The 121,896-nt window shown below is 40.6% G+C and overlaps 1 protein-coding gene across 1 annotated transcript; it reads left to right on the top strand.

Moving 5' to 3' along the window:
• Positions 1–58,871: 58,871 nt before the first annotated feature.
• On the top strand, positions 58,872–120,621 carry FAIM2 (Fas apoptotic inhibitory molecule 2). Its single transcript, XM_007502908.3, has 12 exons — positions 58,872–59,261; positions 74,753–74,948; positions 76,313–76,416; positions 76,785–76,849; positions 77,697–77,750; positions 89,782–89,832; positions 92,156–92,195; positions 93,093–93,130; positions 93,753–93,840; positions 94,069–94,164; positions 98,812–98,865; positions 116,412–120,621. The coding sequence occupies exons 1-12, from the start codon at positions 59,247–59,249 to the stop codon at positions 116,559–116,561; spliced, it is 951 nt and encodes a 316-aa protein (XP_007502970.1). The 5' UTR covers positions 58,872–59,246; the 3' UTR covers positions 116,562–120,621.
• The last annotated feature ends 1,275 nt before the right edge of the window (positions 120,622–121,896 follow it).

Here is a 121,896-nt window from a genome sequence, read left to right on the forward strand (position 1 = left end):
TACTCACCATTGGCTTGTTAAATGGGTTTATTACATGTTCGCTATTAATGAAGAAGGTCTTTTCTATAACTGGCTTTTCATGGGAAGGAGTAAAATTGGTGTAGGTAAGCTGAGACTGCAATCCCCCTTTAAGAGACAAGGGCCAGAAAACGAGATGCTTTTGAATATAACTGTCATGTATTTAGACTAACAACAGTATTTAGGAGGTTCAGATAGGAAGGGAGGGAGGAAGAAAAATGAAATAGGCAGATGGGAAGGAAGAGAGGAGAGAAGAAAGAAAAACTTTATTAAGATCCTAATATATAGGACAATTAGGGGGCTCAGTGGATAAACAGCCAGGTTTAGAAATGGGAGGTCCTGGGTTCAAATTTTACCTCCGACACTTCAAAGCCATGTAACTCTGGATAAGTCACTTAACCCCTGTTGCCTAGCCTTTTCTGCTCTTTTGCATCAGAACTAATACTTAGTTTCCATTCTAAGATGGAAAATAAGATTTTTTAAAAGAATCTACTAGACATCAGGCACTATCCTTAACATTTTATGTATTTTTTTATTTGTTCCTCACAACAAATCTCTGATGTAGAGGCTGTTATAATCCCTATTTTACAGTTGAAGAAATTGAGGCAGATTAAGTGACTTAACCAGAGTCATACAACTAATGTTTGAAATCTAGATTTGAACTCAGGTCTTCTGGACTCTGGGTCCAGTGTTTTATCTACTTAACCATCTAGCTGCCTTGTTGTTGTTGACTTGTTTTAGTCATGTCATGACGCCATTTGGGGTTTTCTCAGCAAAGATCCTGGAATGATGTAATTTCCTTCTCCAGCTCATTTTATAGATGAGGAACTGAGGCAAGTAAGTTAAATGACTTACCCAGGGTCACATAATCAGTATCTGAGGCCAGATTTGAATTATAATGGATAAATTTAGCATTGTGACCTAAACTATACTAGTTATTTGTCGCCATGGGATATCCCAAATAAAATACCCAAGACAGCTGGAAATGTATGGTGATTTAATTAATATAGTGGAAAGAAATTAAGAAGAAGGGAGAAGGAAAGGTTGTAGGATTTCTCCTGGCTGGCTTGTGCGGGGGGGGGGGGGGGGGGGGGGGGGGAGGACATTAGAGGGTTTAGGAAGATAAGGTTTTGGAAAGTAAAGGAGGAAGGAATCAGCCTGAACTCCAAGAGGGCTCAACCAAGATGCCTGAACCTGAATTAGCTCAAGGGCAAACTCACCACCAAAACCCAGACAATTATCTGCCACAATGCCAAGATGTCGCAACACTTAGCATGCTGCCAGCCAGAGCCACATCTCCAGTGAAAGAGACCAACGAGAGGAAGCCCCGTGAAAAAACCCTAGACGATTCTACCTCCCTTTCCTGCATCTCCTCTGCACCAATCACAGCCTAAGCTTGACTTAGGACAGCCCAGGGTTCTGTCAGCTGTTTCTGATTTGCCAATTTCTCTATCAAAGGCCATCCTCCTAAACACTCAATTTTCAAGCATGGATACAGATTTTGTTAGACAAAGTAGGGTGGAATAATGCAAACTTCCTAAGACATCCCTGATTTTGTTAGACTAAGCATCTTCACTGTTACAAATCAGGAGATAGCTAGACCCAATCTTCACAGACTTCAGGTCCTTTTGACTCCAGGGCCAATACTATCCACTGTGCCACCTAGCAGCCATTAATTGGAGAATGGCTAACCAAATTATAGTTTATGAAGACAATGAAATATCTCTGTTTTAAGAAATTATAAATATGAATGAACATATAGAAGCATGAGAAGATTTCTATGAATTGATATAAAGTGAAGTCAACAGAACCATGTGGACAATACTCTACAACAATGTAAATAGAAACATTGAAACCAAAGCTTGTGTAATTATGATGATTAATCTTGGCCACAAAGAGGTTGTGTCTTGTGGTCTGGGCAACACTGAGTGGATGATGGTGCGAGGTCTGAGTATTGAACAGGCTGCATGTAAAAGAGTAATCACCTTCATCACGGGTGTGCTCCAGCCAACTTGAACAAGCTGTTAAAATTTCAGTATAAACATTTACACCTTGGAAATCAGCAAAGCTATAGATAATGGTTTGATTTATTTGAGTTTTTTCCTATTATATAGGCTTACGTGATAGAGAAAATGTTAATAAGACAGAATAAACTTAAAAAGATGTCAGTCATCTTTTTTTCTCAGAGAATCAATTGGTTGTTTTTGTTTTGTTTTTCTAACTCTTAGTCTCTTCTTAGAATCAATACTGAATATTGGTTCTTGGGCAGAAAAATGGGAAGGGCTAGGCAATGGGGGTTAAATTACTTGCCCAATTTCACAGCTCAGAAATGTCTGAGTCCAGATTTGAATCCAGGACCATCCCATTTCTTGATCCAGCTCTCAATCCATTGAGCCACCTAGCTGCCCCTCAGAGAGCCAATTCAACATTTACCCACATACCCTTGATCTTCATTCATGATAATGATCATTGACTTCACCAGGAGTTTATTCAACTTACAGTGGCCCCAATGTTCCTGATGCTGCCTCTAGTCATCATCATCACCTTGCTTCAGAAGACCCATTCCATCTCCTACCACTGATATTATCACTGCTACTTATTCCCCTCCCCTCCCAGATTGTTAAAAGTCATTAAGGAGTCTTTTTGAAGGAGAATGACAAAGCCTGGGGTTTCTGGTGGGTTGTCCACTACTGGTCGTTAATAATCCTAAAGCTATTAGTGTGGAAGATTCTCTGGAAAACCTACAAGACCTTGTTACTGATGAGAGTAACGTGGTGGGAACAACAGCCATTAGATATCTGGTTAGGGCCATATTTGTAGGTAGAAATGAACTTTGGACTAAACATAGATTCCTAGTCATGTAAGGCATAAAATTCCAAGTGTACAGATAGTCAAAGACAAAAAAGTCAAATGATGAATTTCCTATTGCCTCATCAACATACCCTTATGATGGAATGTACCAGTGTGGCAAATATGGAGTCAAGGAGAATCGTGTCCAACTGAAATCAATACTATATCTTTGCTAAATAGCCCTTTTATGCCATTGTTGAATAAACTTCCCTTTGTTAAATATTAGATGGTCTATGAGTATCTCATTTCATTCCATTCCCAGGCTTGAACCACCAGATTTGCCAGAGTCAAGCCCAGCCCAGAACAATAATCAACCTTTGTTTTCTTCTTTTATGGGAATGAAGCCCAGATTTCAGAAATTCCTATGAGACCTTTATGTGTTCCTCCTACAGATGAACAGGGAGCAAAGAAGAGAGCTAGGGATCCCAAAAGAAACAGCAGGAGGGACAACCCAAGGAGATGACCAAGAAGGGCCAAAATGATCGCTCAGATAGCCGAGAGGCAAAAGGTATAAAGGTACACGATTATTATTTTGAAATCAAGTGTCCTCACCATTTATTGTGTCAGACAAAGAACTCAAACTTGAGATTAGGAAGGGAGAGGAGTCAAAATCCCAAAGGTGAAGACCAAGAAAACCTTGTGCTAGTAACACCTTTTTCAGCCCTGGGGACCATCATTAGAGGGAGCTTGATAATTAGAGCGTTTGTTATTGTTGATGTTTTTCTGTTCCTGGAATCTCAATAATTACTGTTCCTGGGAAGCTCCTGCCTGAACCAAAGTCCCATTTTAAAAATGTAACATGAGAATCGTAGAAGGACTGGAAGGGTTGGAAGGAACCACAGCAGCCATTTAGTCCCAGTTTGTTTGTTTCTTAATTACTCTCTACAACACATAGTACAAGTTTCCACTTGAAGACTTCACTGAGAACCCATCACTTCCCAAGGCAGGCCATTCCACTTGTGGATAATCCTAACTGTTACAAGTTTTTGCAGACATTAAGCCTAAATTCACTTTTTCAAGGATCTAATTCCCCACAATGACAGCACTTCAGACACTTGACCACAGCTATCTCGCTTGAATTTTCCCTTTTCCAGTTCCTTGAGCTGATCCTCCTATGGCCCGGACTCATGGCCTTGCACCATTCTGGTTACCCTCTTCTGGACGGCAGCACCACATTTTAGCAATGTAGTTAAACTGGGGTGCCCCAACATGAATACAAAACTCCAGATGGGACCTGGAAGCTATGCCACAATTTGTGCAACCCAAGATTTCATGACTTCTTTTGGACAATATATCACATTGCTTTGTTTTGAAACATTTACCTGCTGTCTTAGAAGGAATACTAAGTATTGGTTCCAATGCAGAAGAGCAGTAAGGACTAGACAATCGAGGTCAAATGTCTTCTAGGGCCACACAGCTAGGAAGGGTCTAGCATTATAGATTTCCCTGTTTTATAGAACTTGTGCTTTCTTCGTGATACTATTTTTTTTATTTTTTTATTTTATTTTTTTATTATTTTTTTATCATTAGAATTTTTTTAAATTTGGTCAATTTCAAACATTATTAGTTGGTTACAAAAATCATTTTCTATTCCTTCCTCCACTCCCTCCACCCCTCCTATAGCCGGCGCGCAGTTCCACTGGGTATCGCATGTGTTCTTGATCAGAATCCATTTCCATGCTGTTGGCATTTGCACTAAGATGTTCATTCAGAGTCTACATCCCCAATCATATCCCCTTCAACCCAAGTCATTAAGCAGTTGTTTTTCTTTAGTGTTTTTACTCCCACAGTTTTTCCTCTGAATGTGGATAGTGTTTTTTCTCCTATAACCCTCTGGGTTTTCAGGATCAATGCGTTACCACCAATGGAGGAGTCCATTACATTCGACTGTACCACAGTGTATCAGTCTCTGTGTACAATGTTCTGGTTCTGCTCCTTTCGCTCTGCATCACTTCCTGGAGGTTGTTCCAGTTCACATGGAATCCCTCCAGTTCATTATTTGTACAGACATCATGCTTGTTTCCATTGCTGAATCTGTTCTTCCTTCATCTGCTATTTCTGAAGCTAATCTGTCTGTTTCACCAGGGAGTTCAGGTGCACAAGCACCACAAAGTTCAGGAGCTGTTGTGATACTATTTTTTAAACCCTCACCTTCTGTCTCAGAATCAATACTGTGTATCAGTTCCAAGGCAGAAGAGCAGTAAGGGGTAGGCAATGGGGGTTAAGGGGCTTGCTCGGGTTCATACAGCTAGGAAGTGTCTGAAGTCAAATTTGAACCCAGAACCTCCCATCTCTAGGCTTGGCTCTCTATCCACTAAGCTACCCAGCTGCCGCCTTTAGTGCTGCTATTTCAACATGCCTCCCAATAGTTTGTAGTTTCTGAATGGAATTGTTCTCTACTCCTCCATTGTTCTCGTTTTACTGAAGCTGTTCTCCTTTGTAAAATATTTTAAAATATATATATATAAAATAGACACATACATATATTAGCAGCCACCAGATTCTCGTTCATGTTAAAGGTTAAACTTACAACAATGAAAGGAAAGTGAGCAATAAGAGTGAAGGCAAGGAGATAATTTGTTTCTATAGGAAGCAGCCAGAACCATCAAGGTAAGAACAAGCTTGTCTAAGGTATTCCAAAAGGAATTAATGGTATCCTTTCTAGAAAAGATATTTAACATATAAAATTTATATCAGCTATAGGCTAGCTGGGCAACTAGGTGACACAGTGGATTGGACACCAGGTCTGCAGTTAGGAAGATGAGTCTTTCTGAGTTCAAATCTGGCCTCAGATACTTTCTAGCTGTGTGACCCTGGGCAAGTCACTTAACGCTGTTTGCTTCAGTTTTTTCATCTGTAAAATGAGTTGGAGAAAGACATGGCAAATCATTCCAATATCTTTTCCCAGAAACTCCAAATGGGGTCTGAAAGTCAAACATGACTGAAATGACTGAACAGCAGAGGATAACTATTTCTTCCACAGCAGAAGGCATGTTTAAGATTCAAAAGATTCATAAATTGGCATGAACAAGTCCTTAACACAAAAACAATAACCTGTCACTATCTTTACCATCTCCATGAAATAGAGGGGGCACTTCACAGGACTCCTTGAACAAACATTGCACCGGTATTGTCCAAGCAATTCACAAGGTCTAGATCTGACCAACCAGCTATGGCCATTGAGCCCATTCAGCCCAATATGGTCCTGCTGAGAAGCGATGTGGTTATAGATGGCACCTAATGCCAGACAAATGGAACTGACTTCGAGACCCAAGCATTCTTGAACTAGCTGAGGTTGCTGCCAAGGCTGGAAGCATCTATCTCTCAGGATCCAGAGTGGTTCACTACAGATCTGTGTTCAGGGAAACAAACACAAAAAAGAGGAGGCAGCCAATGACTTGAGGACCAGTGTCAGTCTTGTGTAAGCAAGTATATGTCTTGGCCAACATGAGCTTGAGCTTGTGGGTCACCACAGATGGGTAGGAAAGAGAGAAATACCTTTTCCTCTTACTGGAAGCCAAAGGAAAGACTGGCAAAGTCCTAAAAAAAAAAGGGTAGAACCTTTTCACAGATCTTATAACCTCCTGAGGAGGGAGCTTTCACAAGAATCTAACCCAATGATGCCAATCCTTTTTGGCACGATGCTCGAGCCATAGGGGCCAAGAGAAGAACAAGGAACCTGGAGCATATGAGTGCCTTTCCTAGGAGTCAGAGCTCATGTCCCACAGAAAGGGACCAGAGTGTGTGCCCAGTCATATGAAAAGGGTCTCAGTTCAGCAGGGTCCTTTCCCCACACTCTCTAATCACTCCCATTATAAATTATTGTCGTTATCTTATAAATTAGTCTTCCCATTTCACTATCAGCTCACCTAAGTCTTCCCAGGTTTTCGCTTTCATCATTCCTTATCACATAATAATATTCCATACCTTCAAATAATACATTTTTTTCACCCACTTTCCAATTGATAGGCACCCACTTTGATTCTAGTTCTTTGCTACAAAAAGTGCTGCTGTAAATATTTGTGTACGTTTGGATCCTTTCCCTCCCTCTTTGACTTCTTTGGAACATATGCCTAGAAGTGATAGTGTAGGATCAAAGAATATGTTTCGTTTGGTGACATTGAGAGTACAGTTCCAAACCATTTTCTAGAATGATCGGAACAGTTCTCAATTCTACCAAGAATGCCTCAATGTGCCTGTTCTCCCATAGCCCCTCTAACAATTGTCATTTGCATCTTTGACATCCTTTTAAATCTTCCTGATTTGAGGTATAGCATCACAGTTGCTTTAATTGTATTGTTAAAAATTATTATAGTGATGTGGAAATTCATTCAGGATTATTGATAAATTGCATTTATGTACTTGAAACTTGCATATTCATATCATAATGACTATCTGTTACAGAATGGTACTTACTCTTGTATTTGAGTCATTCCATTTTTTATCTTTTAAAACCTTAATTATTGATATGTGCTTCAAAGATGACTGCTTTTTCTAGCCTAACGATGTTGATTTCACTTGGACATTTTTTTCATTTTTATATAATCAAATTTATCCTTTTCATTTTCTAATGATCACCTCTATTTGGCGATTAGTTAAGGATTCTAACCAAGGAATAATGTTCTAAGTTGACTAAATAAAACTTTCAAAATAAAAAAAGAATTCTATTCTTAACCATAATTGTGAAAAGGTATCTTTCCTCCTTCCTTCTCTAGCAAGGTCTATTTGGAATTTATTATGGTATATGTTATTAAATGTTAGTCTAAACCTAATTTCTGCCAGACTGCTTTCCAGTTTACCCAGGAATTTTTGTTGAATACTTTCTTCCAATAACTGGCTTCTTTGAATTTATGTTCTCCTATATAGTCAATTGTTTCTCGATCTTGTTTGCTTAAATTATTCCACTGATCAACTCTTCTATTTTTTTTGTGTTAGTGCTTATTGTTTTATAGTATTGAGATCTGATAATTCTAAACTCCCTTTGTTGTTACTTCCCCCCTTTATTTTCCTTAGATTCTTGAACATTTATTTATTCATCTTAATTTTGCTATTATTTTGTCTAGTTCTTTGAAGTTACCCCAAATGTCAGTGCCTTATAATATGAACTCTACAAGTGTGATGTGGATGTGTGTAACTAGATCTGTGTAGTATCCAGCAGAAATGAGAACCAAATAAAACCTTTTTGATTGTGATAAGAAGAAAAATATCTAACCTTTAACAGGGTAGTCACTGAGTAAAGGCTTAATGAATGGGGCCCTTTGTATTTTCAAAACACTTTTCATATGTGCTATCTCTTGGATCCTCACAATAGCTGTGTAAGGTAGTAGGCAGAGGTATTCCCATCATCTTCACTTATAATAGGCAGTGCAGAAAAGGTGTCTCAATTTTATTTTCAATTGTATATATTTGAACCTAAGCTCTGAGAACCTGAGTTCAAATTTTGCAGTTGTAATTTAGTATTTGTTTCTCCTATATATTGTTTGATATCTTCTCACCCTTTCCACACCTAGGGGAGAAAACCTAGAAACCGGCTTCTACTTCCTCTCCTCTTACTGACTTCTCAACTCCTGAGGTCGATAACTTCATTACTTCATTAAAATGATGCTGATCTCTTAATTGTCAACTGCAGTGGCCTTTTTTCCATTTTCATCTTTCTTTATATCTTTGATGTATTTAACCCCTTTGGCTATTCTTCCCTTGGATTCTTCCTCTTCAGAGTTTTCATGCTGCAGCCTTCTCTCTCTTTTCTACCTTTTGGATATTTTCTTTTCATTCTCCTTTTCTAGTTCCTCATTTGCATCCTGTCCCCTAACTGGGAATGTAACCCTTGGCTCTGTCAAGGGACCTTTTTCCTCTCTACAAAATATTTCTCTTGGTGACATCATTAGCTCCCCAGGGTTCAGTTATCACTTCTTGGAGCTGTGAAAAATGCTCATTGCTGTCACAAAGCTAGTCTGGTAGGATTAGCTTCAACAAGAAGCTCACCCTCTGGGTGCAAAGGATAGCATATGAGATATTTTATTGAAAGCTGAAAAGGCCCATTTGGTTTTTATTTCAGCTTTTGGTAAGTGCCTCCATTGGGAAATAACGTCTTTTGGAGATTACCTTCCAAAGAGTGTGCAGGTCATGGTGCACCACTTTCTCAGAAAAGATGAAACCATTCCTTATCCTGCTGTGAAATGGTCCCATACTGTTTAAAATGGCACCAATTGCTTGAGGATGAAACGGAATCTAGGTAGTACTTAAGAATGGACCATTAAACTAACTGACCTGGCCACATTTCAGTGCAGGTAAAAATACCAGTTACTGTGTGAGGAGTGGCAAAGGGCAATGAAAAAAGAGTATTTCTCTCTGCTGAAGACCTGTTTCATTTCACTTAAGAATTCAACATGCTGTCACTTGATTTCTGCTATCTCCTCTGGGGACAGGCTTTGAATTTGATTCTTTGGAAAAGATGCCGGTTCAGCCTGATGCTGCTGGAGAGACTGCTATTTTTACTCAAAGTTATCAGACAGTTGACTCAGGAAGTGTAGAATCAAGAAGATCTTTGGTATTTGGAATTTTAAAAAATTATTATTTTACATTTTATTTTTTAAAATGTTCCATGGTTCCATGATTCATGTTGTCTCCCTCCCTTCTTCCCTCCCCTCTCCCAGAGCTAGTAAGAAATTCCACTTGGTTATATATGTATTATCACTCAACACCTATTTCCAATTATTCATTTTTGTAATAGAATAATCTCTTAAAACCAAAACTCCAAATCATATGCCAATATAAAGAAGTGATAAGTCCCATGTTTTCTTTTGGATTTCTGCTCCCACAGTTCTTTCTCTGGATGTGGATAGCATTCTTTCTCATAAGTCCCTCAGAATTGTCTTGGATCATTGCATTATTATTAGCAGCAAAGTCTATTACATTTGATAGTCCCACAATGTTTCAATTACTGGGTATAATGTTCTCCTGATTCTGCTTACTTCACTCCACATCAGTTCATGAAGGTCTTTCCAGTTCTTATAGAAACCCATCAATTCATCATTCCTTATAGCACAATAGTATTCCATCACCATCATCTACCATAGCTTATTCAGCCATTCCCCAACTGAGGGATGCCCCTTCATTTTCCAATCTTCTGCCACCACAAAAAGTGCAGTTATAAATATTTTTGTGCAGATTCTGGATCATTTCTGAAAAGAAAAACTCTTACTTTCCATCTTGGAATTAATATTGTATATTGTTTCCAACAGAAGAGCTGTAAGGGCTAGGCAATGGGGGTGAAGTGATTTACCCAGGGTCACAAAGCTAGGAAATGTCTGAAGTCAGATTTGAACTTAAGACTTTGCATCTCCAGGCCTGGATCCCAACCCACTGAGCCACCCAGCTGCCCCCCGTATTCTGAATATTAAGGCAATAGTCACAAAGCCATCCATAATAAGGAATATCTGGAGAATCTCACCAATCTCTCCTCTCTCAATCTTTAATTTGGTATCTGAAGGAAATCCTCTGTGATGCTGTTGAATATCATAGATAAGGAAATGAAGGTTTAAAGAAGTTACATCATTTGCCCAGTAAGGAGCAAAGTCAAAATCTGAACCCAAGGTTCTGATGCCAAATCTAAATGTTCCTTTTACTACCACCCTATGCTCTCTCCCAGTCAAGAAATAGATTTCTCTTTGGATTGATGCCAGAGGCAGTGACATTATAGTTTCTGAAGCAACAAGGCACCCCAGGAAGGGACAAACAACAGCAATAAATTTTAGCTAAAATGACAGTGATTAGGAGCAGAATAGACTAGCTTTCATCCAACAACTCTAGTAAAAATGAAAAAAAGCACCAGACTGAGTATTGATTTCCATATTATTAATATTTGCACTAGGGTGATCGTTTAGAGTCTACATCCCCAATCCTATCCCCATCAACCCATGCATGTGATCAAGCAGTTGTTTTTCTTCTGTGTTTCCGCTCCCACAGTTCTTTCTCTGGATGTGAATATCGTTCTTTCTCATGAGTCCCTCAGAATTGTCCTGGATCACTGCATTGCTGCTAGTATAGAAGTCCATTACCTTCGATTGTACCAGTTTATCAGTCTCTGTGTACAATGTTCTCCTGGTTCTGCTCCTCTCACTCTGCATCAGCTGTTCCAGTCTCCATGGAATTCCTCCACTTTATTATTCCTTTGGGCACAATAGTATTCCATCACCAACATATACCACAATTTGTTCAGCCATTCCCCAATTGAAGGGCATCCCCTCATTTTCCAATTTTTGGCCACCACAAAGAGGGTAGCTATGAATATTCTTGTACAAGTCTTTTTCCTTATTATCACTTTCTGCCTCAGTATCTTAAACAATTTGGGCATACACCATTATCAGGGTAGGAATTCCTGGTGAAGAAACTCATTCTGCCAGCAGAGACTATCAGTCTAAAACCCACAGTCCTTATTTATTTAGTTGTTTGTTTATTTATTTTAAACATTCTTTTCTTTTAAAATGTTGTGTCCCCAATTCTCTCCGCCCCCATTCCTTCTTCTACCTACTGAGAAGGCAAGCAATATGAAAGCAATTATATATGTGAAATCACAACAAACATTTCCATATTACAGCCAAATTGCCGAAAATAAGGTGAAAAAATTATTCTTCAGTTTACTCTCAAAGTTCAGCAGGAGGTGCATAACATTTTTCCATCAGGAGTCCTTTGGAATTATCCTGGATCACGAGTAGATAAGTCACAGGTGATAACATTGCTGTTACTGGCACAATGATCTCCTGGCTTTTCTCAATTTACTTTGCATCAATTGATCTACATCTTGCCATTGCAATCTTTAGTCTCTCGTAAAATATATATTTTATGTTTTCCAATTACATGTGAAAACATTTTTAACATTTGTTGTTTTATTTTTATTTTGAGCACCAAATTTCTCTCCCTCCCTCTCTGCCCTCTCCCTTCATTGAGAGGGCAAGCAATTTGATATAGGTTATATATGTGCGGTCATGCAAAACATTTCCATATTAGTCATGTTGTGAAAGAAAACACAGGCAAAAAAGTCACAAAAGGTTTTTAAAAATATGCATCAATCTGCGTTCAGACTCCATCAGTTCTTCTTCTGGAGATTGCGTTTTTCATCATAAGTTCTTCATCGTTTTCTTGGAACTTTGTCTTGATGAGAATAGCCAAGTCATTCAGAATTGATCATCGTACAATATTTCTCTTACTGTCGACGCTGTTTTCTTGATTCTGCTCCCTTCACTTTGCAGCAATTCATTCAGGTCTTGCCATTGAACGCATCGTTTTTTTAAATTTTATTTAAAAATTTTATTGTTATGAAAAACAAACTTTCATATTGGTCATTGTTGTAAAAGCACACTCATACCTAATCCAAACCCCCAAATAAAGCCATAAATACACTGATGATAGAGATGACTCCAATAGTTCTTTCTCTGGAGGTGGGTAACATTCCCCATCATAAGTCTTTCAGGATTGTTCCAGGTCATTGTGTTGCTGAGAGGAGCCACGTTTTCACAGATAATCATCTAATATTGCTATTACTGTGGACATTGTTCTCCCAGGTCTGCTTATTTTGCTCTGCATCCGTTCACACAAATCTTTCCGGCTTTTTCTGAAGCCATCTTGCTTATCAGTCCTCACAGCACAATAGTATTCCATCACCAACATGTACCACAATTTGTTCTGACATTCCCCAATGGATGGACATCCCCTTAATTTCCAATTCTTTGCCACCACAAAAAGCGCAGCTATGAATATTTTTGTACGAGCAGGTCCTTCCCCCCCTTTTTTTTTTTTAATTATCTCTTTAGGATACAGACCCAGCAGTACTATTACCAGGGTACACAGAGTTTTATAGCCTTTTGGGCATCGCTCCAAATTGCCTTCCAGAATGGTTAGACCAATTCACAACTCCACCAGCAATGCATTGATGTCCCACTTTGCCACATCCCCTCCAGCATTCATTACTTTCCTTTGCTGTCATATTGACCCACTTGCTGGGTGTGAGGTGGTACCTCAGGACAAAATATAGTCTTAAAGTTGCTGAGGCACTAAGGGATTTTGCCACACAACCTTTGATTGACAGCTGTGGTAGGTCACAGCCTTCCTTAGTTTCTTCATCCTTAAAGGCAGGTGATAACTAATAACTACTAAGAAGTAATTTTTAGGATTGAGAGCCAAGTAAGAACTGAAAGGAGGTGGGGATTGGAGGCAGGGTGGGTAGTGGGGTAGAGAAGAGGAGACAGGAATGTAGCCTCATCCAGACTAGCTCTGGCTTCTGGGAAGAGAAAGGGAGAAAGATGATTCAGGTCTCCCGTGTCTGCCAAATAGTTCTTATCACCTATATCCTGGGGATTGTGGGTGGGATGGGAGGGAGGGAAGGAAGTTGGTGACAGGAAGAGAAGGGGAGGTGGGGGGCAGAGTGTTGAAAGGCAACACTAGGGAGGAGCTATTGTGCAAACAGCCTATGCCTCCCTGGGTTGCTAGGGTCAAGTTTCTTGGTGTGTAGCTCTTTGTTGAGTTCTGAGGGCTCTGTGGGCAGGGTTAGGGGGAAGAAGGCGATTAGGGAAAGGAGGAGGACTTGTGAGGTAACCTGAACTTTTTGTGGATTGGGGGAGGGTAGGCTCGACAGGATGCCCAACCTGATCTGGGGATGTTGTCCCATCCTGCCCGGTGCAAAGGCAAGGATTAGAAGGGGGCAGGTATGATGCCTAGAATGTTCCTAGCCAATGAAAGTGAGACCCCTTGGCCCCAACCATCTGTGGCCCCAACCTTTTCTCCCTCTTCATTTTGAGTGGAGTGCTGGGAATGGACTAAAGGAATGGATCTGATTCTGGTTCCTGAGAAAGCTCGGCTCCAGGCAGAATCCAAGAAGATGGTGCCTGATGCCCTAAGACTCCTCCCTCCACTTTGTAGTTTCATGGGCTGATCAGAAATCTGAGTTGGGTGACAGAAACATGAGTCTTCCCAGGTCTTCCCGATGGCAGGCTGTGTGACTTTGGGTGAGTCATTCAGCACCTTGGACTTCAGATCCCCAAACTGGGCAGCGAATGCCAACCCTAAAAATGAAAATAAATGGGTTGGCTACTCACCAGGATAGAAAAAGAGAGCGTCTTGTGAAGGCTTAAAAGACACCAGAGAACAGAGCTGGCTGGTCAACCCCATTCATAAGAACTCTCTGCCCATGAATGTGCTGGACCCTGAAACCAAGGACACAGATATTTTTATCCATCCACCTTTTCCACCTTGGCAGCTCAGTGGCATAGTGGATAGCGTCAGAGTCAGACTTGGTGTTGGAAATACCTGAGTTTGAATCCTATCTCAGACCTGTGTGAACTTGGGTACATTACTTAGCCTTTCTCAGCCTCAGTTTCTTCATCTGTAAAATACTATCATAGCACCTATAGGAGAGGGGTGTTGTAAGGATCAAATGAGATTGCACACATATAAAGTGCTTTGTAAACCTTAAACCTACATATTTTCGTTGTTCTCTCATTTTTCAGTCATGCCTGACTTTTTGTGACTCCATTTGGGGTTTTCTTGGCAAAAACACTGGTGTGGGGGGTAGCTATGTGGTGCAGTAGATAGAGAGCTAGACCTAGAGATGGAAGGACTTGGGAAAATCTGGCCTCCTCAGACACTACCTAGCTGCGTGACCCTGGGCAAGTCACTTAATCCCCATTGCCTAGCCCTTTAGCTTTTCTTCCTTGGCATTGAAATTTAGCATGGATTGTAAGACAGAACACAAGGTTTTAAAAAAAAATACTGGAGTGGTTTTTGTCATTTCCCTCTCCAGTTCATTTTACAGAGGAAACTAAGGCAAACAGGATTAAGTGACTTGCCCACAATTATCCAGCTAGTCAGTGTTTGAGGCCATATTTGAATTAAGGTGGAGGAGTTTTTCTGACTTCACTTCAGGTACTCTATCTACTGCACCACCTCATTGCCCCTAATATTTAAATAGAATTCAGCAATGTGTGAGGCACTGTGCTAAGTTTTTTACAATTATTGCCTTATTTTCCTTCCAACAATCCTGGGAGTTAAGAAGTACTCCCATTTTACAGATGAGGAAACTAAGGCAAACAGATATCCATCTTTGCCTACTTCTGCTGGGAAGGGTAAAGAACTAAACCTAATCTGAACAAAGCAAAACAGAGTTCCCCTCTATTCAAGGAATATTTATTAAGCCCTGTGAGCAGTGCCTTGCTTCATGCTTTGAGGACATATCACATTTAGATAAAACAACTTGACTGCTAGGAGCTTACAATTTTGTAGGAATATGGCATGGAGATAATACCCAGCATTGCTTGATAGGTATATTAGAGAGTTATAAAACAAAGTACTGTGGGAAATTGAAAGAAAAGTCACCGAGAGGATCAGAGGAAGTGGGGTTTGAGTTAGACTTTAAAAATGCATAGGAATTCAGAAGACAAAGGAGTTTTCAATTTTGTTTCATGAGCAATAGAGAGCCCTTGAAGAGTTTCAGAAGGAAGGAGCTAGTGATTCCTTCTTATTCTTCTTTTTTTTTTAAGAATGCAAACTTCTGGACTTGCTGGACTACTCTAGTTTTCACTGCTGGAGAGCCTGAGGCTGCTAGAGCTCTTGAGTTCTAGAGTTTTGAACTGAGGTAGTACTATAGGATAAAGTCCAGCACCAATATGGTCAGCCTATAGGAGTGAAGGGCCACTAGGCTGATGGAGAGAGAAACTGACCAAATTGAAAGTTAAAGTTTTCATACCAGGAGTTCCTTCCCACTGCACTTCCAGCCTGGGTGACATAGGGAGATCCAGTTACAAAAATAAAAGACTTCACACTAAGGGACTTCCAAATAAGATGGCCTTGTGAGAAATTGTAGAAGAGCCCAACTTTCCTACACACAGCCTAGAAAATATCTAACAAAGATCTACATGTTGGCTTTGGCCAAAAAGATATCTCTCATTCTGCCTCTGACAGGACATGGGTAGTATGCATATTTCATCATCCATACTCTGAAGCCATGACTGGTCATTGTATTGATGTCTTTCAAAGTCTTTCAAATGTTTTGTACTTTATAGTATTGTAGCTATTGTATAACTTATTCTCCTGATTCTGGACACTTTACTTTGCATTAATTCTTCTAGGTTTCTCTGAATTTGTCCTTTTGCCATTTCTTATGGGTAATAATATTCCATTCCATTCATTCATAATCTATCATTTGTTCAACCATTCCTCAATCGAGAGTGTCCCCTTCTTTCCAATTTTTTGCTGTAACAAATATAAATTTTTTATAAATAAATAAATTTTTAAAATTATCTTACAATTACCCTCAGCAACTTCAGGGTCAACCTGAAATCACCAGCTGTTTCAGGTCACTGTTGGCTCCAGATGAGACAATGCCCGCCCTTTGGAGCAGACCCCTTCTCCAAGGACAGAGCTTCCAATAGAGGCAAAGGACTGACTGCTTTCTTTCTTTTTTTTTTTTAATAAAACCCTTACCTTCCTTGGCTGTGTATAGGCTTCAAGGTAGAAGAGTGGTAAGGGCTAGGCAATGGGGGTCAAGTGACTTGCCCAGGGTCACACAGCTGGGAAGTGTCTGAGGCCAGATTTAACCCAGGACCTCCCATCTCTAGGCCTGGCTCTCAATCCACTGAGCTACCCAGCTGCCCCCGACTGACTGCTTTCTAAAATGTCCACAGAAGCTACTGATTTCTAAAGCCAGGGGTGGAAAGTGGGGACAGAACTCTTAGGAAAATGATGTGGATTTTTTGAATTACAATTGCTTTAGACTAAATCATTTGATTGCAAAATAACCCAGAAGTAGTTACATCATGAGTGCCTACAGGAGGAAAGTGGTGAATGATTTAAACCAAGATTCCTTGAATATTATCCATTAAGGGGGTGGGGGGAGAACTGTGCCAGGCTTTACTGCCTCCTTAGTCCTCCAAAAAGTGCTTGGTCCATTTCTTGGACCCTGCCACCCGATTCAGTACTAGAACACTAGAAACAGTTGAGTCAGCATTTGGACTCTGCTAAAGCAATGCTCAGCCTTGTTCAGGGTTCCTGGCCTGGTACACAGAATGCCCGGCTTGCTCATTCACCTGGCTTTCTAGGGCAAGCCTGGGTTTTTGTTTTTCATGCCTGCTCACATGGGCTCTCTTACCTTCGGTTCTGAAAACCCAAAACCTCTTTCTAAACTTGCTGCTTCTTTTTTTGCGCTCCGCCTGGTGTGAACAGTGCAAGCCCAGGGTCCGGTTGGACCTTCAGCCCCCCTCCTGCTAGCAGGAAGCCAACTGTGTTTGCAGCCCAAGTCTGTACGTGGGAGAGAGGTCTGAAAAGAAGGTGAACGTTTGGCACTTTGGATACTTTTAGCAACAAATAATTTATTTAACAAATTGTCTTTTTTATGTTTGTTTTGTATTGTGAATGGGCATTGATGCTGGCGTTCTTTTTGTTTTTCAACTTACAGCCTGGAAACTGAAATAAACTATTTTATTGGGAAAAGTGTATAAATATTTTTGTAGCTCTGTGTCTGTCCTCCTTGTCTGTGATCTCCTAGAGCTGTGGGTCTAGTTGTGATATCGCTAGTTCATAAAGATTGTCTACTTGCACCTTAGATAGAGTTTCAAACTGCTTTCCATCTTCTTCCTTGGAAACGCTACTTAGTATCATCAATTCTTTTTTTAATTTAAACCCTTACCTTCCGTCTTGGAGTCAATACTGTGTATTGGCTCCAAGGCAGAAGAGTGGTAAGGGCTAGGCAATGGGGGTCAAGTGACTTGCCCAGGGTCACACAGCTAGGAAGTGGCTGAGGCCAGATTTGAACCCAGGACCTCCTGTCTCTAGGGCTGACTCTTAATCCACTGAGCTACCCAGCTGCCCCCAGTATCATCAATTCTAAGAAAGAAAGGGCTGAATTGGAAGCACCCCTGACTTCATATACAGAGGAAGGATGATGATGCTCAATACCCCAGGCACATCACCGTCTACACTCTGTGGTCCCTGTATGCCTCTGATGGTAGGTACCACTTAGTACGGAGATGGTTCCAGGGATGACTGACCTACAATGTTCCCATCCAGGAAGCCCGTGCCCTGCCCTCGCTATCCCCCATCTGTGCCCTGACTGACTACCTGAGAAAAGCTAAGGCATGTCTCACCTACGAGGGGAATTATACATGGCCCCAAGGAGAAGCTTTCACCTTGCTCCAGACCAGTTTCTCAAAGTGTGTGGAGGGTCTTTGGAAGGCTCCCCTGCAAAGATCCGCTTCAGGGACCCACGAAGTCAAGGTTCTTTTCTTTTCTTTTTTTTTAAACCCTTACCTTCCATCTTGAAGAGTGGTAAGGGTTAGGCAATGGGGGTCAAGTGACTTGTCCAGGGTCACACAGCTGGGAAGTGTCTGAGGTCAAATTTGAACCTAGGACCTCCCGTCTCTAGGACTAGCTCTCACTCCACTGAGCTACCCAGATGCCCCCTCAAGGTTATTTTCAAAAATGTTATTTGCCTCTTAATAGTCCTTCCTTTTCTGAATATATATTCGTTTGAGGACAGATTTTCTTCAACCAAATAGACTCCAACCAAAACAAACATCCAACTGAATATAGAAACAGATGAGAGTGTATATATATATGTTTATATATATATATATATGCACATATATGTCTTCTACTAAGCTAGACATTAAAGAGATTTGTAAGTTTATAAAATAAGGCCATTTTCTCACTTTTTGTTTTGAAAAATATAGTTATTAATCATAAAAAATGCTACACATTTTTACCCACATACTGACACAGCTATTCTAATATTTCCTTTACATATGACATATACCAATCCTTTTATTATTTTTTAAAAATTCTTTGCTTCTATCTTAAAATCAATACTGTGTATTGGTTCCAAGGCAGAAGAGCAGTAAGGGGGGTTTAGGGTTAGGGTTAGGGTTAAAGTGACTTGTCCAGGGTCACATTTGAAGTCAAGACCTCCCATCTCTAATTCTGGTTCTCAATCCACTGAGCCACCAAGTAGCCCCTTTCAACCCTTTTTTTAAAAAAGCATAGAATTTGCTAAGTGCCATCGAAGCCCAATCTCCCAGGCAATGAAGGAGCACCCTACAAGACTGTGGAAGATTACATTTAGGATTCCTATAGTTCCTCATGTGGATGTAGACAGTGTCGAGTCATTTGATACCAAATCCAGAAGTTTGAGAACTCCAAGATATTTTCAGCAATGAATGTCAGTAAACTATCATCACTTTTGTTATGGTGAACAGTATGGAGACTGACTTTGAAATTCCACCCTTCACACATATTAGCTATGGAACCTTGAAATTGCCCACAGTTAGCCTCGATTTCCCAATCTGCAAAATGGCAGATCATTTCTATCTCATAAGATGGTTGTGTGGCTGAAATGTGAAATTTAAAGTGCTATATCAATTGTGATGATTATTTTCATTAGTATTCATTAAAAACCCTTTATTAAGTACTTGTTATGTTTTATATTTATGTTTTAACTATGCCTGGTACTGAGGATAGAAAGTAAAAAAATCAAAATAATTCCTGATCCAAAGAAATGCATATGGGGGGGGGGGACACTGTGCAATCAGATACGCCAATACAAAATATATACAACACAGAAACCCAGTTGTATGAGGGATGGGAAGAAAACTGAGAAGATCCCCAAAGGCCTTATGAAGGAGGGAATTGTAGTTGTGGTTATGACTGTCGTTGGTTGTTCTCGGTGGTCTGTAATTCAGAAAGAAATGATCCTGGTATGAGACATTCTTCTGCAGTTATGCCTTTGTGTGTCATGTGCTATAGACCATTGCACATAGAGACAAATGATTGATTTTTTTTCTAAATGAGTAAAAGATCCCTATAGTTGGAACTTTTTTCCACAAATGATTCCTTTAGCCTTCCGGACATTTCTGGCACTGACGAGTCAAAGAATGTATAACATGTGTGTTGGTGCACGCTTTAAAAATTAAATTCCACTTTGGAAAGTAGTGTATATCATAACCATCTACAGAGTAAATACATTCTTTGTTTTTTGGTGTTTTCATGGTGACTTTGAAGTCAGGATTGCCAGCCAGGCCAGCATGGAAGCCCGGAAAAACCGGGGTGCCCAGGACTCCAGCCCAGTAGGAATTTTCGACTTGGAGATCGGATTGTGCTCTTTGAGAAGCAAGTTAAGTTATGAATCTGATACACAGATAACAAGATGGCACAGGAAAGCAGATTATGCCTCCCAGATGTTGTGGTGTGTCAAGGGAATAAGTCTGTCTATCTGTGTTTATACCTTTGGAAGTAAATATCGTGCAGTGTACATATTAATACATAATAGATTTCTTATTGTTAATTTTTAATGAATCAATGAATATTTTAAAGTTAAATCAGCTTTAACTTACATTGCAGTTAATTAAACTTTAATTTACAATAGAGTAAGTATCAGTAGACAGTTCACATAAACAAAAGCACTTTGGGTGGGATCCTCCATAATTTTTAAGGGTATAAAGGGGTTCTGAGACCAAAAAAGTTTCCAAGTTGTTGCACTAGGCTTTTTTCTTTTTTTCTTTGTTTTTAAGCCCTACTTTCTGTCCCAGTTAACAACTCTAGGACAAAAAGGCAATGGCTAGACAAATGGGGTTAAGTGACCTGCTCAGGATCATACATGTAAGAAGTATCTAAATTTGAACCCAAGTCCTCCCAACTTCAGACCTTGTTCTCTAACCAATGGATGACCTAGCAGCCCCTACATTAGATTCTGGGAAAAGGATGGTAACTGCTTGCCCTTAGCTTTCCTTTGGAAAAGAGCCATAAGCTCTCTGTCAGCTTTTCACCATTGGCAAAGAGGTTCACGTCCCCAGAAATTCTCTTTCAACCATCTTTATTAGGCATTTAATCCTGTGACATGCATGAAAACACCTTCAGCTCAGTCAGGAAGGATGATGTTGACACCCATAAGGATATATCTGACACCCATAAGGCCAACAGTGTATTGTATCACGGCGCCACCATGTACCCAGATATTCTTGACCAAATATAAGATTTTACAGCCCCATCCCCTGGCACAATGAAAACCAAGATCATGGCCCCTCCTGATCAAAGTATTTGGTCTAGATGGGATGGAGGGAGGGTATATCTCAGCCTCCCCGTCTACTTTCCAGCAGATATGGGTCAGCAAGGATGACAAATCTGGGCTCTCCATTGTCCACCACAAATGCCTCCAAATGGACTGGGTTTTTTGTTTTTGTTTTTCTTCTCAAAGGGTGTGACATGTTAAGTGTTCCAAAAAAGATGAGATTGGCTTGACTTTATTTGTTTTTGTTTGCTTGGCATTTGACTCAAGATTTAAAACTGGAATGATGAAGGCGATGAGCAGTCAAAGTATGTTGGAGGTAAACATCCTCAAAGTTCTCTAGTGCATCTTCAAGACTCTGATTTTGTATTTGTTTTCTTAAATTAAAAAAAAAAGTCACTGCAGTCATTTGAATGCACAGCTACAGGAAGTTACTTGATTCTCTGAAGGGTGCTCTGGGCTACCAAAGGAGATGCATTACTGAAATCTAGACAAGGAATGGAGGGGATAGTGGGTAGGATTGCTTACATGTTAATTATGTAATCTTAAGACAAATAATTTTTGCATCTTCTGCCTTTATTCTTTTTCCTTTAAAAAATGTTCAGAGCCAAAATGCCTCCCACCCTTCCCTCTCTGTCTCCCAACTTAAAGATGAATAAAGATTTTTTTAAACAATTTCCCAAGAACTTGATGAGATGGGTGGAGAAGGAGCTTTCCTTGTTCACGAACTTACATGTTAAAGAAAAAATGCTCCAAATCACAAATAATAAGAGAAATACAAATTTAAAAAACAACCCGAGGTTCCATATTTTACCCATTAAAATTGTCTAAGTTGACAAAAAGCAGATTGACAACTGAGGTTGTGAGAGGACAAGCATACTGATGCATTGTTGGTGGAGCTATGAATTAAGTAGCCCAGCCATTCTGGAAAGAAGTTTGAAACCATATTCCAAAATCATTATTAGGTATACATCCCAAAGAGGCTTTTTTTAAAGGAGGGGGGAAGATATGTATGTAGAAAAATGTTTTAAAAATATTTTGTTGTTGCAAAGAACAGTGGATCCCATCAATTGAGAAATGACTGAACATATATGAGATGTGAATATAATAAAAATATTATTGTGTCATAAGAAATCATGAAGAGGACAGATTCAGAAATCTCTGGGAAAATTTGTATAAACTGATGCAGAGTGAAGAAAGCAAAACTAGGGGAACAAACTATCCAATGAATACAACATTATACAAGAAAATAACTATGAAAGACTTAAGAACTAAAAAAAGAGTGGCCAAAAACAAGAAAGAAAAAAGTCATTGAAGCTTTTTTTTAAGACAGAAGAAAACACCAGAAAGAATTCTAGATAAGCAGGACAGCTCTTACACACTAAATTTATTATATATCATTATGTATTAGTACATTGACATCCAAATATTTACTATATGTCTGATAATTAATATTGTAATAATATTCATATTTATTCTATTTTTTAAAGAAAAGCAAGTTGTATTAATAGAGCCTCGTAGTTTCATATACAATCCTCTTTTCCAGCTCTGCTCTGAATATGAGATGCTCATTTAATTTGATGTTTGTTAAATTCAATCTAAAAAGAAACACATTTTTAAAAATGCACAGAAGGGAATGAAGGGAAGTTAAGAAGGGATACAAGACAAGTTGAGATATAGATTTTTGGAAAGATCATGTTAAATTTAATATTACATATATTTGAAGTTATTCATAATAGAGTCACAAAGTTATACATATGCATAAATCTAAGTCCATATTCAATATATGAGTATTCTGGTAAAATTTTAACAACTAACTTTCTAGGAAAAAATTGTACGCACAACACATTTTTACATTTAGTTAGTATTATTCAATTTTTCTCCATCACTTTCTTTTTTTTTTAAACCCTTACCTTCCATCTTGGAGTCAATGCTGTGTATTGGCTCCAAGGCAGAAGAGTGGTAAGGGCTAGGCAATGGGGGTCAAGTGACTTGCCCAGGGTCACATAGCTGGGAAGTGTCTGAGGCCAGATTTGAACCCAGGACCTCCCATCTCTATCTCCATCACTTTCTTAAGTCTAGACAACACCAAAAACACCAATTATTTTGCTTATTGAAACAAAGATGAAGATAACATGAGACTAGCAAAGGAAAAACATTCAGAAAGCAGGCAAGCAAGACAATGCTTGATTCAAGACAAAGACTGTCTATAGACATCTGAGTGGCGTAGCCTACCCAAGACCTTCCTGAGCCTCCGGGAGTCAGGAAGTCCTGAATTCAAACGTGACCTCAGACACTTCCTAGTTGTATGACCATGGGCAAGTCATTTAACCCCTGTTGGTCTCAGTTCCTCAACTTTAAAATGGGGATAAGAATAGCACCTACCTCCCAGAGTTGCTCTGATGATCAAATGAGGTAATATTTCTCAAGTCTGGCATATAGTAAGTGCTTAAAAACTGTTTCCTTCTTTCTTAAAAGAGGAGACTGAAGGAGAGATTAGCTGGCACGGAGGTCCTGCATGCCACTTGCTCATTCGCCATTAGGCTGCTAGCAGTGCCAGAGCAAGTCCTTTTCTTATGCTTCCCAAAGGTGGCAATTGCAGTGTCCCTTGGAGACACAGCGTGCGAGATTTCAGATCAGATATCTGCCTGTGCCCCACACAGCCAGCACCCCTATATTAGCTACCTACAAAGAAATACATACGTGCACACATACACATACGCACACATTAATTTATAGGTGTGTACATGTTCACACATGTTTAATTGTGTGTGTACATATATGTGCATATGCACATGCATGCTATTTAAAAAAAATAATGAGCTAGGATTGTTAAAGTCCAAAGCCCAGAATTCTCTTCGTTGACTCTGCTCTGGTCCCTCGGAGCCTCTCTGAACTTCTTCCAGGCTGAGAAGGGATACTCTTATTGGCTGAATACAAACCGAGGGGACACAGGGAGTGCCGAGAGATGCTCAAAGGCCAGCACCAATCTCGAGATTCCTCAACAATTAAGCAGCAAACATTACTCAGACACTCTGGCCAGGTGAGAAGGTCCAAAGACACAAATGAAGCAATCCCTGCCCTCGAAGAGCTTTCATTCTCTGAGGGCCGGGGGCCGGGGGCCAGGGTTGGGGAGACAACAGTACAGATTTGTGTCCGTTCCCCAAAGTGTGTATGTGCGTGTATATGTCTATAGACACAGAGATACACCCCTACATATACACGGATATACAACTCTATGTACACCTAAAAAAAAGGGAAATAGAAAGTAATCACAAAGGCAATCAGGAAGAATAATGGGGAGGGGGGCACCTCTCCATTGGGGGATTGGGAAAAGTCTCTGGTAGTGGAGGCATTTGAACTGAGCTTGGAAGTAAGCTAGGCTTTCTGGAGGTAGAAGTAAGAAGAGGAGTCCATTATACAGGTATTGGGGTCAGGCTGGACAAAGGCACAGAGAAGCAAGGTTTATTGAAATGATGGGTAGAGGGGGCAGCTTGGTGGTTCAGTGGATTGAGCCAGATCTAGAGATGGGAGGTTCTAGGTTCAAATCTGGCCCCAGACAATTCCTAGCTATGTGACCCTGGGCAAGTCACTTAACCCCCATTGCCTAGACCTTACTGCTATTCTACCTAAGGATTAAAAAAAAAAAAAAGATGGCCTCAGCCACTTCCCAGCTGTGTGACCCTGGGCAAGTCACTTGACCCCCATTGCCTAGCCCTTACCACTCTTCTGCCTTGGAGCCAATACACAGTATTGACTCCAAGACGGAAGGTAAGGGTTAAAAAAAAGAAAGAAAGAAATGATGGGCAGTCATGGAGTTAATCCTTAGATGTGGTCTCAGGAAAGGAAGTGATAAACAAAATACCTGGGAAATATCAAAGAAAAATTGATCCTTTTACAAAAGTCCCAAAGTTCAATGGAATAAATAGGGTGGGAGTTGGAATTAAGGACCCTAAATACCAGGTTTAATGTTTGTATTTTGTGCTAGAGGCAATAGACCACCCCAGAAGGTTATTTTATTTTATTTTATTTTAAGAGTAGTTGTATGGCCAGAACTGAGCATTTAGGAAGAATTTTTTGGTGGCTGTAGAGAGGTTGGATCGAAGGGAGGAGAGAATAGAGTCAGGGAAACTAAGAGGCTATTTCATTATCCCAAGAATGCCATTGAAGCTCCTGAGCCCCCACTGGTGTGTTTCCCACTTAAACAAAACCAGTCTCCATAACACCATCTCAAAAATAAATTATTTACTTAATGATAAGAAAAAAGCAAAATTAATCATAACATCATAGTCATTGAGTATAAGGAAAATTCAGGAAATATCTATTTCCACCCAAGGGTCTGGATCAGACTTTCCTACCAAGGCATTTGGTGTCCATGAGGGAGTGAGCATTTACTTTTAGAACTTAGCAGAGAAACACATGCTTGGGGAAACCCATGTGCTCAGGTCAACTCACAAATCTGGACTGACTGCAGACTTTGATGTTCTTGGTTTCATCAGAAACAGCCTGTGCCACCCACATAAAGCCCCTTCTCTGCTGGTTGTTCCCCTTCCCTCTACTACTGGACAATTTCTCCTCTTCTGCTCTTAAACTAAGGAAACAGTGACAAGTCCTTTTAACTCATAGTCAGACTTAACAGGGTGTGGAGAAAGTCTTACCCTACTGTAGTAATAAGCAGTTCTCTTAAGTAAGAGAACCATAAAGTCCCTTAACTTGGCTCTCCAAGATAATATAGACAAGCTCAGCCACCTCTTCACTCAACAGAGTTCTGCTTTGTCCAATCAGCCCTCAGCCAGTGAAGCCTCTTCTGTCTTTTCTCTGCTGTTTCTTCCTCTCAAACTAGAGATTCAGGCATCTCTGAGAGTTTTCCCCTTCTGAAAATTATAAGCTCATAGAGCAGCAGAATTCAGCTATCTCCCAATGACTTTCTTAGCAGCTTTTTAACTTTTCCTTTAGTCAATCAGCAAAGTAATGCATCTCTTCTAATCAGCAGGCTCCCAGCAAAGCAGTTGACACTATCCTCTTGACTTATTCTCTTGCTGGCTTCTTCTTCCCACTAAGCTACTTCACCACACTCCCAAAGCCTTAAATTAGAGCTTTCTGGTATCTTGTGAGATAAAACTCATGAAAGAGGGAGGGGAAGGAAATAAACATTTATATAGCACCTACTATGTGCCAGGTACTGTGCTGAGTGCTTTACAAATATCACCTCTGATCATAAAACCCACCTTTTAGTTAGAAATACAACAGTCCAAACTATGGGAGTGGAAACACCGAGGAAAAGCAACTGCCTGAATACAGCGGTTGAGGCGACATGACAGAGGAGAGACTCTAAATGAACACTCTAATGCAAATATTATCAACAAAGCAATGGGTTCAAATCAAGAAAACATCTAATGCCCAGTGGACTTACGCGTCGGCTATGGGGGGTGGGGGGGGGGGAGGAAAAGAAAATGATCTATGTCTTTAACGAATAATGCTTGGAAATGATCAAATAAAATATTATTTTAAAAACAAGAAATACAACAGTCCTTATTTACTCTTCCTCTAATCTCTAAACAATTATTTGTTTTTTTAAAGAAAATGTTTAGTTATAAACTCCTAAAATTCTAAAACCAGGCACTTGCCATGGTTACTTTAGACATTTCTCTGCCTTCAAATAGATCTCATTATTATTATTATCATTAGAGATCATTTCTAGCTGGTCCTCCTCACAATCTAGTATATCTCAACATTTTATTTAAGTGATTCTATCGCTTACCAAGTTGGCTTAATCCTTTCTCTTTACACAAAAGTTTTTTCGGTCCCTTGCAGCAACCTAAGGAGAATTATCTTACACAAGATAACCTGCAGGTTCAGAGGCTTTGATTCCCCTGGAGCATAGCCAACATGCACCCTAGAGCTGAGGAGGCCTCCCTCAACCTCTTTTTTCTCCAAGGGCCTCTCATAACTCTGCTGCCCTGGAATGACTTGGTGTAGCTGGAGTTGGAGACAACCTTGGAAGGAAAAGCTTGGCTTTTGTGAACTTTGAGAGATTGTTCTGGTTTTTAAGGTAAGGAGAGGGCACATGACAAGAACAGGAATAGCAACTGGGTCAATGAAGAATTGACGCCACCATGACTTGTCTTTATTCCTATCTCAAATGTACTTGTGAGCTAAGCCAGAGAAGATTTGGGGAATATCTAAATCATAATTTATAACCAAAGGCTTTGCGTTCACCCCAGGTTTAAGAACCTAAAAGACTTGATCTTAGTCTAGAGCAGCACTGGTGAATGGCTTCCAGTTTACATGCCCAAAGTGCCTGTGTGCATTACCCCAGACAGCAGAGGGAGGAAGTGCTCCCTTTGGGTACCTGGATAGAGGGGCAGGACATGCAAAAAATGTTCTCAGGCACTGGGAAGAGGGGGAATGGAACAGCACTGCCCCCCCCCCCCCGGCACGACTGCCAATACTTCACCAGTTCTGGCTTAGGGGCACTCTGCCTGCTTTTTGTTAGCTGGGTAGGGTTGCGGTGACTGGAGAACAGTCAGACTTCATTTACCAGAAGGAGATTCTGCTCCTGGACCCTAGGACAGTGGTCTCCAAAGGAGGGGATGGAAAATATTAGAATTATTTTTAATATCTTTTCAAAACACCTTTTTCAGTTGACAGTCATTAAAGCCAAGCATCAAAATGGATCAGACCTTTGAATTATATCACGGTGTTAAAAGAATTGTTTAAAAAATAATAAAGCATATCCAGTCCCATGGCTCTCTTGAAAATGCTAATATTAATGATAACTTAGTAAGACTAAATACTTAAAATATTGTAAAGCTTTAATTATTATATTCATTGTGAAACCTATATAAAATTGTTAAAGGGTATATAGGTTTCATAGTGAATATAATAATTAGAGCTTAAATGTAAATAAAATTGGTATAATAGTACACATATAAAACAAAATATATAGGTTATATGTGTACATAAATAATATATGTATATAGTAAAGGTTTATAATATATTTGAGTAGCTAGGTGACACAGTGAATAGAGTGCTGGGCTGAAGTTAGAAAAAACTCATCTTTGTGGATTGAAATCTGGCCTCAGATGCTTCCTAGCTGTGTGACCCTGGGCAAGTCACTTAACCCCCTTTGCTCAGCCTTTACTGCTCTTCTGCCTTGGAACCAATACACAGTATTGATTCTAAGATGGAAGGTAAGGGTTAAAAAAAATACAAATACACACACAAATTAAAAAGTGAGAGAGAGAAGGAGGGAAGGATGAAGGGAGGGAGAGAAAGAACAATTGAGATAATCAGCAATGGCCCTGAAGAGATGATCCCAGGAGCTGGTAACAGAACCACGTCCAGCAGAAACTTCTTGCCTAGCCGCTGCCTGTTACCATGGGACCACAAGCATCAGTATGTAGCCAGGCTGAACATGTAGGGGTTCTAGAGTTGTCAAGGCACAAATTGTTCCTCCATGAGTGTAGCTCAGTCATGTGTGTTCCCAATGAACATGCCCTTCACACATGATCACGGCACACAGTCTCTCCCATGACGGCATGTGGATTTGCAGAGCGGGTGCCCTCCTTTTGTGCTGGAAGGTGGGAGAGTGGGGGAAATGCTGGCTTTGAGACTTTCCTTACCACACTACATGGTGAAATGCCTTTGCATTTTATGCAGCTGTTCCTGTCCTGACCAGAGAAAAAGGTCAACACGTCCCAAGGACCCATGTTGAACCGTCAGAGCCATGGAATTCTTTGAATCTGAAAGTAGCTATTCCGGACGTGGCAAAGAAAGAGGAATATCCAGGGGCTACATTGAGTCGATAGAAAAAATTTGATGTATTTGTTCCCCTCTACCTGGTAAGTTAGTTATTCAGCTAAAGGGTTTCACATTCATATTGGATCAGAAGACAAAAGTCTCCCGTTCCGTAAGCAAGCTTCCTAGCCTGCTAAAATGGCAAAGGTTGTTTAGGGTGGGGGGAGATTCTAGGAAGAAAGGCATTATGTTCAGAGATGTGCCAAGAAGCCCCAACAAGCCTGGTTCTGACAGGACCCTAAACTGTGCTATAGATCTGTGGAGCATCAGTTAATTTAATTAATTGCACTAGTTAATTCTCTAAAGTGAAATGTTCAAGAACCGTTGCATTTGCAGTTAGGCTGTTTTATATGCATTTCTTTTAAAAATCCACTTTTTGTTTTTACAGCACCTCTATTTCCTCCGGCATCCCTCCATCGACCCACTCCTAGAGAGTCATCCCATATGATAAAGGATGTCATGAAAGAGGAAGAAAAAATGCAGCACAGCCATCCATCATGCGCTAACAAGGATTCTGAGAAGGGACAAAAGGGATCTGCAGAAAAGCAAGAGACTTGGGACTTGGCAGAATGCCGATCAACTGAGATGGAGACCGAGGTCCAGTGGGATCTTGAAGGGAGCAGTTAGGGAGCCCAGCTGCCTGCACTTCACTGCCTTCTCTGGCTGTTGGAAGAGAAGGTGGAAGAAAACCTCTCTTTGGTCATTGATTAATGAAGACTTTTGAGCTTAGCTCAGAAGAAACCCATCAGCCTTTGCTGTCAACATCTCCCCTTAGGGAAAGATAACGCTATTTCCTGAACTTGAATACATCTTAGAATCATCAATCAACGGGGATAACGTATAAAATTAGGGAGACCTATTTTCCTCTCACCCCTCCCACCTTATCTCCCCTATTTAAAAGAATAAAAGACCTCTTAGTTGAAAATTTTATTGTGAGAGTTATTAGAGGAAACCTTCAAACTTACCATTTCTGAGAAGACCATTCAAGACAGTTGAAGGGGAACAAGAAGTAGGGTAGGGGGAAGAGTGCAAGATTTTTTTTTAAATGAACCCTTACCTTCCATCTTGAAGTCAATCCAAGGCAGAAGAGTGGTAAAGGCTAGGCAATGGGGGTTAGGTGACTTGCCCAGGGTCACACAGCTAGGAAGTGTCTGAGGCTAGATTTGAACCTAGGACCTCCCATCTCTAGGCCTGGCTCTCAATCCACAAAGCTACCCAGCTGCCCCTGAGGAGTGCAAGATTCAGGCTTTCCCCTAGTTAGCTTCCTAGTGTTATGGCTTTAGCATTTCCTATTACCATAATTCCCCTAATAGTCGTATCTACTACACATGTCAAAAACATTATATATAATATTCCACAACTGTGTACCCCTTCGTCTTTTATAAAGGGGGGGAAGTGACTGAGGTGAAATTTGAACCCGGAACCTCCCATCTCCAGGCTTACCTCTCTATCTACAGAGCCAACTTGCTGCCTCCAGAAGTACCTCTTCTTTGGGGTTTCACAACATTTAGTTTCAATTATTTTGCTGTTAATTTTCCTGTCCATTTCCATTTTCATAGTCACATGCATATTATTTTTTGGTTCTGCCCACTTTACTTTATACGACTTCACATCCAAGTCTTCCCAGAATTCTCTGTATTCATTTTATTTTTTTCTAACGTTTTCAATGTTGTAATACTTCATTATATCTAAGGACCACAAGTTATTTGCCATTCCCTGATGAGGGGAATCTCCTTTGTTTCCAGGTTTTGCTATCCCATGTTGTTATAAATATGCTGATGATTTCACAGAGGCCACACAAATCTGATTGTTGAGATTGTAAGTATTTCCCAGTTAAGATTTGAGATTTCAAAGTTAAGATCTCCTCCCTTGGACTTTTCTACCGATATCTTTGTGAAAAGTTTATTGGGTTTGCTAACTGGGTCATTTCATGTATGGTAACGGTTATAAGCTAACCATTTACGGTAAATGAGATTCTGTATGACTTCCATGGAGGAAAAAAGAATTTTTTTATAATGCTTATGGGAGAATTTTTTTGAAGAAGAAACAATTTCCTTAAAAACTAAAGTGTTTTATTTAACTACTTGGTTTATTGGAGTGGGAGGGAAGAGAAGAGATATTAATGGCTCCTCTTATTAAGTATATAGGATAAAACTGGATGTTGTATCGGGACCTGTCTTTTAATCAAGAAATAGTTTTGTTGTATTACACATGTAGTACAATTTGTCCTTGACGGCCTTTGTGTAATGAACAAGCTTATCTTTGAGGATGCTTGCAGAGCAGAGCAAAGGTTGGGTATGATGTTCATATATACGTGAATATATTTATCTGTGAACATTATAGAATATACACACATACAAATTATACACACATAATGTATAACGGTGCTGTGAATGTTCCAATTACCATTTGAGTGGAACAGCGGGAGGGAGCATTTTTCTTCGCCATTGAAAAATCCACCGCCGCCCAGAAGCATCTTGAAATATGTGACCCGCATTTAGGCATAACTGACATTGAACTTAACAAGATCAGATCAACTTGTGGGCTAGAGCGGGTCATCCAGTGATCAATGTGGAAGCACAGGTCCTGCTGCAAAGATAGCAAGTTAGAAGTGGGTGTGGTGGGTTTGGACATTCAGGTCCCTGGAAGGCACATTCAGTGCAGAGGTATATGGGGTGGGGGGAGGGAGATCAAGTGGGGAGGCGGGTGGGAGAGTGGGAGGGAGAGGGGAAAATGTGTTGTGGGAAGCTAACAATGCACACAACTCCTATAATTTTCTTATTGTCATTATTTGTGTGGAGAAAGAATGACTTTTGCTTTTCAAAATATTGTGTAGTTACTATAAAAAGATGGGCATGCAAATACTGAATACTGGTGATTTTATTTGCTATTGCTAAAGAGATTCTGAAGAAATGTTTAAAGAATGAAGCATTGTCATTTTAAGATTTATTTTTAATGCTGTAGTGTAAAATGTAAAGTTTGATTCCCTCTGTACCGTGAGCTTTTTGATTGAACATACTGTAGAGCGCAATATAGACTTTTTTACAATGAAAGGAAAATGTGGACATAGTTTTGAGCTCAGCTCCACACCTTTCAACAAGTATCAAGAATTCGTCCATGTTTATTTGTATTCTTTGCATCAAATTCTGCTTCCACCTAGAAATGTGATTAAGTACTTAAAAAAAAAAACTTGATTGATAGTGATTTGACTGTGCTTGACAAGAAAGACTGCTGGCAATCATCAATAGGAAATTTTTCAAGTATGAAATTTCCCAATGGTGAAATTTCCAACATTTATAAGTCTAAGAAATTTTAAGGTTTACAATCCCCCCTGATGATCATTGGGAGACTAGTCTCCCCATTGATCATTTAACATAATCATTTTGTAGTTCTAAATTCACTTCTAACTAAAGATATACACAATATTCAATTTTCTAAGAGAAATTAGAATAGTGAGAGAGGAAATAGAAAAGAAAAGAAAGCAAAACCAATGTTTTGCTAGGCGCATTGACAGAAAGCCAAATTAGGGGCAGTCCCTTTTGGCATAAATGTGTACACAATGTATCTGCTGCCTTAGTGCAGTGCATATATTAAATAAAGGTATGCTATGACCAAAAATAAATAAATAAATAAATGAAGCAATAAATAAATAAATGAACAAATAAATAGATAGATAGATAGATGAATGAATGAATGAATGAATGAATGAATGAATGAATGAATAAATAAATATGCTGATGTTTTGCTACTATAAATATTTTGTGTGTTATTGTGTTATTGACTTTCTTGGAGTATGTGCCTAGCAGTGGACTCTCTTGGTTCAAAGGGTATATAGGACACCAGTCACTTTCTTGGAATAATTCCAAGCTCTAGTTGACTCTTCTTTCCCCAATCTTCCAACCTTGATTATTACCATCTTTTGTCATCTTGTCAATTTGTAGTTTGTTAGGTGAAACCTGAGGGTTTTAACATTTTGATCTACATTCATCTTATTAATGTTGATCTGGAATATTCTTTAACATGATTATTAATAGTTTCCATTCTGTTTTTGAGAATTATTTGTTTTCTGATCACTTTTTGACTATTTGAGAATGGCCTTCAGTTTTATACATTTCTGTTTATTGTGTGTATACACACACACTCATGCACGCACACACGCATGCGCACACACACACACACACATCTTGGATTTAAGACCCCAGTCAATTGTTTTCCTAGTTAACTCCTTGTCTTCTTAGTCTTGGATGTATTGATTTTGCTCATGCAAAAGTTTTGCAATTTCATGTATTCAGAATTATTTTATCTTTTCTAAATTTCTCTGTCACTCATTCGATTAAGGATTCATCTACTATGACAGATTGGTGATTCAGTAGATAGAGACTCAGGCCTGGAGCCAGGAGATCTTGGGTTCCAGTCTGGCCTCTGACATTTTTCTAGCTATGTGACCCTGAGTAAGTCACGTAACTCCATTTGCCTAGCCACTGCCTGTCTGTTTTAGGATTATTAGGGTTGTTACTAAGACAGAGAGTAAGCATTAAAAAAATAACTAATCATTTACTACACATCTGTGAAAGATACATGTTGTGCTTCTCCTCTAATTTTTTTGTAGTATGGTCTTTAATATTCAAGTTACCAATCTTTTTATTTTTAAAAATATTTTTTTCTATGTTTACATGACTCATTTTCTTTCTTTTTTCTCTTCCACCCACCCCCGTCAAAGCTGACAAGCAATTTCACTAGGTTATACAAAGGTTGGTACTTGATATCTATTTCTATATTGAATAATATTTTTGCAGTAGAGTAATCTTCTAAAACCCAAACCCCAAATCAGATACTCATATAACCAAGTGCTAACTGGTAAGTCATATATTTTCTTTTGCGTTTCTACTCCCACAGTTCTTTCTCTGGATGTGGATAGCATTTCTTTCTCATAAGTCCTTGGGGAATGTTTTAGATTATTGTATTGCTGCTAGTAGAGAAGTACATTATATTTTACCAATCCTTTTTGAACTTACTGTAGAATACTGTATAAGATATTGATCTGAATCTAATTTTCCAGTTTTCCCAGAAGTCTGGGTTCATCAAACACCAGATTATAAAGTTTTATTATTTCTGATTCTTCCTTGTTTGGCTTGTCTCATTGATGTACTTTTCTGTTTTGGTGATTGTTGTTCACAACAGAGATCTTTCATTCCTATCTTTTTTCCCCATTATTTCCCTTAATGTTAAAGATCTTCTGTTCTCCCAAGTGAATTTTATTATTATTTTGTCTAGCTCTGAAAAATATCCTTTGGTACTTTGATCAGAATAGCATTAAAGCTGTAAATTAATTTGGATAGTATTGTCATTTTTATTACATTAGAATGAACCATGATGATCAGTGAATTGAATGTTTCACCAGCAATTTAAATTGTTCTTCAGTTCTCTAAAGAGCATTTTATGAAATTGCACAAGTATCAAATGTACTTTGGTAGATTTCCAAATATTTTTATGCATTTTTGTAGTCATATTGAATGGGACTTCCTTTTTTATTATTGCCTCCTGGTATTGTTATTATGTAGAAATGCTATTGATTTTTGTGCATTTATTTTGTGCCTGCTTTCTGAATTGTATCAATGTTTTTCTTTTCCATTTCCCCAAGATTTTCTAAGTAAACTCTTATGTCATCTGCAAATAGGAATCTCCTCTGACTATATTTATTTTAAATGTTTATCTTTGTAATCGATGATATTTTGGAGGGTATATTAGGTGGTATACTAGATAACTAATGGATCAGGTAGTTATCTTCTTTTTGCCTACCTTCCTTTTATATCTCCCTCCTCCCTTTTCTAATCTCCCTTCCTCCCCTCTTCTTCCCTTCAGTTTCCTCTTCCCCCGTCTTCTTCAGTCTCCTTCTAAGTCACTCAGGGTGAGCTATGATGCTTTAGAGGAAATACTCTTTTCTTTATCTCAAGTAAGGGTTTATTAGGGAAAACAGGAAAGAAGGAGGATAAGGTAAGAGGGGTGGGGTTTCCCTATTATCTACAGTGAGTCTTAGGTTGGAGGATATTGAGAGAAATGGCAATTCAGACACTAGCATGAAACAGAGCTAGTCAGAGAGAGATATAAGGACAATTGTGCTTCTTTTCTGCCTTCAAAATCAGCCAGGTCACCTCCAGTTTGATTATCCCAAAGTCCCAGAGATAAACCCAGTTTCTTACTTCAGATCAGCCAGAAGCCCAAAGACCTTCAGCCAAGTCCAGAAAAAACAGTCACCATTAACTTGGCTCCAAACTGCTTTTTCCAGTCACATTCTAAAAGGAATCTTCATTTGACTGACAGCTGACCCATCTCCAGCTTCTGTCCTTTGCATGCATGCCTCTTCCACATCTTGTTATAGTATTATTGCTAATATTTATAGAAGTATATTAAATAAAAATGGGGAAAGGAGGCAACCTTCTTTACCCCATTTCTTATAATACTTCCTTTTGGTTTTAGAAAGATAATTTTATTTTATATATACATATATACATATATAATCACGTCATGCTTATACTTTGTAGTATGCTTTGTAGGATTTTTATCTGTATTTTTCCAAAGAATTTTTATGTATCAATTGAGATAATCATACAGATAGGATGTTTGGGTTTCAATATGATTATCCATTTATTTTCTTAATTTTGAGCCATACTTTTATGCCTGGTATAAATCCAACTTGTTTATAATAAATGATTTTTTGGATAAATTACTATCATCTTTTTCTGGGATTTTATTTAAATTCTTTGAAATCAATATTCACTATTATTATTGGTCTAGAGTTCTCTTTGTTTGCTTTATTCTTTCCTGGTTTAGGTATTAGCGCTGTTTAAGATGTCTTATAAATTTTAGTGGAGTTTTTCTAAAAATTTTTGAGACATTTTATATTTATCTCATAAAAGGAACATGGTAGAGTGCTTTCGCAGTTTTTCAGAATAGTTTGTGTTGCAGAGATATTAATTGTTCTTTAAAATTCTGTAAATCTATCTGGATTATAGTCTCCCCCCCCCTTCATCCCTTTTATGCTCAATTCTATTTCCTTTTCTGAGATGTGTTTCTTTAATATTTGGTGTTTTGTTAGCTTGGATAGCTTATATTTTTTAATCTCCTTTTCTGGTTTTGTTTTTCCATGTTTTTTTCCAATTTTGTTGGCAGAACAAGTTCTAATAATTCTTTTTATCTTTCTTGTCTTTGCTCTTCATTTTTTAACATTGATAATGTGATTTTATGGCCTCTTCATTTGAACCTGATCAGAATTATCCGGGTTTTTTTGATGATTCAAAAAAACAATTTTTAGTTTTATTTATCAGTCCTATACTCTTTTTGGTTTCTAATTTGTCTATTCTCTAATTTTCAAATTTTTCTCTTTTTTACTGTTTTGGGGTTACTGTTGGCTTTCTAATTTTTAAGTGCATATTCAGTATATTAACAATCTCTAATTCTATATTGTTGCTATTTTTTTAGGAGTATGATTTTTTCCCTCTGAAGACTACTTCATCTGCATTTCCCAAATTTTAATATTTTCTCATGATTATTGTTTATTTCTATATTTTATTTGGTGATTTATTCATTTTTTAGGCTTTTATTAAGTCTCCAGCTAAGTCTGGATCTTTTGTTTATACTCCCTGAGTTGATTATTATTTTCATTGTTATGGTCTATAAAGGATGAATTTAGCATTTATGCTTTTTTTTCCACACTTATTTAAAATTTCTCCCTGCTCTGTCACAGAGCCTATTTTTGTAAAAAGTACTATGTGGTGTTAAGAAATATGTATTTTTTTTTTTAGTGATCCCATTCAGAAGGTACCAGAAATCTTTTAACCCTAACTTCTCCAAAAGTTTGTTCAAGTCTATATTTTACTATAGTTTATATTTCTGTTTGGTAAAGGAACATTAATACCTCTTCCTATCATTGTTTTCCTCTGTGTCTTCTTACAATATATTTAATTTTCCATTTATGTTTTTAGATGCTATTCCATTGGAATATGTAAATTTAATATTCCTCTTCCCTCATTATATGTCCATGGTCCCTCTAAATATTATTTAATTTCACTGTTTATATCGGGAATTTTAATTTTTGTTTTGTCTGCTAGCATAATTGCAACTCCTGATTTTGTCGCATTCACTAATGTATAGATTTTGTTCCAGGCTTTCATTTTATAATATGTTTATCTTTCCTTTTTAGATATGCTTCAAGTAAGCAACAGATTGTGAGATTTTACTCTCTTATCCCTTCTGTCACTCCCTCATTTTGTTGGATTGTTAATTCATACACACTTAATGTCATGAGTTAGGTTGATGTTTTCTTCCACTTGTAGTCTTAATACTTTTTTTCCGGGGATTTTTTTACTGCTCTTCTTCACTTTGTCTCTGTACTTGGTTTTGTGTAAGCCACTTTGATGACACCCAAAGGATCTTTTCTCTTTCTTTCATCATTTCTCTCTTTCAATCCTTGATCTAATTCAGAGGTTTTACTGAAATTATCCATTTCTACGTCCTTGTTTATCTCTTCTTTAATCTTTTTCCTGTTCCTCACAAAGTTCAAGTTTCTGAACCAATTTTTTGCTTCCTCTTCTAACCAATTTCTGTCAGAAGTTAGACGCCCCAGTAAGATTTTAGCAGAAACGAAGGAACTAAAAGACAGATGCTGAAAATAAAGGAATATAAATAGCAGAGAGATTTACTGGCACAGACAGATGAAATTCATAAATTATGTATAATGTGTGTTTTCTAAGTCACTGCAATTTAGTTTGTTATGTGTGACATTGCAATGGAATTATATTTCTTTCCCGGGAAGGTATTGTTGATATGGATGCTAGTGGCCAATATTTAGCATATACTTCAAATCTGGTTTCAGCCACTTCCCAGCTGTGTGACCCTGGGCAAGTCACTTGACCCCCATTGCCTAGCCCTTACCACTCTTCTGCCTTGGAGCCAATACATAGTATTGACTCCAAGACGGAAGGTAAAGGTTTAAAAATAAACATATATTTAGCATATACTTCTGATACAATCTTTCTTGATGTGTAATTGCTATCTGTGCATTTGACTTATGTTTGTTGTTTTCAAGAACAGCACCTATTAAGTGTGTCATATGCGTACATACAGTGGAGGTCATGAATAAAGTAACTACATTTTTTGTGCTGACCTTGGGAGCTATTTGAAACGCTAATAACTGGCACACCCACAGATATCCTAGTATCCCTCCAAATTTGCACGTACAGCAAATTTCTCATTAAGAAGAAAATAGGAGGGGGTCCATGAGTGAAATTTCTGCAGAAGCAGAAAGTGTCTGAAGAGACTAAAAGACCTCTAGAGATATTGAAATAGAATTGAGAAAACGTACAGAAGCAAAAATAGCTATTCCTCAGCTTCACCATTCTGCAAGATTACATTGACCCTAGTGGTCACATATCTTCAGCACCCTCTGCTCTCTGACTGGAGGGCGGAGAGAAGGACTCCTTCCCAAAGGTCACTTAAGAAGGGCACTCAAGCCAGCCATCACTTTAGTTCCCACCAGATTGTACTCCTTTGGACTTTCTCCGTCCAATCTCCAGTTAGGTACCTTTCTTCCCTTCTTCTTTTTAGCTTTTATCTTGTGTTGTTTTCCTCTGTTACACTGTAAGTTCCTTAATGGTAGAAATTGTCTTTCTTTTTTCATATGTGTATTTTTGGTGCTTAACATAGGGCCCAGCACATAGTAGGCACTTAGTAAATGCTTTGCTGTTGTTGTTTTTTAACCCATACCTTCCATCTTGGAATCAATACTGTGAATTGGTTCCAAGGCAGAAGAGTGGTAAGGGCTAGGCAATGGGGGTCAAGTGACTTGCCCAGGGTCACACAGCTAGGAAGTGTCTGAGGCCAGATTTGAACCTAGGACCGCCTGTCTCTAGACCTGGATCTCAATCCACTGAGCTACCCAGCTGCCCCCTAGTAAATGTTGATTGGTTGTTTAACAAATGTTTGTTGGAATTTGACTTACTTGAACAGGTAGGAGACTTTAATACTTGAAATGAATATGAAAAGGCAAGCAAAACAAGAAACTTTCTTCTAGGGCAAAGACTGCATTCATCACTTTGCCCAAAACATTTCATCTTTATAACATTCCCAAAGGAGTATGGGAGGTGAAATGGAACTGAATTGAAATTAATCACTCCAAGATAAGGTGGAGTAGCTTTTGAAGAGGGGACTTTGGAACCAAGAAGAATGTGTCCAATAGGTGAGTCAAGGCTTCTCACATATCTTGCCTGGAGAAAATAAACAACTGCAGAACTGAGGTTTTGAGGTAGTCAAATGGAAGACGTTTCTGGCTAACCTAAGCTGAGAGTCCTTGCCCTCGCTGAGAGAACTCTGCAATGCCCCAGCTGAAAAAGTCACAATAACACTCCAGCTGAAGAGAAATGAATGGCCACCCCTTAGTCAAGCCAGTAGTGAAAGGTGCAAACCACACATTCTTCTGTCTTCCAACCCACTGTGTCCACTGGGGTGCAATTCTGTACCCTGCAGTGCATTCATTAACCTGTGAGGGGTTTATAAGCAAGGATGAGCTGGAGCTAGCTCAGAAATTCACATGTTACCAAAAAAAAAAAAAGCTTGTTTATTGCTTTGTTGATTGTCTACACCTGAGAAGGTATTCATACTGCATGCTGAACTTCAAGTGTGTGTGTGGATATACATTCCCTCCCAGCAGGCCAGTCCCTAGACATTTGCCGGCATGCCCCAGGTCATGGGATTTCCTCCAAGAGGCTGCTATTCAGCTCCTCCACCTTCTTTGATTACATTTCTTTAAATTTTGCTTTTCTCTGTATCTATTTGTGGACTTTAACAAATCTCTTGCTTATCCCCTGTTGGGTTTGTCTGGTTTATGGTCACTTTCTTTCTATAAAAAACTTCTCTCTGAAGATGGGCTAATTTCTTTCACTACCTAGATTTTCTTTGGTATTATTATCACATATCGTTCTTGTGTTTCTTTTGTGTTGGGGGTTTCTAAGTCAAATATTCTGCTCATGTTGGGTTGTTGGTATTTTTTTTTAAACCCTTACCTTCCGTCTTGGAGTCAATACTGTGTATTGGCTCCAAGGCAGAAGAGTGGTAAGGGCTAGGCAATGGGGGTCAAGTGACTTGCCCAGGGTCACACAGCTAGGAAGTGGCTGAGGCCAGATTTGAACCTAGGACCTCCCATCTCTAGGGCTGACTCTTAATCCACTGAGCTACCCAGCTGCCCCTGTTGGTATTTTTTAAATGCTTCAAAGACCTCTCTTTTATTCACTGTCCATCTTTTTTATTGATGATTAGATTCAGGTTTATGGGGTAAACCATTTTAGATTGCACTTTGAGCACCTCTTTTCAGAACATATTATTACGTTACCTTCTGAGGTCTTTAGTAGGTCTCATGCTATTCACATTTCCTTTCCTTTATATTGGAAAGTCGTTCTCCCAACCACTTGCCAATTCTGGCCTCTATCTTTTAAATAAATTTCAAATAAATTGTCTCAACTTAATGACTATGTCTTGGAGTTTGAAATATAGGGTTGTTTTGCTCTCTTTTATTTTTCCTGAAGTTGATCCTGCCAATTCTTATAGTCAATGCCTCGTTTTCTATATTCATGGTTTTTTAGTATTATTATTTAGCATTATAGCATTTAGATTTATCTATTTGGAAAATTATTTTGAGAAACCTATGATCCTTAACTTGTCTCCATATATCCTGTCTTCAAAATCAATGAATTTTGCTTGTATAACAGAAATAAGGAACTAGGTAATCTTGGAGAAAAGGCATCGAGATTGCTCAGTGGATAGAGCACCGAGCCTGGTGTCAGGAAGATCTGAGTCCAAATCTGGTCTCAGAAACTTACTAGATATGTGACCTTGGGCAAGTCACTTAACCTCTGTTTGCTCTAATTCCCTGAAAAGGAAAAGGTGAACCACTCTAGTATCTTTTCAAAGAAAATCCCATTGATAATATTGGTGTGCTTTGATCCACAGAGTCACAGAGTTGGACACAACTGAACAAGATTATCCTGGAGAAGAGATTTAGGGGGGAAATAGAACTGTCTTTGAGTATTTGAAGGCAATCATGTGCAAGAGGGATTAGTCATGTTTCCTTTGGCCCGAGAGTGCAGAACTTGGAGAATGGGTGGAAGTTAGAAGAGGGCTGGATTTCACAATTAGAGCTATTTAAAAATGCTATCCTGGGAAGTAATGATTCCTTCCCCACTGAGGTCCTCAGACAAAACCTAGGTGATTTCTTGTGAGTTTAGCAGGCTTATGCGAGACGAGACACCACAAACATGACATGAATGCTTTGTGCCAAGTAGGGGGCACAGTGGTTAAACTGTTGTTCTTGGGGCCTAGAAGCCTAAGTTTAAACCCTTTCTCTATGCTTTCTAGCTGTGTGACTGAAGGGAAGCATCTTTGTGGTGTCCCATCCCCATTTTAGGAAGAAACTAAGCGACCCACAGTTCAAGTAACCCTAAGTTTCTCTCTCTGTAAATTGGGTACAAACACAATACCTCCCTCACAAAGTTCTAAGGATCAGAGGAGCTGTTTCCCAGGATGCTCAGTCGATAGACTTAGAACTAAGCACCAAGGATAGATCCTTCTCAACTCCATTCCAAGTCGCCCTCTGAACTGGGAGTTGAGAAAGGTAAATTAGGAATGAGTAAGTATGTAGTCAAGGAAGATGTTGTTTTGGAATGGCTTTTGGTCTTTTGTTTGGTTGCTTTTAGTGTTTGTGTAGAGTGGTTCTGACATTGCTCTGCCCCCAACAAATTGCCCCCAAAACAAGAGGAGAATTTCCAAAACGGTCAAAACTGGGCCATCTTTGACTGTTGACATCCTACTTGTCCTTCAACATCAACATCAAGTGCTACCTTGTCTACTCTGAGCTCCATGGAAACAACCTCTACATCTAATCTCACGGCACTTGGTACTCCTCTCTGCACTATGCTAGCATCATAATCTTACATTCCATTTATCTCTGGGTATATTTTGCCACCTTTACTAGAGTGTAAATTTTGGGGGTCTTCCTAATCTTTATACCTCCCCCAATACCTAACAAACTGCATTGAACAACGGTGTTCACTTAGTGTACATTGAATGAATGTATGGTAGCAAAAGAAATGTGGGCTCATATCACCATCATAGAGTTTTCTAGCTGGAAGGGACCTTAGGTATACTATATGCCAAGCCACTCATTTTACAGGTAAGAAAACTGAGGAAATGATTTGCCAGAGGTCACATAGCTAATCAGCGGTTAGTTGAGGAAGGACAAATTGCAAGGACCAGACTGGAAACTGGTAGCTCCTTGAAAACTTCATCTTTTTCTGGATTCCTGGCAAATAGTAGGTATTTAATAAATGCTTGTTGAGAGATAAATTGACAAAGAGAGAGAAAGACAGAAAAAATGGAGAGAGAGAGAGAGAGAGAGAGAGAAGAATGAAAAGAAGCATTTGGAAACCTGAGTAGGGAATATTAGAGAAAAGAAGAGGAAAATGGAGGGAAGTGGTCGTGGAGAAAGCAAGTCAATAGAAACAAAATGGGGGTGGGGGGAGGAAGGAACAGGAAGAAGCAGGGGCATTAAAATGCTGACTCAGATACTCAACAGAGAGGAATGCACACAGAGAACTTGAGAAATCAACAGATGCCACTGATTGCACATAATTTCATTTTATTTTCACAATAATCTTGTGAAATATAGTGCAGGCCTTATTATTCCCATTTTACAGATGAAGAAACTAAGATATAGAAAGCTTATTAAATGACCTTGAGGTCATATACCTAATTAGCCACAGGGGTGAACCAAGCATTCAACCACACTTCTGACATAGAAATAAAGACCAAGATAGGAACAGAAATCTAAGTTTTACGTCCATTTGAGCTTGAAATCTAAAATCAGTGGTCCTGAGAGAACCTGCTCCAATTTTAGATAGTTCTAATGATTAGGAAATTTTTCCCAACAGAAATAAAATTTCAAATTGTCAGAAATAAAATTTTCAAGATCTATAAAAAAAAAAAAAGAAATCTAGGTTTTAGAAATGGTGATAGAAAATTAAGGACAGAAGCTCAGTGGATTGAGACCCAGGTCTAGAGATGGGAGGACCTGGGTTCAAATCTGACCTCAGACAGCTATATGACCCTGGGCAAGTCACTTAATCCCCATTGCCTAGCCCTTACTGTTGTTTTTCTTTTTTTTCTGCCTTGGAATCCATATAGAGTATAGATTCTAAGGCAGAAGGTAAGAGCTTTTTTAAAAAGAAAGAAAGAAAAAAGACAATTAAGGACAGGGGGTATTTAGGTGGCACAGTGGATAAAGTACTAAGCCTCAAGTTAGGAAATCCTGGGTTCACATCTGGCCTCAAACACTTCCTGGCTATGTGACCCTGGGCAAATCACTTAACCTCAATGGCCACAGCCCTTGCTCCTCTGCCTTAGAGTTATTACTAAAATAGAAGTAAGTGTTTAAAAAAAAAAGAAAGAACAATATTACGGATGGAAATGGAGATAAGTCGAAAAGGAGACAAATTGAAAAGCACTAGGAATAAATGATCATCCTAAAAACCATGAGCTTAGCATTCCTCAACCTACACAATTCCACTCAACCATCTACCTGAATGGCCACACCTCATATGTCATCATCACTTGAAACTGCTACACCTCCAAGATCTTGTACCCTTCCGTCACCACAAGTTCCGATTCCTTTATTTCTCCCACACCCTCACTCCAACCCAATATGCCCTTTATCCTCACAGTGACCTCAGCTCCCAGATTCTTCCCTTTGCACCATATCACCATTCATATCCTAGCTTCACATGTCTTTCTCCCTAGTCCAAGATTACCTCCATCATTTTTCTCCTTCCTTTCCTTTTCTCCTCTATTCTTGAATCATAGAGGGCTGCTAAAGAAAGCAATAATTTACATTTATTTGACAAAGTCATGCTTCCTTTCATTTAACAAATATTTATGTAGAACCTGTTGGGTAGAGAGCTCTGTGCTAGATGTTGGGGGAGATAATAAGATTTAGATACGATAGGACCACTACGCTCATGAAGCTTATAGTTTTTATCTGGACCTGCATTGCTATAAGGCAATCCTCTTATTTATTCTTCTACCAAACTTTCAGCAACATTTCTTTCAAAAAATGTTCCACTTTCTTTAAGAACTTAACTCCATGCCCCATCCCTCATTCTCAGCAATTAACTTGCCTACTACTTTACTGGCGATCTGGAGATCCAAGCTATCTCAAATATACTCCTCCAAATTCCCTTCTCCATACTTGAAAGCTTCCCTATTGATAGGTTTGGCTTCTCCTTTCCTCTTATGTAAGTGAAAAATGTGTTGCTCTTCCTCTCCAAGATGACTCTTCTCCTCAACCCCATCCTGATTTGCCTCCTCGGGATTCTTTTTCAATTCATCATCTTCTCTCTTGTATTGTCCATCTCTTCCTCTTCACAGTCCTTTTTCCTTTCACCAACAACACAGTCATTGGATCATGGTGTCAGATTTAAAATTAGATGGGACTTTAGAAGTCATCTAGTCCACCCCTTCATTTTATTTTTTTTTATGACATGGGAAAACAATTTTTCACATTTCCTTTGTTTAAATTTTGAGCTCCAAATTCTCTCCCTCCCTCTTCTCCCCTTTAATTGAGAAGGCAAGCAATTTGATATAGATTATATATGTGCAGTCATCAAAACACATTTCCATAGTAGTCATGTTGTAAAAGAAAACATAGACCAAAAAACGTGAAAAAATAGTATGCTTTAATCTGCATTCAGATTCAATCAGTTCTTCTCTGGAGGTGGATAGCACTTTTCATCATAAGCCCTTCAGAATTGTCTTGGATCATTATCTTACTGAGAGTAGCTAAATCCTTCACAATTGATCATCATATAATATTGCTGTTACTGTATTCGATATTCTCCTGGTTCTGCTTATTTCACGCTGCATCAGTTTATGTAAGTTTTTCCAGGTTTTTCTGAAAGCATCCCACTCAACATTTCTTATAGCACAATAGTATTCCATCACAAGCATCTATGACCAACATGTAATCTGGGAAGGGGGGGGATTAAACAAATAGATAAGTAATCTTATACAGCATCGTGTTCAGCCATTCCCTCAGTTGTGGGTATCCCCCTCAATTTCCAGTTCTTTGCTACCACAAAGAAAGAGCTGTTACAAATATTCTTGTTTTTAAATATATTTTATATATATACATATATATTTGTACATATAGGTCCCACTATTTTTTCTTTTTAATCTCTTTGGAATACAGCATTAGTAGTGGTATAACTGGGTAAAGAAGGTATGCATATAATTATAGTCTTTTGGGCATAGTTCCAAATTACTTTCCAAAATCTAACCTTTCATTTTAAAAGATGAGGAACCCAAGTTTCAGAGAGGTTGTATTTCTTGCTCAAAGTCACACAGGTATTAAAGGGTAGAACCAGGATTCAAACATAAGTGCTTGATTCTAAATCCAGCATCATTTCCAATAAACCAGGTTAACATGGGCAGGTCTCTGCTATCTTCCACCCTCCCATCTTTCTTGCCCCCCCTACTAAAAAACAAAAACAATGATTTCCCTATAGCTAGTAATCATGCTATCCCTTTTCTCTTCTTCCCTGCTAATTGTCTAGAAAATATACTTGCTCCCTCCTCCTCATCAGTCATTCATTCTCAAAACCTTTGCCACCGAGCTTCTATTCACAACTCTCTTTGGAAATTTTTTCTGAAAGATCATCTCTTAATAACACACTATCTTGGGCTTCATTCTTCAGTTCTATTTTAAAATTCTATTTAACAAATTATTATTATTTTTATTTTCAGTTTCATATTTTCTCCCTCCCACGACTCCCTTTTCAATCCTCTGTGAAGGCAAGAAATGCAATGCCCATTATACATATGGAGTCATGCAAAACATATTTTTGCATTAACCATGTTCCCCACCAAAGGAAAGGAAAGGAAAGGAAAGGAAAGGAAAGGAAAGAAAAGAAAAGAAAAGAAAAGAAAAGAAAAGAAAAGAAAAGAAAAGAAAAGAAAAGAAAAGAAAAGAAAAGAAAAGGAAAGAAAAGAAAAGAAAAGAAAAGAAAAGAAAAGAAAAGAAAAGAAAAACTTTGCACTCTAATTCTTTATCTGAAAGTGGATAGATAGCATTTTATATATCATGAGTCTTTTGGAACTGTGGTGGATTATTGCATTGGCTTGTGTTACAAAGTCATTCTCAGTTGATTATCCTCACAATAATGCTGTTACTATGTAGATTATTCTTCTGGTTCTGCTCACTTCACTTTGCTTCAATTCATATAGGTCTTCCCAGGTTTTTTGGATACTATCCCCTGCATCAACTCTTACAGGACAATAGTACCTCACAATCATGCACCATAAGTTGTCCAGTCATTCCCTAACTGATGGCCTCCCCTCGGCTTCCAATTCTTTGCAACCACAAAAAGAGTTGCTATAAATATTATTTTACATATACTTCATAGAATGCCCAAAGGGCTATAAAATGGTGTATATCCTTTGACTCAAAAATAAAATAGTATTAATAATAATATAGGTGGTAGCTTTATACACCAAGGAGATCAAAGAAAAAAGGAAGAAGCCCCATATAACTCAATACAATTCCCCCCAAAAACATTTTGAAGCATTTAGAAGGGACAAGAAGAGAATAGAAGGCTGGCCTTGGAGTGAGAAAGATATGGGTAGGGCAGCTAGATAGTACTGTAGATAGAGTGTCAGGCCTATAGTCAGGAAAACATGGGTTCAAATCTAGCCTCAGACACCTCCTAGCTGTGTGACCCTATGCAAGTCACTTAACCCTGACTGTTTAACCCTTGCCTCTCTTCTGTCTTAGAGCTGATACTAAGGATTTTTAAATAAATTTTAAAAATTTAAAGAAGAAAGACGTGACTATGAATCCTGTATACTGGCTGTCTGACATTGCTGGTTGGTCTGTCTATCACAAATCCCTCTCTTCATACTCCACTCAGCTATCAAAATGGTCTTTCTGAAGTGCACATCCCTTACTATTCAATGAACTCTAATGACTTCCGATCACCTTCAGCATCAAACATAAAATCCTCTGTTTGGAGTTTAAGACCTTAATAATCTGCCCCCTCTACCTTTCCAGTTTTCTTATACCATAAAGCTTTACCCTCCCCATCCCACCCCTACATGCTTGTTGACCCAGTAACACTGGCCCCTTTGCTAAACCTCAAATAAGAAACTCTACCTCCTGACTCACTTGCTGTCCTCCATGCCTGGAATGCTCTCCACCCTCCTTTCTGCTTCCTGGCTTCCTTAAAGACCTAAAGTCTCACCTTCTGCTGGAAGCCTTTCCTAAAACCTTTTAATTCTAGTGCCTTCCCTCTATTGGTTATCTCCTGTTTGTTCTTTAAATAGCTTGTTTATTTACATGGTTTCTCCCACATTAGACTAGGAACTCTTTGAGAACAGTTACTGTTTTTTTGCCATTCTTCAATGCTTAGTCCTGGCACATAGTAAGTGCTTAATAAATGTTTCTTGACTAACTGACTGACCTCCTAACTTTTTAGGGTCCTTGGTATCCCTCTAAGACTTGCTTTGGTAGAAAGATATCCATACTGAGAATTCCTGGTACTAATGAAGTCATAGATCCGGAAAACCAAAAAATAAAATGTGCAAGGCACTGTTCATAGACAATGGATCTACAAAAACAAAATGAAAAACAGTATTTCCCTTCTAGGAGTTTATATTCTAATGAAGAGATACACTATGTACCATCCTCTGCAACATACTGACTATGACCTGAATGTACTAACCTGTAAAAGCAGTTTCCTCATCAGGAATTCCCTGTGCCAATGAAATCACAGGTTCAGAGTGTTCTCATTCTGATGCATGATAATTTAAACAATAGCAACAAAAAAATGACACCAAGCTAAATTTTCAGGGAAGTCGTAGGACAGGCACACCAATGCATTGTTGGTGGAACAGAGCATTGGTCTGGTTATTATGGAAAGCAACTTAGCTCTGAAATTCACAAAATTTTGTGGACCATTTGACAGAGCAATATCACCAATCAGTCTATATACTAAAAAGAGATTTTAAAAAAGGAGAAAAGAATCCATATGTGCAAAAACACATTTATGTCTTTTTGTAGTGGCAAAGAACTGGAAACCAAAGCAGTGCCCAGGAATTGGGGAGTGACAACAAATTATGATATATGGACGCCATAGAACACTTTTGTGTCATAAGAAATGATGGAGATGGTTCCAGAGAAACCTAGGAAGATTTACATGAACTGATTCAGAGTGAAAGTGAGAAAAACTGGCAAGACAGTTTATTTAATAAAAATATTATAGATAAAAACAACTTTGAAAGACTAAAAACTCTGATTAATGCAATTATCTACCTCAATTCCAAGGGACCAATGATGAAACACATTATATTCTTCCTGAAAGGGGATGGCTCAAGATACAGAATGAGACATACCTTTTTGGACAGATCCTATGCAGGAACTTGTTTCACTTGACTATGCATATTTGTTACAAAGGTTTTCTTTTTTAAAATATCAAAGAGTAGGTAGGAAGGAGAGAAAATAAATGGTTGTTAATAGAAAAATAGGTAGGCTGTAATATGATTATTAAAAAAAATTATAAATGTCAGGTGAACATTTATATTATCCAAGAGACAATAGAGGATCATTGAAGATTTTTGAGCAGGGGAGTGACATGGTTAGGAAGATTATTTTGGTTACCATGCGGAGGATGAATTAGAGAGGCTTGATTCCAAAGAATCAATGAGAAGGCTAGTGCATTATCCCAGACAGCAGGTGATGAGAGACTGAACAAGAATATAAGCCATATAAATAGAGAAAAAAGACTTGAAATCAGAAAATTTGGGTCTAGTTGAATATGGGGGGGTGGGGCTAGGGGAGATTCTAAATGGCAAATCTAGGTGACTAGAAGAATGAAAACAGGGAAGTTTGGAGAAAGAGGGGGGTTCAGGAAGGGGAAGATATGAGTTCTGTTTTGGACCTGCTGAGTTGGAGATGTTTGGCCAGGGTGTGCTAGAGTCAGTTCAAATGGGAAAGGGAATTGTTCAATTTTCATTGTTAACATTTTCACTTCATAAATCAGCAAGCTACAAATCAAATTTTGGTTTATTATTTTGTTGATTGTCTAGACCCAAGGAAATGTTAGTCATGTAAAGGAAACTTAAAAGTGTGTCTTACATGCATTTTCAGAAGAGAGATGACAGATAAACACTTACCAGCATACCTCATTTTGTGGGACCTACAGCTCAAAATGTCTAATATACAGTTGGTGATATGGGCCTGAAGTCCAGGAGACAATCAGGCTGGCTATCTGAAATACATCTCTACACAGTTGATTTCTAGAAGGACATCTCCAGCTCTAGGTTCTAGAACTGTAGCTCCATATCACTATCTTTGTTGTGGGAAAAATACACACAAGTTTGTAGCATGGACCCACCCCAATAATGGGAGGCCCAAACTCCTTTCAATCCAGAAGTAAGACAAGAAGTTTATTTGAGAAAGAAGAGGTTTTTAGATAATATAATAGTGTAGGTTGGTGAAATGGCATAGTGACAGGGGTGGGGGGGGGGTGCCCCATAGCCCTGGGCTGGAGTAAGAGCTGATGGAATAGCCCACTGTGTATATCAGGGTTTGCATATTTATTGAGGACCCTGAGCTGCTAGAGACCCTAGTTCTCAGGTTCTGTGTTTTCCCCCATTGTCCCACAACATCTTGAACTGATTGCTCCATAGGCACCTCAAATTCAGCATATCCAAAAAAGAACTCATTCTTTTTCCACTCTCCCAAACTCTTCCCTCTTCGACACTTCCCCGTTTCTACTGAGGGCACCACTCCCCTCAGTCACTCAGGCTCACAAGCTTGATATCATTCTGGGACTCTCATTCTTGACTCCAAATATCCGATCCCATGCCATATCTGATTTTAACCTTTACAACAACTCTCATGTACATCCTCTCTTCTCTATTCACATAGCTACTATCCCTCTCTCATTCCCCTTTTGTCTGGACCACTGAAATCACCTTCTAATTGGACTGTCTCAAGTCTTTCCCTACTCCAGTCCATCAGCTGCCAGTGATTTTTTAAAAGTCTAGATCTAAGGACACCCAGGTAGTACAGTGGATGAATTTATGCCTGGAGTTGGGAAGATCTGGGTTCAAATCTATCCTCAGACACTTCCTAGCTGTGTGACCCTGGGCAAGTCACTTAACCCCCATTGCATAGCTCTTACTGCTCTTATCCCTTACAATCAATACACAATATTAATTCTAAGATGGAAGATAAGGGTTTTTTTAAAAAGGGTTTTAAAAAGTGTAGCTCTACTCCATTTTCTACCCCGCCTTAATAAATGGCTTTGGTGGCCTCCAGAATCAAATATAAAATCATCTCTTTTGGTAATCAAAGTTCTTCATAACTACACCTTATTCCCCTCTATAGTTCAACTATGTTGACCCTCTTCCTTCTATCTCTCTATCTCTCTAACATGCTCTCACACTAACTGTTTCTATGCCCAGATTGTCCTTCTTCACTTCTGTGCCTTCGTTTCCTTGGTTTCCTTCAAATCCCACTTCCCATAGGAGGCCTTTTCAAGTCTCCACCCGCAGCAGCTAGTGTCCTCCCCATTGAGGTGACTTCCTATCAACTGTCTATATCTCATTTGCATATGTTTTGTCCCCCATCAGAAATGAGGGGACGTGAGGGATGGGATTGGTTTTGCCTTTCTTCATACAAGGTGAGAACTTAATAAATATTTGCTGATTTAACTTGACAGGAACTCATGGGAGATAATGAGATCACTGAGAGAAGGGACAGAGATGAGGGTCCTCTAGAGAAAACATTAGTGTATACCCACAGTGAGAGAGCAGGGTCTGACGATGAGTAAAGGATAGGGCAAAGGATAATTCTGGCATCCAGGAGAAGAGCTGAGAGCAGTGTATATCATGCCTAACCCTGGCTCTCTGGGCTATCTGCCCTACTCCAGGTTCTGAAAGAATGTACTGTAACCCAGAGTTCCCCAATTTAGTAATGACTTACTATAATTGGCTTTGGAATCGTCTGGGAAAATGAGATTGGAAGATTCTTCAACTTTCACACCAGGGAGCAGATCAGTATTTCTTCCCAGACAATCGCTCTCTTACCCCCTTCCTCCTGGACTCTGGTAGATTTGGGAGCAGAGTAGTGACTTTGACAGGACCCTCAATACTGAGCCCACCTACTTCCCACTTAGGGAAGAAAGAGATAAAAAGAGAGACAGAAGCCTACTTGGTCTAGGGTTTGACAGGTTCTGTTGCTTTAGGGAGATAGGTTGCTTCTACAAAGGCTGAAGTGCAAAACAAGGTGGAGGAGTAGACTGATCCCATTCGGAATTCCTCCATGGAATTCCCATCAATTGGGGAATGACAGAACAAATTATAGTATGTGCTGGTGATGGAATACTATTGTGCTATAAGAAATGATGAGCGGGGGGGGCAGCTGGGTAGCTCAGTGGATTGAGAGCCAGCCCTAGAGACGGGAGGTACTAGGTTCAAATCTGGCCTCAGACACTTCCCAGCTGTGTGACCCTGGGCAAGTCACTTGACCCATATTGCCTAGCCCTTACCACTCTTCTGCCTTGGAGCCAATACACAGTATTGACTCCAAGATGGAAGGTAAGGGTTTTAAAAATAAAAAGAAATAAATAAAAAGAAATAATAAGCAGGATGATTTCAGAAAAAGCTGGAAAGATGCACATGAACTGATCCAGAGTGAAATAAGTAGAACCAGAACATTGTCCACAGTAACAGCGATATTGCATGATGGTCAACTGTGAAAGGTTTAGCTGTTCTGAGCAATTCAGTGATCCAGGGCAATTCTGAAGGGCTTATGTCAAAGAATGCTATCTACCTCCAGACAGAGTTGGAGTCTGAATGCAGATCAAAGCATACTGTTTTTTACTTTATTTCATTTGTGTTTTTATTTTGGGCTTTTGGGCTTATATTAATATTCTCTCACATCAATGACCAGTATGGAAATATGTTTTGCATAATCATCCATACATAACCTAGATCAATGAGTGGGGGATGATAAGAAGGAAAGAGACAATTTGGATTTTATAATTTCAGATATGTATTTTTTCAAAATATAATTTTAGAAACATAAATTGTATATTTTGGAAAACATATGTTAATTGTTATTACATGTAATTGGGAAAAGAAATATATATATATATACATATATATGGTTTTTTTGGCAATGGCGGTTAAGTGACTTGTCCAGGGTCACACGGCCAGATTTGAACCTAGGCCCTCCCATCTCTAGGCCTGGCTCTCAATCCACTGAGCTATCCAGCTGCCCCCAATAAAATATATTTTTAAAAAAGAACTCAACCTCCATGCAAGATAAATGTATTAAAATCATACTTCTAGGTAATCACAAGTTCCCATAAACAAGGCATCTTTGAAATAGTGATTTTATATATGTTCTCCAAGTTGTCATCAAAACATGTTCTTTTTTCCTGTAATTTATTTATTGATTTATTTCTTCTACCAATTACATGTAATAATAAATTTCCATGTAAGTTTTCAAAAGTTATATGATCCAGATCATCCCCTTCTTCCCTTCCCTCCAACTTCCTGGAGCTAGCAATCAATTCATTCTGGGTTATACATATATTATCACACCAAACATATTTCCATATTGTTCATTTTTATAAGTGAGTAATCTTATAAAACCAAAACTCCAAAACAAAACCCCAAATAAACAAGTGAAAAATTATATACTTTCATCTGAATTCCAACTCCAACTTCTTTCCCTGGAGATGGATAGCATTCAGCATTGTCCTGGGTCATTGCATCGCCAAGAGTAGCTAAGTCTATCCCAGATAGTCATTCCATAAATTGCTGTTACTGTATACACTGTTCTCCTGGTTCTGCTTATTTCACTCTGCATCCGTCCATTAAGGTTGTTCCAGCTCTTTCTGAAATCATCCCATTCATCATTCCTTATAGTACAATAGTATTCCATCACCATCGTATATGGTTTGTTCAGCCATTCCCCAATTGGACATCTCTAATTTCCAATTCTTTGCCACCACAGAAAGAACTACTATAAATATTTTTCTACAAGTAGGTCAATGTAAATTCTTAAAGCAAACCCAAGCTTTAGACCCAGCATCCCATGGAATATCCATACTCCATGGAATTAGGCCTATCCTTCATTTCTCTTAATGGTTCAATATCTATTCTTTGTGACACACAGCATCCACCATTCATTCTACATACAAGATGCCACCCCTTTACCTCAGTGCCAGGGGAAAGTATCTAGGAAGGAGAGGTGGTCAACAGTATCAAATGAAGCAGAGAAATGCAGAGGGATGAGGACCAAGAAAAGGCCATTAGACTTAGCAATTAAGTTGTCTGACTTAATGCAATACCTCCCATTTGTCTCTCCACCTTTAGTCTCTCCCTATTCCAATCCTTCTTATACATAGTTGCCAGATTAATCTTTCTAAAGGACAGTTCTGACCCTGTCACTCTCTGTTAAAAAACTTCAGTAATAACCTATTATCTTACTTGTGAGGCATTCAAGGCCCTATACAACCTAGCTCTAACCAATCTTGCCAATCTTATCATACCATTTCCCTTAAGGTACTCTAAATCAGGGGCTATTAGGTGGCACAGTGGATAGAACCACTAGGATCAGGAAGACCTGAATTCAAATTCAGTCTCAGATACTTACTAAGAGCATAATATGAGCAAATCATGTAACCCTGTTTACCTCGCTTTCCTCATCAGTAAAATGAGTTGGAGAAGGAAATGTCAAACCACTCCTGGTATATTTGCCAAAAAAAAACAAAAACAAAAACCTCCAAATGGAATCATGGAGAGACAGATATGACTGAACAAAAACTTTAAGACCAATTCAACTGAATGGTAGTTTATTCCCTAAATTAATCCCTCCATTTTTTACTTCTATACTTCTTGCTCATACTAGACCCTGAAATATCCTTCCCTCCCATCTCCATCTTCTCTGAATGATACCTTCTTCTTGATTGTCACCCTGTTTCTTCCTAGGACAGCAGTTCTCAACCTGTGGGTCTCGACCCCAGTGGGGATCGAATGACCAAAACACAGGGGTCGCTTAAAGCCATGGGAAAATACGTATTTCTGATGACTTTAGCCCCTGAGAAATCACGCTACTTTACAGCAAGATCTCGGAAAGAACAGGGACCCTGCTGCCCGCACATTGTACTAATATTAGTTACCTATCAGAAGCCCTCCTATGAGGGGCGATGGATTTACCCTGTTGCCTGGAGACCAGTCTCAAACAGAGACCCAGAGAGAGCACCCGGGCAGTGGCTCCAGAGGGGTTAAGAACGAGTCCTGGAGCGGATAACTCCTGGAGCCAATAACCAAGCTGAGTAACCCCAGCAAAGTGAAGCCTCAGCTGGAGCTGGAGGGAGACAACAGGAAGAAGAAGGCAGCGTCTGCGGACCCCCTCCCCAGGCAGGACTTACCTCCCGCCCCAGCACTCAGGCTGCCTTCTGCTGGATTAATATTTCTCAACATATAATTAAATATTATTTTTGTGATTAATCACTATGTTTAAATTATGTTTGATTTGTAGCAATGAGAATACATAATGCATATCAGGTATTTACATTCCGAATCATAACTAGCAAAATTACAGTTTTGAAGTAGCCATCAAAATAATTTTTTGGTTTGGGGTCACCGCAACATGAGGAACTGTATTGCGGGGTCATGGCATTAGAAAGGTTGAGAACCACTGTCCTAGGAGATCTAGACAGAGGTCTCCATAATCACTGAACTCCCATTGTTGGAAATTCCTCTTTGTATCACTAAAACCTATTTGACCATGGGCAAATTAACCTATCTGGGCTTTGATTTTCTCATTTGAAAAATTAGCAGATTGAGGGGACAGCTGGGTGGCTCAGTGGATTGAAAGCCAGGTCTAGAGATGGGAGGTCCTTGGTGCAAATCTGGTCTTAGTCTCTTCCTAGTTGTGTGACTCTGGGCCAGTCACTTAACCCCCAATTCCTACCCCTTACTGTTATGGTAGGATTTGGGGTGAGGAAAGAACAAGAGGGAAACATATAAATAAATTCTGATTTATTGTTTGGGAAGGGTAGGAAGGAATAAGGGTTTAGGAATAAACTTATACTTAATTTAAAAGCTAATATCTATAACTAACTAAACTACATTACTAAGCTAAACGTTAACTTCCCAATATCCAAGTCTCACACCAGGAGTTCAATCAAACAGGGCCAGGATCTCAAGTTGGTTGATGTCCAAGTAGGTCCAGAAATCTTCTCACTGGTGCTGCCAGCAGAACAGATCCAGAAAACCTCTTTCTTCAGTTGGTCACAGGAGAAAATCTTCATCTAGCCTTAATCTCAAAATCCTTCAGGAGAGAAGACAGTTGGGCAGATAGAATCTTTTCCCAGATCCCTCAGGCTCCCATGTGACCCTTGATCATATGCTCCTGTCAATCATTCTCTGAGGTCTGCATCTCTCAGTTTTTGCAATAATTTTTACAAACCTTTTATCCATTATCACATTCCCCCCTTTTGCACAAACCAAAAATCGTGTTGGAAACACTATTTTTTAATTGGTACACAATTTAAAATACTTACCAATTACCTAAACTAAGAAATCTATCCAAAATAACAACAACCTACACTCAACTGTCTTACTCTAACTAATACTAACCTATTCTAGGGAATTTTAACAAGGAAAAAGGAAAAGGAAAACAAATTAAATAATGGACAAGTACAAAAGTCAAACAGAAGCAAAATCAAAATAGCAAATAACATCCAACAAAAGATGAACATGACTTCCATGCAAATATCAAACTTAAAATACTCTTATCAGCTAATACAAAACATTGTACTACTATTGCAATACATTAACATTAAACTTTGAGGAAAATTTTTGAAAATTACATTAAATACAACATTGCATAAGTTTTACAATGAAAATCAAACCAAACATTAAACTCACTTATGCAAATACATGTAACAATAAATATTAGTGAACTATGTACAGAATTTACATATAGCACGCACATACAATATATACATGTATGCTATACATATGCACATATATACACTTATGTACACTTCATATTTACACACCATTTGCATATAAACATACACTATAATACAATTAATTTACAATCCTATTATATACCCTATTTACATATATTTACATATTTATTTACAATTTTGTTTGATATGTGATATATGTTGTTTGTGTTATATAATGTATGATGTAATACAAGTCAGTATCTAATTTTCCTATCTTATCTTACTTAATTTTACCTAACTAATCTCTACCTTCAAAATACTTCTCTTAACTAAATTTCTATACCTAAACTAAATCTAAGTATGTAACTACATTTTGTTAGTAAATAACATATCTATAGCTAATCATAACACTGTTAGTACCCCAACTATACATTGTTTCTCTCATTTAAGTAGTGATTTAATGTAACCTAACCATGTTTATGTTTTGTGTTTATTTTTTAATATGTTGTTACTTTTGCCATGTCATGTTGTTTTGCTATTTAAATGTCAGTGTTACTGTTATGTAAGAGTTATGTTACTGTTGTATGCCACATACTTACCTCTACTTCGGATCTTTCTTTCTCTTCTCACCTCCTCATTGAATATTCTTCTGCAATTCCATAGGAGTAAATATATTTGTATTTGTATATGAATAAATGCTAAGTTATTATGTACTATAATACATTACCCCAAAGTATAAATTCATTAGTCCATTTATCCTGTAATCCTCTTCATTCCAAATTTCACAAAGTCTTTTAAATTTATAAATTTTCAGTCTTTTAACAATGTCCATTAATTACCGAATTCTCCTCTTCGTCTGCATTGTCCACTTCTGTCCTCTTATGCAGGAATAGTCCTCTCCTTTCTGATCTTTTTTACTGCAGACTCAATTTGACTGATGATTCTATCTTTCTGCAATCTCTTCTTCATTTTCTTCTTCTTTGATGATTTGTACATTTTCATTATTTATACCATGTGCTAATTTTATATGTGAACAATGATACCAGGAATCTCTACCCAAAATTAACACAATACTAACACATGGAGAAACTAACACAATAGTGTAAGGACATAACCAACTTTCTTGTGTTGCTGTTTTAGCAATTTTTTTTACATATACCATATCTCCTGGCTCATAATTATGAAAAGAATAATCCAAAGGACCAGTTTGAATGAATACTCCCATATCATGTAATTCTTTTAATCTTTGTTATAAAGCACTTAAGTAAGAAGCAAGTTGACAATCTCTTCCTAAGAGAGATGTATAGACTGTCTTACAAGTTTTTGCCTGTAGTGGAGCATGTCCAAAGATCATTTCATAGGATGATATATGTAAATCTGCTCTTGGCCTCGTATGTAGGTAAAACAAAGCTATGGGAAGAATCTCTGGCCATTTGAGATGAGTTTCAGCACAGATTTTCCCCATCATAGTCTTTATTTCCTTATTTACATGCTTGACTTGCTCTGAACTTTGTGGATGAGAAGGCACATAATATTTTGGAGTTGTTCCTAGATTTTCAAAGACTCTTTTCAGGATGTCTTGAGTGAAGTGGGATCCTTTATCAGAGTCTATTGTTAATGGTACTCCAAATCTAGGTACAATTTCCTTAATCAACACTTTCACCACAAAGCTAGCTGTATTTGTATTTAATGGAAAAGCTTCAGATCATTTGGTTAATCTGTCAACAATTACCAAGCAAAACTTTTATCTTCCAGCTTTTGGCATACTGATATAATCAATGTGTAGACTCTCATATGGGCAATATGCTAAAGGTCTACCACCTAAACCTTTCTGTCTGAATGCTCCTTGATTGAATTTTTGGCAAACAGAACAGCTTGAGCAGATCTTATTGGCTACAGTACTTATTCCAGGAGCAACCCATTGTTTCTTTAGGGGGTCAATTACAGCTTGAGTACCAAAATGACCTTTTGTGTGAATGGCTTGACACAAATAGGTACACAGGTCTTTTGGTGACAGCGGCTTTCCTGTATCTGTCAACCATATACCATGTTCTTTTCTTGCTCCAAACTTCTCTTTCCATTTTTGTATTTCTCAGTCTACATAAGCTTTTTCCAGATCATCAGATTCTATAGTTGATAAGTTCATAGTATACACTGGGGCATTTCTGGCAGCAAATTTCGCAGTTATATCAGTGCCCTTCTGCCTGGGAACCAATATATAATATTGATTCTAAGATGGACGGTAAGGGCTTAAAAATAAAATTAATGGTTTGAATTTGATGCCTTACTGTGCAAACCAGTCCATGGATCCCCCTCTATCTGTTGGCTAACCCTAGACACTTGACCTTGGTCCGACATTATATCCCTTCTGGCTATCTACTGATGCCCTCTTCTGTAAGGTACCCATCCATAAGGGATACTTTAGTCCCATCCACCTCCCCAGGAAAAATTCCCTTTCCTGGTTACCATTCTCCTGCATGCATTACCTTTTCTTATTAGAGCACAAGCTCCGTGACGGCAAGGACTGTCCCTCCCTTAATATTTGGTTGTTTTGTTTTTCCCCAGTGTTTAGAACAGTGCCTAATACACAGCAAGAATCTTTTTAAATACCTTTTAATGGGGAAAAAAATGAGTTAGACTAGATCTTCTCTCTCTACATCCCTTTCTCCTGTGATTTTATGGACTTATCATAAAAGATTTTGTTAGCTTACTAGATGTGAAGATTCTCCAAGACTAAGCCCTTGTCACACTTATCTGCGTGACCCGTGGTACCCAGCCAAGTGCTTTGCGCAGACAAGGGGGTCCATAAATGTTTATTGAAAGAATTGAGGTAGTGATAAAAGCACTAGAGATGGAGGAAAAAGACCAAATAGAGAAGATAAAGACCGGAATGGTGTCAGCGCTCGCGATAACGGAGAGAGGTAGCCACGATCATAGAGATGGATTAGGAGATAAAGAGCCGCAATACAGCTTTAGAGACAATACCCAGAGACAAACATCAGCTGATTCGGTTTCAATGAATTACTTTCTGTGGCTGCGGGGGAACGTTATCCCTAGCTCCTCCCCTAGCCGTCCTCTGGCTCCTCCCTCTACCCTTAGCAGCTCCCCTCCATTCCACCCCCGCCTCCACTTGGGCTGCTCTGATGTCTGGTGCTTCTCCCCCCCTTGAAGGGCGGTGAGGGATGGAGCGGGTAGACCGCATCATTCTGAATATCGGGGGGGACAAACATCACTCTTTTTCCCTCCCCATGCCCAAATCCGCAGCTTCTCACCAGCCTTAGACCTGCCCCCCACCCCCACCCCCCACCCCCTTTCTGGTACAGACATGGTACGCTCCCCAGTCTCGACCCTGAGCTGCAGTAGATATTGCTAGAACCCACGCCGAGGACTGAGCTGGCGGCTGCAGTGACCTGGGCGGCTTTCCCTGGCCCCAGGGACACCGCTTCCCTCGAGATTGCACCATGACCCAGGGAAAGGTACTTTGTGGCCCCCATCCCCAAATCCTCCCGGTCCCCTGGGAATGGAGCCAGGCTCCCTGGATCCATCCGAGCATCTTCTTGCCAGATGTTTGCTGTGGATGTCAGGATGGAGAGGAGATGAAAAAACCCTTTAAAGAGCGAGTACCCCCAATATGGGGGCTGCCGCCTTCCCTTCTTTCCCCTCCGCCAGTCTATTCCCTTCAGCTGTGTTTGCTAATGAGGACCCCATGGGGCAGTGCCATCTGTCGCCTCTACCAGGACTACGCCACTTTCTACTCTCCTCTCCTCTGTCTCGCACACCCTCCTCCCTATAGTTCTCATCTGGATGCCAGTGTGTGTGTGTGTGTGTGTGTGCGCGCGCTTCTGGGTTGGGGAGGGCGCGTTGATAGAATTCTTGCTTGTAATGTTAGCATGGTCAAGTGGTATTGGTTTGGGGGCTGAGGAAGCTGGATGGAATGGCTTCTTGACCCTAATTTAGGTCTAAATCTGACGCTTACTGGGGGCTCAGAGTCTTGGACCCTCCCCACTGGATTTATGTAACATCATCTGCTAGAGGAGTTACACAACCAGGGCTGGCAAAGTGGGTGACTTGTTTTAGTCTCCTGTCTAGGACTGACGGAGCTGGACTGATAGACCTGAGGGCAGCCTTTAGACTCTTCCTTTTCTCCCAGATGATGAATAAGGCCAATAGTATTTTTACCTACGCTCCCCCCTAGCCCAGTCTGAATCTCACCTGGATTGGATTGAAGATGACGTCATTGTGGAATGGCATCACCTGCAGTGGGTTAGGGCAGGTTGATGTGGGTGTTCAGATGAGCTGCATCACAGTTTGGGTGATGCTTGGGTGCATATGGTGGGAAGGGGTTACTGAGGGGAATCAGTGCTGGACAAAATGGATGTTATATAATTATGGATTGGGGTGTTTATTTTTTCCTATATCTGGTGCGCTCTGGAGAGTGGTAAAGAGTCTGGACAAAGAGGACTTCTTGGGTTCATTCTGGGAGTGATCATTCTGACTTTAAAGAAGGAAGAATAGATTCCTCTGAACTAATAGGAGGGATGACATTGCAAAGAGTAAAAGGAAATTATTTGCATCTAAAAACTGGAGTCTAAATTTCTTGGCACTAGGTACATTCAGCTTAGGACGCTTGGAGATCCTAGGACATCATTCCCAAAGGTTAGGATATGGTCAATCCATGAGATAGTCCAGTTGGAGAGGACTTTAGAGATTATCTAGCCCAACCTCTCCCCTCCCCCCATCATCTTGCAAATGAGGAGACTGAGTCCCTGAAAAGTCAACACAGGTGGCCAAAGCAGGCATTTGAGGGCAAAGATCTGATTACAAATCCAACTCTCTTTTCAATGCATCAGGCTACCCTATGGAAATCTAATTTTCCTTTCTATTAATCAATACACTTTCTCTTTCCCATCTTAATTTTTTTCTAATCTTTTTGTTTCTACATAACTTTCTGCATATTTCCTTTCCTCCTCTCTTTCTCACAAAGCTTTCCTTTCTAACAAAAACTAAAAAAAAAAAAACAGTTCAGCAAAACCAACTCAGACTGCGTATGCAACATTCCAGGCACACGGCACCCCACATCTCCAACAAAAATTGAGAGGTGAATTTTTTTTCACTTCTTCAGGGTCAGTCTTGGTCAGCACAATTTTATTTTTCTTTTAGAATATTTTCTTATAGTCATTATGTGTGTACGGATACATGCAGTTTCCAGATCCTAAATATTTCACTTTTCATCAATTCATTGAAGTGTTTTCATTTTCTCTGGAATTCTTTTAGATTTTCCTCTCAAAGTTTTGACTCTCTTTTTGTGGCTAAAATTCATTTTTCTTTTTATATTTATATTCCCAGCTCCTAGTGCATGGTTCCTTTAATTTATATTTTCCTTTTTGTTTAAATTTATAATCCGTTAACCCAACCCTGAGAGAAATTGTTTCCCACAATTAGATTTACCTTGTATATATATATATATATATATTTTTTTTTTTTGCATTTCAGTAAACTTCTTTTATGAATTTAGATGCTATTACTTGGTACATATATCTAATACTGTCCTATCTCTCTTAATTAACATTGTGAACTTATTTTTCCTTTGGTAATATGATTGTAATCCCTGACTTTTTAGGATTACCTGTTGGGTGATGCTTTTTTCCAGCTTCTTTTTCATTCTATATTTTTAGATATTTATTTTATTCAGCAAATCATTGAATTTGGCTTGTTTATTCTTATCATCTTCTAGTCTGTATTCATGACCAATCACCGTGTTATATAACCTCTTCATATTTAGAGTGAATATGAATGATAGGATTATGCTCCTCCATTTCTTTTGTACTGATTTTTATCCCTTTTTAAAAAAACATCATTGCTTTGTACCTCTGATTAGTTTTGCTTGTAATGTTTTAATGCTAGGCAACTCTCACAGGCTCTTTTCCTATTCTGCCCACTCCCATTTACCTTTCCTACAAATTGTTTCTTCCTTCCTTTCCTTCATTCGACCCTCTGTTTTAGCTCTTCCCCTTCCCTCATCTTAATAGACTAAGAAATGTCTTGTGGTACCCATTTCCTAGATGTTTTTATTCACTTTGGCCTCTTCCTTATTTCTATCTTTTTATAATCTATTTTGAATTATGTCTGTCTACTTCCTATTCCAAAGAGACTAGAAAAAAGATAGAAATTTGTTGAATGGATTTGCTGCATGAAGGTAAACCTCCTGGATTGAATATTTTAGCACCCTTCTCCATCCTGTACCTGTGTTATTGTACTTCTATGTATGTAACCAGGCATTCCACAGAGCATGTGCAGGAGTCCTCCGACTAGACAATCCAGACAGCCACTTGTGCTTTGGGGATAATGGGTGACTCAGTGCTGCTTTGGTAGGATGCAGAAAACCCTGCGTCGCCTCTCAAGACAGCTGCAGTGGGCCAGGCACTGTGGCAATTCAAAAGGAAAAAGAGAGCCTGCTTCAATTTCTGAATGTAGTTCCCTCAAGTAAGTAGACTTCCCAAGAAAGGAAGTGGGGATACTAAGCCCCCACAACACCAAATCAAACACATGTGATTAGCCGGTAGCAGGCAGGGTATCTGCCTATGTTCTAGTCATATATGTATACATATGTACGTATGCATTAATTTTTTTGTTTTCTTTTTCATGAGATCTTTTCCTGCTTTGTCTCACTTACAGAAATATCAATTACAACTCTGAAAGCCAGGTTGTCTTGTCTTTCTGGGTCTATGAGCCCCCTTTCGCTTTAGAAGCTACCTGCCCCTGAGGACTCCTACATCCTCTCTCCTAAGAAGTGATCTAGTTCTGGGAAGTACAAGAATGCTTTGGAGAAGGTAGCCTCCCATTATGATGTCCATTATCCCCAGATGAATCCCATTATCTCATCACAGATGTATCCCTCTCTCACCTCTATGGAAATATATCATGAGACATTTTCTGTTATCCCTCCTAGGGAAAGACTAACCTTATAATTCCCTCTCTCCTCCCTACCCATCCCAATCATCTCTTGGTAGTATACTGCTTTCCCTATGACACACCTTCCCACTATTGTTGAGAAACTAAATAAATTACTATATATCAGTGATGGTGAACCTTTCAGAGACTGAGTGCTCTCCTCACTCCACCAGAGATCTAGTGCCCATCCTCCACCCCCCTTACCCCAGACAGGGGAGGGAAGAAGCACTCCCACTGGGCTACTGGGCAGAGGAAAGGTGACTCCGACATGCAGAGAAGGGGAGGAGAGTGTCTTGAGTATTCAGCTCCAGCTCTGCTCCCCTCTAGCTAGGTGACACACTGTGAGCTATGCTCCTTTTAAACCTAGCTTCTCTCCAACCCCATTGCAGGAATCACTTTTGCCACAGACTCAACAGGCAGCCATCTGCACCACACCCTCACAGGGCATGTGAGCCACCCCCTATACCCTAGACAGGAGAGGGAGGAAGCACCTCCATTGGACTTCTAGGCAGAGGGGGTGGGGGATGTGAAGAAATGTCCTCATTTGCATGGAGAGAGGGAGGGGAGCAACTCAGCCCAAGTCCCTCTGGCTTTCTAGTAACAAACTCTGGTGGGCAAGTGCATGTGTGCCCACAGAGAGGGTTCTGCATGCCCTCTCTGGCACACGTGCCATAGGTTTGCCACCATGGCTATACATTCTATTCTTATCAAAGGCAAACTGGGAAGTATATCTTTGATTCCCCTCTGTGCCTTGCCTTTCTTTTCATTGCTAAAGCAATTTTCCACTCTTATTATACCTCCCACAAAATATATTCATTCACTTATGAGGAAGAGTGGCACTTCATCACCAGAATATTAATTCAATTTTTCTTTCTTTCTCTTTGTTCTTTTAAGTTCGTTCAACTATTTTTTTTCCTTGATGACTTCTGTTCTTTTTTTACCCATTGGCCTAATTTCTTTTTTAAAATTAATAATCTGTAAATATCAGAGAATTTATTTCATTGTTTAATCTATTTTTGACAAAAGTATACTCATTTGCTTTTCCTTTGTTTTTCTTGTTTGGAGTGTTTACAAGTAAAATATTCTGCCCACTCTTGGATTATTGAGGTCTTTTGGTTGGTTTTTACTTTTTTTACAGATTGAAAAGAATGCTCTTTGATAATTATTAGGTTTGACATACAAGACATTTTATTTGAGGATGAAAGTTAGGATCATAAATCTAAAGCAGAAAAGAATCTTAGTCATCATGTCAAATTCTTTTTTTCTACAGAGGAGGAAATTGAGGCCAATAAATGGTTACGGTCCACATGTATAATTGTAAGTTCAGTGATCTTTTCATTGTGTCATGTAGCCTCCCTTGAGTTCCTTTGCTTTTTAGAATATGCTCTTCTCTGATTTTAGTAGATTAATCTTGATTTATTTAAAATTATGTTCTTTAATAACTGAAGACCTTTCTCTTGACTATTTGCAAACTTTGTCATTTAGTATTGAAATTGTGGAATTTAACCTAGCATTATAGTTATAGTATCAAGTAGGGGGATTTTTCTCTGACTGTAATCTTTGGATTCATTTAATCAATATTTTGTTATTTTATGTAATATTTTGTTGTTGTAAAGTTGTGGGTAATGTTTTTTTTTCCTGCAACGTAAGTTGTTTTTTTTTTTTTAATTCATCATGTTCTTTTGGGAGACCTATAATTCTTAACTGCACAGCTTGACTTCAAAGTCAGTCTGTAGTTTAGAATTCATGAGTTCTTTCAAAATTATTCTTTGCTTCTCTTCTGCCAAGTTTACTTCAGTTCTTTAGTTTTTTAATTTTCAAATCTCTCATTTTTTTTCAAAACCTCTTCTTTGGATTCTCCAACATAAGCATTCTATCCTGTTATTTATTTTATTAATTCTGCTTGAGAACAAAGATTTCAGACCTACTTTCTTTTTTTAATAATCTTTTTTATTATAAACTTAACAATGACCACAAAATAGAACATTTCAATATTTTAAAATAATCATTTTCAACTACAAAGAAAAAAATATTTCATATGTATCTACCAATTCTTGTTATGAAATTTAAATTATAAAAGGTATTAATAAAATCACCTTGTTTGTGTTTCCTTCTGAACTTTTCCCTTCCAGTTGAAAAAAAATCTTTGGTAGAGATAGTATTCTGCAGGGAGAGATAGTGATAGTAATGCCAAAAAAAAAGGAAGATTAAAAAAAGAAAAAATTAGCCTCAATGAAGCATTTTTTAAAATGCAAAATAAACAGAAAGAGGCTTAGATCTACAAGATGAACAACTTTTGAATTAGAGTTGTTTATATAATTAAAGGCAAAGCTGTACATAAGTATCATCACTAATTACTAAGTCACTAATAATTAGATAAATGCAAATTTCAACAGCTCTGAGGTTCTACCTCATATCCGAAAGGTGACAAAAAGAAAAAGGACAGTGTTCAGAGAGGATGTGGATGGTGTAAAGATTAAAATTAGGGAATATGGGGAGACTGAGGCAGGTAGAAATTAGTTTCTCTCTGCAAGAAGTATTATATTTTTTAGAGGTTTATTAAAGGTTAAAGATTAAAGAATATACAAGTAAGAAACATGTGCCTAGGCTAGAGGCCTAGACAAAATAATCTCACATCAAGAGACGCGCCTGCTCCAAAACGGAAGCCCAAAAAGAGCCAAGAGACCCCTCAAAAGCCTTTGAATCAGCTTAAATACCTTCTCGATCTCAGCCCAGGTGAGATTACAAGGCATTCTGGGGAAGTGGAGCAAAGTCTCATGGGGATTGTAGTCCTGTATTCGAGTCTATTTTTTACATTCCCTCGTTTGATCATTTGAAAAAAATTAATTTTTTTCCAAAGGATCATGAAAACATAATCAATTTAAAGATTACAATAATTTGAGGATAAGAGAAAGAAAAGAATAAAACCAATAATTACTGAACGCATTGACAAAAAGCCGTTAGGGGGCAGTCCCCTTTGGCATAAAAGTATACATACAAATAAATGTTCAATCAACCACACCCAAAGTTCAATTTGATCTTGTGCAGCTTGTGGTCTGGAGGCATCTTCATGGTGGCTTCTCCAACAGTTCAGTTTCTGGATTCAGAGACATAGCATCTTCTTTACCTAAAATTCTTCTCAAAAAGGAATTTAAACTTTGCAGTTTAAATAATAATATTTTTTACAATGGACAGGTGCACAAATGAGCTGTGACATGGTACACTCATTTTGAGAAGCAATCTACCACCAAAGTCACTAAATAATATATAACTTTTGACCCATTGATTCTGCTGCTTGGTATATATTCTACAAAGGTTAAAGTCGGAGGAAGAGAATGAGCATATGCAAAAAAAAAAAAATTATAGCAGCCCTTTTTGTTATACCAAAGAGCCAGAAACAAAGTGGGCATCCATCTATTGGGGAATGACTGGACAAATGGTAGCATATGAGCTCTGTGCAGTGAAATGCTATAGCCTAGGAAACCTCAAACTTTTTTGCACATTGCATAGTGTTCTTTGTTGTAAGGAAGCATGATGCTCTGAGAGTTTACATTGGTGATATTTGGGACTATTGCTTGCTTAGACAATTTCCCTGCAATAGAAGCAGACAGTTGTTGAGTTCAAGGTCTGGTATGAAGTTAGCACATGTATGTAATAGGTAAGTATTATTTTATTTCACAAATACTATAGTTGCCATATTACATAGAAAAAAATTTTGTTAATCGTATTGGGGGTAAGAAGGGCAGCTCATTTGATCTTCTGGGCTGGAGCACTGCCCATGGATCTAAACATGTTCTCGGATCTCATTCTGTGGGATATCTTCTCTGGCCCCTTAGCTTCTTTCCTATATTTAATGAAAAACTTGGTGGATATTCATTTAAGGATATCGATTTATAATTTGCTTCTCCGCTTTGACTCTTTGTGGTTTTAAGACCTTATTTTCATCACTGAAAAAATTTGGAAGGATACTTTCTTTTCCTATTTTTTCAACGTAAGTGGCAGCCTTACCCCTTTCCATTTTCTCTTCCCTTCCTCTTGTCATTAGCCATCCCAGAATTTATCCAGGATGGCCTGGTAATATTTGGAACCCATGTGTGCTACTTCACCATTCATACAACTTGGATGAGTCACTGGCTGGCTCTTCTTTCTGGTGGAATGGAGAATGACCAGGCCTTACCATTTGCCCTTCTACTATATCCTAAGGGCCTCCTTACCTTAACATCCTTGAATCTACTGGCCAGCAGACCTTCAGGGCTGTCTTCTAACCAACCACCAACCTCAGGACCTCTGAGCCTTATTATATACCCCTTTGGGAACTCTCAAGACTTCTGAGCTTTTCCATCTTCCCCAAAGCTAGACTGTCTGTTCTGGGTTGTTTTTCCCATTTAGACTGAGAGCTCAATGAGAGCAGGGACTATCTTACTTTTTCCGCTTCTGCCCCCACTCTTAGCCCAGTGCTTGGTTCATAGTAAGATCTTAAAGGATTAAATTTTAAAATATTCTTATTAGAAAGTGAACTCTTTGAGGAAAAATAACTGTTTTTGCCTTTTGTTCTATCTCTAGTGATTTAACATAGTATTTGATACAAAGTCGGCATTTAATAAATGTTTTTTGACCAGCATTGGAATTAATTGTTCTTTAAGTGTTTAACAGAATTCAGTTGGAAATCCAACTTGTCCTGGTTTCTTTTTTCCCTTTGGGAGTTCATTTAATTATTCAATTTCTTTTCCTTGATTAAGCTATTTAACTTCTTTATTTTTTATTCTTTTCATCTGAGTATTGATGGCCAAGTAAATGGCACAGTGTATGGAGCACCAGACTTGGAATCAGAAAGTCCTGGGTTCCAATATGGCCTCAGGTGCTTCCAAGCTGTGTAACCCTGGGCAAGTCACTTAACCCCCATAGCCTCATCCTTGCCCTTCTGTATTAGAGTTGTTATTAAAACAGAAAGTAAGAGTTTTAAAAATCTGAGAATTTTATATTTCTGTAAATATATATTTCACTTAGTTTTTTTTTTGTTAGAATATAATTGGGCAAACTTTTCTAGCAATGTATTTTATTTTTCATTAGTTGGGAATACTCTTTTTTCATTTCATATTGGCAGTTTGGCTTTTGTCTCTCTTTTTAAAATTAAATTACCTAATGTTTTATTTCATATTAGTTTTTTTCTTAACAAAACTGTGCCCAGCTTAATTTTGTAATCTAATTTTTAGTTTTAATTTTTATGAATTTATTCTTTGGCGTTTTGGAATTCTTACTTTTGTATTTAACTGAAGTTTTTTGCTGCCTTTTCAGTTTGTTTTGAGTTGTGTACCTGGTATTGGTCCAGTCTCTTTCTTTCTATTGATAAAAGTATTTAGAGATATAGATTTTACCCTGAGGACTGCCTTGGCTGCATCCCAAAAGTGCCATTATTATAATTTTCTTTGAAATTTCTCTTGTTCCTATGATTTGCCCTAATTATTTTGGATTAAGTTATTTAATCTAATTTAAATTTTAATCCTTTCTACCATTATTTTCTTGTTCCAATTTTTTATTTTGTCCCAATTCAATATGGGTTATACATGTGTAGTCATGCAATTCTACATTAGTCATGTTCTAAAAAACACATTTTAAAAAAAAGAATCTGTTTGAATCTGTATTCAAACACACTCAATTCTTTCTCTGGGGGTGGATAACCTTTTTCATCCCAAGGCCTTCTTTATTGCCTATCATATTGTTGATAAATAAGTCATCATAGCTGATCATCATATAATATTGTTGTTACTATGTATAGTGTTTTCCTGGTTCTCCTTACTTCATTTTGCATCAGTTCATGTAACTCTTTCTAGGCTTTTTTGAAAGCATTCTGCTCATCATTTCTTATAGCACAATAGTATTCTATCACAATCATATAACACAATTTGTCTAGACATTCCCCAAATAATGGGCAACCCCATAATTTCCAATTCTTTGCCACCACAAAAAGAGCTGATAAATATTTTTGCACATATCAGTCCTTTACCTTTTTGGGTTGTTTTTTTTTTTTTTTATCTCTTGGACTATAGGCCTAGTAGTGGTTTTGCTGGATCAAAGGGTATAATGGTTTTACAGTCCTTTGGACATTGATCCAAATTGCTCTCCAGAATGGTTGAATCAGTTAACAAATCCACCAACAGTGCATTAGTATCTCATTTTTTCCCCACTTCCCTTCTAATATTAATTATTTTCCTTTTCAGAAATATTAGTCTATCTGATAGGTGTGGGGTGATACCTCAGAGTTGTTTTAAATTTGCATTTCTCGAATCGAGAGCATTTTTAATATGATCTTAGATAACTTTTTCATCTGAAAACTGACCATGGCCCATTATTAATTATACTTTTTTTAAAACCCTTTCCTTCCATCTCAGAATCAATACTGTGTGTTGGTTCCAAGGCAGAAGAGTGGTAAGGGCTAGGCAATGGGCATCAAGTGACTTGCCCAGGATCACACAGCTGAGAAGTATCTGAGGTCAGATTTGAACCCAGGGCCTCCCATCTCTGAGTCTGGCTCTCAATCCACTGAGCCACCCAGCTGCCCCCTTCATTATACTTTCTATTGTGTTATTTGGGTCAATAAAAACTGTGCTTAGTGTTTCTACTCTTCTGAATTAATTCATGAGGTATTTTTATATTAAAGTTTGTTTCTCATGATCACATGTAAAATAATTTTTGACAATTATTTTCTGACATTTTATGTTCAGATTTTCTCTCTCCTTAGGGGTAAATAACCTGATATATGTTATATCAGTGCCTTCGTGCAATACATATTTCCATATTCCTCATGAAATGACTGTACATATATCACATATACAATGAAAAAACTCATGAAAGAATAAAAGTGAAGGATGTCATTCTTTGACCTAAGATCAAATTCCAACAATTTCTTCTTTGGTTGTGGATAGCTTTTTTTAAATCATGAGTCCCTTGTGTTTATATTGGGACCTTATTTTGCTGATAATTTAGTCTTCACGGTGAGTCATCATGCAATATCTCTGTCACTATACATACACTGTTCTGGCTCTGCTCACTTCACTTTACATAAGTACACGTCTTTCTAGATTTTTCTGAATTCATCCTATTTGTCATTTGTTATGATGCAATAATTTTCCATTACAATCATATACCACAGCTTGTTCAGCCATTCCCCAATTGATGGACACCCTCCCAGTTTCCAATTCTTGGCCAATACAAAAAGAGCTGCTAAAAACATTTTTGTACAAGTAGCTCCTTCCCCCCTATTTCAGATCTCTGAGATACAAATCTAGTAGTGCTATTGCTTGGCCGAAGGATATGCATAGTTTTGTGGCTCTTTGGGTATGGCTCTGATGGGTGTGAGGTGGTATCTCAGGGTTGTTTTATTTGCATTTATTTCTCTAGACAATAGTGATTTGGAGAATTTCTTCATAGAACTATAGATAGTTTTTATTTCTTTCTCTGAAAACTGCCTTTCACATCCTTTGACCATTTATTAACTGGAAAATGTTTTGTTTTCTTATAAATTTGTCTCACTTCTCTATATATTTGAGAAATGAGACCTTTGTCAAAGACACTTGCTATAAAAATCTTTTCCCCAATTTGTTATTTCCCTTCTCATCTTGGTTGTATTGGTTTTGTTTGCATAGAAATTGTTTAATTCATTGTAATCAGATTTATCTATTTCATTTTGCATAATGTTCTCTGTGTTTTGTTTGATCATAAATTCTTCCCTTATCCAATTAGTCTGAGAGGTAAACTTTTCAGTGTTCCCCTAACATGTCTGTGATATCCCCCCTTTATTTCTGGATCAAGTATACATTTTGACTTTATTTTGGCTTATAATATGAGTCGTTTTTATTATATTGTCTTGACCTATCCATGAGCAATTAATATTTTTCCAATTGTTTAGGTCTGGCTTTATTTGTATGAAAAGTGTTCTGTAAATACGTTCATGCTAGGTTGTTGTTGGTTGGTTTTTTTTTTTTTTGTAAGTATACTTCTAGGTATTTTATATTGTCCACAGTTATTTTAAATGGAATTTCCTTTTTTATTGCTTGCTATTTAACTTTGTGGGTGGTGAATAGAATACTGATAATCTAAAGTAGTTAATTGTTCTCTTAGATTCCTGGGAGTTTAAAAGGTTTTAATGCTCAGCCCAAGGTTTCACAGCCTGTATATTTAACTCCTATGAGGATGAGGATATTGTCAATAGCATTAAGGAAACATTTAATAAATAACTACTAAGGACCTCCTTATTTAAATACATTATTCTATTGAAATATTCCCAAAAATTATAGAATAGAGAACAACTCCATGATATTAAAAATGTAGTTATGTTCTGAATAAAGATTTTTTTATTGAAATGTACTTAATCTATTTTATTTCATAGTGTATGATAGAATGTAGAATTTATTTCCTTTCAAATTAAATAGGGAATATAGGAACTGAAAAAAGTTGGGAACCCTAGTACATGGTCAATTTTTATAAAGGTACCTGCACAGATGAAAAATATGCATTCTTCTTTCTAGTATCTTTCAGTAATCAACAAAGATCTACCAGCTTTTCTTAAATTTTATTCAGGACCTTAATTTCTTTCTTGTTTTTCTTTTTGTTTGATTTATCTATGTCTGAAAGGGATATATTTAAGTCCCTAAAAATTATCATTTTGCTGTCTGTTTACCACTGTTATTCAATTAACTTTTACCTTAAGTACTAGAATGTTATTCCATTCAGTATATATATATATATATATATACCAATATTTATGTTATATTACAGCTATGAGGTCTTTAAGTATGATATAGTTTCCCTATTTATCTGTTTTTAACTATGTCTACTTTTAAAAAGAAATCCTTACGTTCTCTTAGAATTGATACTAAGTATCAGTTTCAATGCAGAAGAACAGTAAGGGATAGACAATTGGAGTTAAATGTCTTGCCCAGGGTCACATAGCTAGGACATGTGTGAGGTCACATTTGAACCCAGGACTTCTGTCTCCAGACCTGGTTCTCCATCCACTGAGCCACATAGCTACTCCAACCATGTCTACTTTTTTTTTAACTTTGTCTGAAATCCCAATGACTACTCCTTTTTTAAAAATTCACCTGAAGCATAATAAATTCTGAATCAGCTCATTTAGGATAGAAAGACTCTGAATTTTTGTTTTGAATATGATTCTGTTCTTATAAACAACATATTGGTAGATCTTGTTTTCTAATATATTCTACTAACCTGTTCTATTTTATGGCTGAGTCCATTCCATTCATGTTCAGGATTATGATTATTAATTGTGCGCTCCCCTCCATCATATCTTTTTAGATGTTTCCCTCTCTTTTATCCTATCCTCTTTACAAAGAAGAAAAAAGAAGTGAAAGAGAATGTGATCAGCACTAGTAATCTGTAATTGAACTGATCTGTTTCCATTCCGCTGCCTCTCCTTTTTTCCTTCCCTTTGTCCAGACACTGATCACTGGTTCTTATATTTTTTTCTTTACTTATCATTCCCCCTACTGATCCACCCTCTGATAATAACATTTATGTTGCTTGTGATGATTCTGTATTCTCACTCTAAAAACACCCATTCCTTCTCCCTGATTATTTCCCTGCTGAGTTTAATATAGTTCTACACCTTTGCATATTACTACTCTTTCTAAGTTATTTATCCTTCTGCTTCTTTCTTTCAGATCTATTTCACTCATTATATCTTTTTTTAACCTGTCTATTCTTTTCTTACTAATATTCTTGTCCTTATGAGTTTAAAAAATGTTTTTCATGAGGTCTTGCTTGTGCTTGTTGCAGACTTTCTTTCTTTTTTTGGATTGAATTTTTGGGTTTCTTGGATCTATCATGATTCTTTCAAGTGTCTTCTGTTTGGACATACCTCCATTCTCAGTTTCCGAATTGGGGCTTTGTGCCAGAACTAAGCTATATACAACCCTTTCTATGCTCTTTGTTGCCAGACCAAGGAATTCTTCACTCAATTTCAGGGGATAGCTTTAATGCCCCCTTATGTCAATCAGGGTCGCAGTACTGTGATCTCCATGGCTCTTTGGAACATTTCAGGACAGGGTGCTCCAGACCTCCAACACCCTGGGTATGCCTTGGTCAGAGCCCTTCCAGCTCCACATCGATGCTTAGAATGCTACTGATTTCTGACCTCTCTTGAACTTCCCCCATCTGAGTGGTCTGTTCCTACCCACCCTGGGGAACAGAGCTCAACAGGTATCAGGTGCCTCTGGAGAATTTCTGGTCAGAGTTCTGGTTGACTTCCAGTGAGTTTGTCTCCACTGTCACTAGCCACTGGCTGGTTTCCTAGGCAGGACCCCTTCCTTTTTTGTGACCACAAGCTTTTTCTGGGCAGTCCTGAGCTAAATAAAGGAGCTTACTCTTATTTCTCTTTAGATTTCTTGATTATTTTGTAATTTTGTGCCCTTTTCAGAGCTTTGCTGGAGTGTACATGGGAGAATTAGGCTTCTCTATGAACTGTTCATGGCACCATCTTAATTGCTGCTCTGACCTGCTTTCTATCCTAAATCTTTTAAAAGATGTATTTCTTTTTTGAACCATTCTAGAATTTCTTGCAGTTGGTCCATAAAGTCTGGGGAGTCTAAAAAATACTTTAGTGAAGACCAGGTACTTTTCTTCATTTCGGGACAAAGTCTTGAGGCATTGAGACAGCTTGGTGATACAGTGACTAGAATTCTGGACAACATGAAGCCTGAGTTCAACTTCTGTCTTGGACACTTACCTATGTGACCCTGGCAAGTCACTTAATCTCTATGTGCCTCAGTTTCCTCATCCATAAGATGGAAATGACAGCACCTATGTAGGGTTGTTATAAAGATCAAATCAATGCCTTGCAAATCTTAAAGTTCTAAATAAATGCTAGACAATATTTTTTCCTTTAATTTTTTGCTTGTTTTTCTTGAGTCTGTTTGACTTCATTTTTTAATTACTTTAGGAGCTAAGCCTATACATAGCCTTTCTTACTTGGACTTCTTATCTTATAGCCTTTTTCTCGCATATTCACTAAATAATTTATTTCTACTTTCTTCCTTACTTTTTGCCCTAAGGTTCCCACTCTCCTCTTTCCATTGCTGTGTAGATTCTACAAGCCGATTCCTCAGTTTCCTCAGTTAGAGGGATGTATGGTAGGATCCCTTAAAGGAATCTTTCATCTCTGTCACTGAGAACTCCATCTCTGAAGAAAACCCTCCAAAGAAATGGTTCCTAACTTCATGATTTAGGAAATTCTTTTTGTCTAACTCTAAATTCCTTGTGCTGTAGCTCTTACACCTATTTCCTCTTGTAGTGTAGATGTTTGATGATGGTTTGGGGGCTGGTCCTCTTCTTTCCACTCTCTAAATCTTCAGTGCTCTGAGGCTCCCCCTCACATCTTTTCACTCATCCTTGGGCTTGCCCTTTCATATATAGCAGGAATAAATTTGGGTTGAAATGATTGAATTTCTGAACTTCACTTGAGGTACATTCCTACCTTTTTTGGGAGGAAAAACTAGGGAAGCCTTGGGGACAAAATCATGTCTTAGGGTTCAGAAGAGGGATGAGTCCTCAGAAAAGGGGAAACCCAAGACCAGGTACTGATTGTTCTTTATTTTGTGTGATTCAGTCTATGAATTAGTTCTGACTTTGGAGTCAGATGATCTGAGTTCAATTCCCACCTATATCGTTGACCACATGTGTGACCTTGGGCATATCCTTTAACCTTCTCAACATCAGTTTCCTCATCTGTAAGATAAGGGAGTTGGACCCTGGTCCCTTCTAGCTCTAAATCTGTAATCCTTTTTTTCTCATCTTTCCTGACTCCTACTTCTTCCTCTGTGACTCACATATCTGCTTCCCCTCCCTCTCATTCTCCAGGGGACTAAATAACCGGCGAGTTCAGTGCATTGAGAACATTGAAAGTAAAATAGTGTAAAGGCGCCAAAGAGAGGTGATATGTATGTGGCCAGGCATGGTTTTCCTTTTCTCCTTATTGACTAACTCTGTTCATTTTCCACAGCTTTCAGTAGTTAACAAGGCCTCCGGGACTGAAGGACAGCAACAGGCAAATGGAGAGAAGAAGGAGACTCCATCAGCTCCCTTGGCCCCTCCAACCTATGAGGAAGCTACCTCAGGGGAAGGGCTGAAGGCTGGGGCCTTCCCTCCACCAGCCCCAACTGTGCCCTTCCATCCCAGCTGGGCATACGTGGACCCAAGTGAGTCTCCCCAACTCTGGTAGGTGTGATAGTTGGGGGGACAGTGTTGAGACTGGATGGAAAACCTAGAAAGAAGTGGCGTGGAAGAAGATACTGCATCGTTGTTCAGCTTCAGTCCCCAAATTTCAAGGTGGTAGAAGAAGGAGGCAACATGTTGGAAGGCTGATGAGAAGGACTGGACAGATAGACAGAACTGAATACCACACTAGGAACTGCTGATCAGGGCTCGGCATCCCCATCCAAGATGGACAGTCAGAGAGGGAAAGGGTTGAAATTAGTCAGGGAACGTTTTCTAGACAAGTCTGGGGATGATGAGTCCAAAAGTGTGACAAAGGATGGAAAAGTTTGCTATTTTATATGTTTTTTCCTCTTGTGTGTTTCCCTTATCCAAAATCCTATCCTAACAAAAGGAGAGAGGAAAGAGGGGGCTTGGTTTGTGAGCATTCAAAGGTGGCAGCAGCTAAGGGATGGGATTTTATAGTCACTTTCAAAAGTGAACAATGTGGAAACATGTTTTGTGTGTTTTTTACACACATATAACCCAGCCTGCCAGCTATGGAAGAGAGAAGACAATTTAGATCCTCTAATTTTGGAAAACTGATATGGAATTTTGTTGTTACATGTAATTGGTAATAAAGAAAGAAATAAGGTATGGGATTTGCGCTGGCTGGAGGAGAAAAGCAGAATTGAGAATCATGGGAGTTGATCATTCAGATTAGATGACCAGGGAAGCAGGGCCCCGAGAATGATGTACTCTAAACTACTTGCTCGTGACATCTCTTTGTGTTTTCCTTTTCTTTTGAATTCCCCCTATCCAGCTCTAGCTTGTTTTCAGAAAAATTGGGATAGATAGATTAGTATTTCTCCAGCCCCAATATTCTGTTTTGTTGTTTTTTTCACTAATTACATGTAATAAGAAATTTCCATTTGTTTTCCTCAGTTATATGATTGAACTGATCTCCCTCCCTCCTTTCCCTTCTCCCTCCCAGTACTGACAGGCAGTTTGATCTGTCCATCCCCAATATTTTGACTGATCTCTGCCCTGACTTCTTTTTCCATTTTTGTCACATTCTGCTATGCCCTGTTCTCCCTGCACTTTCTTACCTTATTCTTTCCTGCCCACAACTTCAACTGCAGATTCATGAAATAGAAAGAAGGGGTCTCAGGAAATGTCTAGAGGTTCCCTAAGACTTTCCGCATCCTCATCTCAGTGTTAAGGGGAAATCTCAGACTAGGGCCACTGTGTGGACCAATCCATCAGTCTGTCTGAAAGCTCAGGGATGGGGCTGATGAAAGAACATGGGAAATGAGGAAAAAGCAATCTGTACTCCATGATCTCCATGATCTCACACTCTTCTCCACAGATAGCAGCCCTGGCTATGGAAGTGGTGGATACTCTGGAGATCCTGAGATCTTCACCACCTTTAGCTGGGATGATCCGAACGTGAGAAGAGTATTTGTCAGGAAGGTAAGTAGCTCCCGTTTCCATAGCCCCATCCAAGCCTTTGAGGAAAACTTGGATATTTAGTGTCCTGTGGGTCCTCCTTTCTCCAAGCTGGACCAGCCCCCCCTTTCAGCCTTTCCTTATTGGGTCCCCACTCTTCCACCCCTTGATTTGGTTGCTTTTTTGTTTCCTATGATACGCCCCATCTTCACCCCTTTCCAGCATCTCCCAGAAGAGTAAGGATTTATCCTGACATTGGTTACCTGTTTATAAGGCTGGATAGAAGGTTAGATTTCTATCCATAACCATGAAAATGAGCCCAAGTTTGCCAGGTTCTGAGTAGATCGCTTCCTATGTTCTGAGACCCCTCCCTCTACCTTCTTTACCAACAGGTCTACTCCATCCTAATGATCCAGCTGCTGCTAACTGTGGGAGTTGTGGCTCTCTTCACTTTCTGGTGAGTCTGGCCTTTGGGTTCAGTCTTTCCTTCCCCTTCAAGGAAATCAAAGAAGATTCCTCATGTTTAAAGCTGGTTGGCACCATGAGAGTACATAGACTTGTTGAGCTAATGCACAAGGCAATGGAGAAAGTTGGACCTATAATAATAATAACTAGCATTTACATAGTGCTTTGAGGTTTGCAAAACACTCTGCATATATTATTGCATTTGGTCCTCATAATGGCAACCTTGAAAGGAAGATGCTGTTATTGCCCCCATTTTACAGATATCTTACAGTTAAATTAAATTTTATAGATTTCTTACATTCGAGGCTATAAGAAGTTAATTGACTTGCCCTGGATCACGTAGCTAGTAAATATCAGATTTGAACTCAGATCTTTCTGAAGAAGCCTCCTTAAAGAAATTCGATGATAGCAGTTCAAGAAATCAGGTGAGAGACTTAAAACATGCAGCTGGTTCTGTTTCACTCTGAGAAGGAATGTTATGTGTCTCCTCCTCCTCCAAGTTTAATGCTGGAGAAAAGGACTCGAGTGTTTTGGACCATCAAAGGGGAAGACTTGAGAAAAACATGTGGGCAGGATCGCTTTTGGGTCCAGAATTAACTAAGTGGACCCTCTAGGCCCAGGATTCAGGGTTTCTGACCCATCTCCACACTAAGCATCTCCATCAGTAGCCTTCTTCATACAGGAGAGCCAGGTTTAAGGAATATCTTCCAGGGTTCTCCATAGATGCCTATTTATTCACAGGGGCTTGGGACAGGGAAAAGGAAATGTGCACACATTCATCTCTCCCTCTCTCTCCCTCTCTCCCTCTCTCCCTCTCTCCCTCTCTCTCTCTCCTGCAGTGAACCAGTCAAGATGTATGTCCAGAGCAATCCAGCCTGGTACTGGGCATCCTAGTAAGTATACAAATGGGCCTGCTCTTGGATTGGGCCAGAAAACCATTTCCCAGTGGGTCTAAACATACAGGAACTATATGTTTGTTCCCCCAGGAACTCCCTAACTGCCTCCCCCGAACTAAGACGTATCAGACACAGAGAACCTAGGCTTCTGATGAGGGTTCTCGAGTAACACATGGCCCCTGTCATTCAAGAAGGCCTGGACTCTCTCCTTCTCAGAGAGAACTGGACCAATCAAAGTCCTCAGAGAGGTTCTGATGCCAGAAATTTGAGACCTAGCAGCATTGACAGTGGTAGACTCCTAGAACTTAAAGCTAGAAGGGATCTTAGAACAGTGGCTTCCAAACTTTAAGCAGTATTGTCCATCTTGCTATAATAAAAATGGCCATGCTTCTTTCAGATTTTTCAGTTAAAAATGGAAACTAATTTTTATTCAAATAAAATTAAGAATCCATTGTTTTTATAACACCAAACTTATAAAAGACCTATTAAAAGAGCATACCAAGTATCAATCATGGTGCTAGGTTCATTGTAACAAGATCATAGGCTAAGAGATCAAAAGGATTTTGAGATCATCTCTTGTTTGACTGTTAAACAACCTAGATTAATGTGGGGTTTGTGGAATAGCAGATAAAATGAGGAGAAAGGGTTTCCAAAGAACTGGTATGAGCAACCTCTTTAAAAGTTCAGGGATGGGGGGCAGGCAGTTAGGTGACTCTGTGGATTGAGAGCCAGATCTAGAGATGAGAGGTCCTAGGTTCAAATCTGGCCTCAGACACTGGGCAAGTCACTTCCTAGCCCTTACCATTCTTCTAGCTTAGAGCTAAAACCTAGTTTTGATTCTAAGATGGAAGTCAAGAGGAAGGGAGGAAGGGAGGAAGGGAGGAAGGGAGAATTAGTTCAGGGAACAGGGCTGATGGAGAAGCATGAGAAATAAGGACAAAACCATCTGTACTCCATGATTCCAAAAAGTAAATGGCTGATCCAGGGTCCCAGAGGGTAAGAGTCAAAATTTTAAACCAAGTCCACTGACTCCAGATCTCATATTCCTTCCACTGAACATTGCTGCCTCCCAAGCCCCCAGAATCTTTAAACTCCCATCCCTGAACTCTGTTGTTGCCCTACCCCTAAGTGACTGCCAGTTTGAGAGAGGCTGGGGACCTGGGGACTTCTCCATCATGACAATTCACATTTCTCACGTGCTCAGGGGTTAACACAACTAGACTTTAGTCCTTGGGGATTATCGCATCCAGGTAGGAAAGGGAGAACTATGGGAGACCTGCTTAGAGAAGGAAGCCCTCCTCTTGGGTCCTGGTTGTCAGAAAGAGAGCTGAACAGTAGTAGTAGTTTTGTGAGTGAGCCCTTTTGCTAGCTACCTGCTGCTTAGCTTTCTAAACAAATGAAAGGTGCTCAGGTTCTTTTAACCTTCTAAAGCAACAGTGGGTAAGCTGAGCAGAATGGGTTTGAATCAGCCGGATAATTCTGGCCAGGTCTATGCAGGCAAGATAATTCCAGCTAAAAAATACACATGGATCTGAGTTATTAAGGTAGTGGGTTGAGGTCGGGGTGTTGTCTGAATTGTCAACTGTGCTAGGCACTATGAGTGATAAAGGAGAGATGCCTGACAAGGTCATTGTCCTATAAGAGTTTAAAGTATTTTGGGGGAAACAAATCACATTTGAGAAAGATAATATGAGGAAATATTTGATAGTCAAGTAACATGAAAAGCTATGAGAAAGGGCAGCTAGATAGCTCAATGAATAGAGTATTAGGTCTGGAGACAGGAAGTCCTGGGTTCAAATCTGACCTCAGACACTTCCTAGTTATGTGACTTTGGGCAAGTCACTTAACCTCCATTGCCTAGCCTTTACTGCTCTTCTGTCTTGGAACCGATACTTATATCAATTTGAAAATAGAAGTTAAGGGTTTTAAATTTTTAAAAAAAGGCTATGGGTGAACATAGCTAGGTGGCTTGGTGGTTTGAGAGTCAGGGCTAGAGATGGGAGGTTCTAGGTTCAAATCTGACCTCAGACATTTCCTAACTGTGAGGGCAAGTCACTTAACCCTCATTGTCTAGCCCTTGCTACATTGCTGCTTTGGAACCAATATGCAATATTGATCCTTAGTCGGAAGATCTTTTGATTAAAATAAAAAGTTATGGAAGTCCATGAGAAGGTGGGTTAGGGAAGACTTCCTGTCTGAAGAGTATGTAGGGAAAAAGAGGCTGGGAAGGGTTTTTCAAGCAGAGACTCAAAGACACTAAGATAGGAATTCTCAGTCTATTCAGGCGTCAGTGAATGGGCCCGTCTGAATGGATGAACCAGATCATAGATTTAGAGTGAGAAGAGACTTCAAAGTTTATCCAGTCTAATTGTCCATTCTACATGTGTAGAAACTAAGGCAGTTAGGTAGTACAGTGGATAGAGTCCTGGGCCTGAAGCCAAGAAGTTCAGCTCAGTTGTCTTCAGTCCCATCTGATATTTTGTGATTCCATTTGGGATTTTCTTGGCAAAGATCCTGGAGTGGTTTGCCATTTCCTTCTCCAGCTCATTTTGAAGATGAGGAAACTGAGGCAAACAGGGTTTACCGACTTGCCCTGAGGGTTTACCAGATTGGAACCTAGAAAGATGAGACTTCCAGGACTGTCTTTCTATTCTCTGTGTCACCTAGCTGCCCGAGAAGTGTAGACCTAAATTCAAATCTGGCCTCAGATACTTGGTAGCTATGTGATCCTAGGCAAGTCATTTAATCTCTGCTTGCCTCAGTTTCCATATTGTAAAATGGGGATCATAATAGCACCTACCTCCCAGGGTGGTTGTTAAGATTAAATGAGATAATAGTTAGCATAATGCCTGGCACCTAGTAGGTGTTCAATTAACATCTCTTCCCTTTTCCCACCTAAAAAGCTCAAGGAAGTGACTTGTCCAGGATCACACAGCTAGTAAATGTCAGGAGCAGGACTTGAACTCCAGGTTCTCTGACCACAGAGGAAGCATTCTTTCCATCTCCCATATGGAGTTGGTTGATATAAGAGATTAGCACATTTTGGAGTGAATTATGGAAGGCTTTGAATACCTGACTTAAAAATTTGGACCTCCAGCTTTCAGGGCATAGTGTCATTACCCCCCTTCTTCTTAGGAAAGCTGAGACAAGAATAGAGCCCTTGCAGGTAATTCACTTTGAAAACAGATCGGAAGTTCTGCTCTAAACTGGACTTCTGGGCTAGTCTAGTACATAGAGGCAAACTGCCTAGGAAGCAATGAAATTCAACTGGAAGATGACAAAAACCTGGCAAGCCCAAGAAATCTTAACCTTTTTGTGTCCTGGATGGACCCCTTGGCACATTTGTGAAGCCTACAGAGCCCTTCCCAGAAGAATATTTTTAACCTCATAAAAATGTGTAGGTTGACAAAGGAAACCAATTATAATGAAATAGTTAGTACATTCTTTTCAAAGGACATGGATTCCAGGTTAAGAACAGTTCTCTGGTGAGAAGAGTTAGTTGCCTAGCCCTTACTGCACTTCTGCCTTGTAGAGCAATTCTAAAATAGAAGGCAAAGGTTTTAAATTTAAAAAAAAAAAAGCTATCAGTGAGTGAAGGGAAGTCACTTGGTGAATTGAGAGCCAGACCAAGGGATGGGCAGTCCTGGGTTCAAATGTGACCTCAGACACTTCCTAGCTGTCCCACCTTGGACAAGTCACCTTACTTCCATGGTCTAGCTCTTAACCGCTCTTATGCCTTGGAACCAATCAATACACAGCATTGATTCTAAGTTGGAAAGTAAGGGTTAAAAAAAAGACCAGTCCCCTGCTCTGGAACCATCTGCCCCCAAGAGTTTTAAAGGAATCAGAACTCTGCTCCCACCACTCACCCGAGTGCTAAGCTGAGAGGGAAAGTTCTCCCACCGAACCCCAGATTACAGATGCTCCCCTGGTTCCAGTTGTTTGGCCCTTCTTAAAGGAGCGGAGGTTTGGAAGCCACTTCACCCTAGAGAGATAGTCTGTGTGTGGAGGAGGGAAGGGCGGATGCCCTAAGGGTTGATCCCCTCCCGCATGAGCCTCCAACTTAATGAGGTCTCTCTAGGAGCAGCAGCAGGCTAGTTGGCATGGATGGCTCCCTCGTCGCAGGCGGCATCCCAGCATCAGCGCTGCGCTGCACCAGTCTGGGAAATCGGCGTTAGCCCAAACAACCAGGGCTGTGCTAAGCGCGGCGGTCTCCCTGGCTCTCCCCTGCAGGGAGGCGCAGGGATTTCCGCCTAGGGAGAGCCTCCAGTTGGGGTTCTCTGGTCCAGTTTGGCTGGGGGCGATGCGAAAGGAGACCATGGTAGAGCCCCTCGGAGGGGGTCAGGGACAGTCTGTATCTTTGGGGAACGGCCCTGTGGCTACTGCAGACTGGGAGCGGGGAGAGATGTCTGTGCTAGGAAGGTAACTGCAGCCCCAAGAGATGGTAATCTGGCTTGCTGTTCCTTTCATTAGGGGCAGAGAGGGAAGGACTGAGAAAAGCCTCAGGCTTATGAAGGGTGAAGGCGGAGCCTTATTTGTGTTGGCCTAAACCTAGAGCTGCCACCAAGGGCATCCCCGCTGACTCCGCCAGGTATCCTTCCCTGGCTAGCCGCCCCGGAGCTGCTCACGCAGGCTTCCCAAACCCCAAGCACTACCGTCTGGAGGCCTGGCGGGATGCTCCGAATGCCCAGGACCCTCCACTGGGGCTCGGGTTCCTAGGAGGAGGCGGAACAATCAAGGAACCAGCTGCCTTGGCTGGCTTGCTGGCCTGGCCTCAGAGGAGTCTCATTTTCCTTTCCTGACAGTCTGTAAACAGCCCTGAGGCTCCAGCGCATTCACTGGGGACTCGGTAAAGCTCTAGTCACTCTTCTTCTCGCCTTGCCTTCCTCGTGACTCATCCTCTCCTCCGGTCTCCCCACCGCCTTACTCTGAGCTGGCCTGAGTCTCAGCCTCCAGCTTGCTCTGGAGTTTCTCTCCCCACCTGAGTGAAGCCCCAAAAGCTCTGGAAAGCCAGAGGAGGAGAAACCAGGATGGAAGAGTTAGGCTGGACAAAAAGAGGCAGACACACACACAGCCACACTCTTTGGCTAAGAAGAGGCAACCTTTGGTCCTTTCTTGAAACACCACCCTCCTTTGTCTTTATATTATTGCAGTATCCTGGCCCTTTTGCTATTCCTCAATTTCTTCTACTCTTCCTCCCTCCCTCTCTCCCACCTCCATCCCCTTCTTCCTTCCTTCCTTCCTTCCTTCCTTTCTCTCTCCAGCTCTCTCCCTCCCTCCCTCTCTCCCTCTCTCTTCCCCTCCCTCCTCCTTCTTTCCCTCCCTCCCTCCCTCTGCCTCTCTTACTCCCTTCCTTGCTTCCTCTCTCTCTCTTCCTTTCTCTCTTCTTTCCTTCCCGTCTCTCTCCCTCTCTCCCTTTTCCTTCTTTCCTTCCGTTCTCTCTCCCTCTCTCTCTTCCTGCCTGTCTCTCTTTTTTCCTTCTTGCCTCTTTTTCTCTCTTTTACTTTCTTTCTTCCTTCTCTAAAACAAAAGAGAAAGAAAGAAAAAAGAAAGAAGGAAAGAGAGAGAGAGAGAAAGAAGGAAAGAAGGAAAGAAGGAAAGAAGGAAAGAAAGAAGGAAAACAGAAGGACAAAGGCTAGGCAATTGGAGTTAAGTGATCTGCCCAGGGTCACACTGCTAGGAAGTGTCTGAAACCAAATTTGAAACCAGGGCCTCCCATCTGCAGGCCCCAGAACCCTACTCACTGTACTACCTAGTTGTCCCTCCCCAGTATCTTTCACTGGCTCTTCTTCATTTTAAATGTAGGTATCCCTGAAGTTCTACCCGCAGCCATCTCTTGTTCCAATGCTGTTTCTTTTGGCATACTCCAATCTCACAGCTTCAGATATCACCTGCATGTAGGTAGAAGATTCCCAAAAGCATAAAAGAGGCAGTAGAATATAATGGGCAAAGAACCAGATTTGGATTTAGAGGACCTGAGTTCAAATCCTCAGCTCTACTACTTCCTGTACATGTATATGCATGTCTAATACATATATATACTCATAAAATGCATGTATTTGTATGTGTCTACATGTGCTCTCCTATATATGTATGTCTATATTCTCATGTACATATATTGTACATATCCATATTTACGCATACATGTACATAGTGTACATACATTTGAGAGTATATATGTATCTATGAAAATGTGAGAGTATATATGAAGACTATACAGCATATAATTCTATTCATGTATTTAAATATATATTGGAGAAAGAGTTGAATCCAGTTTTCCTAATTAAACAACAAGCACTGATTAAGGACTTACTTAATGCACCAGGTACTGACTATGCTCGGTGCTGGGGATATGAAGACAAAAAAAGAACAGAATTTTAAAAAAAGAAAGTGTCTTTCCACATAGAACAAATGTTCTTTCAAGGTATATATATGTTAAAAGTAAATACAGGGGCAGCAAAGTGGCTCAGTGAATAGAGCTGTCAGCCTGCAGTCAGTAGGACCTGGGTTCAAATCTGACCTCTGACAGATCCTAGCTGAGTGACCCTGAGGAAGTCATTTGACTGCTATTGCCCAGCCCTTACTGCTCTTCTATTTTGGTACTGATTCTAAGAGGTACCGGGGTTGGGGTGGGGGTAAATGCAATTATAGGCAAGATAAATACTGAAAGAGTTTGGGGAGGGCACAGGTTGCTGGGGAGATCAGGAGGAGAAGTTCCAGGAGCCGAGAAGCAAGCCTGGGATGCATTATGTGCCAGACTTGGTGCCAGGCACTGGGGATGCAGAGAACCTCCTACAATGAAAATCGACGTCCTAAGACCCATGACCCTCCTCTGTGTTTGTGTATGTGTGATTGGAGATGGGAGGTGGAAATCTGCATTTTGATTCAGGGGAGCCAAGGTAGAAGGTAAGATGAGGACTAGGTGCTGGGGACTCTCTATACCCAGTCTAGGCTGGCTTTCTGTCCTCTCATATAATTCTCACACTAGAACTAATCATCACCCAGAAGCTCAGGGCATGGAGAATTTGGATTCTGAGCTTTATTCTGTGCTAGTAATCCCCCATCTCTTTCCTTAAGTCTTGTGGTTTAGTCACCATCTACAGGATCAAAAGCTCCCTCCCCTGCCACTACTCTTGGGGTCAGCCTTCCCTTTCCCCAGTCCTTCTCTGCTTTGCCTATCTATTATGCTCTCTAGAAAATATTAGAGACAATCTTGGTCACCCATTTTTTAAACCCTTCCCTTCCATCTTGGAATCACTACTGTGTTTTGGTTCCAAGGCAGAAGAGTGGTAAGGGCTAGGCAATGGGGGTCAGGTGACTTGCCCAGGGTCATACAGCTAGGAAGTGTCTGAGGTCAAATTTGAACCCAGGACCTCCCATCTCCAGGCCTGGCTCTCCATCCACTGAGCCACCTAGCCCAGTCACTCTTTCTTGAGCAAGATGCTTCTTTCTTTCATGTTCACCAACAGATGGAGACAGGAGGGGAAAAAAGGCATGCTTGACTACCTCCTCATCACTTCTCTCCATTTTTCACCCTCCCTTAGCTACTCTCCTCCTTTGAGGGTCCCTGCACCTCATTTGTACATCTATACCACCCAGTTTCTGCATTCTTGTGGCTACACTCTACTGACTCCTGGGTCATTCTCCCACTGTTCTTGTTTTTAGCATTCACCTCCTCTCTGCCCCATCCCCTGCCTTCAGCATAGGTTTAATGACCCCCAAGACAGCTTGACATGACAGTTAAAAAACTTCTTCAGTTCCTACAATCTTCATTCTATTTCATCCCCACCCAAAGAGGATCATGCCTTGGATCTCACCATTTTGCATAACTTTTTACCTCCATTAACCCTCTCTGATTATAATCCTTCTAGCTTCTCCTCTACTTCCCAAACCAGGGGTTCTTAATCAATATTTTGGTAACTGTAGTGCAATTTCATTGGTTCCCTTTGAAGTCTTATATATTTTATCTTATGCATTTAAAAACATTATTCCTAGGGCAGCTAGATGGCTTAGCCAGACCTGGAGACAGGAGGGGTCTGGGACCAAACTCAGGGCTGGCTTCAGACATTCCCTAGTTGTGTGACCCTGGGCAAGTCACTTCACCCTTATTGCCTAGCCCTTACCATTCTTCTGCCTTGGAGCCAATACACAGTATTGATTCTAAGATGGAAGGTAACAGTTTAAAAAAGGGGGGTGGGCAGCAAACACAACTATGTGCCACTGTGCTGATCTCTGAGGATACAAAGAAAGGGGAAAAAGATAGATCCTGCTCTCCAAATGCTCACAGTCTAACAGGAGAGATGAGCAACTATGTACAAAACAAGCTATGTACAAGACAAACTGAAGATAATCAACGGAGGGAATGTGCCCCAACTAAGGAGAATATCAGAAAAGAATTTCTGTAGAAGGTGGGATTTGGGCTGGGTCTCTGTGGAAGCCAAAGAACCCAGGAATCTAAGATGGAGAGGGAGAGAATTCTAGGCTGGGGAGATGACCAGTGAAAATACCTGGAAGAGGGGCAGCTATATGGCTCAGTGGATTAAGAGCCTGTATTCAAATACGGCATCAGATACTTCCTTAGCTATGTGTCCCTGGGCAAGTCACTTACTCTCAATTGCCTAGCCCTTACTACTCTTCTCTCTTAGAATTGATACTAAGGGGGGGCCTGGGTAGCTCAGTGGATTGAGAACCAGACCTAGAGACGGGAGGTCCTAGGTTCAAATCCGGCCTCAGCCACTTCCTAGCTGTGTGACCCTGGGCAAGTCACTTGACCCCCATTGCCTAGCCCTTACCACTCTTCTGCCTTGGAGCCAATACACAGTATTGACTCCAAGACGGAAAGTAAGTGTTTAAAAAAAAAAAGAATTGATACTAAGAAGATGGAAGGAAGGAAGGAAGGAAGGAAGGAAGGAAGGAAGGAAGGAAGGAAGGAAGGAAGGAAGGAAGAAGAGAAAGGGATGGAGGAAAGAAGGAAGGAAGAAAAGGAAAGACAAGGAAGGAGGAAAGAAAATAATTTGAGGTGCAGTATTCTTGAGGGTTCTACTAGAAAATCCATGTGCCTAACATCAGAAAGACCTGAGTTCATTTATGTGACCCTCAGAAAGTCACTTAACTTCTTTTTGCCTTATTTTTCTCAACTATAAAAATGGAGATAATAATAACACCAACCTTGCAAAGTTGTCATGAAGATCCAATGAGGTATTCGCAAAAGGTGTTTAATACCCTGCCTGGACATAATGGGCACTTATCCCTTTCTATTCCCCCTTTTCTTCTATCACAACCTTGGAGTGTCATCCTTGACTCTTCAATAACTCTATTCTATCCAGCCATTTGCCCAATCTTATTGATCCCACCTCCTCAGCATCCTTTATCTAGTTCTGGCTCTTGCTGACCCTGGATTATGATAACCATTGGTCCCCTTGCTTTCAGTCTTTCTCCTCTCCCTATCACTGCCAAAATAATCTCCCAAAGCACAGGAACAAATATATCGCTCCTTCTGTAGCTCCCTAGAATCCATCAAGTAAAATACAAACTCCTCAGTCGGCAAGTAAAACCTTCCACGATCTCCTTTCAACCCTCCTTCTCCACCTTATTTCCCATTACAGGTATTCTTCCACATTTCAGAGGTTAGGAGTGCGGCCCTCCTGCAGTCTGGAAAATCTGTGTAAAATTTTTTGTCCCTCCCTTTTGTACCGAGAAGAAGTGTTAAGTGTTTCTTTTGCTTTTATGCGGTGCTTTTTACTTTTTTTGTAAAATCTGGGTTCAGGATTTGGTCACAGGCTTTATGGGGGTCAATGTTAACACGTCTAGCCTTTGGGTGTCATCTGCTGGCTTTCGTGTTCTCTTTTCTGAAAACCTTAACTTTTTATTTATTTTACCTTTTAAAAAGAAGTTGTGTGTATTTATGGTATTAAAATAGAAAATCTGTTGGTGTTATTTGATACTATCCATATATTTTATGCCTTTCTGAGTTTCTAAATGCTTTGTCATCTGAGACTTCCATAAAACTCCCTCAAAATTCCCATTGAACTTCTCATGCCAATATGAAGTATATAGCAAAACAATGATGGAGAAAGTCAGGATGTAGAAGGGATCCTTGTAATTCCCATCAGGCACCTGAAGTCAAACTCACTGCTGTCTGGTCCCTGAGCTCAGTATTCTACCTCCTGTCTCAGTGCCCTGGAGACTGTTGTCTCCCATCCTTGGAAACCACTCCCCCCTCATCTCCACCCCCCGGATCCTTCTTAAGGTGACTCAGGTGCCACCTCCTTGGAGAAGCCTTCCCAGAAGATGCTGTCCCTGCCCCCTCCCCTAATCATTAGCACTTTCTCCATCCTTAAACTGTCTTGTATCTCCTTATCTTACGTCACCTTACTTAGACCTCTTTCCCCTTCCACTACCCTCCCTCACCCAAAGAAGGGCAGGTCTTTTTGTTTTTGTATCCCCAACACCTAAGCAAATGCCTGGCACTATCAGCACTAATAAATGCTGGTTAAACTGAATAACATTGAAGTTTTGGGTGGCCCCATGGCTCAGCAGAAAGAACCCTGGGCTCTGTAGGAGTAAAAATGAATAACAGGGAGGATGGGAAATGGGATCCTCCTCTCCTAGGTTGGGGTTTGGGGCAGGGAGTTTAAAGCTTACCAGTAGCAGCAACAGCAAGCAGCAGTAAGAGCAGGAGTTAGCAGGAACAGCCTCTGTGAGGGAGACCCTGCTACCCGGCTCTCCTGGTGGGCAGGTGTAGGCAATGAGCCTGAGAAAGCTTTGAAGGTTTCCCAGAGGGATAGGAGAAGGGAGAGGGAAACCCACGGCAGGAAAAGAAATCTGGCTCCTCTAATTCTGAAATCCCTTCGTGGTTGCCAAGAATTGTAGGAGTAAAAATGAATAAATATCCTAGTATTTAAAAAATATCAGATTTTTAAATAATGTCACAAGAGAAGAAAAAAGAAAAAGGGTTCTTTCAGTCAAGTGAGCAGAGCAAAGAGAGCCAGAGACTCATACCTGCAGCACTTTCTTTTTTTTTTTAAACCCTTACCTTCCATCTTGGAGTCAATACTGTGTATTGGCTCCAAGGCAGAAGAGTGGTAAGGGCTAGGCAATGGGGGTCAAGTGACTTGCCCAGGGTCACACAGCTGGGAAGTGGCTGAAGCCAGATTTGAACCTAGGACCTCCCGTCTCTAGGCCTAGCTCTCAATCCACTGAGCTACCCAGCTGCCCCCCCCTTTTTTTCCCCCCCACAGGATGGATCTCAGTTAAATTTATCTCCCAAGCCTGCATATGTAAAATGAGGATGTAACTTAAAAGGATGCTGGGAATGTAGCTCAAGTGTGGCAAATTTTCCACCTGCACAGTTCCATTTTCTACTTATAAGATGTTGTTGGGGACAACTAGATGGCTCAGTGGATTGAGAGCCAGGCCTAGAGACAGGAGATCTTGGGTTCAAAAATGGCTTCAGATACTTCCTTGTATGTCCCTGGGCAAGTCACTTAATACCTGTTGCCTGTCCTGTTATGACTCTTCTGGCTTGGAACCATACACAGAAAGCAAAGGTTAAAAAAAAAACTGTCTCTTCTCAGATATAGTACTGTCCTTGGAATCAGGAAGCCTCGTCTTCATGAGTTCAAATCCAACCTCAGATACTTTAATAACTCTGTGATCCTGCACATGTCACTTAACCCTGTGTGCCTCAGTTTCCTCATCTATAAAATGAGCTGGAGAAGAAAATGGAGAACCACTCCAGAACGGGGTCATGAAAAATCAGACACAACCAAACGATGATGTCCCTTCCCCAAGTGTCAACCACCCACCAACTAATGATAAAGGGATGGAAGCAGTCTCTAAGGTTCCTTCTGCCTTTAAACGCTACCGTATTATGGTCTCCCTAGAGTCAGGAATCAGGTCTGGGGCTCTCTCCCCTCACACAGTTCTTAATTTCACCAAGGCTGTCCTTCATGGGGAGCGTGGATGGGGAAGGAAAGGCAACACTTCTTCAGTCTAGCTAATGCTTTGTGTCTTCTCCTGCCTTCAGTGCTGTATTCTTCATGACTTATCTAATCCTGGCCTGCTGCTCTGGACCAAGGTATGAAAATTTAGGGGACTTCTGAATCTAGAAAAAGGGGGATGGGGTAGACATTGGGGTGTAGAACCCTGGGAATCCATGTACCATGCATTCCTTCAAAGATCCACTTATTCTGTATCTCCATCAAGATCTGCTTTTGCAGATGGACTTGGGAATGGAAGGAAGTCTTCAGGAAATGGTATGGTTATTAAGGAAGGAGCAGGGATCTAGCCCTCTGGTAGAATCAATCAGTCAGTCAACCGTCATTTATAAAACTGGGCTAGTGAGGATACCATGACAAAACAATAGTTCTTGTCCTCACAAAGCTTACCTTCTATAGGGAAAGATATCACATACATACAAATGTGTGGCATACACAAAATAAAAGGTTGGGGGCAGCTAGATGGCTCAGTGGATAGAGAGACAGGCCTAGAGATGGGAGTTCCTGGGTTCAAATCTGATCTCAGACACTTCCTAGTTGTGTGACCCTGGGTAAGTCACTTAACCTCCATTGTCTAGCCCATACTGTTCTTCTGTTTTAGAACCGATACACAGTGCTGATTTTAGGATGGAAGATAAGGGTTCTTTAAAATAAATAATAAATAAAAGGTAATTTAGAGGAAGGTGCTAGCACCTGGGGGACTAGGCAATTTTCTTTATGCGGTGGCACTTGAGTTTTGAAGGGATTTTAAGAGGCAGAAGTGAGAAAGGAGCTCATTCTAGGCTTGGGATACAGCCATGGAGATGCAAAATGGAATTTTATGTCCAAAGAATAAGAAAGGAAGTTTGCTTGGCCCACCAAGTGAGTGAAGGGCAGTATTACACAATCTGGCTGGAGAGGGAGGTCGTGGCCAGGTTGGGAAGGGCTTATGATGCCAGAGGAGTTTATAATTGATCCTGGAGGCAACAGGAGGCAACTAGCGTTTGCAGGCTAGGAGGTGAAGACCACCCCGGTAGTTGGTTATGTAGAGTATGGATTGGAGAAAGAAGAGACTTAAGACAGAAAACAAATTAAAGGGTTCTTGCAATAGCTTGTGAGAGTGAGAAGAACCTGAACTCGGGATGGTGACAATGTGAGTGGGAAGAAGGGAAAAGATACCAGGCGTTATCGAGGTGAAAACGAAAAGATTTGGGGACCAAATAGCTATGTGGAGTGAGGAAGGAGAGGGAAAGTCAAAGACAGTGCCAAAGCGGGGAACCCGGAGATCTGAAAGAATGCTGGCTCCCTTGCAGACACAGGAAAGTTAGGGAAAGGAGTGAGCTTGAAGGGGAAAGGGTTTGCCATGTTGAATTTGAGATGCCTACTGGACATTGATTGGAAATATCCAATAAGCAGTTGGAGGGCAGAGTAGACTAGGTAGGGGGGAGAAAGAAAGAGGGAGAGAGGAAAAGAGGGGGAGATAAAGGGAGAGAGGCAGGGAGAGGGAGGGAGGGAAGAAGAGAGATTGAGATTGACAGATTCAATAGTCGTCTCCATAGGGATGGATGATAATTGAATTCACAGGAACTGATGCGATCACGAGGTGAGAATAGAGATAGGGAAGGGAAGACCACGATACAGCTATGGGGTATACACATAATTCAAGGATGAGATAGGGATGATGCTTCAGCAGACTGAGAGGAGAGGTCAGACAGGTAGGAAAAAACCAGTGGAGGACTGATTCACAAAAGCCCAGAGAAAGGAGAGGGTGGTCACTACCCTCCAGTTGCCGAGAGGTCTACGAGGATGAAATCTGAGACGAGATTTGGCAACAAAGAGAGCATTGGACTTTGACCAAAGTAATGACCTGCCCTCACTCCAGAGGACAATGATAAAGTGTGCCATTCTCCTCCTGACCGAGAGATGATGGATTCTGGGTGTAGGTAGAGTCAGACACATATTTTCAAGCATCGCCAACATGAGGATTTGCTTTGTTTGACTCGGCTAATTCATCTCAAAGAGAGGGTGTTTGTTTTAAAATTTTGAGGGAAGGCTTGAGGGGAATAAAAGGGTTATGATAAAGAAGATAAGAAAGAAAGGGGGTTATTGAAGCATTTGAGTTGAAGTTATTGTAAACTCTCTAAAAGCAAGCTGTCCACGTTAGAGATCTGGTGTTGCCCATATGCCTTTTGTCTTTTCTTAGTATATAAGAATGCTCATACGGTGGGTGTTACCAAGCCCAGAAAAACATGTTTAAAAGATTTAAAAAGATTTAAAAGAAGCCACCATTGGTGAGTTTGGAGAGCCCAGTTTTAGTTGGGAGACAGGGAGCAAAAAGTTGGGATGTGAGTGAGAGGAAAGAAAGTGACTGGGGCTCCAGGGAATTCACAAGCCTACATCTGATCTCTCTGATTTGGATTACAGGAGATATTTCCCCTGGAACCTGATTCTCCTGAGCATCTTTGTAAGTGAGGAAGCAGGGGGTGAGGGTGGACTGGGACAAGAGGCACGGGCATGGTCCTCCTCTGAGGATTGAGAGTCTAACGTTCAGGGGCAGGATGCCATCAAAGTCAGAATTCACCTCAGAGGAATAGGTTGACTTCCAAGGGCAGCCTTTCATTGGAGAGATCCTTTGGGATGTCTTTAGGGACAGAGCTATTGCTCTCTTGATTCCCCTTTTGAAAAACCTTAGTTCTGCCCCACATACACATGCATATACATACACACGGGTCCTTCTGTCTCCCTTCCAACCCCTTATCCAGTGATTTATAAAAATTATCAGGGGGAAGCTAGGTGGCTCAGTGGATAAAGTACCAGAAAGTCCTGGGTTCAAATATGGCCTCAGACTCTTCCTCATTGTGTGACTCTGGGCAAGTCACTTAACCCCAACTGCTCATCCTTTATTAATTCTAAGAGAGAAGGTAGGGATTTATTCAAAAATAATCTGAAGAGAAACCTTGGGTAGACCTGATGAGAAGAGGGATGGGGTCTTGGATTGGGGGTGAGAGACTTTAAGTGAGGAATAGTCTGGAAAGTAGGCACCTAGGCAAATGATGGCAGTTCTAGAGGTTCATTCAGGTTCTTATCTCCTGGGGCAGCTTTCATATAGGACTGATGCCTCCGACCAGCCCTGTACTGGACCTTTTGACTGAATAAATCAATTCCCAAAGCATTGAGTGAAGCTGCCAGTGTTAGGATCCAGCCTGTCAGAGAGGGACAATGTCCATCCCTCTCCGGGCTGGGAGTGAGCTTAGGGTGGCAGACAGTGATATTGGTGGGAGGGACGAGTGAGGGACAAGACTCACCTAAAATGAGCTTGTGTCCTCAAAGGCTCTCCCTTCTCATTTATTTTTCCTTGCAGACCCTGTCTATGGCCTACCTCACTGGGATGTTGTCCAGGTAATGAAAAGGGAAGAGGTGGGAGATGCTAGATTTGGGGAAGTGGAGGGCTCTGGTCGACCTTTTCTAGACTGACTTCTCTGTTTACAATTGCCTCTATCCATCCATTCTTAGAAGGGAGAGGGCAGCCCAGAGCTAACCCCAATCTGTTCCTTGACTCCCCACTTAGTAGTTTATATATATATATACACGCATGTGCTTAAACTTCCTAACACCACTAAGGGGAAATTGCACATACCAGGGTACATCCTTCCTTTCTAAGCTACACTTTGCCTCTTTGTGACTTCTCTTTGCCTTATTAGACTGCTCCTTGAGGGTCACTTTCACCCACTTTTACCCAGATACAAAAATGTAGGTGTCTGATGGTTAATCCCCTTCTTAGGGACTTTCCTGGAGAAACTGAGCCCTAAAAACACCTCCTTTCAATCCTCTCCTCCGTACTGGTTCAGCCTGGGACAGGGGGCAGAGGAGAGCCCCAGCTAAGAAATGGCTTCCAGACTGAGAGGAGGGGCTCTTTGATCCTAATAAAGGAGAAAATGGAGATCAGTAGGAAGGGGTGAAGCCCCAAACCAGGTGAAGACCTAGCCCTGGGCCCCAGCTGACAAAGATGTTTGCCCCACAGTTACTACAATACCAAGTCTGTGCTTCTGTGTCTGGGGATCACTGCTCTGGTCTGCCTCTCTGTGACTCTCTTCAGCTTCCAGACCAAGGTGAGCCAAAGGACCCTCGGAGAGGGGAGACGACAGTTGGGTGGGAATCGACAAGGTTGGGGTGTCCCAGTCCACATCCAAAGGATGAGTAATCCTCTATAGCTCGGTGGAAGCCAGAGGAGGAAAAAAAGGCACTAAAAAGGTTTGGGAAGTAGATGAAGGCTGTTGAGTATGAAAGTGAGAGGCTCTCCAAACTCACAGCCCTCTGCTGGCTTCTCTCCCCCACAGTTTGACTTCACATCCTGCCAAGGAATCCTCTTTGTGCTTCTCATGGTCATGTTCTTCAGTGGGATCCTTCTGGCCATCATCCTTCCCTTCCAATATGTAAGTCACTTCCCCATCCACAAACCCCACTTCTCACATCCCTGCCCGGGTCTTCTCCATCCCTCTGTCTCCCCTTCTGTCTCAGGGACTTGAGACCAACAACCAAGGTCTGCACATGCCTTCTCTTTCCCCTAGCCTCTGGGCAGGGATGTTGGGCAGCCAGACCCAGGACAGGGCCAGTGATGGCGGGAATGGGGGACAAGGTGATGAGGGGGAGGGGAGATGGGACCTGGTGTCGACAGTTAGGCTCGTTAGGAGGTAGTTGTGTCATCACCCAGAAGCCCTACCCTGGGCTTGGCAGCAAGTACCATGTGTACTGGCAGGACTGGGAGCCAAAGTCCATGGGCAAACAAGTCGGCTTTTCTTTGGCAGGTACAGGCACCTGCCTGACTTCTCAGCTGACATCCGGTTTCACCTTTCTCATGCATGGAGGGTTGGGAGGAGGAGAAGAATTGAAACCACAGTGAGGGTAGATTGGGCTGTGGGGGAGAGGGGGGGTATCATCTGGAAGGCCAGCCTGGCATCGATTAGAGAGACCCTGAAGGGGAGGCTCTGGAGTCACCTGGAGGTCAAACAAACATTGGACAAGGATTGGAATATCTGGGTAAAAGCTACTACAAAAGGATTGGGGTTTGGCTTGGTTTGCTGGGCAGGGGGCAAGGAGGTCCATCCACTTTCTGGGTCTGTGCAGTCCTCAGCCTTTTAGAGTAAAACTGCCACTGCAGAAAGTCCAGCCAGAGAGGGGGAATGCAGGGACCCTCCATCGCCATCACTGATGGCAGGGAGAGGAAAGAATGTGTTTAGGAGACCGGTAAAGTTTAACTACCAAGGAACCCAGGATAGTGGACTGGAAAGCACACTGCTGTCTCCTTTGCTTTCCCTCCCCCCAGTCTACCTTTGGCTGCTTTTTAGCTTTGGCAACAGGAGCTATGGGGAGAGGCCATCCTGGCAACCGCCACAGCATCCTTCCCCCGCTCCCCAGCCTCTAGCCAACATATCCAAATACGAATAGGCTCCCACCACTACCAGAAAGGTTGGGGGACAAGGGAAGGCAGCAGCAGCAAAGATCAAAAGGAGGGGGTCCAGTTGGAATCCTAGCCCTGGCCCTTTCGGCCTCATCCCCCGGGTCAGAGTTGGCTTCAATAAATGAGAGCCCCCGATATTTTCTTGGCACTTCCCTGGATCCTGTTGATCAAGGGAGGGGCCGGAGCTAGACTGGGCCCTTGAAGGCAATGGGGCGGGAGTGACAGGAAGGGGCCCCCCCTGCAGCATCAAGGAGTCTATTGTTGACCTTAGTTGGTCAAGCAGGTCTTTTGTGTTTCCAAGAATCTGTACAGCTAGAGCCTTGAGGAGGGTGGGGCAGATATGACAGTGACTGCAGGCTCCAGGAAATGTGTGGTACCAGGGAGGCTGGGATGCTCAGAGGAAGGACATTGGGTGGGGGGGGGGAATCCTACAGGATATTCCTGGTGGGGGAGATAATTAAGAGGAAGCAAAGGGTCCTTGACTTGGAGTCAGAAAACCTGGATTTGAATCCCAGCTCCAACTTTATTATATGTTCCATATACATGTATTTTTAAAATTAAATATTTATATAAATTATATGTAATATGTGTAATATGACCTATAATATGTGTTGAAGGTATTATATTATATAATGAATAGTATATAAATTAAAATATATTATAAATCAATTTAAAATATATAGAAATATAAATATTATTATATATTCTACATAGAGTGGGCAGGACCAGATGCCCTCTAAGGTTCATTCTAGCCCTAAATCTGTAATCCTCTGACTGTATTGAGTTCTATTTCTGCATTCTATTTAAGTCAAAAAACATTGATTAAGGACCTGGGCACTGGGGAGATACAAAGATGAAAAATGGCAGTCCTTGACATTAAAGAACCTACTTTACAAAAGGGGCAAGACCTGAATACAAATGAATCAGCTACAGCATAAAATGTGATAAGGGCAGAGGAGAGGTCTAACTAGAAGAAATGAGTAGTCATTGCTTTCTTCCTTTAAAAAAAAACACCTTTACTTCCTCTCCTAGTAACAAGGCTTGGACCAGCGGTTCTCAACCTCTCAATTTGTAGCAATGAGAATACATAATGCATATCAGGTATTTACATTCCGAATCATAACTGTAGCAAAATGACAGTTTTGAAGTCGCCACCAAAATCATTTTTTGGTTTGGGATCACTGCAACATGAGGAACTGTATTGCGGGTTAACGGCATTAGAAAGGTTGAGAACCACTGGCTTGGATGGAAGGGCAAGGGCTAGGCAAATGGAGGTAAGTGACTTGCCCAGGGTCATATAGCTTGGACGTGTCTGAGGCCAGATCTGAACACAGATTCTCCCAACTCCAGACTTGGCTCTCTAGCCACTGTGCTGCCTCTACTTTCTTTTCTTTTTTTTTAAACCCTTACTTCTGACTCAGTATCAATACTATGTATTGGTTCTAAGGCAGAAGAGTGGTAAGAGCTAGGCAATGGGGGTTAAGTGACTTGCCCAGGGTCACACAGTTAGGAAGTGTCTGAGGCCAGATTTGACTCCTGAATCCAGGCCTGGCCCTTTAACCTCTGAGTCACCCAGCTGCTTCCCTGCCCCTACTTTCAACTGAGGAGTTCAGGGAAAGCTTTGTGCCCAGGTAGGACCTTCAGAGATCATTGCCTCTCTTTTATCCTCTAAACCCCTTATCCATCCCATTTTGCCCTTCCCATTCTTCTCTCCACAATCTTGTTGATGGTTTGCCATCTGGAAACTCCCAAGTCTGATGAAGATAATGATACCCTCAGAGGAAACAGAGAAATAAATGTAAACTCTATAACCAAATAAAAAGACTCAGAGGAGTGAAAACAATTAGAACTAATCTGGGAAGGCTTCCAGGAATAGAAGGTGAAGATGCTTACTATTAACTGAGTGAGGGAAGCATGAAGCAAGATTTGAAAGGAAAAAAGGAAGAACATCATCCCAGGTTGGAGGACAGGTTCATGGAAAAGGTAGGAGAGGGAAGACATCAAAAGAAACTGTATACATCCTATGGAAAACAAGAGTTTGAATTGTACATGGCAGTACCATCAAACATAGCCTGATTATTCTGGAGTGGCACCTAGAAAGAAGAGAATTCAAACTCATCAGAAGATCCCAAGGCAGCCAGTTCTCCATTTTCCAGGCACTGATGAGACTGAACATGTACAGTTGAGCCCCTTCACTTGTCTTGCTTACTTCTCTCAGACCCACATTGGGCAGCAGGAGGATTAAGGTGATAGATGAGGCAAGACTTTTCTGGTGACATCTTTAGGAAAGTTTGAGCAAGGCAGAATTTTGACCCCTTCAGTCACTTAGGCAAAAGACTTTCCATAACCAAAAACAGACTGTTAGCTATGTCTTCTCCTAATAGAAGTTACAGATAGTATGATTCTAATTCACTGTAAGAGTAAAAAAAAAAACTAACAATTCTAGACAGTCAGTTAACAAAAATAGTTATTAAGGGTGCCAGGCACTATGCCAAGCTCTGGGGATACAAATATGAAAAAGGAAAAAACAAAAATACAGTCCCACTCCTCAAGGAGCTTCCACTCTAAGGGGGAATCAGAGGGAAAGTAGTGTTAGATTAAAATTAATATCCAAATACTCCAAGTATTATTTTTTATAAAATTTAATAATAACTTGAAGCAAAGGAAAGAATAGCCTCAGTAAAGAGAAAGTTTCCCAGACCACACACCCAGGAGAGAGCACAGAGCCCAGAGACCCGTACCTGCCGCACTTTACCAAAGCAAAAGTCCAAAAAGCCCCACAGTGTGGATTTCAGCAAAATTTTATCTCCCAAACGTCAGGACGCAAAGTGAACATGTAACTTAAAGGATGCTGGGTAAATGTAGCTCAGGTGTGTCAAATTTCCATTTGTAGAGTAGACAAGCACAAGACATGGAGAAGTTCAAAAGACTGTAGGTGGGTGGGGAAGAAAAGCAAAAGGGGAGGAAATAAGCCTTTAGATATCATCGACTTCATGCCAAACACAGTAGTACTTTAAAAATTCATCTCATTTGATCCTCATATCATGTTTGGGAGGCAGGTGTTATTATTGTCTCTATTTTCCAGTTGAGGAGACTGAGGCAAACAGGGGTGAAGTAACTTGCCCAGGGTCACACAATTAGTGTCTCAGGCTGGATTTGAACTCATGTTTTCATGACCCTGTGCTCCCTCCCTTATGCCACCTAGTTGTTAAAGGTATCTCAAAGGGGAATGGACTGCTTTAGGAAGTAGTGAGTTCTCCATCACTTCCAGTAGGGATCAGAGAGCCACTTGAGGAGAATGTTGAATAGGGAATTCTGGCTCAGGAAGCAGATTAGATGATTTCTGAGGGCCTTTCCAATTCTGAGGCTCTATAATCCTCCCTTTATCTGTTTATACTGCTTCCTCCAACTCCACTCCACACCCTTCCTCAATCATTTGATTTAAATCAATACACACCTATTAAGTGTTTGCTGAGTGTGGTGGACTGTACCAGAGCCTAGGGATACAGAGTCAAAAATGATTCTACCCCTTCCATGGAGGAGTTTCCTTTCTCCTGGGAGCATTTAGTGTGTACACAGATAAATATGAGGTAATCATCAGTTTGTATCTCTGTCCTGGCAGGTACCCTGGCTTCATGGGATTTATGCCGTGCTGGGAGCAATCGTGTTTACAATGGTGAGTCTGGCCAAGCCTCCAAAGGGTGGTGGGCACCATGCAGCCTGGGTTATAGCTTCTCTTGTCTTCCAGTTGATTATTTCTCAATCTTCTCTTCCATGTCCACCACAAGGACAATGATGAGTCCTTTTTCTCCTCCTTTTCCTCCCTTCACAAATTATTCATTATCTACCTATGACTAACAGATGTAATCCATAAAATAGATTCATGGGAAGTAAAGGGTGTAAGCAGCAAAAGTAGGGAATCAAGATGGGCAAGGGTAAGAAAAGAAAGCAAATAAAGATGTCATGAAGGGTGGGATGATCTAGGGAAGGCATATGGGTGGAGTCTGTCAAGGCTATTAGTCAATCTGGAAAGACTTCCTAGAAGAGAGAATTCAAAAACCATGAAAATGATGAGGAGGGGGCATCTTGAAGGGAACACATTCAGGGCAGCCTCGAAGGGGATATAGAGGCAAGGAGATGCATTTGTAGGAGAGATGGTAAATTAGTGGGTATGGAAAGAGTGACGGTTTTGTAAAAAGATGATGACTTTGAAGGTTATTTAATAATATAATAATTATTATTTTATTTCTCAACTTTCTAGTTATTTATACTAATATAACATTTATATATTTTATGTATATAATGTCTGTGTTATAGATAATATGTTTATATACAAAATATTATTTATCATTACTATTAATAATAATAGTAGTAATAGCTAACTTTTATATAACAATATGTGCCAGGCACTATGCTAAGTGTATTGCAAACATTATTTCATTTGGTCCTTACATCAGTCCTTGGAGATGGATGCCATTATTAAGCTCATTTTACAGACTGAACCAAACAAGTTTACATGACTTGTCCAGGGTCACACAGCTAGTAAGTTTCTAAACTCGGGTCTCTCTAACTCTGAGTCTGGTGCTATATCAAGCCTAAGGAGACTGAATTAAAAAGTCATTTCAGGATTTCCAAAGAACAGCATGGTTAGGGAAAGATTTAGCCTCCAAAATCCCTTGTTGTCTCCACTCTTGAAGGGAAGCAGAATGCACTGGAAACTCCAGTCCAGAGGTCTTGGTGACTTCATTAGCAGGCAGGAATTGCAATCGTTCCTGTTTTCTAACAATCAGGCCATTCTGAAAAGAATTCCATGCTTGCTTTTCCACCCTACAAGGTCAAAGAAAAAGAAATGGAAGCTGTGACACAGACATCAGAAAAAGAACACTCAGGCAGTTAGGACTGTGGCCACACAGGGAGTGGGGGGAAAGAGAGGCTGGAAGGTATGAGGAGGGAAGAAGTAGAAATGCCAGAAGTGTAGGGGGAAAGATGGAAAGCAGGGCAGATGAGAATGGTTAATAGAAAAATGAAAATATAATAAATAATATAAAATAAATAAAAATAAAAAATTTAATTAAAAAATAATAAAGAAAAATTAAAAGAATCTACTACCTTAGATCAAGAAGGAATTCAAAGGGAATTTCATGTCCAACCCTCACTCGTTTAGCCAACAAACTATAACCTATAAGGAAGTGTAGCAGACTGAGTGTTGCTGGTTCTGGGTCTAGATAGACTTGAATTCAAATCTTACTGCAGAGATTTATTAGCAGTGTGACCCAAGGCAAGTCACTTCAACTCTGCATGCCTCAGTTTCCTCACTTGTACAGCATGGATCATCACCGTCCCTTCCTCTAGGGGAGGTTGTGCAGATCAAAAGAGAAACTTTGTAAAGCATTTTGTAAATGTAAAGTGCTAACTATTAGCACTGAGTCACAATTCACAGCCTCAGGGAACTCTGAGCTTTGTCTAAGTTACAAATGGTTTGTGGTTCTTAATGGGTAGAGGGTGTTCTCATATTGGATTAATATAATGACATCTAATGTACAAAGACTGTGGGGAAAACGAGTCTCAGAGAGATGGCACTGAAAAAATGCTTGGTGATTAATGAGTTCATTCAAAAAAAAACATTTCTTAAGCATCTATTAATAATAAGCATTACAAAGTGGAATAAGTGCAATCCCAGCTTTCCCTGTTGTTCAGTCATGTCTGACTCTTCATGACCCTATTTGAGTTTTCTTGGCAAAGATACTAGAGTGGTCTGCCATTTCCTTCTCTAGTTTGTTTTATAAATGAGGAAACTGAGGCAGGCAGTTAAGTGATTTACCCAAGGGCACACAGCTAGTGAGTGTCTGAACCCAGATTTGAACTCAAGATGAGTCTCCCTGACTCCAGCACTCTATCCACTGGATCACATAACTGCTCCCATCATAATAAAATGTAATTGAGGAATATTTAACAAAATAAGCATAAATACAATAAACTAGAAATAATGTTAGTATGTGATTTTCTCTTTTTTTTAACCCTTACTTTCCATCTTAGAATCAAGACTGTGTATTGGTTCCAGGGCAGAAAAGTAGGATTAATAATGGGAATTAGTTGGCTTGCCCAGGGTCACACAGCTAGGACACATCTGAGATCATATTTGAACCCACAACCTCCCATCTCAAGACCAGACTCTCAATGCACTTATCAAAGTCGATAATGCAGTTCGCAGGAATCTTTATTGTTCCAGTTTCAATTTTAGATTGACTCCACTGCTTTAGAGAATATGATGCAAATCTCTGACTTTGCCATGGCCCTGGGTGCCTTTACTTCTATTACACAATGCTCCCTTGGAAGAAAGTTTGGGGAAAGGGAATGGATAGGGGAGAAGACGAAGAGAGCTGAGGGAAGAGATGTCTCAGGTGAGGTAAATGATCAGTGCAAAAGCAATAAAAGTAAAGTGATGATGAGGGCAGCTCACACCCTTCCTAGCTAGATGACCAGCTGGTCACTAAATACTAATTGCCCACCCCTTAATGCTCTTCTGCTGTGGAACCAATACATAGTATTAATTCTAAGATGGAAGGAAAAGGTTTAAATGAATAAATAGATGGTTCCCTAGTGGAGCACAGAGGAAAATTAATTTGGGGGAAAGTCTAGGGGAGGAAGTTAATTTTAAAAAAGAGTGGACACCTAGGTGGCTCAGTAAAGAGCCAAATATGGAAACTGGAAGTCCTGGGTTCAGTTCTGGTCTCAGATACATCCTAGCTTTGTGACCTTGGGAAAATCACTTAATCCCCATTGTCTAGCCCAGTGATAGTGAACCTTTTAGAGACTGAGTGCCCAAACTGCAACCCTCACAAGCATCAATTCCAAGGCAGAAGAGTGGGAAGGGCTAGCAATTTAGATGAAGTAAGGTACATGTGAGCCCCCTACCTTATCCCAGTCAGGGGAGGGTGGTGGCTCTCCCATTGGGTTGCTGGGCAGAGGGGTGAGTGATGGAAGAAATGTCCTCAGGAGAGGGGGAGGGGAACAGTTCCATCTGGCATATGTGCCCATAGGTTCACCAACATAGGTCTACCTTACCTTATCATTCTTCTGCCTTAAAACTGACATAGGTTTAAAAGGAAAAGGCCCAAGTTTAGATTGACTCCAAGAGGTAATAGTGAACTACAGTAAGCTTCTGAATTAGATTTTTTAATTTAATTTTTAATTTTTTTAGCCATGTTATTCATTTTTATAAGTGACTATATTATAAAACCCAAACCCCAAAACATAAGCCCAAATAAGTGAAAAAACGTCTGCTTCCATCCACATTCTGACTCCAACAATTCTTTCTCTGGAGGTGGAAAGCATTCTTTGTCCTAAGTCCCTCTGAATGAGATTTTTGTTGTTCCCTTGTTTTTTAGTTGTGTCCCATTTGGGGTTTCCTTGGCAAAGATACTGGAGTAGTTGGCATTTCCTTCTCCAGGTCTTTTAATAGATAAAGAAGCTGAGGCAAATGGGATAAAGTCACTAGTCCAGGGTTGCACTGCTAGTAAGCGCCTGAGGCTAGATTTGAACTCAGGAAGATGAGTCTTCCTGGCTCCAGGTCTGGCACTCTCTCCATTGGGCCACCTAGCTGTCCCTCTGAATGAGATCTCCCAAGTGTTATCTACCAATAATTCTTGTGCTACGAGAGTGACTGAAGGCATGGATTCTTCTGTAGCCTTACAGGTATGCAGAAGACTCTCTCTAGGGTGGAGGCTATGGGAACAGAAATCTCTGAGGCTGGCCCTGCTGGTTGGTGAAACCATAGAGCCTGTCTGCCAAGGGAGTCTGCCTGCCCACCTGGTTTCTCCTGCTTCCCCACCACCCCCACCCCTAGGTCTGGCACTGTGTTCCTGCCCAGTGCCTTGCCTCTCTATCTGTAGAGGATGTTGGGACAGTGCAAGGAATCCTGGGGATTTCCTTTGGAGAGGACCGTCTTGTCCAAACACAGCCACTGGCCCCATAACATTCCGAATAGCTCCTAGAATTTGGGAAGGCTTTGGCAGCTGTCACAAGAGAGCCAGCCTAAAGCTGGGAAATTGATTTAAGAGCTTCCTGTGTCAAGCTGCAGGATGATAAATGAAATCTATCTCTGAGTCAGAATGTAGAAAGATCCTGGAGCATCTATTTGTTCCCCATTCTTTCCAACTGACTGATACTCCAATCGGGGACGATTCATCTTCTTTGTCTCCTGGAGAAATAGAAAATCAACTCGCACAGTATATTTTGAAAAGGAGTCCTCAAGGAGATCTTTGCTGGCAATTCAGAAGGAATCTCCCAGCAAAGGAACCAGACTTCCTTCTCAAAACAGTGTTTTTAAATTTTAAAAATTATAATATTTTTAAATTTTAAAATAATAGTGTTTTAAATAAAAATAATGTTTTTAAATCATAATAATGTTTTTAAATGCATAAAACAGAAATCCTAGAATGACAAAAGGAACCAATTATATTGAAATAAAGACGTCATTTTTTCCCCATTCAAGTTCCCCAACATCCTTGCCCCTGAAATTATCGATAGACCATGGCACAGTGGGCGTCTGTGGACCCTACATTAAGAACCTCTCCAAATAGAGTCCTAGGTGCTGACTTATTGACTTGCTTCTCCCTCCCCTCCAGATGAAGTGGTTCATTAGCTTCAGTTTTCCCATCAATGAAATGGGCAGCACTATAATAGGCCGGATTGGGACAAGACTTAAAGAATGAGACAAGACACAATAAGGGGGTGGGAACCTTATCTGTCATCACCCAGGGACTTCGGAACCGGGTCAAGACTACGCCCCATGTACCTTGTCTCTTTTTCGGTCCAGATTTATGCAATGCCCCTGGTTCCTTTGATGGGAGATTCATTCTGAAACACCTTGAGAGTTCCTATTCAAAATATAGCCAGGCTAGTCTCTTTTCTTCCATTTCCCACTCTTTGAGCTTCAGCCTCTGGTCTCCTCCCCCTCCAACCCCAGCTGACTCTCGAGTCCCTTCACAGAGCTGAGTCGGGGTGCTGGGTCTCAGGATGGACAGGAATCCTCGATCTCTCGAAGACTCTCAAGAGGATGGCCAGGTGTGATGGAGAAACTTTCCAGGCACCCTCTGGGATCCCTAAAATCCATCTCTTCCTTGTCTCTCTCAGACTAGGGATAACCTGCTCTTCATCCTTAATCCACTCGACCTCAGCCTAATTCCTGCCCAACAGTTACAGGGCCCTTGGGCACAAGAACCAAAATATTAATGAAAGTGGATGAGTAAGTCGGGCTGGTGCTTGGCCCTGGCTTGAACCTCATCCCTCTCTGCCTTTCCGGTGCACTTTTTCTTGAGGTATTTTGAAGAATCCAGGAAGCAATAGTGCAGAAGGAGAAGGAGATGACAGAGAGAGCAAGAGGGTTCAGGGATGGGCCCTGGGCCATTTGGGTTCCAGGCCTGGCTCAGCCCCTGATCTTGATAGGCTATGTGACTTTGGATGAGATGCTTAATTTCTCAGGGATCCCTGCCTAGAGCTATGGAGAGGAGAACACGAATTGCCCAATGCTTTGGCTCTTTCTGGGTGCGGCAGAGGTTTCTACATTGCTAAGATGAAAACATTTTTTGCTAAAACAGCAGAAAAAGGAAAAACAAATACCCAAGCCCATCCCTAAGGACCCAGGAAATAAATCAGGCAGTGGGTCTAACAGAAATGGAATCTTCCTTGACCCCTCCGCTCAGGCCCCTCTGGTGTGTTTCTGTGGGACTCACTACCAGGAGTGAGGGAGGGCTTGGCAGCTTAAAAGGCTTACAGGGTATAAGAGGCTTAGAACAGCCAAAAGCATTGAACAAAATAACTGCTGGGCAGTAAGGCTAATTGAACTTCAAGTATGGATTTGTAGTTCTTCTAGGAGACAGAGGCAATGGGAAAGATCCAGAGGGAGATGCTAGTAAGGGGAGCGTGGCAGGAGGCTGAGGTGGAAAGATGGCAACAGGGGCAACTAGGTGGCACAGTGGATAGAATGCCAAACCTGGGACCTGGGTTCAAATATGGCCTCAGATACTTTCTAGCTTTGTGACACTGAGCAAGTCACTTAACCCCAATTGTCTAGCCCTTGCCCTTCTGTCTTAGAGTTGTTACTAGGACAGAAAGAAGGATTTTTTGAAAGAAAGAGAAAAGAGGGAGGGAAGGGAGGGAAGGAAGGAAGGAAGGAAGGAAGGAAGGAAGGAAGGAAGGAAGGAAGGAAGGAAGGAAGGAAGGAAGGAAGGAAGGAAGGAAGGAAGGAAGGAAGGAAGGAAGGAAGGAAGGAAGGAAGGAAAATGGTGACAATGAAATGCTTGATCTCGCTTTGTCACTGGAAAAGGAGCTTTGAATTATTCTCTTGTCCGAACCATCCTTTTTATCAATGAAGAAACCGAGTAGCCAAAAGGTTGGATGAGTTTCCCACTATCACCCAATTAGTTACTAACAGACCTGTGTAAATTTTAAATTAACATCCAATAATTCCAAGTATTATATTTTATAAAAATGTATTAATAATCACTTGAAGTAAAAGAAAAAAGAACAAAAGTAAAAGCCTGAGTAAACACCTGAGTAAAATTCTCCTGCCTCTCACCTCATCCCACCTCCACAGCTGCATTTCAGGGAGAAGAGAGCAAGAAGCGGGGCTACATCAAAATATATCCTCCCCACATTATTACACAATGTGAGAAGGAACATGGAAAGCTGGGAAAGAGTTTCTGGGGAGCAAATTCTTTTTTTTTTTAAACCCTTACCTTCTGTCTTGGAGTCAATACTGTGTATTGGCTCCAAGGCAGAAGAGCAGTAAGGGCTAGGCAATGGGGGTCAAGTGACTTGCCCAGGGTCACACAGCTGGGAAGTGTCTGAGGCCAGATTTGAACCTAGGACCTCCCATCTCTAGGACTGGTTCTCAATCCACTGAGCAACCCAGCTGCCCCCTGGGGAGCAAATTCTAATTATATAACTGTCTTTCACTTATCTCCTGGTCTCAAGTCCTTTCTACCATGTGTCCATTTCATTCATGCAAAAATTGTTCCTTCATTTGTTTCTCTAGCACTCAGCATAGTGCTTCATGCATAGGAAGTGCTTAATAAATCCATTTTTATTCCTTCCTTCATTGAAAGGCCACGTGTACCCTGTGAGGAGAGAGCCTGATCACCAGGAGTCCTGCTTTCTAGTCTAACCCACTCTGCCCAATGAATTTGTTAGTGACTTTGGGCAAGTCTCTTCACTTCTGTGAATTTCACTTTTTGCATAAGATCAAAGACTTAAGAGAAGAGACCTTTTCTCAAATAGGAATAATAATCCCCATCCTTCCTACTTGACAGAGATATCAATAATATATGTGAAAACACATTGAAAATTAAAGTATCATTTAAATTGAAGGAGATAGTATTATTAATAACAATAATAACTAACATTTAAATCGTGTTTACTTTGTGTCAGGCACTGTGCTAAGTGCTTTACAATTATTATCTAATTTGATTCTCACAACAACCCTGGGAGGTAGGTGCTATTATAATCCCCATTTTCCAGATAAAGAAACTGAGGCAAATAGGTTAAGTGACTTGCCCAAGATCACACAGCTAGAACATATATGAGACCAGATTTAAATTCAAGTCTCCAGACTCAACACTCTATCCACTGTACCTTCAGAACTGCCCAAAATAAATAATCTTTATTATTATTTTTAAGTTTACTTTATTTCTTCCCAATCCTAGGGTCCTTTAGACCTATATTCTTTTACAGAGAAGGCTCATTCTCAACTAAAAGACCCTTCGGGGACATCCCCTCTCCTGGGACCTTCAGAGCTGCCCAAAATAAATAATCTTTATTCTTATTTTTAAGTTTACTTTATTTCTTCCCAATCCTAGGGTCCTTTAGACCTATATTCTTTTACATGGAAGGCTCATTCTCAACTAAAAGACCCTTCGGGGACATCCCCTCTCCTGGGACCCCTGGCCAAGAATCCTTGCTGAGATCCCATCCAAATCCTCGCTTTAGCCCACAGAAGCTGGTGTGTCTCAAAGTTTGGTTGAGCTGACCAACCTATTCTTCTTTCTCTCCCTTTCCACTGCCAGAGATCTCCCATACTTGGGGAGCAAAAGGAGCCAAGTTTCCAGGGAAGGGAAAAGATTGGTGGGATCAGGACCAGGCTATCTGGGAAGATTCCTGAGGGTGGGTGGGATGGGTGACTTGACCAGGCAGTTTCCCCTAGAAGGTGAAAGTACATTGTGTTCCCCATCCCTGGCCTCACCCCACTCACACTTTTCTAATGCTGACAACCCAAGTGTTAATCCTACTAACACCCTCCTTTATTTGGGAGGTTTCAGGCAGCTTAACTGAAAAAAAAAAAGGGATGGGGCACACCCCAGCTTCAGGGAGGGGTGAGTCAGGGAATATAGTCGATCTGGGCCAGCCCTTGATAAGAAAGAAGTCTCCGAAGCCTTTAGTCTTCTTCTTCAGGGCCAATATTGGGCATGGAGAGGGCACTCTCCCCAGGCTGGAGGATCCCTGGGGCCACGGTGCGGTCTCCTACAGCCCCTCAGCAGGATGCTCTCTCTGGCAAAAGCCCTGGAGAGCCTCGATTTTCTTCTTCAATTGGGCACATAGTGATCTGATATTGATTATGAATATGGTCGATGATTAGCATTCTACATTGTCAGATTACTGTGTAACACACACGTGCGTGCAGTTATTGAATTACTTCAGAGCAGCCTATCTAGAGACCAAAGGACTCTGGTGAAGAAATAACGCAGTTGAGGGTTGGTGCTACAGCTCAGTCGCCCAGCCCAAAGCGGGGTTCAGGTTTGGCCTCTCTTTACTAGGCCAGGACACACAACTGGCTTGGAGCACACGGTTTCTGTAAAAAGATACTGATTTGTATAAAAGGTTAATAAATGGGGCTCCCAAACTAAGGCTTCCAAGCTTTTCCCGCACCCTTGAATTGCAGCTCACGATCCAGCCTTCTGGTCTTCCAAGCTTCCTTAGCAATGATTAAGAACCCCAAAGAAAACACTCATCTGTCACTAAAGAAAACTATTGACGTATGTGTCTATACCTTGCCTCCAAGCAGATTGGCCCTGGTGGACCTACCAATTATTGGCAATGAGGGGACTCTCGACTTGGCAGCAAAGCAAAGGTTTGGGTCTTTACTCACTGAGTCTGGCTTCTTGGTGTTTTCTAAAGCCAGGAACCAGGAAACCTTGGGGGGAGGTTCAAATCTCCCTCCCACCCAAAATGGCCTGAGAAAGGAGTCCAAGATTAATGGGAAAAGCAGCTTAAGATGTTGCTGCCAAAAGGGTCTTCCTGGGAATCGGCTTTCCTTCTTCCTTCTTCAGTTTTCATCAGTAGAGATAAAGCAGGCTTGAAGTCTTCAGCTTAGGGAAACCCAGCCTGAGCATCCAGAAGAGGCCAGGCTCAGCTAGCACCAAAGCCAAACTGTTCCCAGCTGCCACCAAGCAGAACTGCGCCCACACGGTCCAAACCTTGCTTGCAAATTCTGATCTGCTTAAGGATGGAAGAGTTTACAGCATCCTCTTGAATGACGATTTATGTATTCATCCTAATTGCCTTCCTTCTAAAATCTACCAGAAAGCTACCCTGCCCCTTCTGACGAGAGAGTGGCATTTTGGGGTGAGCAAGGCAGAGCTCCCCTCGGTCCCTTTTCCTTTGTAGACAGACAGCATCACTGCTGGAGTCTAGGGATTTTCTGATTCTGAGAGCCCTCCGGAGAGAGGCACACCCTAAGGTCTCAAAAACTGCCAGTTTAAAAGAAATATTCAAAAACCTAAAATACACAACTAGCTTATTTTGTTCTTTTATCATATATATATAATATAATTATACTTACATATAATTATATATGATATTATAACATAATTATATCTTATAATCTATTTTATAATTTTATTATTGGGGATGGGCATTAATTGCAATAATTTTTAACCCCTTTCCTTCCATCTTAGAATCAATACTATTCCAATCCAAGGCAGAAGAGGGGTAAAGGCTAAGCAATGGGGTTTGAGGTCGGATTTGAACCCAGGACCTCCCATTTCTGAACATGACTTTGAATCCACTGAGCTTCCCCCTAATGGCAATAATTTTAAAACAGTCTTTTCTCATTGTATCAGAATTTTGTTGTTTTTCTGCATGTTGTCCGTTTATGCTATTGCAATCATTTTTCATAATATATATTTCTTCTGATTCTGACTAGTTCACTCTGTCAGTTCATAGATCCCCAAGTTCCTCTAGATTTTTTTCCTTTTTGTCATTCTTTATAGCGAAATACTATTCCATTATATTTATACAGCATAATTTGTTCAGCCTTTCCCCAGTTATCATTTATTGCAGCTTTTTATTTCTGTTTCTATGATTATTTTGGTAAATAAAGGTCCTTTTAACTCATTTATCTCCATATTAGAGAAACCTAATAATGAGTCAAAGACTAGGAACAATTTAATGACAGTTTTTGACCAATTCAGAATTTCTGGGACAACTGGACTCATGCCAATTCGATTCTTTAAAAAACCCTTACCTTCCACCGTAGTATCAATTCTAAGTCAGAAGAGTGGCAAGGGTTAAATGACTTGCCCAGGGTCACAAGATATGAAGTGTCTGAGGCCAGATTTGAATTCTGGTTCTTTGTGCTACTCCACCAATTTGATTTATATAAGATGATACTTCAGAATGACTTTAAATTACTTTGCATTTCTCTGATTATGAGTCATTGGAATCAATCAACCAGAATTTATTAAGCACCTACTATGTGCCAGACACTGTGATAAGCACTGGAGATACAAGACAAAAACAACCAATTCTTTGCCCTCCAGAAGCTGACTTTCCTTTGGGAACAATTTTTCAGATACTTGCTGATAGATTATATTCCCTCTTCTGTAAACTGTTCCTATCTTTTTTTTTTTTTTAATTTAAACCCTTACCTTCATCTTGGAGTCAATACTGTGTGTTGGCTCCAAGGCAGAAGAGCAGTAAGGGCTAGGCAATGGGGGTTAAGTAACTAGCCCAGGGTCACACAGCTGGGAAGTGTCCGAGGTCAGATTTGAACCCAGGACCTCCCATCTCTAGGCCTGGCTCTCAATCCACTGAGCCACCCAGCTTCCCCCAGTTCCTATATTTTGACCACACATCTCTTAGGAGAGAGAAGGGAAGGGAACAACCATTAATGAAGTGCTTAACAAGTCTTATCTCATTTGATCCTCACGCCAAGGTCAATATGTGCTATTATGAACTCCATTTTACAGTTGAGAAAACTGAGGCAGTAGAGGTTAAGTGACTTACCCACGATCATACAACTAGTACGTATCTGAGGCTAAATTTGAACTCAGGTCTTTCTGACTTCAGATCCAGCTGTCTATCCACTGCCCCATCTTTACTGAAGAGTAGATAGAAGCATTTTTTTAAATAAGTTTTATTGATACTTTTGTTTTGTGTAACATCATTTCCAAATATACCCTCAGCTCCCTTCTCCAGTGAGCCTTCTCTTGTAACAAAAATGTCTTTTTTCAAAAGCACCATAGTGGAAGCGATCAATTGGCTAACTTCATAGCACAACAGGTACATTGTTCCGTATTGGCCGCCTCTCACATCTCCAGTGAAAGCCAGGAGATGCCTTTTCTCATCTCTTCCCCAGACTCAAGTAACTTATTGTCATTACCCAGCACCCAATTTTATTTTATTGCTGTTTTGGTTTATATTGCTGTAGTCATTGGATCCATTATTTAACCAGGGCTGCTTGCTTCAGTCAGTGGAACTTCATACAAGTGTTCCTTTGTCTTCCTGAATTCTTCCTCTCTCTCGAGCACAATAATATTCCACTAGACTAATGTGCCACGATTTTTTTTGGCCATTCCCCAATTAATTAGCAACCACTTAATTTCCAAGGCTTTCTTCCCACAAAAAGTGCGGCTGTGAATGAATATTTTATTATATATGAGGCCTTTCCTCAAATTCCTTATAGTTTATGCCATTTTTGTTCACTTTTCATGCTAATTCCAAATATGTTTAGTGACATAGTTGGACCAATTAATTCACATCTCAATGAATAATATAATTAGGGTGCCCGTTTCCTTTTTTCTTAATTTTTTCCATGAACAAAATTTTTTCTCTTCTTCCTGCCACCCCCTCATTCAAGAAAAAAAGAAAAGAAAAGAAAGCTCTTATAACAAATATACAGAATCAAACAAAACAAATTCCCTTATTGACCCTGTTCATAAATATAGTCCTTATTTTGTACCTCTTTAAAAAGTTTATTATTCATTTATTTTCAGCATTCATTTCTTTTTAAATTTTGAATTCCGGGTTCTCTCCCCTCCTTCCACCCACTGAGAAAGCAAATAAGATAACAATTATACATGTGAAATCATGCAAAACAAATTTCCAAATTAGCCATATTGGGGAAAAAAAGAAAGTCCAAGAAAAGGGGCGAAATTAGACTTCCGTTTGTACCCAGAATTCATCAGTTCTCTCTCTGGAGATGCATAGGCCTTTGGACTTATCTTGGATCATTGTATTGATCAGAGTAGCCAAGTCTTCCACAATTGATCATTGTTACAACAATATTGTACCATACATAATGATCTCTTGGTTCTTCCCACTCCATAAAGGTTTTGCCAAGCTCACTCTCCTCATCATTTCTCATGGTGCAATAATATCCCATTACAATCACATGACATGGCTCCTTCAGCTGTTCCCCAATTGATAAGCAACCGCTCAATTTCTAATTCTTTGCCACCACAAAAGGAGCTGCTAGAAATATTTTTGCACATATAGGTTCTTTTCCTGTTTCTTTGATCTCATTGGGATTCAGACCTAGTAGAGGTATTGCTGTATCAAAAAGGTAGGTGACTCAGTGGATAGAGAGCCAGGAAGACCTGGGTCCAAATGTGACCTCAGATTCTTTCTAGCTAGGTGACCCTGGGCAAGTCACTCAACTCATTTGCCTAGCCTTTGCCCTTTTGTCTTAGAGTTGTTACTAAGACAGAAAATAAGGGTTGTATCTCTCTTTTGAATCATTCTGTAGTTTTTCTCCTTTGTCCATTTTCTTTGGGATGCCCATAGAATTCCTCTCACACTAAGGCTTTTTGGTTATTTTCTTTTATACTTTGTTTTATGGCCTTTTAAGTTTTTTTGTTGCTTAATTTTTCTTCTGTCTTTATGAGGAATAATGTTGGCTTTTTTTTTTTTCCCTGAGTCTGGCTTATACATAGTTTTTCTCTTAGATTTTTAAATCTTTCATGGTTTTCCTTTTGTTCCCACTGGCTTGTTTTAAAATTCCATCCCTTTTCCATTTCTGCACAGACCTCTTTTTTTTTTTAATGCTTTCCTTCTGCCTTTAGAATCAATATTAAGTATCAATTCCAAGAGCAGTAAAGGTATTAGGACTAGGACTAGGCATTTAAGGGTAGGTGACTTGCCCAAGGTCACACAGCTAGGAAGTGTCTGAGACCAAATTTGAACTCTCATTTCCAGGTCTAGTGCTCTATCCACTGAGCCACCTAGCTGCCCCTGCACAAATAGGGTTTTGAGAATCTAACAAATACTTGCTTGAAATAAACACTGTAGAGAACAATTTACCCATTTGGGTTTCTGGTCCTTTTTCATTGGGCATGGAGCTCCTTTCCTTCTACCGGGCTCTGCAAAGTCAAGTTTTCTAACCCCTGCCATAGCTGGAATCCTTCTCCTTCACATATCTAGGCAGAATCTCTGCCTTCTGACTCTTGTGGAGCAGGGATTAGGAGGCAGTTGTGGTGGGGGCGGGGGAAGGAATTTAGATTTATTAACTCCCACGAGAGAGCCAAGCAGGGTCACCAAAAACTAGACCTTGATTAGAAGCTTGCCAGGTTGCTTGAGTGGGTTGCCTGTGCCCATTGCAAACGGTAGGCTGAGGATTAGGTTGGTGAGTGGGAGCTTTAAGTCTATAAGCTCTTCATGAGCTTTTTATATCCTGCTGTACTTCTGTCTTCTCGTCTTGCAAATTCACCTTTAATTAGTCTAGATTTCAAGTTCCTTTCTTTTTGAGACTTTTTAGGCTGGCTACATATTAAAGCACGGCACCTTTCCCTCAGGGAGAGGCGAGGATAAAGATGGCATACATAAAGTGCTTTCCCAAATCTTCCCATTTTCTCCAAATTCTAGAGTGCTCTAAAATGTAAAGCCTACTAAGGTTTCCTCCAAGATTCCTTTGCCTACTCTGCACTTCCAGTGTCCTGGGAACCAATCCAAATAGCTTTACCTCCTGCCTCATTCTTCTCTTGTCTTGGGAGCACATCCCTGCCAGAGTATAATAGCTGGCATTTATAAAACACTTTAGGAGTTCCAAAGCACTTTACAGATATTATCTGACTTTTTCCCCCTTGCAATAACCCTGGGAGGTAGATGCTGCTATTTTACAGGTGAAATGAGTGAGGCAGACAGGAGTTAAGTGACTTGTCCAGAACCACGCTGCTATGAGAGGGCAGCCAGATGGTTCAGTGGATAAATAGCCGGACCTAGGGATGGGAGGTCCTGGGTTCAAATGTGACCTCAGACACTTTCTAACTATGTAACCCTGGATAAATTACCTAACCGTTTTTGTCTCAGTTTCCTCATCTGTAAAATGAGCTGGAGAAGGAAATGGCAAACCACTCCATTTATCTTTACCAAGAAAATCCCAAAGGGGTTCACAAAGAGACCGACTTGACTGAACACCCCCAAAAGCTAGGTGACCCTCAGTTTCCTCATCTGTAAGATGAGATAATAATAGCATGTATGTCACTGAGTGGTTGTGACCATCAAATGCGATCGGATGTGTAAGGTACTTTGTAAACCTTAAAGAACTATGTAAATACGTGCTATTATTATTATTTATGTTCTCGGGAATTATTATGACTAGACACTCTCTGGGATGATTGTATCCTCTGTAGTGATCTGGAAAATCATTAAAGGCACTAGAACAAATGAGCAGGCAGTGAATCAAGCAGGGCTCAGCTGAGTGAAGATAGAATTTGTGTGATGGGCATCTCAGGTCCAATGCCGAGCGGTCACAGGGAGTCAGGAAGCTTGTCTCAGTCAGCTCTTTTCCGACCCTCTGCCCTCAGCAGAGACCTTCCTTTGTCTCATTTCTGCAGGGTTTCTCTCTCAAGTGACCGTCAACTAAACTGCACTGTGGATGAGGTTTAAGGGAGGAAAATAGGGAAGGGAATACGCATTTATTAAATGAGCAAAGCCTGTGATACATGCTTTACGATATTATCTTATTTGATCCCCACAGCCTTGGGAGTTAGGTACTACTATGATTTTACACTTGAGCAAACTGAGGCAGAGAGTGGTCACATAACTAGTGTCTGAGGATGGACTTGAACCCAATTCCTAATACTTTAACCACTAGTTGGGTTTAATGTCACCAGAAGATATTTGCTTTTTAAACAGGAACTCTTGCAAAACTCAAAGAAGGAAAATTATAGAAGAGGAATAACAGAGTAGAGTTGCTATATTAAGTAGGGATCCCTGTCCATTAAGAACCTTCTTATCATGTAGAGGTAACAAGGTAGCCTGGTGGAGAACTGGACCTGGAATCAGGAAGCCCTGAGTTCAAATCCATTCTCAGATAATTAATAGCTATGTAACCCTGGGCAAGTCACTTAACCCCATTTGCCTCAGCTCCTCGTCTATAAAATGAGCTGGAAAAGGAAATGGCAAGCCACTCTGTTATCTCTGCCAAGAAAACCCCAAATGGGGTCATACAAAGTCGGACACAACTGAACAACAAATACAGCAAATATATCCCACCAGGCAGGCAAGCAGGTGGGCAGCTCCATGAACTTTGTGAGGCTAAGTGCTACAACACCAAGGCTTATGCAAGAAAGAAAGGGAAAAAAGAGGAGCTATCCCTGCTTAAGACACTTATGGATGATCAGCAAAGGATAGCCTGTGTGTCCTCTATAAATTTCAGGGGGGTTATTTTAATTTTTTTCTTTTTTGATGAATAAAAATCTATTTTCTCTCTTTTCCACTCTTCCCTCCCCCAAATGAGTTTTTCAACTATAAAATGAGCAGATTGGACTAGAAAACCTCCAAGGTCCCTTCGTGCTCTAAATCGGTGAGAGACAGACCAACAGACAGACAGAGAGGAAGAAGAAGAAGCTGCCATTTGATCAGATCAGGATTCTGGGATGTTAAAAAACCCCAATTGGGCCAGGCACAGCCCTTTCCCCCAAAGGGATCTTTTCCTCTGTAGAGAGATGAGATTGTTTCCCATATACAAGGAAGGAAACTGAAGTTCAGTGATGCCCCCAGATTTATACTCAACCTGCTATGTCACAGGGACTGTGCATAGTACTAGGGATTAAAAAAAAAAAAAGCCAACCCAATCCCTGCCTTCAAGGAGCTCACTTCTAATGGCGGAGAGAATACGTGTACATATAACGATACATGCAAAGATACAAGACTGAGCCCAGCTCTTTTTTTTAAATCCCTTATTTTATTTTCCTTTCTTGTTTACTTTAGTAACAATTTTCCCTTCTTTGTTTACTTTAGAAACAATTTAGAAATAATTCTAAGACAAAAGGGGAAGGACTAGGCAAACCAGCTTAAGTAACTCGCATAGTCTAAGATCAAATTTGAACCCAAGTCTTCCTGTCTCTGGGCTTGGTGCTATACCCACTGTGCTACCTAGCTGCCCAGGCTTTTTTTTATTCTTATGTGCAATCCTTTTTTTTTTCATGATCCACATTGCCTCCTGCAAATATGATCTAAGAGGAATCATGTATTAACTAGATTAATTTATCTTGTAGTTGAGCAATCTCTGAGATATGGGGATGGAAAATAAGGAGGGAATCCGTGTGTTTGAGGGGAGGGTTAGAAATGGCTTAGAATGGGGGGGGGGGGGAATCAGTGTATGGGTCTATGATATCAGCAAGACAGTCCCAGCAGAATTCACTTTTTTTAAAACCTTTGCATTCAAAACCTTCTTGGAATCCATACTGGGTTTTGGTTTCAAGGCAACAGAGCACTAAGGACTAGGCAGTGAGGGTTAAGTGACTTGCCCAGGGTCAGTCAGCTAGGATTGAAACTCTGGACCTGGCTCTCAATCCACTAACCCACTTAGCCGCCCCACTGCTGACAGAATTTGGTTAAAGGACACCGAAGCTGGAGCCAAAAGATCAACCTCATAACACAAGAGGTAACCCTTCCCAGTATAGGCTCTGACTATAATAGCTCTTTCTCCTTTTGCTCCTCTAGTTCCTGGCATTTGATACCCAACTGCTGATGGGAAATCGTCGCTATTCCTTGAGTCCAGAGGAATATATTTTTGGAGCCCTCAATATTTACCTGGATATCGTCTACATCTTCTCCTTCTTTCTGCAGCTTTTTGGCACCAACCGGGAGTGAAAAGGCTTCCCCATTCTCCAACTCCAAGAAATGCAACCTTTTGTCCCCCTGTAACTTCCCCTGCTTTTACCGAGCCCCTAAGATAGAGAACTAAACCTCCTCCTAGCCTAGCCCTCTGCCAGCTATACTCCTTCTACATCATCCTTGGAGTTTTTTTCTGTAGCTTGTGTATATTCAAGGAATTCTGGAAGGACTGGAGTCACTCAGTTTCCTGCTTCCCTGCCCCTCAGGACTCTCGTTCCCATTTCCAAATGTGAGATTGTAAATCCAGTGTATTTTGTATCCTGCCCTTTAGTTTAGGGGTGTAACGGGCCAAAGGAAATAGCAGACAAGAGTTTAGGAACTTAGATGTCAATAGAGGGAGCCACGGGTGAGCTGAATCCTGAACTCCCATCCACACCTTCCCAGAAACTGTGTGACTTGGGAGAAAGCCACTTTCCTCCCTCCTTTCTGCCCTCATCCCTACTTTTCCTTTGTTCCCTGGATCAAACACTGAAGCGTTTTATGGAAGAGGAAGAGCTGGCATAGGAGTTACGCAGCCTCCCAAGGTTCACACCCTGAAGATACGCAGAGACAGCATGGTAGAGTATTTGGGGTCACAGGACAGGGGTTTGATGCTGCTCAGTACACGTATGGCCTTGGACAAGTCCCTCGGGCTCCCAAAGCCTTCATTTCCCATTCGAAAGTCCCTTCTGATGCTAAATCTTGTCTAGGATATTATTAGATTTGGGGGAAGAGAATGAGGGATGCTGTTTCCAGAATGGCCCTTCATCATATAAGTGGGAGCTTCAGTTACACCCACAATTCCAATGCCAATGCAGTGCTTAAAAGAGTCTGAGTGGAGTCGAGCTTCTCGGGGTGGCAGGACAGGGAGTCATGAGCCCTGCTCCCTGTCCTGTCAAAGGTCTGCTTCGAGGCTTCTGGTAGGGAGCTAGGGAATAGGGGTACCCAGCTGAGACCTATATCAGTAGGAGGTCCCAGCCTCAAGGAGGAACCAGAAATGCCCAATCAAAGGGGATGGTGGAGGGATGCTGAGCAGTCCTTGGTGTACCCTGTGGGGCAGAGTTGCCTAAAAGGATTGGGCATCATTTCCCTTAGAAATCCCCAAGTCGTCTTCCTAAGACTCTAGGGACTGGAGAGGGCTTTGGGACTGATGAGCAGCCCCACGTCGGGATGGTTCCTGGACCCTAGAAGAGAAGGAATGCTCCCCTCTGCTGAGGAATAGAGAAGAGCCTTTTTTGAGATTTACTGGTTCAGGTGGAATACAGAATAGCTTCTTCACTATGCCCTATAGAGGAACCCCTCTTCCCCCCCCCCAATCCAGGGGTGGCCACTCTCTGCCCTCCATTTCCCCTAAGTGCCTCCCTAGCTTGTTGCCTTGCCAATCCGTGAACCCAGGTCTTAAATGCCCAGGCCAGAGCCTATCTCTACATACTCCAAAGAGAAGACACTTCTCACTCGTCCCAGCGCCCATGCTCTCCCCTCTTCAGTCCAGGTCACCCCAGCCTCCCCTGAGGGGTCAAGTGTGCTCCCTCTCCTCTTTATCGTCCCATCTCCCCAGTTTGGAAACTGGCCAGCCCAGGGCTAATTCGGCCCGGCCCCTGATAAGAACTGGGTCCATGTCATGAGGCTGGGGCCCCTCCTCGCCTGGGCGGTCGGCTGGGATGGCTGGGCAGGAGCAAGTGCGTCAGCTACCTGGCCCCTGGCAGTGTAGCCTGCACATGGGAGGGGACATGGGAGTGAGGCCTGGGGGAGTGGGGGATGGAGAGGAAAGGAGCTGGCTGCTTATTCATGCTGCGGTGGCTCCGGTACCCGTGGAAAAGTACTGGGTGAAGTGTTGAAGCCCCTCACGGGGCCATCAGCCTTCCTTCTTCCCGCCTTCCCTTCCAGCTTCCTTTTTGCATGCTGACTCTGCATGGCATGCCTGGTGCATGCACAGGGGCTTCCCTGGACTTTGTAGCCTGGCCAAGGTTTTCCATCTGGGAAGAAAGTGGGATGCCGTCAATTCCCCGACTGCCCCTCGGTACTTCCATCTGACATGGCCCCAAAGGACCAAAACCTTCATCATGACTCAGATCCTGGGATGGAGCTAGAATTAGGGGGAATTAGCAGAACTGGAACCAGTGTGGGGTGATGGGGGATCTCCAAGTGGTTCAAATTTCAAGGCCCCTCAAAGCACTTACCCTTCAGTGGAGGAGACACAGCAGAGCTCAGCGCCCAAGGAGCAAGAATGGTTAAGCCAGAAAGCTCCCCGAAGGGGTCTCCTTCCTAGGCACCCCGGCTGAGCTTTCCCCTACTATCCCATCCATAGCAGAGAGACCTTGTGGGCTCCTAGTTTCATTCCCACCTCCCAAGGAATTGAATTTATTGTAAGAAGCCGACCTGTGGATGCTTTTAATCCTGCTTGCTCCGGGTACACGTTTTACAAAATAGGATCCAGGTACAAAAAATGGCTATTTAGGGCTCTGGGAATGTAGCCCAGGGAACCTGTGTTCCCTGCTCTGGAACACTGGCCAAGTCCAGGCTCTTTCTTCCCACTGAGAGTTCTCCCAGCCTGATCTGCCTGAAGGTGGATTCCATCCTGGTTGCGGATGAATCATCTCCATGTTTTGTACCTCTGTTTCCCCATCAGGTGAAAAGGAGTAGGGTGGTGGGGACAAGGACGAAATTTGGGGTCTAGAAATAGTGGATAAGTCAGATTGACTTTTTAGCTCCTGCTAGTATGGAGCATCCCTTGCTTTCTTGGTCATCACATCCCTATTCTTGACCCCACAATCTCATTTTTGGTAACTACCTTCAATCTCCAAGCCATGAGCCTCCTTTAACATCCCCTCCATCTCCAGTCTGCTTGGGGTCCTCAGCATTGTGCTTTGAGCCTCCTGACTGGTCCTCCTTACCCCTCTAGTGTCTAATTTCCTTCTCTTCTGAAATCTTTGCTGCTTCCCAGACTCAACTTGCCCAATTATTAATCTAGGGGAAATGGAGCAAAAGATTTTTCCAGGATTGAGGATCTTCTTTGTGTTGGTCGAGCTAAAACCATTCTACCATGAGCCAGGTTCCTTTGAGTGTCTAAAATTTTGAATGATCTCAGCCTTTCAAGAAAAGAAACTGAGTCCCAAGGAAGGGTCAAGTTCACAGGAGGAGAGGGAAAGAAAGCAGAAAACCCATCTCCCAGGTTTCTTCTCCTCCAGAGCTGGTGGGTTCACAGAAATTGTGAAAGATAAACCCCAGAAACACCTGGATGAGCCTTTTAAGGAGGAAAGGTGAGGTTGTAGGAATGCAGGATTACAAGAAATCAAAGCTGGGCAGGTGCCACAGGCTGGAGAGGGAAAAGGGCCAACCCTCCCTCCTTTGTCCCTCACATTTTTTGTTGGGGGTGAAAAATAGAGCTAGGGACAGGGCACTTTATTAAAAGACCAAGGAGTATCTGGGAACTTGGCCCAGGCAAGAGTCCAGCCCAACCGGGGTGGGGAGTGGGGGGACACTATTTCCAGAGGGGAAAGGGAGCTCAGAGTCTCTGGTGTCACTCCCACCAAAATCCTCTGCATTCATGACTGTCCAATCCTGCTGACTAAAGGCTAAAAATACAGCAGGGCTTGATTTCTTCAGGACCACGCAGGTCAGACCCTAGGAATCCTGTTTCCTTGATTAGTTTCCTCCCCCTTCCCCTCCCCCATCTCCTCCTACTGGTAGAGACACATTGTCTCTGCTTCACTCTCCCCAATGCCCACCTGAAAAAGTCATCAGCAACGCAGGTTTCTCACTAGTTGGGTTTGGGCACCTTTGTGTGCACTTTGCTGCCCCCCTGTGGCACTGTAGGGTAACAGGGAAAGATGCTGGCAGAGAAAGGAGTGTTAGGACAGACGTTAAGGACCAGGATCAGGAATAAAGGTGAATTGGCCACAAATCTTCCCCCAGCTTGAATCTATTGGTTTCTCTGTTGCCTGAATTCTCCCAGTGTCGACCCTGTGACTAACCCTGGTTCCCTTCATTTGCCTAAACTTCCCTTAGGCTGTTAAAGCCCCTGAGGCAAGAATAAAAGCAATTATGATCCCAAAAACCTTTAGTTGATTGATTTGTGATTCTGTCTGTCTCCAAACTCAGCTGGTATATCTGTGTGTGTTTAGGGGGTCAGGGAGGGAGACTGAATTCACTTGGCTTCACAACAATGCTAATTCAATCTATTATTATTATTCTTTTCAGCTATTATTTCTAATTCTCTAGATCCATTTTTATTTATCATTATTACTTTTAGCTATTGCTACTAATTCTTTAGCTCTATTATTTATGATTATTATAATTTTCAGCTATAATTACTAATTCTCTCAGAGTATTAAAACTGGTATTAAATCTCCCAATCCCCATTCATGAGAAAGAGAAAAAGGACTCTATATCTCTACTGCAGGACTCTGGACTAATCATGGAATTCAATCATCCCTCAGAAGAGTGATGTCTCCATCACTTCCAAATATATTTGGGTCCCAAGTTCTGCAGTAATAATAATAATTACATTTTACATGTTATAGTCTTATTTGATTGAAGCAAACCAGTGGGTCAGGTAATGCAAGTAGCAAAGGTCTCATTTTGCAAATGAAACGACTGAGTTTTGTAAATGTTGAAAAGACTTGTCAGCTAACTGGTTAGTGCCAGAGCCAATGTTTTATGACTTATGATTCCAATCTGGGTGGTTTTTCCACTATAGCTCAGCTGCCTAGGAAAGTGTTAGACAGAAGAGAAAGCCTGGTCTGTCTCTACTCCTTTTCAGGTAAAGAAAGGGGAAAAGATTGGAGGGCAGTCAGCAATATTTATTAGGTACCTACTGTACCTCCTATAGAGGAAATTCAAAGAAAAAAGGAAACACCATCCATGCATACATAAAGCATGAGAACACAAAGAAACCTATTGCCAAGTACAAATTCATATGGTCTGAATTGAGTCTAATACCCTGAAAAATATAGATTCATGGAGTGTCCAGAGTGAAAAGGACATTTAATGTTTGTTTGTTTGTTTGTTTTTTGAGGGAAGAGATGTACATGGATAGGACATGCCAAATTGTACTACCTTGGGCTTGTTTAGTCCCTATTTCCAACTACAATCTGAAATGTCTATAAATACGTAGTAATCACACACACTGAGCAATTTAGTAATTGTTCAATATATATCAGAGGTAAAACTTGAACCTAAGTCCTGTTAGAAGAGTTCCACTTATAGGAAAATGAAATCAAGTCAAAAATTATTTGTTATGGGGCAGTTAGGTAGCATTTCAGGAAAAGACCAGAGAAAGGTCAGGTTCACCGGTTAAGAGGGAAAGAATACAGAGACTACCTCCTCCAGG

Source organism: Monodelphis domestica, chromosome 5, assembly GCF_027887165.1.
Source record: "Monodelphis domestica isolate mMonDom1 chromosome 5, mMonDom1.pri, whole genome shotgun sequence".
Classification (NCBI taxonomy): Eukaryota; Metazoa; Chordata; class Mammalia; order Didelphimorphia; family Didelphidae; genus Monodelphis; species Monodelphis domestica.

Bases quoted from the DNA above. Each gene is read 5' to 3' on its own strand.
- FAIM2 (XM_007502908.3), top strand. The intron at 76,417-76,784 runs GTAAGTAGCTCC...CTTTACCAACAG, and splicing joins GAAGAGTATTTGTCAGGAAG to GTCTACTCCATCCTAATGAT. The intron at 93,131-93,752 runs GTAATGAAAAGG...TTTGCCCCACAG, and splicing joins CTCACTGGGATGTTGTCCAG to TTACTACAATACCAAGTCTG.